General features: G+C 46.6%; 1 protein-coding gene across 4 annotated transcripts; it reads right to left on the bottom strand.

Moving 5' to 3' along the window:
* Window positions 1-52,969: 52,969 nt before the first annotated feature.
* On the bottom strand, window positions 52,970-117,927 carry TBC1D24 (TBC1 domain family member 24). 4 transcript variants are annotated; one of them, XR_006284159.1, is made up of 9 exons: window positions 117,742-117,927; window positions 93,857-94,891; window positions 89,178-89,195; window positions 71,759-71,917; window positions 64,938-65,001; window positions 62,141-62,236; window positions 61,404-61,638; window positions 57,838-59,758; window positions 52,970-57,745 (listed from the first exon to the last, which is right to left on the bottom strand). XR_006284159.1 is itself a non-coding variant. In XM_037910057.2 (8 exons), exons 1-8 carry the CDS (start codon window positions 117,915-117,917, stop codon window positions 59,604-59,606), a joined length of 1,938 nt encoding a protein of 645 aa, XP_037765985.2. In that variant the 5' UTR covers window positions 117,918-117,927; the 3' UTR covers window positions 52,970-59,603. The 4 variants fall into 4 exon arrangements, 3 of the variants coding, with proteins under 3 accessions (XP_037765985.2, XP_043379383.1, XP_037765986.2); XM_037910057.2 differs by having other exon boundaries at window positions 52,970-59,758; XM_043523448.1 differs by having other exon boundaries at window positions 52,970-59,758; window positions 93,857-94,896; window positions 117,742-117,863.
* Between the last annotated feature and the right edge of the window lie 26,252 nt (window positions 117,928-144,179).

Genomic DNA, 144,179 nt, shown 5'->3' with positions numbered 1-144,179 from the left:
AAATGAAAAGCACGGAAGATTTCTTATATTACAGATTTGGCTATGTCGTTCTGGGCTTTGACTGTGTTCATACACATGGGAAGAACCCAGCACCAGGTGTGTGCAGAATAGACAGCAGCTGGAGACAGTATGGTCTAATAGAAAGCACACTGGATTAGGACTCAGTTCTATTTGCTCTGCCACTGATCTTCTGGGTGACCTCGGGCAAGTCTCTTTCCCATCCCACCTTTTGTCTGTTTTGTCTATTTAGACTGTAATCTCTTTGGGACAAGGGCTGCTTCTCACTCTATGCTGTATCATACTTAGCACAAGGGGGCCCTGATATCAGTTTTTTGGAGGGCCCTCTAGGTGCTGTTGTAATACAATAAATAGTAAGGATCCAGAAGTGAGTTCTCTTGCAGAATGGAGACCAGGAAGGAGGATAGTGATACCATGGGCCATTTTGCTCTGGTGGTATGGACCCTCCTCTCACCAGTATCCACAGCTAGGTTGTCCTCTACCATGGCAGGTCTCAATCTGAAGACTGGTTCAACTGTTACCCACACAGGATATCATTTACCTCCATTCCTCTTCTACCAAATGGGGCACAATTGTCATGGAGGTGAGGGAAGAGACACACAAGCATGCAGTGAAGGAGAGTAATGCTAACTGCACCCTGTCATCCACACATAACATGGTGTGCAGGCTGCATTGCATATGGTAAGCACTCCTGCTCCAGGGGCCAATGTCAAAGTACTTGAAGTGCTACTCATTTATGGCTGCTTCCCAGGCTACAGTGGGTGTGGCGCGTGGCAGGAGGGCATAGGCCATGTCAGCATGGAGTTTGCACTGATGAGAGAGGTCCCCTGTCTGGCTATCTGTGAGCTGATTGACTATCAGTGCAGGCATCACATTAAGCCCAGTTTAAGATGGTGGGGCACAGGACTATAGAGGCATAGGAGAGATGGCCAGCTTGCAATGGGTGCCAATGAACCTGGTAGCCACATGAGACCATAATCATGGTGTTACTGTTAGAAAAGACTTATTTATTAATGATTTTTATTATTATGGTAGCTCCTGGAGGCTCCAGCTGAGATTTCTGGGTGAGAGACAGTGCTTGCCCTGAACAGCTTACTAGCTAAATAGGCAAAACAGACACAGGATGAGGTGGAAACAGGCAGAGAGTTGGTGTGACTTGCCTTTGATCACACAGCAGGTCAGTAGCAGAATGAATGGGTGAAGGCCCTAGACATGAAGCTCCAATTTCACACATGCCACAAATATTTCTCTGCCAATGTTAGTGTACAGGTCACAAGTTAAACCAGTTTCTCTGGGTATGAGCCACTGTTCTTTCTGAAAACTGGTCTGGATGTGAGTAAAGGAGAGATCCTGTCTCTCTGACAGCAAAGTGTTCATGTGTGTGCATGTGTGCGCGCAGGGAGAGTGAGTAACTTTTTCCTCTTTCAAAGTTCTGACCCAGTGTAATAGTGGGGAAAGGTGCTAGCCTATTTAATTCCTGAAGAAAGAGAAGGCCTGTCTGCTCAGATGAGAGAGGACCCACATAGCCCAGGACTTAAGTGATTACAGGGGCCAAAGAATGAAAAAACGGGGACAGTGCCTGTTACGGGGTCCCTGGGTGCAGCCTCGACTGTGGGACTGCTGAGCCCTCTGTCCCACCAACCTGGGCTGCCTCTCACATGGTAATGCTGATGTCAAGCTACAAACCTCTGGTGTGTACTGCACTTACAGAGACATCCACAGGCAGGGACACACCCAACTGTGTTCCATGAACTATCTCCTAGCCACTCATGAACCATCCATAGGGAGGCTCCAGCCAATTCCCCCCAGCTCCAGCACTACACCGCAGAATTGTACCCTCTTACACTGCTCCAGGCTCCCCTGGGCAGTGCAAGTTCATTAGTTTGTCACTCCTTCAGTGTAGAGTAGACACACGTCAGCCTTTGTAAACTGAGCTGAGATTTCCCAAGCACTTCAACCAAAACACACTGTTTTAGGTAAAATATAAATCAGGTTTATTAATTAGAGAAAGATAGATTTTAAGTGATAAGTGATAGGCATAAAGGTCAGAGTTAGTTACCTTAAGAAAACAACAAGTAAACACACAGTCTAAGTTCTACAAGCTAAGCAGGATTTGAATTAAGCAGTGTCTCACTCTGACAGATGGCACAAGCAGGTTACAGTTCCTCAGTGCACAGACTGGACTTCCTTTGTAGCCTAGGACCAATCTCCCCAGATCCAAGTCTTTGAACAGACGATCTTCCAGGTGTTGAGATGGCGGGGTAATGGGGAGGGAGGAGAGAGGCCAAGTGATGATGTCATTTCCCCTCTTTTATACTTTCTTCCAGCTTGCTGGAAAGATCCTCCTTGCTATGACATGGAGCTCAGGCAGCCTCCATTGGACAGACAGTTGGGACTGTGGACTCCCTTTTAATGGGCCATCAGCACATGTCTGGTTGGCCCTTTGTTGCCACTAAAAGGCTGGCTGTGGGCGTCTCCCAACCTCACAGCATATGTCAGTAACACCCACATAGCAATACCTCATAACTCCACATAGTGGGACCAGACAGCAAATGTGAAAAATCGGGACGGGGGTGGGGGCTAATAGGAGCCTATATAAGAAAAAGACCCAAAAATCGGGACTGTTCCTATAAAATGGGGACATCTGGTCACCCTAACTCCACATATGATGACAGCACATACAATCCAACAGGATATTACTGTTCAACAGATCAAGACTTTTAAAATAATACCTCACAAGGCATGCATTGTACAACACATATAATAAAATAATAATAATATCATAGTGGGAAATACAGGGGTTCCAGGGTGCTACTTTGAGGTACAGAGTGTCACAGTGCCATATTGCCAGTCCTGGAGACTGAAGGCCTCTTTCTAGCTACAGAACAGGTACGGTATGGGCAGCAGCAGTGCAAGCTTCTCCCCTAGAGGGATGATATTAAGGGGGTGAAAAGATAGCCCAGTCTCCACTCCATACTCTCCTGGGTTCCTCCATACTCTCCTTGGTAGCATGCTTGTAATAAGATTTTCTTTTCTGTGATGTGGACATGTATCCAATGGGAATGGGAGTGATGTAATTAAGTTCATTTCACAGAGGCCACTGAAAAGCACAAGTTGGCAGTGACCAAAGGCTCTTGTCTCAGAAGAGGAGGTGAGGTGAAGAGGTGACTATATGTGAATGGTGATTAACGGGAAAGGACACAGAAACCTTTGCACAATAACTTACGTAATCCCCCAAAAGCTTAATCTCTGATTCCTGTTTGCTTGTGTCTCAAGAGTATGGAGATGATTGCAGCAGCTTACTGCAGCCAGCTGTTCCAACCGTCAGGGTGAAGCAGCACACGCAGTGCTTAATTTGTGCAGGGGATGAGCCCCGACTCCCCTAGGTTTAGTAGTTCAGAGCCCCAGCACCTCTTGGCTTGCTGCATCAGTTATCAATGTAAAAAAAATTGCTTGAGCCCCAGCACCTAATTGCTTGATCCCTGACCTCTTTCGTTGCACTGAGCACATGAGACTGTTAATATTCATGCTATTAAGGGATTTTCCAAAGTCTGGAGAAATAAGGAAACAGTTAAGAAATGTTTTCATTGTCCTCAACACTATACAAAAGAGGTTAATTGTGAGTAAGCTAACATATTAATCACTGAAAGCAAAACAAAGCCTAGCACTTCATTTTGCAAAGCTCATACTATCTCCAGGGAAGTCAGGAATATTATTTATAGCTGGATCCAGTTGTATAAATTGCTTGGAGCTAGACAGAAAAAATACAATCTTTAGCTGGAATCATAGTATAGGAGGGCTCTTAAGGTATCACGTCCCCCCTTTCAGTGATTAAAGAGAACCCAGATTCACAGGGCCAAATTCTGTCCTATTTATACCCTGGCCATAGGTCTAACTCTAATCTCATTTATGTAAATCAGGAGTGACTCCACTGAAGTCAATAGATATACACTGAGGTCAGAATCAGATCCATCAACTTTAGTTACAGGGCCAGTTCCTCAGCAGCTGTAAATCAGTTTAACTCCACTGACTTACAGAGAACTGTGCTGATTTCCACCAGCTGAGGATCTGACCTTCCCAGGCTGGATTATACACTAGTTTCCTTTGTCTTCCCTCTCTCCAGGAAGATACAAACATTCCCCAACTTTGTTTGTCCCTTGGGCCAAATCCTGGATCCAGCCATGGCCTGAGGAAATGGACTGTGTCCTACAGAATTCAGCAGGGCTCTGTGGATGGAATCTTCTCCACAGGCTACTAAGAGCCCTCTAGCTCCTGGGCTTTCACCTCCATGGAGGAGAATGGCTGGTGAAGCCCACTGCTGAGGTGCAGGGAGAGCCATGGAGCACATCACGCAGGGGCTACAGACCACTGGCCTCACTCCCTGTCCCCTGGCAAAACAGAGCCACATTGATCCATGCTGGTCAGGGCCCTGCACTGCCAGGGCTGGAGGGCATGGGTAGGATTAGCCCCATTCCACTTCCAATATGGTTTACTTTACTGCCTTCACCTGTGCCAAAACCCAAATGCTGAGCAACCCAGAGGCCACACTGGCAGCTTGCCAGGAAGGACAGGCATGCATGTCATTTGCATGTAATAGAGCAGATTGAAACCATCTTCCTGTCTTAGCCTCAGCCCTGGGAGATGAAAGGTCTCATCAGCATGCAGCATTCCTGGCCTGGACACGCCGATCCAGACGGAGCATTGTATGCTGTGACCCTGTAGGGTTGGGTTTTCAAAAGCGTTCAGTGTTGGCTTAACTCCGCTCCCATTGGAGTCAGTGGTAAAACTCCCATTGACGTCAATGGAGCAGGGTTAGGTCAACACTACAGGAGCTGGGTTAGGCTGAGTGCCTTGGAAAATCCCACCTAAGAGTATGTCTACACTGCAATAAAAGACCCATGGCACAGACGCAGCTGGCTTGGGTCAGCTGACTTGGGTTCGGGCTGCCGGGCTATAAAATCTCAGTGTAGAGGTTCAGGCTCAGGCTAGAGCCTGGGCTCTTACTCTGAGACCCTCCCACCACACAGGGTGTCAGAGCCTGTGCTCCAGCCCCAGTCTGAACATCTATACTGCACATTTTCGCACCCCAGCCTGAGCCCCGTGAGCACAAGCCAGCTGTCCCAGGCTCTGAGGCTTGGTGCCGCAGATCTTTTATTGCAATGTAGATGTACCCTTGATCTCCGTTGGCTACAGCTCTACTTGAAGAAGGAATGTGGTGGTATTATGGAGCTCCATGAGCCACCCCAAAGTAAGCAAGGTTTCCTTGCCTATTCCTGCATCCACTGAAAGCAATGGGAACTTGGCCATTTATGTCAGCGGGTACATGACAGGGCCCTTTGTTTCAAAGTTGATATGTAGCAGCAGGCCAAGTCCTAATGTGTTGCTTCTTTGAAGTATCCACCACCCATGGCTGTCAGGGTTTGTAGGACCAAGGCCAGAAATTGGTTAATCCTGGGGCTGGCATTTTTCCCTGTATAAAGGAACTTTAGTGACCCGAGTACTAACACAGCCCTCTGTTATGTGTACACACTCTGTGATGTGTGCACACTGGAAATGTGTGTGTATGATATAACTAGGGTGGAATGTAAGTCTCTGGGTTAGAACTGATAGAAAAAAGAACAGGAGGACTTGTGGCACCTTAGAGACTAACAAATTTATTTGAGCATAAGCTTTTGTGGGCTACAGCCCACTTCATCAGATGCATAGAATGGAACATATAGTAAGAAGATATATATACATACAGAGAACATGAAAAGGTGGAAGTTGCCATACCAACTCTAAGAGGCTAATTAATTAAGATGAGCTATTATCAGCAGGGGAGAAAAAAACTTTTGTAGTGATAATCAAGATGGCCCATTTCAGACAGTTGACAAGAAGGTGTGAGGATACTTAACCTGGGGAAATAGATTCAATTTGTGTAATGACCCAAAAAGAAAAGGAGTACTTGTGGCATCTTAGAGACTAACAAATTTATTTGAGCATAAGCTTTTGTGAGCTACAACTCACTTGCATCCGATGAAGTGAGCTGTAGCTCATGAAAGCTTATGCTCATATAAATTTGTTAGTCTCTAAGGTGCCACAAGTACTCCTTTTCTTTTTGCGAATACAGACTAACACGGCTGCTACTCTGAAACCTGTAATGACCCAGCCACTCCCAGTCTCTATTCAAACCCAAGCTAATGGTATCTAGTTTGCAAATTAATTCCAGTTCAGCAGTTACACAATTACACTTGTTAGCGAGGGGGAAGGGACCCCGTGTAAAACTATTTTCTTCCTCTTAACAAAAAAAGACAATGGAATTCAAGATGATGGTGCAACATCAAGGGTGAGCATTTAAACAGCTGGAAGACAGAGAATCCAAAATTATAGTTCCCACAGCAACTGTAACTCAGCTAAATTGCAGCTTGAGGCATATATTTAACAGCATTTGTGCTGAATATGCACAAGGTCAGGGGGGGATGAACTACGTTTGCTCTGGGGACTATAACTTTAATTTTCTGGCTTTGTGCATTTAATTGCATTAACACAGATGTGTGTGTGTGTGTGTGTGTGTATTGCCATATTAAATGTGGAATGGAGAGCAAATGCAGCCACAAACACACCCATCTCACTAGCAACAGCACAGTGATCCTCAAATGACAGCAGTTTAACAGCTCTGTCACTGAATATGAAAAGCCATCCATCTGATAGTGATGGATTTACAGTGGTTGCTGGGGAAAAAACAGAAGCAGAAATCTGTGCTCTCCATCAGCCAGACATGCAGAAGTAGGAAGAAAAGGGTCCATGAAGGAGGCTGGATGAAATGTGATGCCGCTACTCCTGGCAGAGTAAAATAAAATTCATGTATTCCCAATTTTGTGAATGGTGTGGCCAGTGAGCAAGCCAACCCCATTTAGGGACCAGCTCGCAATATCACAACGAGAAGAAAAGTGTAGAGCCCTGCCCAGTGACCACCAGCAATTAGTGCATGTGTTCAAAAGAAATGATTGGGAAGAAGACAGGCACTTACTGCTAAGATCAGGAAGGAAAACATCCTTACTCGGCCCAAAGGGCTCTTGTTTTGATTCACAGAGGCAACTGTGTGTGTGATAGTCCAGGATTTTGTACACGATCCCTGGCACAAGCTGCTCCTCTGCAAGTGTGATTGTTAAAGGGCATTTAAAGGTTATCAGTTCCTTCACTAATGCAAGGAATCAACTGCAGGGAGAGGAGAGGACAATGGGACAGGCTGGGTACAGATGGGATTTCTGGCAGACACAGGCTCCAGGTGCACCCAGGCCCTTTGTGGAGTTTTATTTTTAAATGACCCTGCAGCAGCCAAAGAAATGTGCATATTTATCATAATTGAGAGCTCATGTCTATTGGCTCTTTCCACGAAATGGGCAGGCGTGACAAACACTTACTTTTTTCTTCTAGTAAATAGGATCATAGAGTGAGGCAGACTGTGGGCTAGTGCACTCAGCAGGGGGCTGAGAGTCAGGAGTCCTAGGGTGTATTCTGCCACTGACTTGCTGTATGTCCTTAGGCAAGTTTCTCCATCTGTAAAATGGGGTTCATTTTGCCTACCCAGCTGGGTAAAGTGGATGCATCAGCTATTAAACCAGTCTTATGAAGTAACGGTGGCACTACCATACCAGGCCATCCTTGCTTCTGCACTGCTGCTGGTGGTGGCTCTGCCTTCAGAGCCGGGCTCCCGGCCAGCAGCCACCACTCTCCAGCCACCCAGCTATGAAGGCACCGCCACTACCAGCAACAGCGCGGAAATAAGGGTAGCAGTACCACAACCCCTGCCTACAATAACCTTGCATCCTCCACCCCCCCCAATTTCTTTTTGGGTCAGGACCCCCTACAATTACAACAGCATGAATTTTCAGATTTAAATAGCTAAAATCATGATATTTATTATTTTAAAAATCCTATGATCGTGAAATTGACCAAAATAGACTGTGAATTTGGTAGGGCCCTACCTATGATCATAGCCAAAAGAGCTATGATTTTTCTTAGATAGTGGGGTATATTACCTGCCTGTCTGAGTATCTATATTTGTAGCAAACCCTTATTACACTGAAGAATTTTTGAAAGATTTTTCCCCTCCTCCATATCCCTCTGGTCTTATTGGATAGAATGATTTTAGGTCCCAGAGAGCTTTGAAGGACTGTGGAATGGTGAGTGGGGAAGAAGAGACAGTCCATGGTGGTGTTTCTATAGTCAGTGCCAGAAGACCTGCCCAGGCATGTGGGGGTGTGTCATAAAAATAAAGGGAAGGGTAACCACCTTTCTGTATACAGTGCTATAAAATCCCACCTGGCCAGAGGCAAAACCCTTTCACCTGTAAAGGGTTAAGAAGCTAAAATAACCTCGCTGCACCTGACCAACATGACCAATGAGGAGACAAGATACTTTAAAATTGGGAGGGGGGGAAACAAAGGGTTCATCTGTCTGTGTGATGCTTTTGCCGGGAACAGATCAGGAATGCCGTCTCAGAATTCTGTTAGTTAGTAAGTAATCTAGCTAGAAATGCATTAGATTTCCTTTTGTTTAATGGCTGGTAAAATAAGCTGTGCTGGATGGAATATATATTCCTGTTTTTGTGTCTTTTTTGTAACTTAAGGTTTTGCCTAGAGGGATTCTCTGTGTTTTGAATCTGATTACTCTGTAAGGTATTTACCATCCTGATTTTACAGAGGTGATTCTTTTACCTTTTCTTTAATTAAAATTCTTCTTTTAAGAACCTGATTGATTTTTCATTGTTCTTAAGATCCAAGGGTTTGGGTCTGTGTTCACCTGTACAAATTGGTGAGGATTTTTATCAAGCCTTCCCCAGGAAAGGGGGTGTAGGGTTTGGGGAGATATTTTGGAGGAAGACTTCTCCAAGTGGGCTCTTTCCCTGTTTTTTGTTTAACACGCTTGGTGGTGGCAGCATACGGTTCAAGGACAAGGCAAAGTTTGTACCTTGGGGAAGTTTTTAACCTGAGCTAGTAAAAATAAGCTTAGGGGGTCTTTCATGTGGGTCCCCACATCAGTACCCTAGAGTTCAGAGTGGGGCAGGAACCTTGACAGGGTGGCAGAGAGAAGCCCACAGCTACCCCATGGGCTTGCCCAACTATTCATCCTGTTCAATTTCCTCACATAGAGGACAAATGATACTTATGCTGATCCTTGTGCTTGGCAAGGAAGAGGCTCTGGCTTAGAAAAGCCCATTGCTGAAATTAGATGAGGTGGACTGGGAGGGAATTCTTTGATACCATTACACAGTATATATTAAATAACAGGCAAGTTTGTATCAGAGTTAGAAGAAGAGCCTGTCCCTTGGGACTCAGAGAAGGGTGCATGAGTTAACTAAAAATAGGGTTACCATACGTCCAGGTTTTCCCAGACACAGCTCTTTTTTGATCCTCTGCCCTCGGTCCGGACGGATTTTTCAAATACCAGGCAATGGCCGGAATTTTTGCAGAGCAGTCATTGCAGCTCAGAAAAAGCTTCCATTGGTCCATTTCCGCATCCGCAGCTGATTGGTCCAGTCCCCTACAGCCACAGCTGCTGGATGCTGCCCACCCAGGCCCCAGCTCCCAGCCCTGAGGTGCGGGGTCTCGCACGGAGGCACTGACTGATGGCTGTTGTTGTGTACTGGGTTTGCACCAGTCACCCTGCCACTGTGACAGGGAGCGACACTGCCCACCTCACCTTCAGGGAGTACCCCCGCTTCAGGTATCCCCTCCAGCATCCCTCATATATTCCTCCCAGTATGCACACTCCTCCAGCAGCCCCCAGGTACTCCCTGCAGCATCCCCAACTGTACCCCACTCCAGCTCCCCCCTCCAGCAGTGTCCTCTTTTTGGGAACCTAAAATATGGTAACCCTAAAAACAGAGTCAGAGGAATACATAAACTGCAGAAGCTCCATTGACATCAATGGAGTGAAGCCAGTTCACACCAGCGGAGGATCTGGCCCATATCCTGACTGTGGTGAGAGGAAGGCACAGTTGGCAATCTTGGATTCAACTCCCCACCCTTCTCAGCAAGCACATCCCGTAAATACTGTACATCCAGCAAGGTCACTTCCTCCTTCCTGTGCCCCATGCACAGCCTCTTGGAAAGCACATGACTCTAGAGTCATGGGTTGAGGTTAGAAAGGCAATTTTTCCTCTAGGGGAGCCACATATTCCTCTGAGGATGGAGACTTCAGAATCTCAGATCACTGGTGATTGTCACTCAGGGAACCACACCTTAATTAGCCTAGGGCTTATATATCTCCTCTCGATCACTCTCCCACCTAGTTTTGGCCCTTTGACTCCCACGACTCAGGGGGAGTCTGTTCCTTTCCCTGCTGTCCCACCCTTGTCTTCCCCTGCCCTCCCATCATCGCCCTGGTCCTCTGGCTCTGACCCAGCCAGCTAGCCCCCTTCTTCGGGGAGCTGGGAGCTTGTATGAGGGAGGTGCTGTAAGTGGGGAGTGCGGGCCTAGCACCCCTCTCTTCTTAGTGAGGGGGAAGGGACCCCATGTAAAACTATGAAGGGGGTTGCTGGTGCTGGGCTTTCCATTGACTCCCCTGCTGATGTTCATAGTTTGGAGTCAGCCGAGGTTGCTGCAGCCACAGTGGCAGGTAGTACCGCCTCTCTCATGGAGTCCCTCCCTGAGGGGGTCTTGGGGAGTGTCCCTGCTGCCTCTTTGCCATCTATGCCCCCTGTAGGCGCCAAAGTGGCTACTGCCCTGGCTGCTGTCGAGGGGGACCCTGTAGGAGCGAGTGGGGACTTTGCCTCTATTTTTGACCCTTACCACCGAGCGGGGCAGATGCCCCCCTGTTAGAGAGCCTCTGTCAGGGCAATTGCAATCTGTCAGCCCCACCTCCCCCTTCTCCCCTGCCTCAGGTGGTTGCCCCTGTTTTGGCCTTTGTAATGCCCTGGGACCTGACCATCTGCCCGGCAGCGATTGGTAATCTGGCTGACACCGCTGTGCCCAGTGTGGCAATGGCTGACACCAAGCGGCTGGGCTCTGAGCCCACAGGTGCCCTTCCATCTAAGATGGTGTGGCAGCCTGTGCCCCCCCTCTTCTCCCACCAGTGCTGTAATCATGGGTGGTTCATTTAGCGAGGCACCTGAGCCTAGCGCTGTGGGGGCATCCCAATTCCTTGCTGCCCTTTCAACCACCGTGCCATGTCAAGAGGCGTTGTATCCTGGTGGCTTTCCCACTCGAGTCCTCGATTTTGTCCCTGTCCCCTACCCTAACCCTGTTCCTGTCCTAGGTCTGTGAACTGCCCTTGTCCCTGACCCCGTTCCAGCCCCTGCTACTGTCCTTAACCTTTTCTCCTTCCCTTCTCCTGTTGCTGCCGTGCCGGGGTTGCCTCATTTTCCTTTTATGAGGGCCCCCAGGAGGCGTTTTTTGTTTTTTCCTCTCCTGGCCCATCGGGAGCTGCAGTTCTCCCTCCGCCACTGTCCCTAGTGCTGAGTTGGGTGGCGCGGCACCAGTGGGATGGCGCCGCAGCGGGGATCTGATCCCTGCTTGCCTGTCTCGATAGGCCACGGGGATGGTAGGGGGGCCCAATTGGGAGACACTCCGGGGTCCGTGACGCCAGTCCCCGCCATGCAGAGGAACAAGCTGCGCTGTTTCTTGGAGGACACTCATGGCTCCACGAACAGAGTGCATCTCGCTCTTCAGCTCTGGGGCGATCTCCATCTTGCTCTCCAGACTGTGAGGGCCATTTTGGAGGAGGGCAAAGGGACCAGGAAGTGGGACGCTGAGGCTTACCAACAGACCCGCTGCTTCTATGACGCCTTGATGGCTTTTGGGGTTAGCACCCCTGCCCACAAGGATCATCCCCAGCCCTCCTTATGCTGCCGTCCATCTTTGCCACTTTGAACACCCAGGGCTGTAGGGTGGGTCTCCATGCACCTACAGCCCGAGGTGCTGGGGATCACCGAGGTCGTGCCGGGTCACCTGCTGCACCTCTGGGCTTGGGTGGAAGGGCCCAGAGCGTCTATGTCTATGCCCCGATATCCGGCCCGGAGCGAGTGCGTTTCTTCCAGCAGGCGTCAGCCTTCTTTGGTTCCTTGGATCCTCGCGAGTGCCTGGTCCTGGGCGGAGATTTCAGCTGCACCCTGGAGGAGCGGGACTGCATGGGGATTGAGCTGAGCCTGGCCGCTGCAGATGTCTTCAGGGAGATTGTAGCTCATCACTCCCTGGTGGATGTCTGGCGTGACCACCACCTGGACGATGTCTCTACGTTTACTTTTGTCTGGGTGGAGAAACAATGATCGAGCCACTGCCAGTTGGATCGCATTTATTTTTCTCGCTGTCATCTTTCACAGGCCCACTCCTCCAGCATTTGGCCAGCCCCGTTCTCAGACCACCATTTGGTCTGCTGTGGGAGGAAAAGGGGCAAAAAAGTACGTCCTCTGCCTCTTGGTGGAGGACGGCGCCCCCTCACGGATCTGGTGGAGATGCGTGAGAGGGCCCGGGCCTTCCACACTGGCCTTTTCTCCCCAGATCCAACTGACACCAATGCCTGCGGAGTGCTTTGGGACGAACTCCCGACAGTCAGCACAGGCGACCGGGACCAGCTGCTCCTCGCTCTGGCCAAGTTCTTGGAAGCTCGCCATCTCATGCCCACCAATAAATCTCCGGGTATGGACGGGCTGACTGTGGAGTTCTACCACGTGTTTTGGGACGTCCTTGGCCCGGACCTTGTCACTGTCTGGGCCGAGTCTCTTGAGGGCGGGGTCCTCCCTCGGTCATGCAGGCGAGCCTCTGCGATCTGCGGAATTGGCATCCCTTCCCACTCCTCAGCATGGACTATAAGGCCATGGCGAAGGCCATCTTGCTGCAGCTGCGGTTTGTGCTGGTGGATGTGGTCCATCCTGACCAGACCTACACTGTCCTGGCCCGTACCATCTTTGATAATCTTTATCTGGTCCGGGATCTCTTGGAGTTTGGGTGTAGGGATGGTCTGTCGTTCGCCCTCCTGTCATTGGATCAGGAGAAGGCATTCAACCGGATGGACCACAGGTATCTCCTGGGCACTCTGCAGGCATTCGGCTTCGGGCCCCGGTTTGTGGGGTTTCTCCAGGTGCTGTATGCCTCCGCGGAGTGTTTGGTCAGGCTTAACTGGACCCTGACCACACCTGTCAGCTTCGGGTGAGGAGGAGGATGTCAGCTGTATACTCTGGCCATTGAGCCCTTCCTCCTTCTCCTTCGTAAGAGGTTGACAGGGTTAGTGCTGTGTGAGCTGGAGGTGCGGCTGGTCCTGGCAGCGTATGCTGACGATGTGCTCCTCGTGGTCCAGGACCCAGATGACCTGGTGCGGGTGGAGGCTTGCCAAGCTGTTTATTCAGCGGCCTCCTCCGCCCGGGTCAACTGAGTCAAGAGCTCTGGCCTGGTGGTCGGGGACAGGTGGTGGGCAAGCTCCCTCCCACCCGCACTTCAGGCCATCCGGTGGAGCGCGGGTCCGCTGCTCTATCTTGGTGTTTACCTTTCTGCCACACATCCATCTCAGCCAGAGAACTGGCACGGTTTAAAGGGCAGGGTGACTGGGCGGTTGCAGGGCTGGACAGGACTGCTTTGGTGCCTCTTCCTCCGGGGGAGAGCGCTGGTGCTTAACCAACTGGTCCTGTCCACGCTCTGGCACCGGTTCAACACCCTGTGCCCGCCCCCGGTGTCCCGGGCCAATCTCCAGAGGTTGGTTCTGGAGGTTTTTTGGCCAGGACTGTATTGGGTCTCTGCAGGGGTTCTCGATCTTCCCCTGGAGGAGGGAGGACGAGGCCTGATGTGCATGCGCACACAGGTCTATGTCTTCCGCCTCCAGGCCCTGCAGAGACTCCTTTATGGTGTAGGTGGCTCGGCGTGGAGTGTATTGGCACACGCCTTCCATCGGCCCCCTGCCCTGTGAGCCTTCCTGGCCTCCCACTCCTTGTACCCCAAGCCTCTGCGTGCTATGCAGCTGGTTAATTTCTGAACCGCACCAAGAGACCATCTATACGCGCTCATTTGCACACGCTTCATTATCCCACCCTCGTGTCCTGCCCAGATACCAAGTGACGGGACCTTTTACCAGCAGTGGAGGGTGGGGAACCCTGGTGGGCCATTTTATATTCCATCTTGGTCCCACGGCCCACCGGGGATATCAGCTGGCGGCTCCTTCGTGGAGCCATGAGTACGGGCGTGTACTTGGTGCAGTTCACTTCTGTCCCTGAAACTTGTCCCTTTTGTAGCGTGAGGGAGACCCTGGCACATGCGTACCTTCAGTGCGCCGGGCTGCAGCCCCTCTTCCAGCTCCTCCAGAACTTCTTATTGAGGTTCTAGCTGCACTTTTCCCCGCACTTATTTATTTATGCACACCCGATCCAAGGCACCACAAAGTCGCGGGTCCACCTCGTCGACCTCCTCCTAGCCATGGCCAGGGAGTGGAGGTTGGCAGAGTGGGGTCCCTGCTACTGTGGGGCTGTCTTTCATTCTTTTACCCATCTCTCTCTGTGAGTTGTCTCCAGGTGCTGTATGCTTCGTGGGGTATTTGGTCAGGCTCAACTGGACCCTGACCGAACCTGTCAGTTTCGGGTGAGGAGTGTGTCAAGGCTGCCCGCTGTCAGGCCAGCTGTACACTGTGGCTATTGAGCCCTTCCTCCATCTCCTCCAAAAGAGGCCCCTCATCCCAGGCCCTCCGGATCTCTTCATTGGGCCCCTGCCCCGTGAGCCCTCAAGACCCCCGCCCCTTTGTACCCTATGTCGGCTGCGCTATTTGCAGCCAGTTCATTTCTGAACCGTTCCATGGGACCATCTCTGCATGCTCATGCTCCACACTCTTCATTTCCCCACCCTCGTGTCCCACCTTGATACCAAGTGGCGGGATCTTTTACCAGCTACAGAGGGTGAGGGACCGCAGTGGGCCAGCCTGTATTCCACCTTGGTTCCACTGCCCACCAGATAATACACCAGAAGGTAGGGATAGGATACAGAGGGACCTAGACAAATTAGAGGATTGGGCCAAAAGAAATCTGATGAGGTTCAACAAGGACAAGTGCAGAGTTCTGCACTAGGACAGAAGAATCCCATGCACTACTACAGAATAGGGACTGAGCAGCTAGGCAGCAGTTCTGCAGAAAAGGACCTAGGGTTACAGTGGACGAGAAGCTGGATATGATTCAAAGTGTGCCCTTGTTGCCAAGAAGGCCAATGACATTTTGGACTGTATAAGTAGGAGCATTGCCAGCTGATCGAGAGGCATGATCATTCCCCTCTATTTGGCATTGATGAGGCCTCACCTAGAGTACTGTGTCCAGTTTTGGACCACACACTACAAGAAGGATGTGGAAAAATTCAAAAGCATCCAGCAGGAGGGCAACAAAAGTGATTGGGGGCTGGAGCACATGATTTATGAGGAGAGGCTGAGGGAACTGGGATTGTTTAGTCTGCAGAAAGGAAGAATGAGGGGGGATTTGATAGCTGCTTTCAACTACCTGAAAGGGGGTTCCAAAGAGGATGGATCTAGACTGTTCTCAGTGGTAGCTGATGACAGAACAAGGAGTAATGGTCTCAAGTTGCAGTGGGGGAGGTTTAGGTTGGATACTAGGAAAAACATTTGCACTAGGAGGGTGATGAAGCACTGGAATGCGTTACGTAGGGAGCTGATGGAATCTCCTTCCTTTGAGGTTTTTAAGATCAGGCTTGACAAAGCCCTGGCTGGGATGATTTAGTTGGGGATTGGTTCTGCTTTGAGCAGGGGGTTGGACTAGATGACCTCCTGAGGTCCCTTCCAACCCTTATATTCTACGATTAGTTGGCGGCTCCTCCATGGAGCCGTGAGCATGGGTGTGTACCTGGCTCTGTTCAACCCTCTTCCCGATGCCTGCCCTTTTTGCAGTGTGAGGGAGATCCTAGCGCAAGTCTGTTTGCAGTGTCCCAGGTTGCAGCCGCTCTTCTGGCTCCTTCAGAACCTCTTGTTGAGGTTCTGGCTGCACTTTTCCCCTCACCTTTTTATATATGCACACCCCATTCATGGCCCCACAAAGTTGTGGGACCACCTTGTTAACCTCCTCCTAGCCATGACCAAAATGGCCATTTATAACACCAGGGAGAGGAGGTTGGCTTGAGGGGGTGGCATGTGACTGGGGGGCCTGTTTTCATTCTTTTGTCTGTTCATGCATCCAGGCAGAATTCCTCTGGGCGGCGTCCACTGGCTCCTTGTATGCTTTTGTGGAGCAGTGGGCACTGTGCGGGGTTCTCTGCTCGGTGTCCCCTTCCAGTTCCCTAGTTTTGGCCCTTTGACCCCCACACCTGTCCTGTTTTTTCTTCTTCATTGTCCCACAATTCTAGTTGAGTTCTGGGCTCAGTAGCTCCTCCCCAGGCTGGCTTATGCCCACCCACTTCTCAGCACCCAATAGGACCACTCTCCCAGGCCTTGCTGTATTACAGTCCACACTGGTGCTTAACTTAAATAATCCTCTCACTCCCTTGTACTTATCCCTCTGATGTATTTATAGAGTGCAATCATATCTCCCATCAACTTTCTTTTGACTGGCTAAACAAGCCAAGCTCTTCGAGTCTCCTTTCATAAGGTAGATTTTCCATTCCTCAGATCATCCTCGTAGCCCTTCTCTGTTCTAATTTGAATTCATCTTTCTTAAACATGGGATACAAGAATTGCATGCAGTATTCCAGATGAGGTTGCACCAGTGCATTGTATAATAGTATTAACCCTTCCCTGTCTCTACTGGAAATACCTCTCCTGATACATCCTAGGAGCGCATTCGCCTTTTTCACAGCCGCATCACATTGACGGTGTCACGGGGCGCAGACTCACCGGTGGCGCCTTCTGCTGGTTGTCCTTGGGAATTTGTGTTCCAGCCTCCAGAGCGCCCTCTTCAGGGCAGTGTCTCGCCTTGCTGCTGGCTCCCATGTCCCTCCCAGGACCCCAGTGCCCCTTTCACTGGGTGCTGCCTCCTGTCAGTACCCCACACTTCTGGGTCTCCCCCTCCCAGGGGAACCCCCTACCCACTATCCCTACCTCACCTCAGTCATAGGCTCCTGCCAGTCACCAGCTAGCCCCCGTGCCCTGGGGCAGACTGCAGTATGAGCCACTCATTACCGGCAAGGTTGGGTTTGGACCTGCTGCCTCTGCCTACCTATGGCTGCCCCTGCAACCCACCATACCTAATAGACCTTACCAGGCCCGCAGCCTGGGACTTTCCTAGGCCAGAGCTCCCCGGCTCCCTTGGCCTTTCCCCGGCCCTGCTCCAAACTAGGTCCTGCTCAGCACCTTGCAGCCAGGCCCTTCTCCCTCTAGAGGTGGAGGGAGACTCTCCCTGGGCTTTTGGCTCACAGCCTTTATAGAGCCAGCTGGACCCTGATTGGAGCATGGCCCCCAGCTGAGGCTGCTTCCCCAATCAGCCCCGCTGCCTTCCTTCTACAACAGCCCTCTCTCAGGGCTGTTTTAAATCCCTCTGGGCCCGAGTGGGTGTCCAACCCGCTACAGATGGCTTATAGTCATCCTGTGATCAACCAATACACCCAGGTCTTTCTCCTTCTCTGTCACTTCCAACTGATAAGTCCTAGCTTTTGCACTATTACATTTCATCCCATTTCTATTACTCCAGTTTACAAGGTCATCCAGATCTTCTCGCATGACATTCTGGTCCTCCTCCATATTGGCAATATGTCCCAACTTTGTGTCATCTGCAAATTTTATTAGCACACACTCACTTTTTGTGCCAACGTCAGTAATAAAAATGTTAAATAAGACTGGTCCCAAAACCTGTCCCTGAGGAACTCCACTAGTAACCTCCCTCCAGCCTGACAGTTCAACTTTCAGTATGGCCCATTGTAGTTGTCCCTTTAACCAATTCCTTATCCACCTTTCAATTCTTATATTAATCCCCACCTTCTCCAATTTAACTAATAATTTCCCATGTAGAACTGTATCAAATGCCTTACTGAAGTCCAGGTAGATTAGAACTACTGCATTTCTTTTGTCTAAGAAATCAGTTATCTTCTTAAAGAAGGAGATCAGATTGGTCTCGCACAATCTACCTTTTGTAAAACCCTGTTGTAGTTTATTCCAATTACCATTCATCTCTATATCCTTAACTACTTTCTGTTTCGAAATTTGTTCCAAGACCTGGCATACAATTGAGGTCAAACTAACAGGCTTGTAGTTTCCTGGATCACCTTTTCCCCCTTTTCGTAAAAATAGGAACTATCTTAGCAATTCTCCAGTCATAAGGTACAACCCACCAGTTTACAGATACATTAAAAATCCTTGCTATTGGGCTTGCAATTTCATGTGCTGGTTCCTTTAATATTCTAGGATGGAGATTATCCAGGCCCCCCGATTTAGTCCCATTAAACTGTTTGAGTTTGACTTCCATTTCATATGTGGTAATTTCTACTCCCATATCCTTGTTGCCATTAGCTACCGTGCCACTACCCCTAAGATCTTCATTAGCTTCATTAAAAACTGAGGCAAAGTATTTGTTTAGGTGTTGGGCCATGCCTAATTATCTTTAATGTCCACCCCATCCTCAGTGCTTAGTGGTCCCACTTCTTCTTTCCTTGTTTTCTTCTTATTTATATGGCTGTAGAACCTTTTACTATTGGTTTTAATTCCCTTTGCAGGTCCAACTCTGCTTGGCTTTTGGCAGTTTTCACTTTATTCCTACACTTCCTGACCCCCAAGAGGTAGCTTTCCTTGCTGATCCTTCCCAACTTCCATTCCTTGTAAGCTTTCTGCTTTCTCTTAATCACCTCTCTGAGATGCTTGTTCATCCAGTTTGGTCTGCAACCCTTCCCTATGAATTTCCTCCCCTTGCTTGGGATGCAGGCTTCAAAGAGCTTCTACAACTTTGACTTGAAGTTGATTCCAAGCCTCCTCCACATTCAGATCCCAGAATGGCCCATTTCCCCATAGTCTACGCACTGAGGACCCTCCCTGATATGTTTAGAGTAGCAGCCGTGTTAGCCTGTGTCCGCAAAAAGAACAGGAGTACTTGTGGCACCTTAGAGACTAACAAATTTATTAGAGCATGAGCTTTCGTGGGCTACAGCTCACTTCATCGGGTGCATAGAATGGAACATATAGTAAGAAGATATATATATATACACATACAGAGAAGGTGGAAGTTGCCATACAAACAGTAAGAGGCTAATTAATATGTTCATAAGGGAAAGGTTTGTAAAAGCAGAGGTGGCCTCAAACGTATGTGAAAGCAGAAATGAGACCAGAGTGCAAGTGATGACTTAGCTTTGGAGTTAAGTCCCCTGGCCTCAGTGTCCTCAGACCATCACATTCCATTAGAGACGGGTTTGGTCGTGGAATGTGCTCATTGTGCTGACTTGTGGGAAGCAGTGTAAGGCTGCCTTAATGCAGGGATCTGGCCCCGATGTTAAATTGGCAGTGTCCCCTTAATCAACATGTGGCCGCTCCAGTGGGACCTTCCTGACTCTGTTCAGCACAAAAGGGATAATTAGTTGTGGGGAAACTCCCACAGCTGGACTGGAGAGGGACTCAGTAACCCTTCCAGGACAGAAGTGCTTGGGGCGCTGGATTTTTGCTCCAGTGAAGAATAGCTATGCTGTCACGACCCAGAGAGAGACACTTTTGAAGAGGCTAATCTTAGAAACAAGGGAATCCAAACTTCTCACCTACCCTCTGTTGGAAGTGGGCGGATGTGGCTTTTTAATGAATTCTAACTAACATTTAGATCTTTAAAGCACTAGATATAATCAGGGCTACGTATTGTTAGTATTTTAATGTTTTTTTAATAGATCTTGGCCTTTACTCTCCTGGCTGGCAGAGGAGAGCTCATTGCAAATCCAGAGGGTGGGGATGCCATGCTGTTTTTAAGCTCTAACTATTAGACCACACTCCCTTAACAGAACACTGGGAAGTAGTTTTAGCTTAAAATGTAGGCTTTGTATGAGGTGGATTTTACAGCCATTGGCAGGAACTGAAATATCTTCATGCTAAAAAACTCAGGGAAAGCAGATGGTATTTTTAATCATCCCCCGCAGCGTTTGCAATCCAACAATTGCAGCCGTGTGCTAGTGCATCAAATCGGGAGAACTAAAATCTTGGTTTCCTTGTAGGACATGTCCTGTTTCTGAAGAGATGTGTGCAGTCCTTGCTGTCCATTGATCATGCCAAAGAAAACTGCTGTCGTTCTGCTTCAGATTGTACCAGACTGATAGACTGTTCTGTAACACCTTTCTCCTGCCTGCTCTGTCTCAGCTCTCTAGATCAAATTGCCAGGATATCAATTTGTAAATTAAATCCAACAGAGCCAGCTCTTCCCCTCCCACCAACAGTCATGAGATGTAGATATTTATTTTCTGCCATTATGATTTTCAATCTCTCCAGCTTTTGGACCATTACTGGAGAATTTTGTTACTCTCCTATGGCTTAGCAATTTGTTCTCTCAGTCTCTTCATGGGTGTTGAAGCTCAGCTCAGATTCTTCTACTTTGTTGCTCCAGGCTATGTGAACACTGATGATAACAGTATGAATTCCTAACTCTTATGAATCATAGGACTGGAAGGGACCTTGAGAGGTCATCTAGTCCAGTCCCCTGCACTCAAGGCAGGACTAAGTATTACCTAGACCATCCCTGACAGGTGTTTGTTTAACCTGCTTTTAAAAATCTCCAATGATGGGGATTCTACAACCTCCCTGGGCAATTAATTCCAGTGCTTAACCACTCTGACAGTTAGGATGTTTCTGTGCAGTAAAGCAGTTTTCTGCGCTGTAACTCCTGAGGTGTACACACTGCCAAGCCACTTAGTGCACAGAAACGGCACAGTTGTAGCGCTTTAAAAACCCACCCTGATGAGAGGCATAGAGCTTTCTGTGCCGGGGCTACAGCGCTGCGGTGCCAGTGTAGACACCGTGGTGATTACAGCTCTGTGATTGGCCTCCAGGAGGTGTCCCACAATGCCTGTTCTCACCTCTATGGCCATCGGTTTGAACTCTACTGCCCTGCCCTCAGGTGACCAACTGTCATCCCTACACTATAAATTCCTTCAGAAATTTGAAAGTCCCCTTCCTGTTTGCTTTGTGATGCATGCAGTGGTCTTAGCACATCTTTCCAGGTGGCCATGCCCGCTCCATGCACCAGGAGATTCCTCTCTTGGAGCAATGCCGAGCTGCTGGACCTCATCGGCTTTTGGGGAGAGAGGAGGCTTTGCACTCCAGCTGTCGGAATTATGATACCTACAGACAGATTTCTAGATGCATGATAGAAAGGGGCCATGACCAGGACACATGGCAGTGCAGGGTCAAAGTGAAGGAGCTGTGGAATGCCTACCACAAGGTGTGGGAGGCAAACTGTCGCTCTGGTGCTGTGCCCACGAGCTGCCGGTTCTACAAAGAGCTGGACGCGATAGTCGGTGGTGACCCCACCTCCACTGCGAAGACCACTGTGGCTATATCAGTGGCTCACGTGCCAGTCGAGAGTGGACCAAGCCAGGAGGAGGAAATCTTAGACAAGGATGTAGAGGGGGAGGGGGACCCAGAGGCAGAGGATGACTCAGAGGCCAGAGATGCACACAGCCAGGAGCTCTTTTCTTCCCTGGAGGAGGCTAGCCAGTCAGAGCTGTCAGATGTTGGCAAAGTGCAAACAGGAGAGGAGGCCCCTGGTAAGTGGATCTGATTTTGGGAGTTGCTGAAGCGAGTTGTTGGGGGCAGGAGGGTTGCAGAAAGCAGGCTTGTCTCCCACCACATGCCTAGTCTGAGCAGTGGATCACGCTGTTGATTGACTCCCTCACTTCATGGGAATCTTCCTCAGAGATCTCCAGGAAACTCTCGTGGAGATACTGGGCAATTCACTGCTGCAGGTTCTTTGGCAGAGCTGCTTTGTTTCTTGCCCCATTAACGGTAACTTTCCCATGCCACTGTGCCGTCCCAGGGGGGTGGGGTGGGGGACACAACCATTGCTGCACACAGGTGAGCTGCATTCCTATGCCAGGGCAGAAGCTGCAGGCTTGGAGAAGACCCTCCTTTGATTCCCTGCTCATCCTCAGCAACGGGATATCTTCCATAATGATCACATCCTGTGGAAAGGGTGGGGACAGGAATGATTACCAGGCCTCCCCTACAGTGCCGGCTCTCCCCAAGAGCCACGTGCCCAGTGTGTCAGCAGGGTCCGGGAAGAGTGATTTACCCTGCCCTTGTGGCTGCTCACTATTTTGGGGGTCTTGTGGCTCATGTGTGCTTGCCTGGGGTCAGCCAGTTAGTGACAGGTGTGTGAGTACTGACTGTGTTTTAAATCACTGAAATAGCGTTGTCTGTGTTGCAAACAATACTGCTTCTGTAAAATGTTGCATTTAAACTTCACAGAGATGACCTTAGGAGCCCAGCCTCCCTCTTTGTTATTGGCGGCTGAATGGCTGCGCAGAATTAGAAAGCGGCCAAGAAGAACTAAGGAGGACTTTCTGCGTGATGTTATGATGCACTCAGCTGCCGAGAAACAGGAATTGAAGGAGTGGCGGGACAGTGAGAAGAGGGACTGAAAGGAGAATGCGGCATGCCAGAATGAATCCACGGAATGGCTCTTAAAGATTATGGAGCACCAAGCAGACACACTCCAGGCTATACTAGCTCTTCAAACCAAGCAGCTCCACGCTCGCCCTTCCTTGCAGCCGCTCTCGCAAAACTTTTTCCCATATGCCTCCCAGACACTGCCAACACACTCTGATCAACCTCCTGGGTCCAGTCTATATCTGCAGCATTCCACTCCTCCCCCTCACATTCCAGCACTGTGGACTCCCACTACCCACTGCACTCAACACTCATCTCTCTGCAGTTTGGCCCTGCTGAAGTACAGCACCTGTTGCACTGTACTCCAAAGGAGAAGGTTGGATATGATCCCTGGACATACACAAATCTTTAGCCATCCCAGGACCCCTCGTCCTCCTGGGACCTTCCCTTCCTCCATCCCCCTCCCTGCTGTTGGGGTTTTTTTAGTTTGACTCTCTCCTCCGGTTGTTGTTTTTTAATAAAATAATTGTGTTTGTTTGAAAGCGATCTTTATTCTACTAACTGAAAGCAAACAGAGCACTATAAAGCAACATACAATTATGTTAAACCCCCTTATTGCATCATGTGCACCAATCACCTCCTAGCATTACAAGCACTGCAATCCCGAGCATAGCAACAAATATTAGTGGATTTCCGTTTCAAATTGCTGCCTCAAGGCATCCCTGATCCTTATGGCCCCGTGCTGTGCCCCTCTAATAGACCTGGTCTCTGGCTGTTCAAATGCAGCCTCCAGGTACTGAGCCTCTGCGGTCCAGCCCTGAGTGAAGCTTTCACCCTTCCCTTCACAAATATTATGGATCGTATAGCACATGGCTATAAGTATAGGAATAATGTCATTGTCCAGGTCCAGCTTCCCACAGAGGCAGCACCAGAGGGCCTTTAAATGGCCAAAAGCACACTCAACGGTCATTCTGCACTTGCTCAGCCTGTTGTTGAACCGCTCCTTGCTGCTGTCAAGTTGCCCTATGTATGGCTTCATAAGCCACGGCATTAAGGGGTAGGCGGGGTCTCCCAGGATCACAATGGGCATTTCGACTTTCCCTACAGTGATCTTCTGGTCTGGGAAGAAAGTCCCTGCTTGCAGCTTCTTGAACAGGCCAGTGTTCCGAAAGATGAGTGTGTCATGCACCATTATAGACCAGCCTGAGTTAATGTCTGTGAAACGCCCACAGTGATCCACTAGCACCTGGAGAACCATTGAGAAATACCCCTTACAATTAATGTACTTGGTGGCTAGGTGCATGCCATCTATCACCCCTCCGCAGTTAGGGAAGCCCATTTGTGCAAAGCCATCCACAATGTCACACAGGTTGCCCAGAGTCACGGTCTTTCGGAGCAGGATGCGATTAATGGCCCTGCATACTTCCGTCAACACGAGTCCAACTGTAGACTTTCCTACTCCGAACTGGTTAGCGACCGATTGATAGCAGTCTGGAGTAGCCAGCTTCCACAGTGCGATCACCACACGCTTCTCCAACAGCAGAGCAACTTTCACTCTTGTGTCCTTGCACCACAGGGCTGGGGCAAGCACATCACATAGTCCCATGAATGTAGATTTCCTCATCCGAAATTTCTGTAGCCACTGCTCGTCATCCCAGAGGTGCATCACGATGTGATCCCACCACTCAGTGCTTGTTTCCTAAGCCCAGAAGCAATCTCATGTTGCAGCTACTACACGTGGCGAGATCAATGTTGCACTCCTCTTGCCTTTGTAGTTTAAGGAATAACTCCACTGCCACTTGTGATGTGTTAGTCAGAGCAAGCAGCATACTGGTCAACGGTTTGGGATCCATTCCTGCAGCCTGAAGAGGCAGGGCAGGGCACGCAGTACACAAACCGTTGAAAGATGGTGCCAAATGCGGATGGAAGCACAGGGATTTCTGGAATGCGAAGCAATGCATCACGGGTCATTGGGATAGGATGCCCCGCGACCCCCTCCTCTTTCCCACAACCCTTAGCGGCAGAAGAGAAAGAGATGCTCTGTGGGATAGCTTCCCAGAGTGCACTGCTCCGAATACCGCTGCAAGTGCCAAAAGTGTGAACACGCTATTGCGCAGGCAGCTGACAGTGTGAACACTCAACAGCAGTTTTCCTTCAGCGCTCGCTGAGCGGCGCTGTAACTGCCGGCGCTGTAACTTTGCCAGCGTAGATGTGCCCTTTGGAAGTTTTTCCTAATGTCCAACCTAAACCTCCCTTGCTGCAGTTTAAGCCCATTGCTTCTTGTCCAATCCTCAGAGGTTAACGAGAACATTTTTTCTCCCTCCTCCTTGTAACAAACTTTTATGTACTTTAAAACTGTTCTCTTGTCCCCATTCAGTCTTCTCTTCTCCAGACTAAACAAACCCAATTTTTTCAGTTTTCCCTCATAGGTCTTGATGAAGTGTTTTTCACGCATAGATCTCACAGCACTTTACAAAGCAGGTCAGTATCACTATTTCTGTTTTATAGATGGGGGGAAATGAGGAAATGAATGACCTCCCCAAGGTCAAACAGCCAATCTGCGGTAGAGCCAAGGTTCGCAATATCCTGCACCCCAGTCCACTGCCTTAGCCACTAGGCCACGCTGACTAGCTCTCCAAAACAAACAAACAAACAAACAAACAAACAAACAAAAAACCCACAACAAAAAACCCACAACAAAAAACTTAATTCTATGGCATTCTTTGTAATACATGGAGCTTATGGACCATCTGCCCTTCCTATCCTGGCAGCTCCGCACACATGCTCACACTGCTAGGTTCTCAACAACACTTCATTCAGGACTGCAGGGAGGGTTCTGGGGGTCTGTGATGGTTGGTTCATGGACCATTGCTAGAGAACCTTGGATCAACATTGTCCATTTTCTCCTTCAACAAGGTCTACATTATCGCAGCCTTTATGATCCCCCATGGTGTCTGTTGGCAAGAGCTAGGGGTCTGGTGACGACATACAGGATGGCAATGAGTGGGATTTTGAGGTTGGAAAAAACAATCACATTTTCCATGTAAATAGCCAGGTTTGCCTGCACTTCAAGTGATTCCCCAAGCACAATGCCAGAAAATAAGCTTCATACCAACATTTTAGGGCCCTATTCGTTAATCAAACGGAATGGGCTCTCAGGAGAAACTCACATCTGCTTATCTAGGCTGTCTTTTGCTAAACAGCTTTCGCAGCCACATGCCAGCTTTTACCTGGGCTATTCCCTCCTGCCCATGCAGATCTCTCATTGATGCCACTGGGAGTTCTGCACATGCAGGGAGAGCAGGAAATCAGCGTTCATAGCCGCTGTGCAGATCTGAGAGGAGGATTTTTGCGTACAATGTTTCTCAGTGAAAGGAATTTTCAGCTTTACATTGGCATGGGACCAGTCATCACATTATATGAATGACTGTGAATTAGAATGCTGGGGCTCTGAGTTTCATGGGATCATTCCAAACACACACAGCATGTTAAACATAAAATCTCAAAGAAAACTCAGCAAGTGGCTGTTCCCCAGCCAGGGCTGGGACTTTCTGTTCCCCTTTCACAGCAGAAAAAGAAATGATCATGAAAAGAAATATTGTGCAAAATTTACTTCCTGGGATGGTGTTTCATGTTCCGACCTTTCACTGTCTCTCATTTATTCTTTCACATGCTCCGGGCTCATTAGATCGCATCTCTAAGCTTCCAAAGAGAAGCATTGATGCTTTCAGCCATGACTGGGCCCAGCCTCTGAAGATCCTATCATTAAACCTGCCTAGAAAAAAATAGAACACTGCTTTGTACATCAGATCCACCCTCTGCTGCTTCTAGGTTCCTCCACACACCAGAGAAGGGCACTGTACCTGAAGGTGTGATTCCCACACAGGGCCCTCACTGCAGTGGGATCTGTGACCCTCCCTCCCCGAGAGCACCAGTGGAGAAGAGCAACTGGGATCTCTGCTGTCAGAGGCTGCCTCTCCCTTCATTTGCAGAGAGAGGAACTGGTGAAGAACGCCTTGTTTATTGCTAGGTTGCGGGTGAGGGGAAATAGAGATGAGTCAGATCCGGATTAGGTTTGGAGTCTTCTAAACTCTCGCAAACCGGCCTTGCAGCTGCTAGAGCAAGACTGCTGCCATCATGAGTGGTGGAGATCTTATGGGATTAGTTGGTCTTACAAAATCGTTGGGCCATATCTGATTTGGATCTGCAAAGAGGCCCTGTCGGTTTTAGGATACAACAAGGACCCAGTCACAGGGGTGGCGTCAGCTCTTAGTGTTGGTATTGGACACTCCCTATCTCTGCAATCCAATTCGGGGCAGAAGGGTGGAAACATTTGCAAGATTGTTTTTTTTTTCTTCAAATGATCAAGGAAAAAATATAGACAAGAACTGCCTGTGCAAGAGTTTCCTCTTCCCCACCCCCATCCTTACCCCTGCTGAGCACAACTAATCATATAACCAGTTTGGCTGTGCTGAAAGTGGCCATTAAGGCCATTCAAAGATTTTGGTTCTCAGATCTCACCACACTAGGGAATCTTACCTATTCACACAACAGACATGAAAAGGATGTTTCTGTGAACATGCTGAGATGGCTGAAGCCAAGCTAAGCATGAAACACATGTCTGCAGGTCAGGGAGGGGAATGGCTGTTTGCTTGGTAATATTTTTGTTTCCATTTTCTTAAAAGTTATTCTTCATTATTTGCATTCCAGCAGCCCCTCCTGGCCTCAGCCAAGGTAAAGGCCCCATTGCGCTAGGTGCTGCACAAACTAATAGGAGGAGACAGTAACTACCCTGAAGAGCTTACTATCTAAATAGCCAAGTGAGACAGCATAGGAGAAAGGAAAGATTATTATCCCCATTTTACAGATGGGGTCCCAAGGCATAGGGAGATCCCACCACCTGTCTACAGTCACAGAAGGAATGTGTGCCAGAACCAGGATTTGAACTCCCAACTCCCATTCCTGTGCTGTAACAAAAAGCCTGATGAATTTCATACTGGTGAAAGACGCAGCAATGGGAGACGATGCAGCAGTACAAAAACCATTGAAAGAACTGTTGAAAGAGGCAGCAATGGCAGACTATATTTTAGACTCAGCAGGGGCAGGCTTTTGTAGGCCAGAAATGACGCCAGTGCTGCCCACAACCACATGTATCCACTATCTGCTGCTAATACAGGCTGGGTGTCTTTGGGAGGGAGCCCGTCTCTGATTTAGGGAGCAAGTTACAAGAACAATACTGTCACAGCCTCAATCTGTTTTCCTGCCCTGTTATCTGCATTCTGTTCCTTCTCTTTCCTGAACCTCTGTCTTCAGTTATAGGAGTTTGATCCACTTATTGCAAGCAGGGTCTTGTGCAAATGCAATGCACCCAAAGTTTCCTACATTATTATCATAAATAAAGAGTACCGTTTCACTAAGGGTTTAGCACAGGTGTTGTATAGACGATAATATGCCAGGTCTTGCAGCCCATGATCCAGGCTTCAGCAAACGCTGGATCTGGAGTCCTTTCGAACAGTAGTTCACAATAAAGAGGAAGGATGGTCTAGTGTTTAAGGCACTAACCCAGGACCTGAGTTCAAGTTCCTGTTCGGTTACAGACTTCTTGTGCATCCTCAGGCAAGTCACTTAGCCGCTCTGTGCCTCAGTTTTCCACTTGTACAATAAGTATAATAGCCCTCCTCTGCCAGGTGTGAAGATAAATATACTAAAGATTGTGAGGTGTTCAGATACCATGGTGATTGGGCCAGATAAGACAACCTCCTGGGACTGTGTGCATCCCACAAACCTTGCAGGATGGAAGAGGGACTTTTTTCTCTTGCCTCTGATTCCCCCTGCCAGCTGAGTCTGCCAGTGCTTCCCTGCTGCTGCACCCCTCAACAGCTGTTGGGCAGTGCGGGGGAGGGCTGCTGCACGTTGCACCCTGAGAATGGAATCCTGTTCCCTCTCCTTCCTTTTCTGCATCCCCTCAATATGGGGTATCAGCCCAGATATGACCCCCAAAGGGTCCCTGATGACCCCAGGGGGTATGATCCACAGTTTGGGAAGCCCTGCCCTACAAGAAGGACAGGTACCCATCTGCTGGTTTTGGCTGGCAGGCTCCTTCCTGATCTAAGGCCCCTTTAGGTGCAGGAGAACTCCAGCCATCCCTGATGTTGGCTGGCCAGGAATGTCTCGAGTTTATAGCTCCTTTACTCAGGGAGGAGATTGATCACCTTAAGAGAGAACCAGCAGAGAATGACAAGGCTCAGAAAAGAGGGCTGAAGACAGCCATGGGTTTGCTTATGACAAAGAATTATACAGGCTAGTATTCTTCAGCCTAGGAAGAAGAGTAGGAGGGGACTTGAAGGAGGTATATAAATTTATAGGGTGTAAGTGGAAACTTATCTGTTCCTCTTTTAAACATGCACCATAATACAAGAACAAGGAAGACATTGGGGCAGTAACTGTGCTGCAGACAAAAGGAAATGTGCTTTCTGCAATGACAGAGTCAGCCTGTGAAAGTCACTGGCTTGATTTCAAAAAGACCTGGATGAAGTTATGGCCATTTGTAACAGTTGCAGCTGTGGCAGCTCATTTGAGCTGTGGCAGCTCATTCCCCGTGTCATTGTGAGACAATGACATGGGGAAATGAAATGCTTTCAAGGTACAATGCTGCTGTGCATGGCAGCCTCCATCTCAAGATCTCCAAGTGCTTCACACACATTAATACATTCAGCCTCACAATCACCCCAGAGAGGAAGGGAAGGATCCTCATCCCTGCTTCACAGATGGGAAAACAAAGGCACAGAGAGGGTGAAGGGGTTTGTCCAGAACCAGGAATATAATCCAGGTCTCCTGACTTCTAGTTCTTTACTCTCACCTCTAGGGCCTGGACCAAGCTTCCTGTCATAAACTCACCTTCCATGGATACGCAAAAAGAAAAGGAGTACTTGTGGCACCTTGGAAACGAACAAATTTATTTGAGCATAAGCTTTCGTGAGCTACAGCTCACTTCATCGGATGCTGTAGCTCACGAAAGCTTATGCTCAAATAAATTTGTTAGTCTCTAAGGTGCCACAAGTACTCCTTTTCTTTTTGCGAATACAGACTAACACGGCTGCTATTCTGAAACCTTCCATGGATAGAAACTGAAGGAACTTGCAGACTTGAGAACAGTGAGTCTGTTTCAAGTTTATCAGCCACAACGGCACAAAGACCAGAACAGGGCTGGTCTTACCATGAGGCGAACTGAGGCGGCTGCCTCAGGTGCCAGACTGGGGCAGGGGGGCGCCACTAGGACCTAGAGTGTAGAAAATTGTGTCTGCTGCTGGTGCATACGTATTCTCTCTGCTCTAGATGCACAGAGATGATGGAGTACTGTGCTGGAGGAAGGAGGGCACAAGAGACATAACAGGCAGGCAGGAGAAAAGGTGAGACGGAATAACAGAAAGCAGCAGGAGCTGCAGGGAGAGAGAGGAGGGGGAGCCTCTTATGTACCTTTCTACCACCCCCAGGAGCATGGACTGATTAACACCAGCTTCTCAGGGAGCTTCCTGTTTCCTGCTGCTTCCCTGAACCCACTTGAGGAGAACAGGCAGTCATGTGCGATATTGATGCAAGTGATTTAGGTGAGGAACTGAAAGCCATTTCAAGATACATTTCAGCAGGATCAACTCCAAAGGCTGTTCTGGAATATATGTGCACAAATAAGATGACCACCCTCTTTCCAAATGCTTTTGTTGCTCTGTGCATACTTCTAACACTTCTTGTAACAGTTGCCAGTGGAGAACGCAGCTTCTCCAAGCTGAAGTTAATAAAAATACATCTGTGCTCCACAATGACACAGGAGAGGCTGGTCGGCCTTGCAACCATCTCAATAGAGCATGAGCTGGCCCAGGCTATGGACCTTCAGGAAGCAGTTTAAATCTTTGCAACCAAGAAGGCATGGAAAGCAGCACTTTGATTATTCAAACAGATAAAAACGCCAGTGTTTACTATGCAGACAAGAAAAGTTACATTTGCTGTTCAGGCGTTTGAAAGTGTTACTTAAAATTTTTGAACAAGGCATTTTAAGATGTTCTCCTTTATTAGGGTAGGTAGCAGAGCAGTACCATGAGAGGAGTAGAACAGGAAGAAGGCAGAATTGAGATCTTTCAAAGTTTTGGCCCAAGCGAGGGAGCATGGGGGCGTCATTTGAGCTCCCCCCCCTCAGGTACCAAAATGTTGTGGGCCTGCCCTGGACCAGAAGCCACTGGAAATGTCTGCGCTAGAGCTCTCACTGGTGGAAATTTTTGTGTGAACGTCACGAGTGTATGGCCTCTGAGAGGAGCTCCCAGAGACTGTAGTGTAGGACTGATATGGGATCATTGACTGCTTAAAAAACAGTTAGTAAAGATCTGTGCTATAGACCATCTACTAGCTTGGTTTTAGGCATCTCAGGTCAATTCAACTTTGGTTTTCCCCACTTCACATAGTTTGTGAGTCTAGGGGCTTGTCTACATGGCAAGTTACTACACTGCAAGCCAGGTGTGAATCTGTAGTGCATCAGGTAGGCTGTACTCTGCACTGTACCCAGTATCTGCATGGGACGCTATTGCTGAGCAAGTTGGTGTGGGGAAGATTCACACCCTAGCTTGCAGTGTAGTAACTTGCTGTGCAGACCTAAATAGTTTGGTCCCCTTTGCTCAGAGATGCATTCCTAGAGCCTCTCCCCCTATAGCACAGCTTGCTATAAGCAGAATGAACAGAGAACAGCTTGGGGGAAAAGATGCACATGTCCCATGGTCTATATTAAGAGTGTGTTGCTTCTTCCTGAAGGACAGTTTTTTCCAATCAGCTGACCCAGTCAGGATCACATGGGGGTAGCCTGATTGTCAGCAAATATCTCATCATTATTTAACAATGCCTTGGCTCTCTATATAAATAAAGGCAATGGGGTTCTACCCATTCCCATGTGACTGACTACAGACTCCCAGTTCACAGCCTTTCCTGAAGAGATCCTGATAACTCCCTGAAGTTGCCGAGGAATTTCCTGCTTGATCAGGGACAAGTTCTCCTCCCAGTTATGCTGGTGCTGTTCTACTGGAGCTGATGGTGTAACTGGGAAAGCACGCTGGCCCACTGTAGAAAGCAGACTCTGGACATAATATTCTGTACCACAGTGTAATGAGCCCAGGTTGAAATTATGGTACTATTATTAACAGCAATAGCACCCACTCCATCCTAGTCCTTTCCAGTCACTCAGGAAGGGTGGGTCTGCTCTGGGCAGTTTACAGTCTATCTCAATCTTGTATTTGTCCCTGGCTGGCAGAGAGCTGATGCACCCAGAATCCTCTGCTAGTGCAGATGGGCTACAGAGAGACACTCATCCTGGCCTCCCCAGCAAGGAATTGGGGCAGGACCCTCTGCATTATTTAATAAATGGGGGGCAGGCGTCTCTGGGGGAGAGTATGGCAGAAGTTCAATACTCTCTCTGGCACAGAGGGGATGGGGAGGAGGGGAGAGATAATTAAAGAGAATGGGAAAAGGGGCCAGGTGTATTAGGAAAATTTACACAAGGAGACCATTTCAATCAGTAGGGCTGTTACTGTAGAAGTTCAGGATGGGGCACGGTGATGGATTTGAGCAGGGAATGGAGGAAAATGCCAGCTGGAAGAAAGGCATGTAGTAAACCAACAGAAGGGCAGGGGCTTAGCATTTGTCTCTGGGACAATGACACATAGGGGCATTATACAGGCAGTGGAGAGCAATGGAGGTTGGAATCAGGCATTGGCTCACATTTGCTTCAGCCATCCTTGTTCTACAGCTGTTTGCTGAATACATGGAGACATGTAGGAGCTGATTGTAGCTCCCATCCTAACTGTGGCCCCAAAGACACACACACATCATGACATTCACCCTGGTGCAGAGAGCCAGCACAAAGCGCTCCACCTCTGTCCCACTGAAGCCCTTATGCTGTGATTGTGCTCAGCTCTGGGGCTTCACTGAGCTGCCCCAAATCTCCCCTCACTCACTTGCAAAGAGAGGTGTCCTGTGTGATGGATGGGGAGCTCTGCAGTAACAGCTGTACACTGGAATTTGACCTGGTTATTGTGTGTATGATAATCAAGTTGGGAGAGTGTAAGGAGAGTGATCATTTTAGATAAGCTATTACCAGCAGGAGAGTGGGGTGGGGGGAGAGAAAACCTTTTGTAGTGGTAAACACCAATTTTTTCATGGTTTGTATGTATAAGAACATCTTCTGTATTTTCCACAGTATGCATCCGATGAAGTGAGCTGTAGCTCACGAAAGCTTATGCTCAAATAAATTGGTTAGTCTCTAAGGTGCCACAAGTACTCCTTTTCTTTATAGGTGTGACTGTTTGTTGTTTTAAAGCCTTTTTTTCCTCTTATGCCTTCTTTCTACTATAAGAACAATCACCACTCTATTTTAAGAAGGCTGTTTGGTCATTATATTCACTACTGGTCACAAACTCCCAAAGGGAGCAACTACAGGTGGTGAACCAGTAAGCCCCGTGGGTACGCAGGACACTGTGGCCCCCAGGCCTGGTCTTGAACAGTAGTGGCTGGGTGTGTAGTACAGCACTGCATGCCCAGCTAGCATGGGTATAAATAGCAGTGTAGCTGGTGAGGCATGGCTTAGGTGAGTAGAGCAGAGAGCCCTACATACCTGAACCCCCTACATGCCCAAGCAGTGTCTCTCATGTCCACACTAGTATGTTTAGAAGTGTAGGGTCCCACTGCCTGCCCAATGCCATAGCCCTTCCCCACAGCAATGAAATGCTCTAGCAGCAGGGACAGGCTCTGGCAGGGTAGGGTGCAAGGTGCATTTAGATTCTTTCCCTGCTGCCTTTCCCCTGCCAGCACCTTTCACTGCTGCTTGTAGTTACATACTGGAGCGACAACTGTGGATACAGCCTGCTTTCACTGTGGTGTGTAGTTACACATGCAGTGCCCGTACTCTACATGCTGCCATGAGTATAGACAAGAGCTAAGAGGGAAAACTGTGGGATTCCACCCCAGGAGAGGTAAAGGCATGAGAATTGAGTGTGCACTCAGAGAGACCAGAATGGGACAGAGACACGTCCAGCCCTATGACCATGACAGTCTACATGACATTGGGATGCTTTGGGGTTCAACCTAGACAGATAAGGGGCTGTGTCACCATCTGCCATGTAACCCTGGCTGCCTCTTTCCTATGCAGTTTTGGTTCAGAGCCTGGATATCAAGAGCCTGCTTACAGCACCCTGACCTCATCCTGGTTTCCACCAGCCAGCTTACTTCTTGCAGGGTCACAATAGACTTTCCAGGCCTGAATTTTCCCCAAACTGTCTTCCCTCGAGTGTTGAGTTCACTGATCCAAAAGAGATAACCTAACAGGCTGCTGTGTGCTATCTGGGGTTAACACACCCTTCCCTTCAACCATCGCTTGCTTACACTAAAAGTAAAACAAGTTTAGTAACAAACGGACACAAGCATAAGCGATACAAAGTGGAAGGAATAAGGACAGAAATGGTTACAAACAAACACAAGTGAAAATATGCTACTAAGACTGAAACTCAATTTAACAAACTGGATGGTTTTGTTCATAGAAGGTGGCTCACCATAGTCATTCTTCCTGCACAACTGGCTAGTCCTTAGTCAGGATCCAAAACAGAGGTCAAAGTGCTTTGTTTTCCTGTCTCCCTGGGTGAAGGATAACTCAAGGGTTCTCTCCCACTTCTTTTTATAGTCCAGTAAACCGCTGAAATGTATTTGAAAAGTAAGCACAAAGTTTCTCTCTTCTGCTGTAGTGCAGAGGCCATGCTATCTTCTCCCCATTGGTTAGCTTTGTTTACCTTACATGTAAATGTACCTTCATCGTCTCTGCCGGATGACCAAACTGATCAGACAAGCAAATTCATATTCCTTTGTCTAAGGCAGACTGGGCTTATGCATTGCTTGCCAAACAGTTTAAGAACATAATGCTAGCATATTTATAATTCTGGACACACCCTGTACAGACACAATGATTTTTGGGACCAGCATGTTACCTTTTTGTATGATACCTACATGACGCTTTCTAGAGACAGATTATGACAACAGTGTGTTAGGTGTAGTGAGTATGTCAGGCCTCACAAGAGTTGCTGTCAGAGCAGTGAACCACCAATGGGCCTGTGTGTCATAATCACATGTGGGAAGGGTTGCCTTTATAAGACAATCTTTCTGTTAAGATGTGGTCCATGCTATGAAGCAGTCTGAGAACCTCTGTCAAACTTTGGTCCTTTCTTGGTTTCCTGTTGAAGGAAGGCTGTCAATGTGGCTTGGAGAGGGGACAGTTTGCCAAAAGAGAGGTGCTTTACTGCAGATAAGCTAGGAAATTAAGATCTAGTTTTCTAGTTCTTCTGTTTCTTCCTCATGCCCCTTGCACAAATCAGTGCTTCTCATCCTTGCCCTGAATGTTATTGCTCTTTGGTGTGGTATGCATCTTTTGCTGGGCTCAGAGTGCATTTACTTTTACTGTATCAGAGGGGTAGCCGCATAAGTCTGGATCTGTAAAAGTGGCAAAGAGTCCTGTGGCACCTTATAGACTAACAGACGTATTGGAGCATAAGTGTTCGTGGGTGAATACCCACTTCGTCGGATGCATCAGATGAAGTGGGTATTCACCCACGAACGCTTATGCTCCAATACATCTGTTAGTCTATAAGGTGCCACAGGACTCTGCCACTTTTACTTTTACTGAGATTTCATGTCCCTTTGCTTTTTAAAAGCTCAGAGGCAATTGAGTGGGTCATCATTATTTCTGAATTGCATGAGCACTGACATCAAAAAGTGTTTCTGGGAGTCACCATTGCTGTCAACCTCCCACTCCCACTTCAGAAGTGCAGGTTCATCAGTTAGCAGGAAACTAATTAAACATCAAGCTCCACATACATCCTCTGCCTCTAAAACCAGTTTAAAGACAGGAGGGGAACTGGCTGGCATTGGGTGTTCCGTGTTTTTTATTCCTTCTGTTTTGTGTACAAGGAAAGCAGAGATCCAGACCCTGCCAGTAGGTTCTGGCTAGATTGACGAGGACAGGTCATGCTCCATCATTCAGGACAAAAAACTCCTTCTTGAAACTTGTGTAGTCTAATTGTTTTCTGTCCAAGATCTTGCCTCTCCTTCCTTGCAGAGTTGCTGAGAAGGAACTCACCCAAATAGCTCAACACCACAGCTCAGGAATAGTGGACATTGACTGGAGGCTGCCCTGATTAGTGACCAGTGAGAGGGCTCAGATAAAATGTCCACTCTCATTGGCTGGCAGAGCAGTGCAACTCCCCTCACAGCTGCAAGAATGCTTCTGGTTGGAGGGGGTTCTACCTCAGCACAAAGCAGCACCAAAGGACCCAGGGGGTTTAAAAGACAGCCCAAAATACAGCTACTAGCCCTGCCTGAAAAAATAACCAGACCCTTGCTTGGGAAACTTGCACACCTGATTATGACCCATCCGACCTACGGGCTCTGTTAAACACATGCTAACCCAACTTCCCCTCCCAGTCAGTTATTCCCCCGTGGCTTCCACGTCTGCAATTCCAAAACTCTGTATATAGTTAGTTTCTCTCCTAGGGAGGGGATGATGTTCTAAAGGGCTGAGTGTTGCTTGGACTAAGCTTTGCCTTGTGTCCCTAAAACTGCTTCCCCTCTCCCCAGAGTCCCTTTACAGTGTTGGGGAAACAATCATAAGCCTCCACTTCTGTTTGTACAGTATGTTAGGGGGTGGGTTTGACTGAAAGTGAGGTTACGGTCTAGATGGAGGCTAGTACATTTCCTATTCAATACTGCACACCTTGACCCCAGTGAATTTAAAATGTCATTGAGTTAAAGGGGCCATTAAATAAGGTATAAGCGAAGTTTCATTAACTAGTGAAGCATGACAAAGACACTCAACAGATAGCTACATTGGAGTAGTGTGCATCAGCTCTGTCAGCCACACACCCTTTGCTAGCTTCCCCACAGACCAAGATAAAACAACTATACAAGCAAAAAGCTGCCCTTGTGAGTGAATCCCTGGGAAGGGACTATGGTTATTGGCAAGGGTATTTTTCTTACTAACAACCAACTAGCTGCCCTATCAGTCTAGGCACAATACAACATAGCACTAGACTGTGAGTCCAAGGTCAGGTACCATCTCTTGCACCTGTGCACACAGGTAAAGGGGATGGAGGGGGAGGCATGTTGCAGAGGAGTAAAAAGGGCATCTTGGTGTTTGGGGGAGAGGGAGAATCTTCCCAACTCTATCACCCTGCCCTCTAAATCATGCCAGTTCTCCGGTGGAGAGGGATGCGTGGCAGAAAGGTAAACACTGAGATAGAGCAGCGGACCCGTGCTCCACCGGATGGCCTGAAGTGCGGGTGGGAGGGAGCTTGCCCACCACCTGTCCCCGACCACCAGGCCAGAGCTCTTGACTCAGTTCTTCTTAGCGTCGGAGGCCACCGCCCAGGAGGCAGTGGAGAAGGGCCTGGCAGTGGGGGGCACGTTCGTCCCCCTGGAACCGCTAGAGGACCTGGGCATCCGTCTGGTCCTGAGCTCTGTCCCTCCCTTTCTTCCCAATGCCACCCTGTTACCTGCCCTCTCTACCCTGGGGAAACCCATCTCCGTTGTTAGCCCTCTCCCACTGGGCTGCAAAGACCCTGCCCTCTGTCACATCCTCTCGTTCTGCTGGCAGGTGCAGCTTCAACTGCCGCCGGCGGCGCGTGATGGAGTGGCACTCGAGGGGTCATTCCTGGTCCCCTACCAGGGGGCCCATTACCGGATGCACTACTCCACGGGGGAGGCCCGGTGCTACCTCTGCCAGGCGATGGGCCACATCCGGAGGGACTGCCCCTTGGCCCGGCACGGAGGTGCATCCAGGACCCCCGAGCCCCAGCAGGGCACTGGCCGCGTCATTGCCGGCGCCCCTGGCTGCCCGAAGCCACCCCTCCTCCTTCCCAGTCCACCACTGCTCCCGCTCGGGCTCAAGGGGCACCTCCCCCACTATGCCCAGATGAGCGGGAGAGCCCCGCCCCTGCTGCTTGCAGTCTGGCGGGGCCTGTGGAGAAGGGTGCGGCAGGGATACCGCCGGGCATGGGAGAGAGCCTGCCCCAGGGGGAATCTTCCTTCCCTCGTGATGTCCCACCATTACCCCCCGAGTCCCTGAGCCATCGCCTCTGCCCCCTGACACGACCCCTGACCATGATGCCATGGAGGGCTGGGCCCTAGTACAGGGGAAGCGGGGCAAGCGGAAGGCTCAAGCTCCGCTCCTTCCATCCGATGCGGAGGCCCCCCCGAAGACCAGGAAGGGGGCACCGATGCCAAGCCTTCCGGTTTGCCCACGGGTGTGTTACATCCACCGGTGCCAGCTGGGGAAGACGTGGCAGCACCGCAACGTAGTATCTCCCCTCCACAGGAGTCCCTCCCCTCCAAGGCCCCCGAGGGAGCCCCTCTTGCCCCGGTACCATATGAAGCCCCTGTGAGCCCTGAGGCGACCGTCGCTTTGGGTGCTGGTGGGGAGAACGCTGGGGTGGTGGAAAGCGATCTCCCGTCCATATATAAGGAGATAGAGGCCCTGGGTCTGACCCCAATCGCCCAGGGAGAGGATGACCCTTTGCCAGCGGGCCTCTATCTGGGTGACCTCACTCCACCCCCCTTTCCCCATGCTCCCTCCCCCGATCGTTGCTTCCGCTCCAACCTCCGAGGAGCCCCTGGACTCCTCCATCAACCCGGCCGCAGAAGGCACCCCGCTGACGGCTGCTGAGCCTGTTCAGGTGATGGCCAGTGCCATGCAGCCGGGACCTGAGCCACCAGGGGCATCCCTTGTTGGTGTGGAGCCATCAACCTCCTTCCCGGGCGGGGGCTCTACAGAAGACAGTCCACCTCCTGATGCTGTGGCTGCCAACCCCACCATAGAGCCTGTGCCCGGCATTGCTGAGTCCCCTCTCCCCACCCCCCAAACCCTTGAGCCTGACGGGGAGGTGCCACCACCCAGTTGCTTGGCTTCTGAAGCCCAGACTTTCACCTCTGCCCCTGCCCTTGATCCCGGCCCTACCCTTGATGCTGACCCTCTCCCTATCCCCTCCGCTTCCTGCAATGTTATTGCCGCCCCGGGGCTGTCTCCTTCCCTTTTTCAGCAAATGACCCCCAGGGAGTGGCCTTTGTATTTCCCTGTCCCGACCCACTAGGTGCTGCTATCTTCCCTCTGCCGCCCCCTATTGCCCCAAGGTTCGAGACAGGCTGCGTGGCACCAGCCCATTGGGCGCCCCGTCGGGGGTCTGCACCTTGCCTGCCCATCTCGGTGGGCCACAGGGCTGTGCCAGGGGCCCTGTCACGGGATGACCAGGAGACAGTAACCCCACCCCTCCATGCGCTGCAAGAGGAGCTGTGGGAGTTTTTAGAAGACGTCCATGGCTCCCGCACAAGGTACAGCTTGCTCTGAAGCGATGGGGGGACTTTCATCAGATCCTCTGGGCCACAAGGGCCCTTATGGAGGAGGGTAAAAAGACCGGGAAGCAGGCCGCCGCAGACTACTAGCGGGTCTGCGGCTTCCGTGACTCGTTACTCACCTACGGGGTAGGTCACAGTTTGCTGCATGGCCCAATGGGGGCCGCGAGCATCCCTGCCGGCGAGGATCCCCCCCAGCCCTCCTCATGGCACCCATCATCATCATCACAGCATTGAACACCCGGGGCTGTAGGATGGGTCTCCGCAGGTCCCAGGTGCTCTCCTTTCTTCGGGCGGCGGTACTCTGGTTTTCCTGCAGGAGACCCATACGGATCCGGCAGCCGAAGACAGCTGGCAGCTAGACTGGGGGGACAGGGTCTACTTTAGCCATCTCACAGTTCGTACGGCTGGAGTGGGAACCCTGTTGGCCTATGGCCCGAGGTGCTGGGGGTCGCCAAGGCTGTGCTGGGCCGCCTGCTGCACCTCTGGGTCCGTATGGAGGGGCTCGTGGTCAACCTCGTTAACGTCTCTACCCTGACATCGGGCCCGGAGTGGCTGCGATTCTATCAGTAGGCGTTCGCCTTCCTCAGCACCTTGGATCCTCACGAGTGCCTGGTCCTGGGCGGGGACTTTAACACCACCCTCGAGGAGCTGGACCGCTCGGGGACCGAGTAGTGCCCGGCCGCTGCAGACGTCCTCCGGGAGATAGTCGAACATCACTCCCTGGTGGACGTCTGGCGCGACCACCACCAGGATGACATTTCAACGTGCAACACGCCACTCCCGGTTGGACCGCATCTATTTATCACGCTTCCACCTTTCACGAGCCCACTCCTCCAGCATCCGGCCGGCCCCATTTTCTGACCATCATTTAGCCACCGTGACGGCCTCCCTCTGCACGGAGAGGCCGGGGCCGGCCTATTGGCATTTCAACAACGGCTTGTTAGAGGATGTGGGTTTCATGATGACCTTCTGGGAGTTCTGGCTGGCCTGGCGAGGGCAGCGGCGTGCCTTTCCCTCAGCGCGGCGGTGGTGGGACCTGGGGAAGGTGCACGCCCGGCTCTTCTGCCGTAACTACACCCGGGGCGCCAGTTGACAGAGGGATGCGGCGATAGAGCAGTTGGAACAGGAGGTCTTAGAGCTGGAAAGGCGTCTGGACACCAGCCCCGAGGATCTGCCCCTCTGCAGAGTGCCGGGAAAAGCGGGAGGAGCTCCGGGCCCTCGAGGACCATCGGGCCAGGGGTGCCTTTGTTCAATCCCGCATCCGCCTCCCTTGGGAGATGGATCGCGGCTCCCACTTCTTCTATGCCCTGGAGAAAAAGAGGGGGACTAAGAAACATGTCACCCGCCTTCTGGCAGAAGACGGCACCCCCCTCACGGATCCGGTGGAGATGTGCGGGAGGGCAAAAAATCTTCTATGCAAGCCTTTTCTCCCCAGATCCAACCGATCCTAATGCTTGCAGAGTGCTCTGGGAGGAGCTCCCTATGGTCAGCACAGGCGACCGAGACCAGCGAGAGCTGCCTCTCACTCTGGCTGAGTTCTCAGAAGCCCTCCATTGCATGCCCACCAATAAATCTCCGGGCATGGATGGGCTGACCATGGAGTTCTACTGCGTGTTCTGGGATGTCTTCGGCCCAGACCTAGTCACCGTCTGGGCCGAGTCTTTGCAGAGTGGGGTCCTCCCTCTTTTGTGCAGGCAAGTCGTGCTTGCCTTATTGCCAAAGAAGGGGGACCTCCACGATTTACGAAATTGGTATCCCATCTCGCTCCTCAGCATGGACTACAAAGTCGTAGTAAAAACCATCTCGCTGCGGCTAGGGTCCGTGCTGGCGGACGTGGTCCACCCAGACCAGACCTACACCGTCCCGGGCCGCAGCATCTTTGACAACCTACATCTGGTCCAGGACCATTTGAAACTTGGGTATAGGGATGGTCTGTCGTTCGCCCTCCTGTCCTTGGATCAGGAGAAGGCGTTCGACAGCGTGGATCACGGGTATCTCCTGAGCACTCTGTGAGCATTTGGCTTCGGACCCCAGTTTGTGGATTTTCTCCGGGTGCTGTACGCCTCCGCAGAGTGTCTGGTCAGGCTCAACTGGACCGTGACGGAACCAGTCAGCTTCGGGCGAGGAGTATGGTGGGCTGCCCCCTCTTGGGCCAGCTGTATGCTCTGGCGATCAAGCCCTTTCTCTGTCTCCTCCGCAGGAGGTTGACGGGGTTGGTGTTGCGGGAGCCGGAGCTGCGGCTGGTCCTGTCGGAATACGCTGATGACGTGCTCCTCATGGTCCAGGACCTGGGGGACTTGGCGCGGGTGGAGGCTTGCCAGGCCATTTATTCGGCAGCCTCCTCCGCCCGGGTCAACTGGGTCAAGAGCTCTGGCCTGGTGGTCGGGGACAGCTGGCAGGTTAGCTCCCTCCCACCCGCGCTTCAAGCCATCCGGTGGAGCGCGGGTCCGCTGCTCTATCTCAGCGTTTACCTTTCTGCCACGCATCCCTCTCCACCGGAGAACTGGCATGATTTAGAGGGCAGGGTGATAGAGTGGCTCCGGAAATGGACAGGACTACTCTGATGCCTCTCCCTTCGAGGGAGAGCACTGGTGGTTAATCAACTAGTCCTGCTCATGCTCTGGTACCAGCTCAACACCCTAGTTCCAGCCCCGGGTTTCCTGGCCAACCTCCGGACATTGATTCTGCAGTTCTTTTGGTCAGGACTGCACTGGGTCCCTGCAGGGGTTCACCATCTACCCCTGGAGGAGGGAGGGCAGGGCCTGAAGTTTCTGCACACTCAGATCCACGTCTTCCGCCTCCAGGCCCTGCAGAGGCTCTTTTATGGTGCAGGTAGTCCGGCGTGGAGCATACTGGCGCACGCCTTCCTGTACCACTTCCGAGGGCTCCGACACGAGTGGCAGCTCCTTTATCTCCATCTGAGAGGTCTTCCGTGAGACCTCTCTGGGCTGCCGGTCTTTTACCAGGACATCCTCCGGACCTGGAAACTGCTTTCAATGACCAGGTCCGTGGCGGCCACCGAAGGGGCAGATCTCCTCGCGGAGCCCCTGCTACACTACCCCCAGCTTTGCATGCAGGTGGTGGAGTCCCCCTTGGTGCACCAGAGGTTGGTCCTGGGAGAAATCACAAGAGTCGGAGACCTCCTGGACTATGACTGGGGAGACTGGCTGGATCCCCTGATCCTTGCTCAGCGCATGGGGCACTCCAGACCTCGTACTCACTGGTGCGTACTTCAGGAGGTGAGGGCCGCTTTACCGCCTGCTGCTCGGGTTTACCTCGACCTTCCGCCCCGCCCACCCTCCACCCCAGGCCCACCAAACCTTTTAATTGGGCCCCTGCCCCGTGGACCCAACCAACCCCGCCACCCCTTCACCGTGAACCGGCTTCACAAGCTGAAGCCGGTCTGCTTCCAGACTGCGCCAAGGAAACATCTATACACTCTTGTGTGCCACACCCTTCATGCCCTCATCCTTGTGTCCCGCCCTGATACAAAATGGCAGGACCTTCTGCCACCTTTGGAGGGCGAGGAGCCCCGGTGGGCCAGCCTATATTCCACATTGGTCCCGAGGCCCACCGGAGATATCAGTTGGTGGTTCCTTCACCCCTACCCCAGACATCTGCCCCTTTTGAGGCGTAAGAGAAACCCTGGCACACATATATTTGGAGTGTGCCAGGCTGCAGCCCCTATTCCGGCTCCTCACGAATATTTTATTACGTTTTTGGTTGTACTTTTCTCCTCACCGTCTTCTTTATGCACTCCCTATCCTTGGCCCCACAAAGTCATGGGATCTCCTGGTCAACCTCCTCCTGGCCTTAGCTAAAATGGCCATCTATAAAACCAGAGTGAGGAGGTTGGCTGATGGAGTCTCCTGTGACTGTGTGGCCTATTTCCAATCCTCCGTGCGTTCACGTATCTGGGCAGAGTTCCTCTGGGTGGCATCCACTGACTCCCTTGAGGAGCAGTGGGCGCAGTCTGGGGTTCTCTGTTCAGTGTCTCCATCCGGTTCCCTTCGTTTGACCCTTTGACCACACTCCTGTCCCTGTTATTTCATTAGTTGTCCCCCGGATTTATTTGGTGTCCAGGTCCTGTGGATCCCCCTCTTAGGCGGGGGGGTGGGGGTGGGGGGAACTTTAGCAGTGGATCCCAATAGGATCACTCTCCTGTAGCCATCTGGCCTGAACCTGTAACACCTGATATTCTATGATTCTATGAAAACAATGAGCTCAGCGATCATTCCTATTGCAGAGAAGCACTGTAAGCATTACACAGTCCGTAGAGCATCAGGGGTATTGAACGAGGGCCTGGTCTACACTACACAGCGTTGTTAGTAAAAGGCAGCTTTTTCAGCAAAACAGTGGAGGTGTACACACTGCAATGCCATTTTTGGTGACAAAACTTTTCAGTTTTGGCAACAAAATAAAACCATCTCGATGACAGACATACAGCTTTTTGTGCAAAAGTTTTGTCGACAAAATGCCAGTGTAGCCACTGCGCTTGATTTTATCACTTTAATTGGCCTCTGGAAGGTGTCCCACAATGCCCATCCTGACCGTTCTGGTCAGAAATTCTAACTCTGCTGCCCTGCAGCCAGGTAAACAACCTTCCGCCTCTCCCCTTTTAAAGCCCCAGGAATTTTTGAAATTTCACTTCCTGTTTGCTCGGTGTAGAGAACTCACTTTGCATCTTCCCAGCTGACCAAGGCGGCTCCATGCAGCAGATGCTCTCCAGCTTGGACCACTGCAGAGCTCTTGGATCTGCTCAGTATTTGGGGAGAGGAAGCTGTGCAGTCCCAGCTGCACTCCAGCCAGAGGAATTTCAATACCTACAGGCAGATTTCTCAAGGCTTGTGTGAAAAGGGCTATGATCAGGACACGGTGCAGTGCAGAGCAAAGGAGCTGCGGAAGGTCTACCAGAAGGCAAGGGAGGCCAACCATCGCTCCAGTGCTGTGCTGAAAACCTGCTGTTTCTGTAAGGAATTGGATGCTATCCTCGGCAGTGACTCCACCTCCACTGCCGAAAGCTCTGTGGATACTTCAGCAGGGCTGAAGCTGGTGGAAAGTGGACGTAACTCAGAGACCGAAGTCCTTGACGAAGAGGTGGAGATAGAGGACGATGTGGAGGCCATGGCAGGGTCGCCTGGTGGTGTGTCCAGTCAAGAGCTGTTCTCCACTCCAGAGGTGTCTATCCAGTCTTGGCAGTCACACTCCGGCAAGCGAGAAGCAGGAGAGGATACCCGTGGTACATGGTTTTGCTTTGTGAAGTGCAGAGGTGGGTTGAAGGCATAGAAATGTACAAGGCTGGCTGTGTTTCTGTGTGTTGGACATTTCCCTGTGCGGGTAACCAGTACGAGATTTTACAGGAATCCTACAGAGAGATCTCTAGGAAACTTTCCTGGAGGTACTTGGCAATCCTCTACTGAAGGGTCGGGTCTCTGGCAGAGCTGCTTTGTTCCTTCCCTTATTGAAAGAAACTTTACCACACCATTCTGCAATCACTTGTGCAGGGACCAAAGCAGCACACAGTTGAGCAGCATAGGGACAGGGTTGGAAGTGAAAATGCATCTTTGCTTACTCTCAGGAGTGACATAGCTGCTACAATGACCCCCACCTGTGGAAAAGGGTGGGAAAATTTAGAATATTGTCCCACTGCCCCGCAATCCTTTCATATTGCTTTTCTCCCCATGTAGAATGCCTCCCGCCTTGGGGTAAACTCACCATGCTTGGGGTGTTCGCTGACATGTGTGCTTGTCAAAGGTCAGTGAGAAAGTGAATGGTATGTTATTAGAGGTGTTTTTTACTGTACTGTTTCAATGCTGTGTATGTACTTAATCATACTTCTGTGTATTGTTCCTTGTGGTTCTGCAGATGTGGCCTTCAGAGACACCCCCTACACACTGTGGGAGCACCTCTTCCAGATAAGAAAATGCCTGAGTCAGAGCAAGGAGGACATGTTCTGGGAGCTGCTGCAATACTCAGATGCAGAAAAGAGGGAACACATGGAATGAAGGGAAATTGAAAGGCAGGACAAAAAAGAAAATGAGGCCTTTGTTAAGGATGCTACTGAGAGGATGATTAAAGTTATGGAGGAGCAAACTCAAATGCTGAAGTCCCTCATAACATTCCAGACTGAGCAGATCTGTGCCCGCTCTCCCCTTCAGCACATTCAGAACTCTTCCCCGCCCCCCCCCAACTTGATGCATTCCTTTCTCCTTTCCGGGACTTCTCGCTTTCCTGTTCACTCCACCCCCATGGACACCTTTTCAAATGATAGCTGGACTTATGCACAGCTCTGAAAGTGAGCCCTTTCCTGGTGCCTCCGGCATATGCGTGTGTGTGGTGATGCAATAAAAGCAGTTTTTGAATGATAAATAATCTTTATTTGTTTCCTACAAATTGTGATAGCAGGTGGCAGAAAGACATACACAAGCAGTGTAATCATTTGCTTACTGGAATCCTAGATCACAAAAATCACAAGTGCTTCCTAGCAAAATTTGATTTCATTAAGCACTGCAGTCCCGAGCATAGTAATATAAAATACTGGTTTTCATTTTCAAAGTGTTGCCTCAAAACCTCCTTGATTTGAATTGCCCCCTGTTGTGCCCCTCTAATAGCTCTGGTATCTGGCTGCTCAAAATCAGCAGCCAAGTGGTCTGTCTCAGCAATCCACCCCAAGCAAAGTTTTCACCCTTACCTTCATAAATATTGTGCAATATACAACATGCAGCTATGACCACAGAAATATTAGCCTAACTGAGGTCTAACCTGCCATAAAAGCATTGCCAGCATGCCTTTAATCTGCCAAACACACATTCCAGGGTCATCCTGAACCTATTCAGCCTATTGTTGAAGTGCTCCCTACTGCTATCGAGGTTTCTTATGCAAGCCGTGGAATTCATGAGCCATGGAATTAAGGGGTATGTCAGGTCTCCCAGGATCACTATGGGCATTTCAACATCCCCGACTTTAATCTTCTGGTTTGGAAAGAAAGTCCCTGCTTTCAGCTTTCTGTACAGGCCGGTGTTCCTGAAGATGCGTGCATCATGCATGTTCCTGGACCACCCCACATTGACATCAGTGAAACGCCTGCAGTGATCCACAAGTGCCTGCAACACCATGGAGAATTACCCCTTCCTATTGATGTACTCTGTTGCAAGGTGGTCCGATGCCAAAATTGCAATGTGTGTGCCATCTACCACCCCTCCACAGTTCGGGAAGCCCATTTCTAAAAAGCCATCCACTATTTCATGCACATTTCCCAGAGTCACGGTCCTTCATAGCAGGATGTGATTATTGGTCCTGAACACTTGCATTAACGCGGCCCCAACGGTTGCTTTCCCGACTTCAAACTGATTCACAACCAACCAGTAGCAATCTGGAGTCACCAGCTTCCACACAGTGATTGCCAAGTGCTTCTCCACCAAGAGGGCAGCTCTCATTTTGGTGTCCTTGTGCCGCAGTGCTCGGGCAAACTCCACACAGTTTCAGGAAGGTGGCTTTCCTCATTTGAAAGTTCTGTAGCCACTGCTCATCATCCTATACCTGCATGATGATATGATCCCACCGCTCAGTGCTAGTTTCCCAAGCCCAAAAGTGACAGTCCACCGTGTGCAGCTGTTCTATGAATCCAAAAAGTAATCTAATGTTGTTCTTATTCATGTCAGACAGCATATCAGGCAACTGTGAATACTGTTGAGTTAGGAATGTCATAATTAACTGCACTGCCATCTGTGATGTGTTAATGACAGTTAGAACACTGGAGAGCAGTGCAGGATCCATCCTTTCACATAGAGAAGACAGGGCAAACAGAAAACAAGGACCGTTGAAAATGCAGGAAATTGAAGATGGAAAAACATGGAATGCTGGGATGGAAAGCAATGCACCATGGGACATTGAGCCCAGACCCATGATGTGCTGCAATCCACTCTGCCTTCCCGCAAGACCTAGCTGCAGAAGGTGGTAAACTGAAGTGTGGGATAGCTTCTCACAGTGCACTGCTCTCACTGTCGATGCTAGTGCCCCAAGTGTGGACACGCTCTGCCGACAGAAGGAGCATAGTATGAACATGCAATACCGATTTGCTTATAGTGCTTTTTGATCGTTGACAAAACTTTTACTGACAAAATTCTGTAGTGTAGACAAGGCCTAGGATGCAGGGATGAGATACAATGCTAATGTTGGGAATGGCATTGGAGCTTGGGTGTTAGTGGGAACTCACAGCTCCCCCACTGCCTCTCTCAGTGGGTCAGTATCCACTCCCGCCACTGTTAGTATCTATAATTGTCAGGGTAGCTGCAGCCTGGAAAGCTTTTGTGGGTTCTGTGATATGGGGAATAAGTGATTAATAGACACCCTGTTGTCTGAATCATCTCAGAGCCAGCTGACTGCCATGATTTAAATTGACAGAGGCAATCTTTCTAGCGAAGGAACGAACCACACGCTCCTTTACTATGTTCAGTGTGCTGTAGCATTGCTCCTGACAAACACTCTGAAGTTACAGTGGCTCTGCTAAGGAACACAAGGGAGCACGCATCAGCTCCAGCTCTTATCCAGCAGGAGGCAGTGTGAAGGTTGGTAAGTAGCACTGATTGTGCTACAGTCCACAATTACTCCAGGCTCCCCCCTAGGAGTAATTCTTGGGAATCGGGTAGGACAGCTGGGTCTGGGGCAATTCTGATGCTCAGTTGGCAAGAGCAAATGGGACAAATGCCCAGTTTTGGAAAAAAAAAAAGTAGGGTGACCATACGTCCCAGCCAACACGGGACGTATGGTCACCCTACTTTTTAAAGATCTCGTCAGTTGGGTCAGATATCATTATTACCTGAATTACAAGCGTGAAGATCTCTTAAAAGAAGCAGGTGATCAAAGAGTCTGACTTTAAAGCGCACTATACTCTATCTTCAGGCAAAGTGTTTGCTACATGGAGTTAACACCCTGAAATGCACACACGCAGCAGTGATGAGGAAGTATGGAGTCCCCTGTTCCACTGTCTTCGAATGGCTCATCCTACTATACATTTTTAGTGTGGGGGAGAGGCTGTTTCTCTTTAAATCACATCTGAGGATGAAGCTGGTATAAGGAAGAGCTTTTGTGGGCTCCGTGATATGGGGAATAAGTGATTAATATACTCCCTGTTGTCTGAATCACCTCAGAGTCAGCCGACTGCCATGACTCAAATTGACAGAGGCAATCTTTCAATGAAGGAACAAACCACACTACCCTTTACTATGTGTTGGGTGTGCTGTAACATTGCTCCTGCCTAACACTCTGAAGTTACGGTGTCTCTGCTGAGGAGTCACACTCATCTGGAGTACTGTATCCAGTTTTGGGCCCCACACTACAAGAAGGATGTGGAAAAATTGGGAAAAATCCAGCAGAAGGCAACAAAAATGATTAGGGGGCTAGACCATATGATTTATGAGCAGAGGCGGAGGGAACTTGGGGGGGGAAGGGATAGCTCAGTGGTTTGAGCATTGGCCTGTTAAACCCAGGGTTGTGAGCTCAATCCTTGAGGGGGCCGTTTAGGGATCTGGGGCAAAAATTGGGGATTGGTCCTGCTTTGAGCAGGGGGTTGGACTACATGACCTCCTGAGGTCCCTTCCAACCCTGATATTCTATGATTCTATGAACTGGGATTATTTAGTCTGCAGAAGAGAAGAATGAGGGGGGATTTGATAGCTGCTTTCAACTACCTGAAAGGGGGTTCCAAAGAGGATGGATCTAGACTGTTCTCAGTGGCACCAGATGATAGAACAAGGAGTAATGGTTTCAAGCTGCAGTGGGGGAGTGTGACGGTGCGAGACTCACCCCTGCGGCGCCTCCTGCTGGTCTCTCAGGGAATTAGCTCTTCCAGCCTCCAGAGCGCCCTCTCCTGGCCGGGGTCTCGCTGCTGCTGGCCCCCATGTCCCTCCCGGACCCCAGTGCCCCTTTCCCTGGGATGCTGCCCCCTGACAGTGCCCCCACAGTCTCTGGGTCTCCCCCTCCCAGGGGAACTCACAACCCCCTATTCCCACCTCGCCTCAGTCTTTGGGCAACTGCCAGTCACCATCTAGCCCCCGTTCACTGGGGCAGACTGCAGTACGTAAGCCACTCATCACCAGCAAGGGGGGTTTGGACCTGCTGCCTCTGCCTACCCGTGGACTGCGCCCTGCAACCCCAATACCCCTTTTGGCCTTCCACTAGGCCTGCAGCCTGGGGGGTTTCCAGGTTGGAGCTCCCCAGCTCCTCTGGCCTTCCCCCAGCCCTGCTCTACCTTAGGTACCCAGGTACGCTCCCCAGCAGCCAGGCCTTTCTCCCTCTAAAGGCAGAGAGAGAGAGAAACTCTGCTTCTGGCCCACTGCCCTCTTATAAGGGACAGCTGAACACTGATTGGGGCATGGCCACAGCTGAGGCTGCTTCCCCCTCATCAGCCTGGGAGCTGCTTGCCCCCAGCCACAGCCCTCTCCTGGGCTGTTTTAAGCCCCTCAGGGCAGGAGCAGGGTGACCACCCCGCTACAGGGAGGTTTAGGTTGGATATTAGGAAAAACTTTTTCACTAGGAGGGTGGTGAAGAACTGGAATGGGTTACCTAGGGAGGTGGTTGAATCTCCTTCGTCAGAGGTTTTTAAGATCAGGCTTGACAAAGCCCTGGCTGGGATGATTTAGTTGGGGATTGGTTCTGCTTTGAGCAGGTGGTTGGACTAGATGACCTCCTGAAGTCCCGTCCAACCCTAATATTCTATATTGTATAACTTCCCAACTGTGTAAATTTCAGTGACCATGACAAGATCACCCAGGCAGGTGCTGAGTAAATGGCTCCGCCTACTCCTGCCAATGGATCTCAAAACCTGACCTGAGACATGCCAGCGATTTTTGTCCTGGGGTCTCCCTTGAGCAGAGTCTGACAAGCATGTCCATTTTGCAGTATGGGTGGGCCATGCTGAGGTTAAACTCATTCCACTTGTGATCTAAACAGGATTCCAATGCAGATGTTCAGCAAGTTCAGTTCATTACCACACTGCATAGCCAGACCTCAGGTGAATATAAGTAGAGATTTACAAGCCTGCATCTCACAGTGGTGGAATGAGCCACGTTTGATGCATTTTGTATGCTGTAGCAACTAGTTCCAGGGAGAAGGGGTTAACACATGAGAGGACAAGGACAGGTCTTTGCTACAGAGGCCATTGTGCAGCAGCCGTGAGAGGCTGACCTACAGGAGAACTGCATCGTACCTGAGCAGCAGCCAGCAGGGAAGCACTGCCGCCAGCTCCTTCTGCCAAGTTGATCAAAATGACACCGGTACTGGCTGGACGAGAGCAGACCCAGCTCTGAGGGTTTGGAGTTCGATTTGTTTATGGTGTGGAGGGTCCAAGTACACATAGGAAGGAAGAACACTGTGATCCCCAGCACGCTGGGCTGCTGTCTGGCTTCATGAAGTCAGCTTCACCACCCCACCCCACTCACGTGGGAGAGCAAGTCAGGGCCAGTTGGAATTACCCTCTTGTTCTCTAGCAGGGAGGACAGGGAGGAGTGGCTGGTGCTGTTAAACTTGAGAGGATGATTCAGACAGAGAAAATGAGCAGGAAAAGCCAAGAAGAACAGAGCAGCAGTGCCATGAACTGCACCTAGCACCACTAGTGTTTACACTTACAAGGATCAGGTACAGGAATAATAAGGAAGCACCTGTGGCTAAGCCTTGTTTAGCTTGTAATAGCACTACAGTTCCACCAGTAGTAGCCAGGGTGGGAGCGCTAGCACAGATCAGGTGCTAGCCTGCGTCACAGACCTGCTCTGGCCAAGTTCAGGTGACATGGCACACCTGGTGTCTTGTCTAGGCTAGGGCTCCCACACTGTGTTAGCCATGATGGGACTTATCCAGGAAAAGGACTAGTGTACAGACAGCATTGGAGCCTTGTCTACATTAGCAGAACTAACCTGAGCAATGGGCACTGAGCAGTTTGGGCACTGAGCAATGGGCACTGAGCAATGGGCACTGAGCAGTTTGCAAACACTACATTTGCAATTAGTGTTCAGAGCTGGTTCAAATTTCTCCCACTGAGGACATCAGTTGTCAGCAACCAGTAATTCTGCACATGAAGCCAAGGTCCTAGAGTCCTGGTTGGCACCGCTGTGAGGAAGTGCAGACTAATGCACCCAGTTCAGCCCTCTGCATGGTTTGAAAACTTGCTAAGAGCCAGCTCAAAGCTGCAGGGGGAAGAAACAAGCAAAGAACTGTCAAGCAGCCACCCACCTGCTAGCTCACCTAGAAAAGATACGGAGAGGGAGTGAGCTCCAGAATGGGACTAAAACCCCGGCTGGCATGTGTACAAAGGCAAACAGCTTTTCTGCCGCCCTTTGGAGGAGTCTACCGTAACCCTTGATTTGCCAGTGGGAAGATTAGTTTTTGTTAGCTGATATTATGAAATGGTGCCAGAATCAACGTCCTACTGCTGTGTGTGACAGAGCTCGCAGCTTCCAAGGACAGTGGGTGTGGGGTGGACGAAGGTGGGCACAACTAGTGTGAAATCTGCATGTGCCATTCTAAAAGCTATCCTGTTACTGCACATCCAACCTAACACAGAGGACCTCTTGTCTCTTCAGGAGAACTCGTTCATCTCCATTATACTCAGTTACACGTTAGCGTTCCTTGGAGACATCACACTTGCCTTCTACAGCACAGGGCTTCTTCCATGAACCCCTACAGGCTCAGGCAAGTACAGATCCATCATAGGAGAGCGAACTTCCAATTTCTGACACTACCAGTCAAGCATGCAACCTCCTCCCAGCTCCCAAACAGTACAGCTTCAACTCTTACAGCTACTTGCACATAAAGCTCTGTAGCACTCACAGTTGCTCCAAAGCCCAAGATTAGACTTTCTGGGCTAGTTGACCCCAGGTCACTGATCTGTAAAAGCCCCAGCCCTAAAGGACTTTAGGTTTGGGACATTTCCTGCTACCCAGCACTAGCTTCTTGTGATACCAGAATGACACTTTACCTCCTTAGCTAACCTCAGAGAAACCCCTATTCCTACTGAGACCTCATTAGCCACTGACACATTTACAGCAGCATTACTGTTTACTAAATTGGGCTTTTTGGCTAGTAGAAGCAGTTTTTCTTTTAGCTGGTATCTGTCACAGGTAACTTGCTCATCTAATCTGAGATCAGCTGAAGAGTAGCCTCTAGTGGCTAGACCCTACCTTTACACTAAACATTCTCCACAGCATTCTTACTCATCGCTGAACAGAGATAGGCAGGAGCAGGGCGCTACAGAGACGCTTGTTTCAGTGATCCCCTACAGTCAGACAGTCCCACTCCTGCTCTTCACAATACATTTAAAGTGCAGCTTTACTCTACGAAATGACTGTGTAAAAATGGCACTCTAAGGCTCCATGCTGTCTCTAATCGCTACATAAAATGCACTGTTAGCACTGGTTTTTCTAACTGCCAGCTCCAGAGACTCACCCTTAGTTCAGAGTTTCAAGTGAGCTCTTTCTGTCTCATGCATCATCACCAGTGACTGAGGTTCTGCAAGCCAAATTATGTCATAAGTGACACCGGTGCAACAACACTGTCCAGTGATTCCAGTTGCACCTGTGCAAACAGACTGAAGACTAACAAAGCTCTAGCTGGCACTGATTGAGAACAATCCTAAGACAATGGGGCTGCCCAGGTGTTAACGAGGGCACAATGTGTTGTGCAGAACATCACTTAGTGGTGATGACACGAGATATTCAGAGGGCAGCTGGACTCAAACCTCATCCAGGAAATGTAACTGAACTGGCAACTGGTGCTGAACACTGTTTAACCGCAAGTGCAGCCAAGGATAAACCACCTGGAAAGAGGGAGAGGAAGGATGGTCTTGTGATTAACATGCCTGACTGGGACTTGGGAGATCTGGGCTCAATTCTCTGCTCTGCCACAGACTCCCTATGTGACTTGGCCAAGTCACTTAATCTCTGTCCTTCAGTTTCCCATCTGTAAAATGGAGACACCAACTCTTCCTTGTAGCTTTTGAAGGTGGTTATGTCTCATGATGCAGAGCAAGTGCCTACTACAAAATCTGGCTTTAGAACGAGAAATCTGTACCAGACAGCTTTGCTGAAAGGGTAAAGCCAACAGCTTGTATGTTTAAATTTTATTTTAATGCTTCAACCCAAATTCTGTGCAGTCACATAAACACTCAACACTGACATGAATGGAGGGCATAGTTACATGACCTGGAAAGTCACAATTAGACAGCACTGCAATCACCTGGAGAAAAATGTCACTCAGGATATATTTTGCATTCATATCACCTACAGACTGGTACAAAATTCATCTCAAAACAAGAGTTGGCTCAGAAGACAGAGCTGTTATCACACAGTGATGAGACTGTATCTGAGCCCTCTATGCATTTTGTGCCTGGGCGGGATTCCAGATGTGGATTGCAGCAGCTAACTTTTCCCTCTGCCCCAGCTTCAGGTGAGGTCTTGGTCCCTGCCCATTTGTGATATCAGAGCGTAGCTCTGAGGACACAAAGGCAGTGTAAACTCCGATTCCCCAGGATTTAAAACTAAAACCAGAAAGAGGTGAATCAGTAGGTACTGTTTTCAAACATACCAATGCTGGGATTAGCAGCTGATTTGATATGCAAGAAAATTATTTTTGGGGGGCTAAAAGATACTTCTGCTGATATAAGTTTAACCCTTTCAGTAACATTCAGTCTATATTCTCCACAGAAGAGAATGTAACCCTCAAGGAGGCTCCTCGTCTGTCACCTCTCTGGTGAGGGACAGAAGATGGAAGGTGACTATCACAAAAAGTGCATGATTATCAGAGAGCAATTAGCTTTCCAGAGACACAGCCACCCTGAGTAGCGTAACTGTTGGTTTCTGTGCTGTAAGTAGGTCAGAGGCTATTTTCAGATGCTTAGGGGAGGTGGGTGGTGGTTCTAGTCTTCTCTGGCCTTCCCCATCCCCAGAAAGCGTCTGTCTAATAGAAAGTTACAACTCAGAAATGGGTTCCCAGGAAGCCAGAGATGCTCTTAAAGAGCAGCGGCTGCATCTCAACAGCCAGAACCGTAGCTCCATACTAACAGCATAAATCGAAGGGCACTGATAACACACAATACCACCAAAGGGACATGTCTTCAAAGGCTGTTCAGGGTTACAGTAAAGTAACTCATCATAGTACACACTTCCCAGCTGGAGCCCTGATCTCTGAGAAGCCACCCACTCTAGCAGTCTTCTCAAAAACTGGTCTATGTACCCAAACCCAAGAGTTCTGCATGTAACATACACAACACCGCTCACTGATTTACATGAACCTGGATGGATTTCTCTTTAACATCAATTTTTAATCACAGACAGAAGATGCATCTTTGCCACTGGAGAGGAAGGGACAGGTCCTCAGCTCATAGCACCACAGCTCTGAGCTGCCTTAGGCTCACAAAGAAATATTATACATAAACATTTACATATAAAAGGAGCATTAGTTTTTATGGAATAACTACAAAAGGAGAATACGAAAGACAGCTTTGTATAATACAATTCCTCTTGCATGTTTGTTGTGGCTTCTTGGTCAGGTTGGGTTATCCCGGTGCCGGACCTGCGTACACTAAATTGGTCTTCTGGGATTTTATTTCTCAAGTACTCACCCTAATGAGATCTTTTAGCACCACATCCTGGTAAAAAAAAACTGCTTCTGCAATACATTCCTCCTAAGAGTCCTATGAACACAGATGGCAGTCAGTAGAGGGGTCACTAGTTTCGCCACCCACCTGGGCAAGGGGAGAAGTTACTTCTAGCACAGCTTCACTGACTCGTCACCCATTGCTTCCAGAAGCGGGGTTCAGGCAGTGGAACCCTTTTGCACACGGATCATCCTGTAACATCAATTCCCCTTCCCTGCCACTTCCCCTCCCCCAATTACCCTGGTGAGGTAGTGTTTGTTCCAAGTCATAAGAGTATCCTCCCCTTTTCTCAAATTGCAAGGCTTATGCCTAGACATGGACTGCCTCATGAGAAGCTACTCACCAGACTCCCATTACCCAATGTGGTGAGCTCCTTTAAGAAGGAAGTGAAGACTCTGCTATGGTCACCTGCAGAAACAGGATAACAGGCCATCTGCATAGGTTGTGTGAAGTGTGATCCCCAGCCCAGGCAGACATTTGCGCTTGCTCAGCTCCAGTGCACGTGCTAAAAATAGCAGTGTGAACACTGTGGGAGAGGTGATGGCTCGGGGTAGCCACTCAAATCCAAGCCTGCCCGAGCCCGCAGGTCTGAACGTGGGGTAGATAGCCTGACCTGCAGCATGTGCCACAGCATCCACACTATTATTATCAGTGCACTAGATTGAGCTGAGCTACCCCACGTTTGTCTACTTGTGCTGGAAATCACCTCCCAGCTGCAGCGTAGAAATACCCTCGGGACTTCTTTGTGGGCCCTCCATGGTGGAAGGATTAGGGGCATCTGCTACTTGTACACAACGCAATCCTAGCAAAGGTCAAAACTGAGCTTTTCATTGCTGCTAAGAGGCAGTAGCCCAAATGCTAGTGACTTTCAGTAGGATTTGGGTGCCTATCTCCCCGAGGATTCTTTGAAAAACCAGCCTAGTATTCTAAAGCTGAGTTTGCTGTTGTCTTCTATTCAAGCAGTTTTCTGGGGTTACATTTCCACCCTAGCAGTCTGGGGGGAGGATTCTGTAGATGCTATTTGAGGAGTGGGGCAGGAGTGGGAGAGGTTGGGGAAGGCAAGAAAACCAGAATGTCTCTGGATGTGTTTTGCAGACAGACTTAAGAATTGCTTGAATGTGAAAGTCTCCCACTCTTGCCAACCCAGTGCTCAAGGGACAGGTGATATCTTAATTACATGAAAATTACTGCTAAGAACAAACTGTACACAAGCTGGAAGAATGAGGCAGAGGGGAGAACATATTTGAGAACCACCCCCCCCCCAAGGCACTCAGTGCATTTTCTGAATGAATCCTTTGCCCAAGGAAGTTGATAAGATGCCATTAAGCACCAAAAGTGATATGACATTTGCTTTTCAATATCCTACAGATAGATGGACACCTGCCAGTGCTTACAGAAAGCAAGGTACAATCATGCAAGGTTCTTTTCAGCCAACAGCCATTGGTGCAGGTGGATGATATAATCTGTTACCAGCTCAATTAACAGACATATGGATAGGAATTACCACTAGTTTCTTTCAGTCTGGAAAGAACTTGCTTTGAGATACAGGCATGAGAGCTCTGTATGGAAAGTTAAAGGCACTGTAGAGATTTTACAGTGCCAGTTACTGGGAGATGATCCACCCACACCAAAGCAGTTAATGAAGTAACTGTCTACAGATCATGGACCTCCATGTTCTCCATGGCCTGTGCTCAGCAACATTGCCATGGGTGCATCAGCAGACTTAACTATCACTCTCAGCAATATGCAAATAGGGACAGCCAGGCCACAGTGGAACCAGAGCTGCCACACCTAATCCTCTCAGCTTGCTTAGTCTCCCTTTGCAGCCTAATTACTTTGGTAAAAATGTCAACATTCCATCCTGGCATAGGAAACCTTCCAAACCATCGAGGGCAGAGGTGGGCAAACTACGGCCCGCGGGCCACATCTGGCCTACTGGACCGTCCTGCCTGGCCCTTGAGCTCCTGGCCCGGGTGGCTAGCCCCCGGCCCCTCTCCCACAGCTTCAGCTCATCATGCAGCCAGCGCTCTGGGTGGCGGGGCTGCAAGCTCCTGCCGGGCAGTGCAGCTGCGAGAGCCGCCAGTGTAGTGTACTAAATTGCTCCCCGTAGGAATGTGCTACTTAGGGCTGCCAGTCCTGGTGCTCTGAGCGGCATTGTAAGGGGACGGGGAGTCCCCGGGGCAGTCAGGGGACAGGGACTGGTTGGATAGGCGTGGGAGTCCCGGGGGGCGTGTCAGGGGACAGGGAGTGGGGGTGGGATAGACGGTGGGGTCCCAGGGGGGTGGTTAGGGGCCGGGGGTCCCGGGAGGGGGTGGTCAGGGGACAAGGAGCAGGGGAGGTTGGATGGGTCAGGGGTTTTGAGGGGGGGCAGTTAGGGGACGGGAAGTGGGAGGGGGCACAGTCCAGGCTCTTTGGGGAGGCACAGCCTTTCACACCCGGCCCTCCACACAGTTTTGGAACCCTGATGTGGACCTCAGGCCAAAAATGTTGCCCACCCCTGATCTAGGGCCAGAACCCTGCCTGGAATGGGGAATTAGCTCCTCAGACCAGTTATGTTATAAGCCATCTGGGATGGAAACTCCTGCTGACTGATCTTAAGGGGGCACTGAAATGAACTATTTTTTACTAGCTGAGCCAGTTGCTAATACTGACATTTAAGAACCCGAATGGTGCAACTATGGGGGTGAACATGCGCCCCAAGGCTAGTGCACACTATCACTTGGAAGATAAAAGGGTCTTAGTTCAGTCAATTCAAATCTGGAAACTGATCTTTTAAGCAGGGGCAAACTTCATTCACCTCCCATGTGCTTCTGCCATGTGCTGAACACAATATTGCAAAGTCCACAGCATGTCAGATGGTATGGGCTGTCAGTCAATGGCATCTATACTCACAGGCACAGGGAGGCCTTTTCAAGGTGAGCAGCAAAACAAGCTGGAACCAAAGCTGCTTAAGATTCTAACAGAATATTTGTTCAGATTTAACACTGACAAATGTATACTTTTCAGCCAGAATATAAGAGTCTGCTCCTGCAGCCATTACTCAGCAAGGTCAGGGCCCAGGATTCTGGGTTAGCCACATGACAGCTGCCCTCTCCAAACACATTCGACGCACTGCAAGGATGCACAGGGCAAGGACAATGCTTCCTTGTTCCATCATGAGTGCTTGTGGTGTTACTAGCTCTTGCAGGAGTAAGTGATGTTGCTCTGCACCAACAAGAGAAAGATTCTGATTACAAACAGACTGTTTGATGTTCATCTATCATTTTAAAAGGGTGCATCCACAATCCGTTACTGACCTGCGTTCTTATGGAAGGGCTTCCAACAATGGCATCACAAGAAGCTGTTCATCTTCCAGGCTAACCTTTGCCAGTGGGTTCTTGAGAGGCAGTGCCCTGCCAAAGTCACACAACTGTCTGCCAGTCCCTTTAGATGTGGCCCGGGCAAGTAAGATTTAGCCAGCCTCATCTGTGCCAGTGGATTCTGAGGAGATCTTGCCCAGCCTAGTTAAGAGTTGGGCCACTGATTTTTCACTGCATATTTTGATCTCCCTTTATAAAAGAAATGCACCTTAAAAAAAGGTAATATTCAAGATTCTCTATTTTAATGCAATTGCTGTCACTATATACCTGGTGAGGAAACAGTGCTCTCTCTTCTCTCCATCTGGCTGCAGAACTCCCCCTCACTAGTGATCACTCTGCTGAAGTACTCAGAGGAATCTCTCTAACACGTGCTCACACTGATCCTCCGTTGAGATGCATAGACTAAGCCAGGAAAGGACAAGTCTCAAAGCTGGACTGCTAACTTCGTGTGCCAAGCAATGGGAAATCATTTCCAGTCACGAAGCGTGTCTGCGGAGAAATGCTGCCAGAACTGTCAGGCAAGAAGAAAGGACTGTTTCACCTGTCCAACTTATACCATGAGGCATTACTGGCAAAGCATGGCTGCATTTTACACTGAGAGAGCACTAGTCTCTCCAGTCAATAGGCAGATTCAAGTGCTATAGAAACAGCAACCCCTAGAGCCTGTCTGGGGAACTAGTACATTCCCAGACACAAGACTGAATTGATAGATGAGATCATTTTCTATCTCTGTAGGTACTCTCCCCTCCGCCCACTCTCATCTGCTTCTCTTTGGAGAGGGCATTGTGTTTCTGCATCCAATTGCTAATTTTCTGCCTGGCCTGTTATCACTACTGGTGCAAAATCTCATGTCAGCTGCCAGGAACCAAGAAGAAGGGGAAGAGTTTGTGCCCTGCATATAGCCTGCTGGCTTTTAGCTGCCTGAGCCGTGAGTCATAATATTACAACTGGAAGTCATGATTCTGATATGTAATAGGAATGTAAACAGAAAGTCAGCCTTTGAGGAAGTGCTTTCCCAGACTGGATGCTTCCTACAGAGGGGCAGACTTTGTAAGCAGATTAAGAACACTAGCTTTCAGATGTGGGGAAAGACAACTATTAGTCTTTGTTCCTTTCAGAAGCTTTGCTGACTTGCTCAGGAAAGGGTGCTGAAAATGGATACATGGATCTGCCTGATGGGTGGACCCATATGCAAAGTCTACTTATAGAAAGCCATTGATTTCATAAACCAATATTCTGTGTCAAATATTTTATAAACCAATATTCTTCCCCTGCAAGTGGCAAACTGATGTCATTGGCACAAGCCAGGCACTGTACAAGCCACACACAGATCTGCCAATATACCTGCATCCTGATGAGCAACACGCTGCTGTTCCAGTCCTGGCCTCAGAGACTGATTGCATATGGATACACATCCACTCAGGACTAGAATGAGATACCCACATTTCCACTTGTTACTGAAATCAGGATTTGAACCCAGTTTGCCAGAGGTAAAAGGAATTAACCAGATGCACCACCTAGCCCTTTACATGTTACATATAAGGAGCAACAGTAAACAACTAAGCCCTGCATTTAGCATGTTCCTTAATAGCTAAGCTAGGAGCCTAGTGGAATTTTTGTGCTAGCTTGGCTTTCGCATTAGTATTTGTCTTGAGAATTTTGAGATGTCTGACAGGCTCATTGTTTTGATGATGGTTATAGCCTCAGGCATTCATGGTGTCCTTGAAGCCCCACACCTCCATGGCAGAGATCTGGAAGCTTTCAGAGCACAGTGGCTGATTATTGAAAGTATTGCAGTGGCTGGTTCTCCCATGGTTCAGGTCTGCATCAAGGTAGAGGGCCTGGCCATCACCACCTCCTACAGAGAAAGGAAGAACAAAAACGTTACATTGCTTTTGCGTTTCTCAGGATGTGAAACTTACAGCTACACAGAGAAGGGGTCTGATGGCCTTTACCTCCAGGGACAGCTGGAATATAGGAAGACCCACCACGATGTTCAGCTGCTGTCTTTTAGAACGAAGGACACTTGTTTCTATGCATGGATTCTAATGAAGCTAGCAGAACTGCAAGTGACCATTTTGGCAAATTCATGGAAGACAACCCAGGCAGAAAGAAAAGGAGTACTTGTGGCACCTACTCCTGTTCTTTTTGCAGATACAGACTAGCACGGCTGCTACTCTGAACCCAGGCAGACTGGCTCCACACCTGCTTGACTTCATTGACTTTTTTATTTTCATGTTTTTAAAAAAGAAGGCTCCAGTAAGTTACTAACTGGTTATCTGAACTTGAATTAAACAGAACAAGTGACAAATCAAGATAGAATCCCTCGGACAACTTAATGAGCAATATCAAACTGGGGAGCGGGACAAAGCAGGGTACTAAAAGGGACTGGTACAATCTTCTAGATCATTGTAAAAGATATCCCAAAGTTTACTGCATGTTGATCAGATCTGTGAGAGACCAGACTGCCAGAATGTTGCACAGATCTTAGAGGGACAAGAAATTCAGCTAAATTAATTTAGATCGATGAAAAACATACTTGTTGGGATGGAGATGACAAAGACTCCCAGTCAAAGCAAAATGAAGGGTGTTGTCTGAAGAGCAGTTACACAAGAAAGGCAGTTAGATAAGGCATAACATACTTGAGGGGTCACTCCAGTGGAAATCCTGTTCTGTGTCAGAGACTGGACTAGACAGTAATTCCCACACACAAATCTGAAGCACTAAGACGGATGTAACTAGTATCGCCTCCCTTAATAACAGAGCTTTGTGATGAGCCACGATACACCATCACTGGTCTCCAGTTGTCATGTGCTCTCTAGCTTTCAACTCAGCTCGTGTTGTATTGTGAGCTGGTTGAGTTTGGAGCAGCCCACCCCACAGTGGACTATAATGCACATTACTAAATAAGAATCAGTAGGAACTAGATATTACAGCTGAAGTCTTGATCTGGTAACCATCAGACTAGATGCTCTCAAAACAGGTCTCTTTCAACCCTGTTTTCAGACTTTAGTAGATGCACTTTAAAACTGTGGCTGTCAGAAAAACTGTTCTGGGGAAAACTTCTCAGTACATAACTGTTGCCTGCATTTCCAATCATAACTGACTACTTTATTAGCCAATAGGCTTTTGCCACAGTTAGCAGCACTGTAGACCCACTCCAGTTGCAGCAGAGCAAGCTGCTGTATTCTAGTTCACCTCGTGCTTCAACACCAGTTCATTGCCAGCTAAGTCCATATTCCAGAATTATTCGCAATCACGTGTGCAGCAGACCATAGGTGGAGCTGTGCCTGCAGCATCTAGTCCTTACAATGTTTTCTCTTTAGAAGTGCGATATCCAAGTTTTGATACAAAATTTGGCAGAGCAGGATGTTTTCACAGTCACTTTTCTCACTCTAGCTACAGTAGGAATGACATAAATGCTAAAAACAGCTTAATTGATTTTTTGCTGTGATAGGCAGGAAGACTGGCAGGATAATTGCATGGATCCTGCACAGACTTACCTATGATGATGCACTCATTGCTGCCAGCCATGAACATGGAAGCGGTTTTGGAAGGCAAGTTGAAGTGACGAGCAGCTAGGAAGGGGGAAAGACGATCCGAGGAGTCCGAGGGGATGCTGCTGGAGGACAGGACAGTGGAAACCTGCGTGGACTTAGCCCCTGGCTCAGAAGCAGTCACAGCCAGTTCGGGGTGCTTGATTATCACCCACTCATAGCGTTCCACTTCTGGCTGCAACTAGGTGAGAGGAGAAGAGAAGACAGCCAGGAATCAGTTGGTGAGCATCCATTCCACTGAGGGTTCTGAATATGAAGCAGCCCTGGAGCTGCTCAGACACTGCCAGTACCACTGGTGAGTGATTCAGACTAACCCTTTGGCATAATGGACAGGAATGGTGCCAGAAAGACCTCTGCCTTGTAGAGGATTGAGAATAAGGCTTGGTAATACGTGGTGGTTTCTGAATTACCTTACTACATATGGCATGCATCCACGCCCAGGTCTTGTGAGAATCATTCTGTACTCAGGAGAAAGGCCCTCCCCATAAAATTGAATAGGAAATCTCCTACCACATCCTTTCATAAGGGATTCCATAGACTTTAAGGCCAGAAGGGCATGGGCTGGATCACAAGCTTGTCAGCCCATATATTCCACTCTAAATGGAAAAGGGGTGTTACTGATTAGCTATTAAAATCCAGTCATCTCCATTCAATATTGAGGCAGAACTGCGATTACTACTTACCCTGAATACAAAGCACTCTCCTGTCCCAAAGAAACTCAGTTTATTCCCTCCTCGCCTGCGCTCGCTCCAGTCAGTTGACAAATAAGCGCCACAGACCTAGAGCAAAGGGCATGGTCAGGAGGCTTTTCACCAGTTACTACTAATAAGAAACAGGGTATTTTAAATTCACTGATACAAAAGGTTTTGGAGCCCACAACTCAAGGTCTAATGTAGTTTAATGTTGAAAGTCTCAAGATCAGTGGATTAAGAGGGCACAAGTAATTTAGACCTAAAGCTAGATCTAGATTCTGATCAGCTAGGGAATGGCCTGCAGATTCTAAATTTTAAAAATTATTTTACATCCACCACTTCTGAGAGGAAGGATGGTCCAGTGGATAGGGTGCTAGCCTTGAACTCTGGAGAACAAGGGTCAACTCCCTGCTCTGCCACAGACTTCCTGTGTGACCTTGGGTGAGTCACTTAGCCTTTCTGTGCCCCAGTTCCCAATCTGTACAATGGAGATAATAGCCCCGCCTAGCCCCACAGGGATGTTGTGAGGTGCTCAGACACTATGGCAATGGCGGGTGGGCATGTAAGTACCACAGGAAGAAGCATCACAGACAGACCTAGGAACAAGAAAATGAAATTGTGGTAGCCAAATAGCCACTTCCTTGTTTTGGTACCAAAAGCATCAACACTCATATCAGACCACATGAGACTGTTGACTGTGCAGCAGCTGCGAACAGGCAATAATCCCAGAGAACTACAAGCATGTCTGCTGCCTTCAACAATCTCGTCCACACTAGCAAGATTTCCCACTGCCAACAATGGGCATCAGGGACAGGTGCAGATGAATTGGTGCTGAGCCCAGTTTAACCTCTAAGATAGCCCAGGACATATACCACTCTAGACTCTGTCAGAAAGCTTGGTTTCACACATTCAGCACAATTTGTGCTAGGTTAGGCATGCAGTTAAATCTCCTACAGTACCTAGTGGTGCTGGAACCCTTTTAATAGTGGGGGTACTGAAACCAGCCCCCTTACCCCTGTCCACACACCCCTAGCTGGGGCTGGGAGCAGTACCATGTTTCTGGGAGGGGGAGACCCAGACAGGGGTAAGGGGGTAAAGACTGGGGGCAGGCACGGGCCTGCAGCCGGGACACCGCATGCGGGGCCAGCAGCAGAGCTCCAGCTGCGGGGCCAGCGGTCAGGACCATGGGAGCAGAGCCTGGGAGCTGGGGGGGTGAGGGGCTCCAGGCACGCAGTCAGCACCCCATGAGCAGAGGCCCAGATGCAGAGCCCTGGGAGCACGGCCAGTGGCCAGGACCCGAGCCCCAGCCGCAGGGCTAGGGAGCGGAGTCCAAGGCACGGGGCCCCAGGTGTGGGGCCCTGGTGCGGAGCCCCAGGCGCAGAGCCCCAGGCACAGGGCCAGCACCTGGGACCCTGCAGCACCCCCCACGTGCCTAGTTCCCGTGCCTATGTCAGCACCAGCAGAACTTCTCCCACTGCTGACACCCATTAGCAATGAGTAGCTTTGCTAGCATAGAAAAGGCTAGGAGATAACAAAAAGGTGGCCCGATACTGGAATTTGCTCCACTAGAAGCAAGAAAAAAAAACAACACAATATCTGAAGGGAAGAGCAGAAATTAGTAAATTATTTTTTCAAGCTTCTAAGATGCAATTATAAACATGGAAAGTAAAAAACAGAAAACAGACAGTGTCCTTTTAGACTATTAACATTTCTCCCCTTTCTTCCTCTTCTTCCTTATTTTCTAAGGGATCATACAACAGATCACTATTTGCTCTCTTCATGAAGAGGCCAGCAGCAGCCGCACAGCTAGAGTTAATAGCACTCTACAGGCCAAGAGGCAAATAAAGTTTATGATGGCAGATGCACTCTTTCCCCCTCCTCTGGATATCATGGGCACATCAGCCACTTACCTAGCCACTGTGGCCTGAGGATTAGAAACAATGGGCCAAATTCTGCTTTAATTTACTTGATAAAAACCCAATGAAACTGACCCCTGCAGGCTGCAATGGCACTATATGTGAGCAACGAAGCACAATGAGGCCTCCACTGCTGCAGGAGTTTGGCGTAGCCACCCAGCAAGGACATAACCAGAGAGAGAAACGCACAGGCTGCATGCAGCAGGAGCTGAATATTGCAATGGAATTTTAAAAGCCACACAGTATTCAGCAGCAGGCCCTCACTCTCTGTCACCAGAGGACCTCTATTCCTGTGCAGCGGCTCATCTCAGAGTTCTAAGAAATTTCACTGCTATTGTGCATTTGGTTTTATCACAACCACAAGATCAGCACTCTAATTTTTTTTTTGGTGTAATAGGAAATCCAGTACTGCTTTCCCTTTTGAGCACTGCTACTGTACCAGGTTATCCTTGACCAAAAGGAAAACGCCTTCTCTGGATCACAAATGTCCAGTTCAGCACAATCCCACAGGCTCTCACTTCAGTCCTCATCCTAGCAGGGCATGTACATAATAAAATGGATGTCAGGGGTCTCTGTGGAAGTTACTGCAATCTGGTACCATTGCCACCATTACATATGGACTACAACAAAGGGGATGCCAGACCTGGACCCCGCTTAAAGTATTTAATCTGGTATAAAGTTTACTGGAGGTCCCTCATGGCTAGTGAGCACCACACCGAGTACCTAAGTCAAAAGCATGTGGCCATAAGAAATGAATTTCTACACCATCTCCTTTTTCATTGTTTCATAAATTGTGTAGGACAGGATGGATTTTAGGCAATCAGGTGGTATGTGGCATCACCATTTCCTCAGTTACCTTTTACCCTACTTACCTCTTTGGCTGTTGTCTTGATCACAAGGAGAGTTGGTTCATGTCCTTCGCTGTGAGAATAGAACCTGGTATGTGAAGAGATGGCTCTTTAAGCAAACATCGCACTGCTTACATTAACTGTTGTATGTGACCTGCAGTGCCCGCACTACCTCTCCAGCCTAAGATTTGTTTGCTGGCATGAGGTACAATGATTGCTCGGGGCTGATTGCACCACTGCCAGGGTCTCCAACAATACGAGGCAGAGGATAGTAGCAACCTGAAAAAGCCTACGGGCCTGATTCTCCATTGCCTTGCTCCTTGCAGAGACACCTGAGCAGAGAGGGGGAAGACACTACCGAATCAGAAGAGCATCATTTTATAACCACTTTGCACAGGGGTAAATGGCTGTGCAAGGTACCAGACAGCAGAGAATCAGGTCGTGTGTGTTGGTGTCATGGTGCATGAAGACTTTGCTGCCTCCACAGGCAAATGCTGAGGCTCATTCCTCTCACTGATGTCTGTCACTCTCACAGGCACTCTGTGCTGGGGCAGAAGATGAAGGAACCCACTTATTTGTTTCTCTTGGTAATTCATTCTTGGTAGCTTCATCTCCCATCCCATTTATTTGTCATTTCTGTGAACAATACAGGATCAGATCAAGGATAATGCCTTTCATCTGATGACAAGTTATTGCTATAACAAATTCACTTGTCTTGGGAACAGAACAAGACTGACATATTTTGACTGTTAATTTTTAGGCTGTACCATTTTAACACATTTCAGGGATAAAAGCAACTTCACAGAAGACAGCTGGGGAAAGTGGTTTTTGCTAGGCTATGTCTCATCCTGCATATTTTTAAGTGTCTCTTTCCTTTTGCAGCAACCTCTGCTTATTGTTATCACGTGAAATGAGAAGCTTTCAGAGAGCCAGTGTGCATTGGTCTGAAGGGACTTTCGGGCTCATCTATCAAGGGATGCATTCCGATGAAGTGAGCTGTAGCCCACGAAAGCTTATGCTCAAATAAATTTGTTAGTCTCTAAGGTGCCACAAGTACTCCTTTTCTTTTTGCGAATACAGACTAACATGGCTGCTGCTCTGAAACCTGTAAAAGCTTTTTGAATGACTGGTCATCATCAAACCAGCCAGCCACAGCAGTTAAAATTTCACACTAACAGGCTTAGCATGATTTAAATATTTTCATTAGGGACATGGATAATGAGTGGAGAGTGGGGCTTATACAATTCGCAGATGATACCAAGCTGAGAGGGGTGGGAAACTCACAGATTAACTCATGATGCCCATGGAGCCTGTGCCCAGGGCCCACAGACAATTTGGGGGCACTGCAGGAGCATCGTAACCTGTGTAGAATCTGTAACAGAACTATGGCCCTGCCCCTTGCTCCTCCTGTTCCCCCTTGAGGTGGCGTCCCCTGGCCAGTCTAGAAGCCGAAGCTGGGCCTGGTAAGAGCTGCCCAGGGAGCCTGGACTGTGGTGGGGAGCCCCGGACCCTCCGCCTGCCCTGGGTGGGGTGTCGGGGTGCTCGAGAGCAACCCCTGGCCCTTGTCCCTGCCCCCCCAGGGCCCCAATAAATGTTAATCCACCTCTGGGTGGGAAGCATGTTGGAGGATAGCATTGGAATTCAAAACAACCTTGAGAAATTGGATATTTGGTCTGAAATCATAGACCTGGAAGGGACCTCGAGAGATCATCTAGTCCAGTCCCCTGCACTCAAGGCAGGACTAAGTATTATCAACAAGATGAAATTCAATAAAGAGAAGTACAAAGTACTACACTTAGGAAGGAAAAAAAAAAAAGCAAATGTACAACTACAAAATGGGGAATGATTGGCTAGGAGATAGTATTGCTGAAAAGGATCTGGGGGTTATAGTGGATCACAACTGAATACAAGTCAACAATGTGATACAGCTGGGAAAACAGCCAATATTATTCTGGGTTGTATTAACATGAGTGTTGTATGTAAGATATGGGAGGTAATTGTCCCACTCTACTTGGCAGGGATGAGGCCTCAGCTGGAGTGCTGTCTCCAGTTCTGGGTACTACACTTTTGGAAAGATGGGGACAAATTGGAGAGAGTCGACAGGAGAGGAACAAAACTAATAAAAGGTTTAGAAAACCTGACCCATGAGGAAAGGTTAAAAACCTGGGCATGTTTAGTCTTAAGAAGAGAAGACTGAGGGGGACTGATAAGAGTCTTCACATATGTTAAGGGCTATTCTAAAGAGGGCAGCGATCAATTGTTCTCCATTTCCACTGAAGCTAGAACAGGAAGTAAATTGGCTTAATCTGAAGCAAGGGAGATTTAAATTAAATATTAGGAAAAATATCTAACTACAAGGATAGTTAAGCTCTGGAACAGGCCTCCAAGGCAGTGTGTGGAATCCCCATCATTGGAGGTTTTTAAAAACAGGTTGGACAAACACCTGTCAGCGTTGGTCTATCAAGGGAGACTATGCTAGGCTGGGGAAGACACTTAAGGAAATCGAGGCTCAGGTGATCTTTAGTGGGATTCTGCCTGTTCCTAGAGAAGGGCAACAAAGGTGTGACAAGATTATGACTATCAACAGATGGTTTAGGCAGTGGTGCTATAAGGAGGGCTTTGGGATGTATGACGACTGGGAGGTGTTCATGGACAGAGAACAGTTCTCTCGGGATGGACTTCATCTGAATAGGGAAGGAAATAGACTTCTAGGATGGAGGCTGGCACAACTGATTAAGAGAGCTTTAAACTAGGAATTTGGGGGAGATGTCCAGGTAATCTCCACGCCGGATTTTAGCATTGAGAGGCAAGAAAACAAAGTAAGAAAGGATACAGCCGTGGGTAGGAGAATGGACATAAGGAGGAAGGGCAGTGTGGATACCAGTCTAATAGGTTATACTGGCTGTAAAATGACCGTGCCTAAATCGGGTACAGAATGTGAGCGAGGCCAAACAGCAAAAATTAAGATGTTTGTACACCAATGCGAGGAGCCTAGGTAACAAAATGGAGGAACTAGAGCTACTGGTGCAGGAAGTGAAACCAGATATTATAGGGGTAACAGAAACATGGCAGAATAGTAGTCATGATTGGACTACAGGTATTGAAGGGTATGTGCTGTTTAGGAAAGACAAAGGTAAAAGTGGTGGAGTAGCATTGTATATCAATGATGAGGTAAAATGTAAAGAAATAAGAAGTGATGGAATGGATAAGACAGAGTCCGTCTGGGCAAAAATCACATTGGGGAAGAAAACTACTAGAGCTTCCCCTGTGATAGTGCTTGGGGTGTGCTATAGACCACCGGGATCTAATATGGATATGGATAAAGCCCTCTTTAATATTTTTAATGAAGTAAATACTAACGGAAACTGCGTGATCATGGGAGACTTTAACTTCCCAGATATAGTCTGGAGGACGAGTGCTAGTAATAATAATAGGGCTCAGATTTTCCTGGATGTGATAGCTGATAGATTCTTTCATCAAGTAGTTGCTGAACTGATTAGAGAGGATGCCATTTTAGATTTGGTTTTGGTGAGTAGTGAGGATCTCATAGAAGAAACGGTTGTAGGGGACAATCTTGGTTCAAGTGATCATGAGCTAATTCAGTTCAAACTGAACGGAAGAATAAACAAAACTAAATCGGCGACTAGGGTTTTTGATTTCAAAAGGGCTGACTTTCAAAAATTAAGGAGATTAGTTAGGGAAGTGGATTGGACTGAAGAATTTATGGATCTAAAGGCAGAGGAGGCCTGGGATTACTTTAAATCAAAGATGCAGAAGCTATCGGAAGCCCGCATCCCAAGAAAGGGGAAAAAATTCATAGGCAGGACTTGTAGACCAAGCTGGATGAGCAAGCATCTCAGAGAGGTGATTAAGAAAAAGCAGAAAGCATACAGGGAGTGGAAGATGGGAGGGATCAGCAAGGAAAGCTACCTTATTGAGGTCAGAACATGTAAGGATAAAGTGAGACAGGCTAAAAGTCAAGTAGAGTTGGACCTTGCAAAGGGAATTAAAACCAATAGTAAAAGGTTCGATAGCCATATAAAGAAGAAGAAAACAAAGAAAGAAGAAGTGGGACGCTAAACACTGAGGATGGAGTGGAGGTTAAGGATAATCTAGGCATGGCCCAATATCTAAACAAATACTTTGCCTCAGTCTTTAATAAGGCTAAAGAGGATCTTAGGGATAATGGTAGCATGACAAATGGGAATGAGGATATGGAGGTAGATATTACCATATCTAAAGTAGAAGCGAAACTCAAACAGCTTAATGGGACTAAACTGGGGGGCCCAGATAATCTTCATTCAAGAATATTAAACGAATTGGCACATGAAGTTGCAAGCTCATTAGCAAGAATTTTTAATGAATCTGTAAACTCAGGGGTTGTACCGTAGGATTGGAGAATTGCTAACATAGTTCCTATTTTTAAGAAACGAAAAAAAAGCGATCCGGGTAACTACAGGCCTGTTAGTTTGACATCTGTAGTATGTAAGGTCTTGGAAAAAATTTTGAAGGAGAAAGTAGTTAAGGACATTGAGGTCAATGGTAAATGGGACAAAATACAACATGGTTTTATAAAAGGTAGATCGTGCCAAACCAACCTGATCTCCTTCTTTGAGAAAGTAACAGATTTTTTAGACAAAGGAAATGCAGTGGATCTAATTTACCTAGATTTCAGTAAGGCGTTTGATACCGTGCCACATGGGGAATTATTAGTTAAATTGGAAAAGATAGGGATCAATATGAAAATTGAAAGGTGGATAAGGAATTGGTTAACAGGGAGACTACAGCGGGTCATACTGAAAGGTGAACTGTCAGGCTCGAGGGAGGTTACCAGTGGAGTTCCTCAGGGATCAGTTTTGGGACCAATCTTATTTAATCTTTTTATTACTGACCTCGGCACAAAAAGTGGGAGTGTGCTAATAAAGTCTGCGGATGATACAAAGCTGGGAGGTATTGCCAATTTAGAGAGAGACCGGGATATCATACAGGAAGATTTGGATGACCTTGTAAACTGGAGTAATAATAATAGGATGAAATTTAATAGTGAGAAGTGTCAGGTTATGCATTTAGGGATTAATAACAAGAATTTTAGTTATAAGCTAGGGATGCATCAATTAGAAGTAACAGAGGAAGAGAAGGACCTTGGAGTATTGGTTGATCATAGGATGACTATGAGCTGCCAAGGTGATCTGGCCGTGAAAAAAGCTAATGCGGTCTTGGGATGCATCAGGAGAGGTATTTCCAGTAGGGATAAGGAGGTTTTAGTACCGTTATACAAGGCACTGGTGAGACCTCACCTGCAATACTGTGTGCAGTTCTGGTCTCCCATGTTTAAGAAGGATGAATTCAAACTGGAACAGGTACAGAGAAGGGCTACTAGGATGATCCGAGGAATGGAAAACTTGTCTTATGAAAGGAGACTCAAGGAGCTTGGCTTGTTTAGCCTAACCAAAAGAAGGTTGAGGGGAGGTATGATTGCTCTCTATAAATATATCAGAGGAATAAATACCGGAGTGGAAGAGGAATTATTTAAACTCAGTACCAATGTGGACACAAGAACAAATGGATATAAACTGGTCATTGGGAAGTTTAGACTTGAAATTAGACGAAGGTTTCTAACCACCAGAGGAGTGAAGTTTTGGAATAGCCTTCCAAGGGAAGCAGTGGGGGCAAAAGATCTATCTGGCTTTAAGATTAAACTTGATAAGTTTATGGAGGGAACGGTATGATGGGATAGCGTAATTTTGGCAATTAATTGATCTTCAACTATTAGCGGTAAATATGCCCAATGGCCTGTGATGGGATGTTAGATGGGGTGGGGATCCAAGTTACTACAGAGAATTCTTTCCTGGATATCTGGCTGGTGAATCTTGCCCATATGCTCAGGGTTTAGGTGATCGCCATATTTGGGGTTGGGAAGGAATTTTCCTCCAGGGCAGATTGGAAGAGGCCCTGGAGATTTTTTGCCTTCCTCTTAGCATGGGGCACGGGTCACTTGCTGGAGGATTCTCTTCTCCTTGAAGTCTTTAAACCATGATTTGAGGACTTCAATAGCTCGGACATAGGTGAGAGGTTTATCGCAGGAGTGGGTGGGTGAGATTCTGTGGCCTGCATTGTGCAGGAGGTCAGACTAGATGATCATAATGGTCCCTTCTGACCTTAATATCTATGAATCTAGGTTTACTTGGTCCTGCCTCTGTGCAGGGGGCTGGACTCTATGAGATCTCGAGGTCCCTTCCAGACCGACATTTCTATGATTCTAGGAATTAACTACAATTCCTATGGTTAGCACTCAAACAGGGGTAATTCAGGACTAGCACTCACACTGAGGGCTTGTCTTTACTACGAGGGTAAGCCGATCTAAGTTATGCTACTCCAGCTACGAGAATAACGTAGCTGGAGTCGACGTAGCTTAGATTTGACTTAACATAGTGTCTTCATGGCACTGAGGTGACACGAGATGCTCTCCAGTCAACTTCCCTTACTCTTCTCAGACAGCTGGAGTACCGGGGTCGACCGAAGAGTGGTCTTAGTGGGTCTTCACTAGACCTGCTAAATTGATCCCTGCTGCATCGATTGCAGCAGCATTGATCTCCCTGGTAGGGGAGTCCAGCCCTAATTGGAGGCAGGACCATAGCCTCTAATTTTGAAAGCTATCCTTGTGGTAACTGTAACTGAGATGGGGGAGGAGAGATTCAGACTTCCCTGGCACTTGCAATCGGTCACTCCCATAATAGTCTTTGGATGCACATTTTGGTGAGCCATGCTTTGGATGAGGATTTCTGTACCAGTTAGCATTGGTTGGCTGTTCTTTTCTACTTGTACAATAGGAAAGACTAGGTTACCTGTTTAGGCTGCAGCCATGCTCCAAGGTGGTGAAAAGCAGTAGGGGCTGGCAAAGTGCAAAGCGCTCTGGGATCCAGGACCAGATATCTCTCATCTCTTTCACGCTGACGATTTCGGACTTGAAGTTCTCAGCATGCACTGCCAAGTGCACGTTCTGTCTGTGAAACATGGGAGACACCGTTGAGAGAAGATAATCTGACAACAACACACAAAGGGGACAGCTGAACATGAGAACATGCCTAGGTGGAAATGCCTTGGTGAGTACCCTGCTCTCTGAAGCTTCAGGCCACGAGGTGAGGACAGCATGGTTTGATGGAGGAAAGAAACACTGTTGCCGTTTGGTGGAATCCATAATGATTAGTGGCTTTACTGGAGAGAACTTTGCAGCTCTTACTCAGCCATGCTATCAATGGCTGGTGCAGAGGAGCTAAATGTTTGAATGAACAGGGGACTATCAGGACCTTAAAAAAAAACAAATTCAGTTAGATTTGCCACTCAAGGATAGCCCCACTAGTACCAGCATAAGAGAGATGCACCCCACAGGGGAGAAAATACAGTAGGTCCACACAAATATTCTGGCACTTCCTGGTCTCTCGAGTCCTGTTTGTATTTGTGGAATTTGAGAATTCCTGCAAATATCCCAGTCACACAAGAGTTGCATATATATCAGAGTTGCCATCCCCCACAATTTTATCACGAGTCTCATGATATTTGGTGTTTTTGGAAAGCCCTGGCTTCTGGAGTCATTGGATTATTGAGAATCTCCGCTTTTCTTAAAAGAGAGTTTTGCATCCTCATGGTTGCAGAGATAAGCTTGAAAACATGATCCGAGTGCACCCTATACGCTCAGAAACCAAAAGACAAAGTAAAAGATCCCAAATGTATTATTTTTTAAAATCTCATGATTTTAAAATCCAATCTCTTGAGTTGTGGGGGGCTGACTCATGATTTGTGAACCCTTGGGATTGGCAATACAAGGATCAATACATTTACCCACCCTTTATTACTCTGGGTTAAAGGAGGAATCAATCCACTCAAACCCATGATAACAGAAGATTTAAAAAGTGTTATTGCATCTGCATCTGATGGTGAAGCCAGTTATCAGTACAAGTGCCACAGCCAAGTACATCTGGTGGAAGAGACACAAGGGCTCAAACAAGGTGCTAAAGGATCAGATAACAATCAGCTGAACCAAGCTCTGGAGAATCAATTCTGCATTCCATGAGGGTGTACTGAGTGTGGGAAAGGGTCCCAAGTGTTTGATAGGTTTTACAGTATTTTTATTTCAGCCATTGTTGGTTTAGTTCTTTTCTTTCCCCCACAACTTCACAGAATGCACAGAGGATCTCATAAATAATGCACTGAGTATGTTAGTGTAGCTAGGAGCTCCCTATAGCGTGAGAAATGCTATATCACTTTATGAAGATTTCTACTTGGGAATCCTGAGTAGTCACTCATGCACTTGCAGCACTCCTTAGTAACTGCTTGCTAAAGAGAGAGATTGGGAGCTGCCCAAAGTTACCAATCCTGTGTCATTTACTATAGCAAGTAGGGCATCTCTAAGCTGCCCCGCTGTCAGCATTCCTAATGGGGAGGCTGAACGCGTGTTGGTTTAGGCACAAGTCGTTTTATGAAGCTCACTAACCTTCCGACAGAAATGTTGAATGAGGCTCATCACTTGCACGGCAGCCCTGAATTCTCATCTAACCATCAGTGTACTTAGGGCATGGCTACACTTGCAGATGTAGAGCGTTGTGAGTCAAACCAGCCCTCGGAGACTGCTGCAGGGAAAGCGCTGCAGTGTGTTCACACTGTCAGCTGCAAGTGCACTGGTGTGGCCACATTTGCAGCGGCATTGGGAGCGGTGCATTATTGGCAGCTATCCCACAGAGCACCTCTTCCCATTCTGGTGCTGTGGCTTGTGGGAAGTGGGGAGGGGGTGCAGGGCATTCTGGGTCCTGTCCCAATGCCCCATGATGCATCACTTCGCATCCCAGCAATCCCTGTGCTTCCATCCACATTTGGCACCATCTTTCAACTTTTTTTGTACTGCGTGCTCTGTCTTCCCTTTCAGTCTATGGGAATGGATCCTGAAGTGCTGAGGAATATGCTGATGGGTCTCGCCAGCATGTCCCAAATGGCAGTTGAGTTACTCCTTAAGCTACAAGCTGACAATGAGGAGTCCGATGATGTTGACCTGTATAACGCACATGACACGAGATTGCTTGGGACATTCACGGACATGCTCACCGCAGTAGAACGCTGCTTTTGGGCTTGGAAAACAAGCATTGAGTGGTGGGATCACATAGTCATGCAAGTCTGGGATGACAAGCAATGCCTGCAGAACTTTCAGATGAGAAAAGCCACTTTCATGGGACTGTGTGCTGAGCACACCCCCACACCCTGCGGCACAAGGACACGAGATTGAGAGCTGCCCTGCCAGGGGAGAAGAGGGTGGCTATTGCAATCTGGAAACTGGCAACTCCAGACAGCTACCAATCAGTTGCTAACCAGTTTGGAGTGGGAAAGTCAACCACTGGAATTGTGTTGATGCAAGTTTGCAGGGCCATTAATTGCATCCTGCTCAGAAGAACCGTGACTCTGGGTAACGCGCATGACATTGTGGCTGGTTTTGCACAAATGGGTTTCCCTAACTACAGAGGGGCGATAGATGGGACGCATATTCCGGCACCCGCCCACCTAGCCTCCGAGTACGTTAATTGGAAGGGGTATTTCTCTATGGTTCTCCAGGCACTTGTGGATCACAGTGGGTGTTTCACTGACATTAATGCAGACTGGTTTGGAAAGGTGCATGTCACATGCATTTTTTGGAACACAGGCCTGTTCAGCAAGCTGCAAGTCGGGACTTTCTTCCCAGACCAGAAGATCACTGTAGGGGAAGTCGAAATGCCCACTATGATCCTTGGAGACCCCACCTACCCTTTAATGCCATGGCTCATGAAACCCTACACAGGGAGCCTTGACAGCAGCAAGGAGTGGTTCAACAACAGGCTGGGTTGGTGCAGAATGACTGTGGAGTGTGCTTTTGGACATTTAAAGGGCCACTGGCACTGTCTGTATGGGAAGCTGGATCTGGCCGATGACAACATCCCCACGGTTACATCCGCTTGCTGTACCCTCCATAACATTTGTGAAGGGAAGGGTGAAAGATTCACTCAGGCATGGACCTTGGAGGTTTAACACTTGGAGGCTGAATTTGAACAGCCAGGGAGCAGGGCTATTAGAGGGGCTCAGCGCAGGGCTGCAAGGATTAGGAATGCCTTGAGGGAACAATTTGAGGCTGAAAGCTACCAGTAATGTTTGGTGCCCTGCATGGGAGTGAAGTCCAGTGGTTCCAATGTTAGTAGGAATCTGTGTTTGCTACACTGACTTGCAGTGCCTGTTTCTTTCCTGGGCTAAGGTATCTTTTACTTAATGCAATAATAAAGAATGTTTTCAAAGTCAAAAAATACATTTATTGAAAAGAAAATTCATTTATTGAAAAGATACACAATTGCTTAGGAAACAGAAAGGGCAAAGTGGTGGGGTGGGGAATGGTACAATCACAGATTTGCATATGTTCTGTTATCATACTCAGCCTTCCTGTCTGGAGTGCTGTGCAACGAGTGCTGCACTTCAGGATGGCTATACTGCATGGTGAATGGGGGTTGAGTGCAGTGGGTAAGGGTCGTAGTTTGCAGGATTGGGTGGTAAAGCTATAGGTGTTGGAGGCAGCTGGTGGCGATAACAACCCGGATGTTGGGGAAAGTGGGTTGGAGGTGACATGGGGGCATAAGGGAAAGAGTTTTGGGACAAGGGCTGTGGGGCGGGGCGGGCACAGAAGTGCTCCCCCTGCATTGCTACGAGCGCCTGTATCGAGTCCGCTTGGAGCTCCATAATGCTTAGCAGCTGCTCCATGCTTTGGTGCCGGCGATCCACATTTTGCTGGCAGACCCTCCTTTCACTCTCCCGCCACTCCTGCGCTTTTTGATTTTCATTAAGGGACTGCTGCATTACTTCATGCAGCATGTCCTCTTTGCTTCTACGTGGCTGCTTCCTAATTCTTTGGAATCTTTTGGCCACTGATAACAAGGATGGCTGAGATCTCAAGGTTACATCTGTAAAGCCAAAATGCAACACTTAACAGAGGCAGCATTATTCACACCAGACAGAGCAATGATTCGACCGTACTTAAAGTAGACAAGCACAGTCTACACGATAGCAGAAATTGTCCGCCCCAAAGCGAGCGCACATAACCCACAGGAGCCCCAAAATGGTGAGTAAGCACAGGGGCAAGGGGGACTGATTGTTTCACGGCCGTACTGTCCTCTGGGGTTCTGTGCCTTGGGGAGAGCCAACAGCTGCAGGGGGCCCCTATATGGAACACTGTTCCCACATTTTCCACAGGATGAGTTTGTCCTGGGAGATATCTTGCTGCTGAGGGTGACCTGGGAAGCAAGGGAGGGTCTTCTACTACAATGTGGCTTCCGCTCTGGCCCATATACAGCTTGCCTGTGAGTAGCAATGTTCCTCCCCGCTCCATGGCACAGTGGCGTGGACATGTTAGCCTTACTGGGACAAGGAGCACAGTAGCTCTGCCAAGGAACCTGCGCAAGCGGATTGCCCAGCTTCTGCATGAGACCTTTGAAGACATCACTGAGGCCGATTACCATGATGTGAGGGAGCACATCAACCCCCTATTCCACTGCTAGGCATGCATGCAGCCCTAACTCTCCTTGTCCCAAGAGCCCGCAATGAACTTCCTCCCCAAAATAAAAGCCGCTTACCAGGCATCTCCTCTGGCATTTGTTTTTCCCCAAGCACCGGACGCTACGACTGGCTACCTTCCTCCTGGCTGCATGCATCTAGGGATGTCGGGCTGTCCCCCTCCTCCTCAGCACCCTCGCTCCCGCTTTCCTTCTCCTCCTGCCTCGTTGAACTGGGCTCTGAAGTGTCCAGGGTGGTCGTCGGAGTGGAGGTGGGGTCTCCCTCAAGTATTGCGTCCAGCCCTTCATAGAAATAGCAGGTCGCGGGCACAGCACCGGAGTGGCAGTTTGCCTCGTGGGCTTTGTGGTAGGCATTCTGCAGCTCCTTCACTTTAACCCTGCACTGCAGTGCATCCCGGTCATGGCCCCTTTCCATCATATCCCTTGATATTTGCCCAAAGGTATCGTAATTCCTACAGCTGGAGCGCAGATGGGACTGGACAGCTTCCTCCCCCCAAACACTGATGAGGTCCAGCACATCGCCATTGCTCCATACTGGGGATCGCCTGGTGTGTGTGGAGGCACGGTCACCTGGAAAGATTCGCTGAGAGCACTCCACGCCTTGCTGAGCAAACAGGAAGGGTATTTTCAAAATTCCCAGAGAATTTAAAGGGCAGGTCTGACGGTTGGTCACCTGAAGGCAGGGCAGTAGAGTTCAAAGTCATGACCAGAGTGGCTAGAACAGGCATTGTGGGACACTTCTGGAGGCTGTTCAGAGCGCATTAATAGACCAGGGTGTCCACACTGGCGCTGCGGCACTCCAGCCAGGGCACATCAAGCGTTCTGCTTCTCATCGAGGTGGATTACAAGGAGCGCTCCAGCCACGTAGTCCGGGCGCCCTGTGTGCCTTGCCAGTGTGGAAGTGTCATGAGTTAGAGCGCCCGGGGCTGTATTAATGTACTATAACTCGCCAGTGTAGCCATACCCTTAGATGGACCCCATTAGGGTGGATTTGATTTAAATCATTAGTCAGGAAGTCTTGATTTAATCATGGATTTCTACATAAAAGTGCATTCTTGGTGGTGGTTATAACCTTCATATATATTCTTCACAACTCAGAGATAGATGTAGGTTTCAATTTTAGAAGGTACACACTATATATCTTTTAAGTGATTTATTTTGAAAAAAATTTTCAGACTAGTTTTACAGCTATATCAGAAAATGAATGAATGATTGGTTATTTCATTTATCAAAGATAATTGAAGCAGATATTTATGAAGTCATTGGGAGGTGAATTATCTCCAATTCAACAGGTTAATCATTAATATTTGGAGGATTTTCTTGCCATGCTGTATTAGGAGGAGAACATCACCAGACAGACATTTAAATTGTTTTATTTAACTAAAACAACGTTATGTATTCTGGATTTTTTTTCCCCAACAGCAAACATATATTTTAACAAAACAAGCATATGAATTTCCGAATTTAGTTAAACATTCACGTTTTTAAAAATATGGGTTGTTTTTGTTAAAATTATTTTTAACTAAAATAGTTAAATGAAATATTTTTTAAAAAAATCAACAAAAATTAAATTGACTAGGTCAGCCAGGTCAACATGAGAAACTTAAAATATTGGCTTCTTCAGCTAACTCAGTCGTCTTCACCTTCATTTTCCTGTTTGTTCATAATCTGGAAAAGAAAAACAAGCTTTCCTGCTTTTTCAGGTCCCAAACGATTTCTCGATTTGGAATGAATTAGTCCAAAGGAAGAAAATATTCTTTCTACACCAGCTGAAGAAGCTACTGCTGTTAAAAGTGAGATTATCACTTCAAGAGTCTCTGAATCCAAGTGCCTTAGTGACTTCCACCAGCTCACTGGTGTGACTTTCTTTAAAACATCATCAGCAAACATACATTTGTTGAATGGTTCACCCTTAGCTCTGAAGTTTATTATAGTTGGCATTATGGAGGGATGACTGCCGGATGCTGGATGATTGCCAGCAAGTTAAAAAAGTATGAATTGGATGAATGGACTATAAGGTGGATAGAAAACTGGCTAGATTGTCAGGCTCAACGGGTAGTGATCAACAGCTCGATGTCAAGCAGAGTGCCCCAAGGGTCAGTCCTGGGGCCGGTTTTGTTCAACATCTTCATTAATGATCTGGATGATGGGATTAATTGCACCCTCAGCAAGTTCACAGATGACACTAAACTGGGGGAGAGGTAGACACTATGGAGGGTCCAGAGTGACCTAGACAAATTGGAGGATTGGGCCAAAAGAAATCTGATGAGGTTCAACAAGGACAAGGGCAGAGTCCTGCACTTAGGAAGAAAGAATCCCATGCACCGCTACAGGCTGGGGACCGACTGGCTAAGCAGCAGTTCAACAGAAAAGAACCTGGGGATTACAGTGGACAGGAAGCTGGATATGAATCCGCAGTGTGCCCTTGTTGCCAAGGCCAATGGCATATTGGTTTGTATTAGTGGGAGCATTGCTAGCAAATCGAGGGAAGTGATTATTCCCCTCTGTTCGGCACTGGTGAGGCCACACCTGGAGTATTGCATCCAGTTTTGGTCCCCCCACTACAGAAGGGATGTGGACAAATTGGAGAGAGTCCAGCGGAGGTCAATGAAAATGACTGGGGCTGGGGCACATGATTTACGAGGAGAGGCTGAGGGAGCTGGGGTTATTTAGTCTGCAGAAGAAAAGAATGGGGGGGATTTGATAGCAGCCTTCAATTACGTGAAGGGGCGTTCCAAAGAGGATGGAGCTAGGCTGTTCTCAGTGGTGGCAGATCACAGAACAAGAAGCAATGATCTCAAGTTGCAGTGGGAGAGGTCTAGGTTGGCTATTAGGAAACACTATTTCACTAGGAGGGTGGTGAAGCTCTGGAATGGGTTACCTAGGGAACTGCTGGAATCTCCATCCTTTTAAGGCCCGGCTTGACAAAGCCTTGGCTGGGATGATTTAGTTGGTGCTGGTCCTGCTTTGAGCAGGATATTGGACTAGATAACCTCCTGAGGTCTCTTCCAACCCCAATATTCTAGGATTCTATGTCTATGTCATAGCCAACTCCTCTTCTTCAGCAGTTAAGGTTTGACCCTGGTACTGAGTATTGAGAATATTTGCGAGAAAATGAGCTGGAGATAGTGCTTTTCCCATTCGTTTTTTTAATGCTTGTAATTTAACTCTCTGTCATTGCATATTTCTCTTTTTAAGATCTCACTCAGTTCCTTCCAAATTTCAACTGCGTCAGCAATAAAACAGCTGTTTCCCTGCATTTTGTTCAAGGCTACAGAAATAGACTTCATGATACTCAGCATGTGTTCAACATTTCTCTTAAGCCCAATGTTGAGAACTTTGGCTGTGACAGTGCCATCTATTTTTTTTTCACGATTTTGTTCACAAACTGTCACCAGATTAGGCCAGTTCTTGATCTAGTGCTCAAAACAGTCCACTACAGAGTTCCATCGCACATCCTGTGGGAGAGTTAGCTTGGTTCCTCCCACTTTTTTCAGAGCAGCTGCTGCAAAGTGGTTGTTACGGAAGTATTTTGCCATTTCAACAACATTAGCCTTTATTTCTGGAACACTGAAGTCTTTGGCTAGGAGGTGAATCAAATGAGCACTGCAACCGTATGTTATTAGCTTGGGACTCTCGTCTAAATAATTTCTTCTCATCTTGGATACATTTGCAGCATTGTCTGTGACCAAGCTGCGTACTAGACATTTGAATTTTTTTTCCACAGTTTGTTATAGCTCTACTGCTACTTCTTGGAAGTATTCTGCTGTGTGTGCATTTCCTGATGCATTTCCTGATTGTTTCTGTAAGGAAAACATTCCCTTCTTCTGTTGTCACACAAGCACATACAACAGGATCATTGTGGGCATTGCTCCACCCATCAAGACTCAGGTTAACAATTTTACCCTGTAGACCTTTTGCACACTGCTGAATTTCTCTTTCATACACTTTATCCAGCAATTTGCCTGCGAAATCTGCTCTTTTGGGTGGACTGTATCCTGGTCTTAATGACTGAACCATGTTAATGAAGCGTGGGTTCTCAATCATACGGAAAGCAGCATAAAAAAACCAGGCAATATTTTCATCAATTACCTCTTTTTGTAATCTGTTGGTTCTTATCACAAACTTATCTATGGTTGTTTCTGGATGATGGAGATTTTCTTTTTTTCTTTTGCTACAGGTGATATACTATGGCTATGTGACGTACATGATGTGACTGAAACACTATCATTGGCAGATAACTCTGAAACTACAGAAAATGATGGTGATCTTAAAGGTGGAGAGTCTTCAGAATCCTGTATGTTGAGGATAGATTCTCCTAAACAAAATAAGTCAATGCAGTTATTTAATTACCATACTGCTCATTTAGTATTACTCATTGCATTCACTGACACTCAGTACTACTTTAAAGGTGAAATTGTAAAAGGAAGATCTGCCTATTTCAGCTATTTATTTTTTTTTATCACAACTGCATCTGAAATGTTAGTACCATAGAGTAACAACTATATTTTTTGGTCAAACATGAGAATTCAAGAATTGTTCAAAAGGAAGACAGGCAGTCCTTAAGGAAGAAGTATGAAATAAAAAAGTTTACCAACCTGAAGATCCTGCATGTTCAGACATGTTCCTTTCATCATCTTCAACACACCTTTCTTCTGAGAACGAACATGTCTCATGATGATGTTTCTTTTGGGCAATCAGGCTTTGCATTTCTTTGTTGCACTGTTTGCATTTTGCACGCATGCCTTACCCACAAGTAGAGGGGTATTTAGTTATTTAATTAAAATATTCCCAAACTGGGTCTCTTTTACAGCCTGCTGCCGTTATAGGTTTTCTCTTCTAGTGAGAGAATGGTATGGTAGATCTCATATCAATGAAGGCTACACTCAGAAAGACCTCAAGGCTTCTGGAATATGCTGCTCAAACAGTTTCACTTTTGTTTCTACTGCCTGTCCCTCCCTTCTCACATTTATCTCCAGACTTCTTCTCCTTGTCCAGATCTATTCCGCCCCCAACAATCTTCTATTCATTGAACTTTTTGAAACTTTGCACTTTTAGACAGAGGTAAGGGATTGACTCTGTGTACACAAATTTGCAGAGGGACAGTAGGGTTGAGGTCTGTTATTGCTCACCTCTCTATATTATTTATTTTAAAACATTTTTGCTGTTAACAAGCATGTTATCTCTGGAGACACAAATCCACAGTTTGAGAACTACAAAACTAAGCATCTCTGATGGTATTTTCTAGACTGAGCACTGAGTCCCATTGGGTAGATAGAAAGATTAACCTAAATAATCTATACAGAAGCCCCTGGAACCCCATAAGATTGGGTCCCTAATCCATGAACTCTTGGAAGTTCATTTACAAAACTTTTCTTAAACATTACATGAATATATTGTCTCATACTATAGAATTAGAATTTATAATCCCTATTCTATGATGAGATAGTTTTAATTAAGATACATTATAGCTCAAATAGATCTTTAGAGAAAATGCTTTTTGAGGAAAAAAACCTATCTAAAAAATCTGATTTAAATAAAAAATCCAATTTTTTTTATTTTTAAAAAATATAATTGATTTTTATCCACCCTGGACCCCATCACCACAGTACTTGCGTGGCTCACAATTATTAATGGATTTTCTCCTTCCAATACCCCTGTAAGGTAGGCAAAAAACCCACTTCTTCAGAAGTGCACCTGAAGAAGTGGGTTTTTTACCCATGAAAACCTACGCCCAAATAAATCTGTTAGTCTTTAAGGTGCCACCGGACGCCTTGTTGTTTTTGTGGATACAGACTAACACAGCTACCCCTCTGATACCTATAAGGTAGGGAAGTATTATGTCCATTCTATAGATAGGAGACAGAGGCACAAGAAAGACTGACCTGTCAAAGGTCAAAAAGGAAATCTGTGTTTGCACCAGGAACTGAATCTAGATCTCTGAAACATCTGTCCACTTACACAGCCTTCTGACTTTACCTACCCTGCAATTAAAAAATGATGGCATCATGGAAGAGAATTGGATAAGTCCTCCATATCCTTCCACAGGTAGCAGAAATTCCTGCTTGCAATACATAAGCATTAGACAGCTTTCGCCACACTCAGGGAAAACTCAAAAATCATTGAAGACTATTGATTGGTTTGTGACAGTACTCCAGGGGAAAAATCGTGGTAAATAGGCTAAGAGTTAGTATGAAGTCCCACACTAAACACTGCTATTCTCACAATTATAGTTATCCATCTAGACCTAGGATTCCCTACCTACCACCAAAGGATTGTGAATGTTAAGAGGGTGCATTGGCGTCTTCTCTATTCCCTTTCCTGGTTATCCTCTACTGTTCTGGGAGAAGCGACCCATCTCCCCAGACTCCAGTCTGATCCTGTGTCCCGCTAGCATTCTTGTTTAACCCTCAATCTTAGCAGCCACTTTGCTTTCCTATAGCTTTTCTCTTAAAGCTTGCAGTGTTTGTATGTACTCCATATTCACCCATCCACCTTATCTCTTGCAAAAGTCCCCAAATGGCCATCATCAGATTTGAAAAAGATTATGCAAAGCATGGAATCTTTGACTCTTGACAATCACCCTTCATCATTTTCCATTTATTGACAGGACACAAATACTAGACTGCAGCATTACTGAAGGATTTGGACAAAAGGAGGTGGATCAGAAACTTTAGACAACAACTACTAACCAGCACTGATGGAATGGAAGGCCAGAAGAGTTAAATTTGTATTTTAGTATAGCAAAAGTGATACTTTAAAATGCCTGCATGAGTGGGGCAGGTACCTTTAAAAGTAAAGGTAAATTAAAATGAACAGTTCAGATAGGCTGGGTAGGAGTGGGGGACTCTGGCACGTGTGTTGCTGAAAATAGAATCTATGAGTTAGTACACCACACTGTGATGGGTTCTCTCCAGGGTGCCACCTGGAACTGGGGTACCACTGAGCCCTCTGACATACCCAGTTGCAGTTACATGTAGGCTCTCTAACTACCAGCTTCCCAACCTGGGACCCCAGAGCAGTACTGTCCTGCCCTGGTCAAATCTGGCCAGTATATGGGTTTAATACCTGGTCCACCTCCCCCTCAATGTGAAGAGAACAATGCACACTTGTGGTAACCAAGCTGAGATTTTCCCCAAACGCTCCAGTCAAAGCTGACTGGTTTAGAACAAAACAAAAACAAGTTTATTAATTACAAAAGATAGATTTTAAGTGATGATAATTAGGGCTCCGTATCTGTCATGCAGCTCGTGGAAGTCATGGGTTACGAGACTTTGAGACCTCCATGACTTCTGCAGGGGCCTGGGTGGCTGATCCCAAAGTTGGCTAGAGCAGCTGCCCAGGGCATGGCCCTAGGCAGCCATCCCCAGCTGGCCTGAGCAGCCATGGGGCGAGACCCCAGGCAGATGTCCCTGGCCGGCTGGAGTAGCCGCCCGGGGCGTGGCCCCAGGCAGACGCCCCCTGGCTGACCGGAGCAGCTGCAGGGCACAGTCCTGGGCAGCAGTCCCCGGCCGGTCTCTCCCCAGCAGCCCCCCCCGCCCCCAAACACCCTTCCTCAGCAGCAGCCCCCCCCGCCCCATGGCCCTCCAGCGCTGCCCCACCCACAAGATTTAATCACAGGTAATTTTAGTGTAAGTCATTGACAGGTCACAGGCCGTGAATTTTTGTTTATTGCCCGTGACCTGTCCACGACTTTTACTAAAAATACCCGTGACTAAATCATAGCCTTCATTATAAGGGATATCAAATGGATCAAAGCAGATTAGTAGGATTCCCATCCTGTCTTAAAGAGACAGTTTCCATAAATATATCAGGAACAGCATTTTGCAAAAGTGGGACCTGGATTGGCGTACCTTCTGTCACCCATCTATCTCTATTCCCAAGTGATTAGTTGTGACTGCTCCCCTCCGGGAGATCAGTTACACAGCTCCCTCTTAAAGCCTGACCCACAGATTGCGTGCCTGGGAGCACAGAAGCTGGAACAGCTATTCTATTCTGAACAAATCCCACCACGTAATTAGTGAGGAGACATTCCTGTACGCCTATCAATTCTCTCTGAGCTTCCTTCTCTGGGCCCCCTCTAAGACACACATCTCTGTGCTATCTAGAGTGGGATCTATCCCCTGTCCAACTGTGATGAGCTCACAGCAAACAGCTTGAACAGTTCTTTCACTGGCAGGCGCTGCACACACACCTCTCTCTGAGTTGAGTTTGCCCCCAGCTACACAGTCCATGGAACCATCACCCACCTCAGTGGTCTCTAGGATTCTATCACCCTTCTCTGGGCTTTCCTCTAGGACACATCTTCCTATGCACCATAGAGTGAGGTTTGTCTCTCGCTTAGCTGCAACCTGCTGGCAGCCAGCAATCTGGACAGTTTTCTCACTTACAGGCAACACATTTCCCTCCCCACCTGGAGGAGATGCTGCCTTTAGCTACCAGGCAGCAGGAGCTGGTCTCAACTACACCCATCCCTGGAAGCATAGAGTTTTCCACTGCTGCAGAGGACTTAAAGAGACACTCTTTCATTCCTCCAGCAGTTCCTTTCCCTCTGGGGTTCCAGCATAAAATTTCTCCTTGACAGCTACATGGAAGAAATCATTCCCCAGCAACATAAGCAATCGGGTTATCATTTACCACAGCCACAGACAATACAGCTTCCAAATCCTCAGTTTCTATATGCACTTTAGCCAAAGCCACAAGGATTTTGTAATCTCCCACTAATAAAACCTCTGCCATCCGCCTTGACCGTAAGTCACTTTCCTTCACAATACTTCTAACCACAGAAATTTCTGCCCCTGTGTCTTCCCACCCCAAGTGTTCTCTGCCATTAATCCTGACAGCCTTTATGTGCTTCATGCCTGGCTGGGCAGTGGCTACTTTTACAAACCTTGTATGATAAGTGGTAATTGCTTGAAGTGCCTCTGTCCTCAGGGTAGCAGCATTTTCATGAGCTGCTTGCTGCCTGTTCCCAGGGCATTTTTTTCCTCAAGTGCTCGTAGAATTACAGTGATAGCACCTTTTGGGCTCCTCTGTTTTTACAGGCGATTTGGGACAAGAACTAGAGGAATAGATTTGGGGAGGTGAGCGCCCAGCCTCCCATCCACCCTCCTTCCCAGGGGTAAAACGGGAACCCTGCTTCTCACAAGGTTTAAACCCCTCTGTCTGTAGTTTTTTTTGCAATAGATGCTTGAATTTGCTCAAATTGATCAGCTAGAGTAGCCATCTCCTCCACAATTTTTACCTTTTTGTTCCATAAACAGTGTTTCACATCATCTCTCCCTATACTCAGGAAATGTTCCTGAGCAACAAGATCACATATTCCTCCAAAGCTTATAACACCTTTTCCCTTTACCCACTTATCCATCAGATCTTTCATCTAGTTTACATATGTCACATTAAAATTTTGAAGCCTTAAGAGGGTTGTTGGGATGAGTACTCTATGTTTCAGTGTAATCTGAAACTGTTTTAAAACCATTTCCTTGAATTTACCATAATCTGAAGCCTCTAGAAATGCTGGCATCTTATTTAATATATCCAGAGCTCTCCCAGACAACTTTGCAACCAAAGTCGGTATCTTTTCGTCCTCAGGAATCTCATGAAGTACCCACAGCCTCTTGAAGGTGATGAAATATTCAACAATGTCCCCTGTCTTGCGGTATGCAGGACACAACTGTTCCCATTTGTGGATTTTTGAGAGGTGGGTCTCGCTGGAGAAGCAGAACCAGAACCCCCGCACACCAGGAAGTCCAGTTGATGCATTCCTTCTCCTCCATGGCTAATTTCTGGCTTCAATTTCTTTGTCAGTCTCTATCTTTTTCAGTTCTAAGGCTCTCTAGTGTGCAGCTTCTTGCCTGGCATTTTCTGCTTCTATGGCTCTTCGGTATGCAGCTTCTTGCACATCAATTTCCATCTGTTTTAAATTCCATAAGTCTTTTGTGTTCTTTTCCCCTCTCTTCTGCCTGCAATCTACACAGCTCCAGCTTCTTACTAATTTCACTTTCACTCATTTTCCTACTTTCCTGACCCTACTTCCCTTTCCCGAAAAAAGCAAACAGAAAATAAACTGGTAACCTCTTTAACCGATCTCTGGTCACCACATTTAAAATCACCACCAGTGTATGAAGGGCAAATCTCACTCAGGACAACAAGCTATGCATTTAATTCTGTACAACTACACCACTGTGACAGGCTCGCCCCGGGGTGCCACCTGGAATTGGGGTACCACTGAGCCCTCTGACCCACCAGCTTGGGCTCCCTCTTAATACTGTGCTGCTGTGACAAGCTGCTAAGCTCTCCAGCCTGCACTTTCACCAGCATTCATACAGGCAGGGAAACACCCAGGTGAAGTTACGCGTAGTCTCTCTAACCATCAGCTTCCCAGCCTAGGGCCCCAGAGCAGCACTGTCCTGCCCTGGTCAAATCTGGCCAGTATATGGGTTTAATACCCGGTCCGCCTCTCCCTCAATGTGAAGAGAACAAGCACTCTAGTCAAAACGCACTGGTGTAGATTAAAACAAAACAAGTGTCCTTACTACAAAAAATAGACTTGAAGTGATTATAAGGAATAGCAAACAGATCAAAGCAGATTACCTAGCAAATAAACAAAAAATGCAAACTAAACTTAATATACTAAATAGATTGGATATGAATTAGCAGATTCTCATCCTGAGAAATGATACAAGCAGGCTGGAGATTCTTAAAGGACAAGCTGCACTTGCTTTACAGTTTGGAATCCCCAGGTGTTTTATACACAGGCTAGAAATCCCGTGAGCCTGGGTCTAGCACTTCCCCCAGTTCAGTCTTTGTTTCTCAAGTGTTTCCAGGAGTCCTCTTGTTGTGGGGAGTGAAGAACCCCTGAGGATGTCGCTCCCTGCCTTATATAGCTTTTGCATATGGTGGGAACCATTTGTTCCAAAGCTTGGTTCCTGGACCAGTCTGTGGAAAAATACTGACATCCCAAAATGGAGTCCAGCATCATGTGGCCTGGTCACATGTCCTTCTAGAGTCATAGCAGCCATCACTCACAGGCTGTCTGTAGTGTTCTCAGGAAGGCTCACCAGCGGGGAGATAAGCTTCTCCTAAGGCCTACTGTTCTCCCTAATGGCTCATTGCCCTGAATAGTCCCTTCCCAACCAGCTATCTAGACTGAAAGCATCTTGTCTAGTGGGCATTACCCAGGTGTAACTACATCCGAAATACAGATACATAGTCAATATTCATAAATTCAGACACAAAAATGATACATACATAAAAATAGGATAATCATACTCAGCAAATCATAACTTTTCCAATGACATCTCACATGACCTGTCTTGCATAAAATGCATAATAATTATGTCAATCATATCATAATATCAGTATGAAGAATATGGGATGCAGTGTCACACACACACACACACACACCACTCAAAGAAGTATGCGTTCTGAGTTAGTACTGCACCATTAGAAGAAGTCTCTCATTGTTATCTAGGAAGAACCAGTAGTTTATTGAGGAAAACCTACTGAAGATGAATTAGCCATGCAATTGTAATAGCCATTAGTTGGAGCTCACACTGCAAAGCTGTAGCCATTTACCAATTAAAGATTTCTATCTTTCATTAGTGTTCTTTTTATCCTTCACATTAGTTTGTTTACTGGAATCTGCATTGCAATTTTCTATTTAATGTGTTTAAAATACATCCCATGCATGGAAAGAAGGACTCTTACTTCTTAATTACCATACCAAAAGTGTAGCATACTCTAATATTTACAAATTTGTTTGCTTATTTACTGTTTTGGTGGGAATGTGGGTTCTCATACAGATTCATCACTAAAACTGAAGTGCTTCAAGGCCACCAAAGCTCAGCAAGATCAAGCTAGCTTTCATTTCATGTATCAGCAACAGCCAGTGCAGACACTTTGAATCGTTATGTTCATTAATTGCTTGAAATATATACAAAGTGTAAGTAGCCACTGAATCACCTTTTCTATTTCTCAAGATCTTGAATTGGGTTTGAAACCTCCCAGGACCTGTGCAAGTTTTTAAATCCATGACTTTTTCAAAATCTTCCAGAACTTGGACGTGGATGAAAGTGCACTAAGTGACTCAGCACCTAGTGTAGGCATGGACAAGTCATGTTTTAAAATGTTTACCCTCCTAGGATTAACCATGACCACATAGCATGTTTTTAAACATAAATGTCTATGACCTTTCTAAGAGGAAAACCAGGTTTATTATGTAAATTATGACAGATTAGTTTAGTTTTATTACTTGTATTGCAGTAGTCCCGGTCAGGGCTAGGCACTGTACAAACATGTTCAGTTAACATGTTTTCTAACATGGTGCATTTTTTCCAGTGTAGACAAGGTCTAAGGAGTCCAATCACCAACACTAGAATTTCCATCCCAAGAAGATGACCCACATTTATGAATGAAATCTAGGCCTCCTGTGTGGCTATGCAGTGCAGAACAATAATGCTAGATCAGTGGGATCGTCTCATGAACTCTCATTTGAACACCTTTATAGATTACTTTGAACTAGTTTCGCAAGAGCATATTCAGGAACTATTTACCTTGCTGTTTGTTGCTGCAATCAGTACTGCTGCTACTGCCCCAGCATGGCAGGGATGACACACAGCCTTTAAAAACGCAGCGAAGCAAAGACAGAAGAAATGAGCAAAGCACAAACATTCAAAGTTTTTTAACCTACCTTTTAGGAGATGAAACACTGCAAACAGGAGGAGTGCAGCGGATATGGAATTGACAGAAGGAGAACGCACAAGGAGAAAGACATAAAAAAAAGACAGGAAAAGAGATCAGTGATTTCCTACATCCCCAGCAAAATGCATGGAAGGCGCCTAAGGAGAAACACAGAATAAGGTTTGAATCAAACAATGCCCAAAAAAGAAAAGAGGAGGACAGGTTAACAATATTCCTCACTTAGCATCAGTTCTCCTGTTCTCCCGTCAACCTTCAGTCCGTTTCCTTCCTGCTGTGTGGTCAAATCTATCAGGACGTCAGGGGAACAATTCATATCTGCTGCGTGGCTCACTCACTATCAAACAAGTTTGGATAAGGGAAATTGAGTTCTCTCAAAGACTGGAGAGAAAGCTTCCGTTGCACCTACTTTTGCCTACCTAATGTCCTGCGTCAAACCTACTCTACGGTCTCCCTTTGAGAGATCATCAGAGATTATGGTATGTTCCAGCAAATGGCACAGAAAGGGTGATAACTTTTCATTAGCCAGTGACTCTGCTTGTTGCTTTCACCTGGTGATGACAGTACTGAACCTTGCTTGGAAGAAATCTAAGACTGCACCTTTGTTGCTCTGGGCTGGCCATTGATAAGTCATTTCTTAGTGTGTTAGGGAGTGAAGAAGCCAGGAGCTGCTACTCGGCTCTCTCTCTCTCTCTCTGAACATACACATTGACTGTCTTAACTCTTTTGCCCTTCCCCAACAGGGAGGAAACCAGTGATATACCAGACTGTCACATACTCAGTGCTTCCAATGCGGTGCATCAAAAACAGTGGTCTGGAGGCCCTGGTAACTACTAAAGCTTCCCTGTTCAAAGTTTCTAACCAACACTCCAGTAGACAGAAGCCTTGAAAGGTATGCGTGGATTGCCTGACAAGGGAAGGTGCTGACTCTTTAGAGGTCTGACCAACATGAAGAAGCCACACATCAAGGTCTGCAGGAGAAATACAGAAAGGATGTTAATAGGATGTAGAATACGGAGAACAAGCAACTGGAGAGGAACATCTACCTTATGAAGAGATGAACAGCTGCATATAAGAGCACCATCAAGGCTTGTGTTATTTCATAGGCCAACATATGACATAAGAACATAACAACGGCCAAACTGGGTGAGACCAAAGGTCCATCTAGCCCAATATCCTGTCTTCCGACAGTGGCCAATGCCAAGTGCCGCAGAGGGAATGAATGGAACAGGCAATCATCAAGTGACCCATCCCCTGTCGCCCATTCCCAGTTTCTGGCTAACAGAGGATAGGGACACCATCCCTGGCTAATAGCCATTGATGGACCTATCCTCCATGAACTTATCTAGATCTTTTTTGAACTCTGTATTAGTCTTGGCCTTCACAACATCTTCTGGCAAAGAGTTCCACAGGTTGACTGTGCGTGGTGTGAAAAAATACTTCCTTATGTTTGTTTTAAACCTGCTGCCTATTAACTTTGCTGGGTGACCCCTAATTCTTGTGTTATGAGAAGGAGTACATAGCACTTCCTTATTTACTCTCTCTATACCAGTCATGATTTTATAGACCTCAGTCATATCCTCCCACCCTCAGTTGTCTCTTTTCCAAACTGAAAAATCCCAGTCTTATTAATCTCTCCTCATACGGAAGTCGCTCCATACCTGTAATCATTTTTGTTGCCCTTTTCTGAACCCTTTCCAATTCCAAAATATCTTTTTTGAGATGGGGTGACCACATCTGCATGCAGTATTCAAGATGTGGGCATACCATGGATTTATAGAGAGGCAATATGATATTTTTCGTCTTATTATCTATCCCTTTCTTAAGGATTCCCAACATTCTGTTTGGTTTTTTGACTGATGCTGCACATTGAGTGGATGTTTTCAGAGAACTATCCACAATGACTCAAAGATTTCTTTCTTGAGTGGTAACAGCTAATTTAGACCCCATTGTTTTATATGTATAGTTGGGATTATGTTTTCCAATGTGCATTACTTTGCATTTCATCTGCCATTTGCTGCCCAGTCACCCAGTTTTGAGAGATCTTTTCGTAGCTCTTCGCAGTCTGCCTGCGATGTAACTATCTTGAGTAGTTTTGTATTATCTGCAAATTTTGACAGCTGTTTACCCCTTTTTCCAGATCATTTATGAATATGTGTAATAGGAGAGGTCCCAGTACAGACCTCTGGCAGACACCACTATTTACCTCTCTCCATTCTGAAAACTGACCATTTATACCTACCTTTTGTTTCCTATCTTTTAACCAGTTACCAATCCATGAGAGGACCTTCCCTCTTATCCCACGACAGCTTACTTTGCTTAAGAGCCTTTGGTGAGGGACCTTATCAAAGACTTTCTGAAAATCTAAGTACATTATATCTACTGGATCCCCCATGTCCGCAAGCTTGTTGTCCCCGCAAAGAATTCTAGAAGATTAGTGAGGCATGCCTTTACAAAAAACATGTTGACTTTTCCCCAACAAATTATGTTCATCTATATGTCTGACAATATTGTTCTTTCCTATAGTTTCAACCAGTTTGCCCAGTACTGAAGTCAGGCTTACTAGCCTGTAATTGCTGGGATTCATCTTTGGAGCCCTTTTTAAAAATTGGCATCACATTAGCTGGACAGCAGGATTCCAGGCATTTGGTACAGAAGCTGATTTAAATGATAGGTTACAGACTACAGTTAGTAGTTCTGCAATTTCACATTTGAGTTCCTTTAGAACTCTTGGGTGAATACCATCTGGTCCTGGTGACTTATTACTGTTTAATTTATCGATTTGTTCCAAAACCTCCTCTCATGACACCTCAATCTGGGACACAGTTCCTCAGATTTGTCACCTAAAAAGAATGGCTCAGATTTGGGAATCTCCCTCACATCCTCTGCCGTGAAGACTGATGCAGAGAATTCGTTTAGTTTCTCCGCAATGGCCTTATCGTCCTTGAGTTCTCCTTTAGCATACTGATCGTCCAGTGGTTCCACTGGTTGTTTAGCAGGCTTCCTGATTCTGATGTACTTAATTTTTTTGCTATTACTTTGAGTCTTTGGTGAGGTGTTCTTCAAATTCTTGTTTGTCCTTCCTAATTATATTTTTACACTTCATCTGACAGAATTTATGCTCCTTTCTATTTTCCAATAATATGTTTCAGTAATCACAAATACAGGTCCTTCAAGGGTACTGATTCAAACTCACTGTTCTACATAAGCGGTTGTGAGAAGATACATTAGTTATGTGTACCTCCTGATCCCACAATTTAGAAGAAGAACGTGGAAGAGCATCTCTCTGGATTACACCATTCCAGATACTATGCTCACAGGTTTCCATGGAGAGTTTTCCTCGTGAAGGATAGAAGGGCTAGTTAAGCTATTGCTGAACTCTCCAAACCTTAGATTTGGAAAAAACAGCATTTAGTAGAGATTTCCTCCAAACTGTTGGCCTTGGGAGGAAAATGTTACTGTGACTGTAGAATTTCAGGATCTGTTTAAAGTTTATCTAAATATGCTTTTATTTCATACACCACTTACCCAAGTCTTATCTTGTGGGTTTAATATAAATATATAAAACATTGAGATAGCTGCCTAGAAAAGTGAGGCATGAAGCTGTACTCCCAGGAATTCTTTATTGCACCTGTTGTATATGCACGAGGCGCTTTCTCAGATAAGTAAGCTGGTACTGTTCTGTATTTCTTCACCATTCTGAAGCAGCGTATCATATAGTCTAGCCTGGTTAGATAGATATCTGATCAGTTTGCAAGTTTCCTGGTTGCCTCTTTCCCGTATCTGATGAGAAAGCATGTTCTATAGGTTCATCTTTTGTCCCAGCCTATAGCCATTCTGTCTGTGACTGGTTTATTTCAAATTACTCATTTGTAATCAGATGTGCACCTGTCTATCACTAAACAGATTAAGACTCTACCTGTGAACCTTACAAAGTGTCCTTGGATTTGTATAAGAGGCTTTTTGACTGTAAAGCTCCTTTTCAAATATCACTTGTAAACAAAGGTCCATTACAGTTTAATTACTCTCAACTCTACTGAAAGAAAAACTAAATATGGCTCAGCTGCAAAATTAAGCAGAACGTTCCCACTTTCAGATACTGTTTGCTTCTGTTATAATACATTGGTGTTCAATGCTGCAATTTCAAACATCCATTGAAATCACAATTTACATAAAAATCACAATAAAAAACCTAATTATCACATTTGTTTAGGTGCTGTCCCTCCCAATATAGCTTTGTTCTCGGACTGCTTTTTTTGGTTCACTGTGTTTTAACTTAAAAAAGCCAGAAAAACTTGCACGTCTTAATATTTGTAGTGAACATCTGACTATGTCAATAGTTAGAAGTTTGCTCCTGTAATAGCAAACTGTCAAAATTGCTTCATTTCAGTAATGGCATAACAGATAGATTATATGTCTTATTATTATTATTTCAGCAACATTCAGACAATTTAGTACACAGACGGAAGCCAGGTTTACATGACTACATTTGGGGCTGCAGCTATGTCCCCAGGAGAATGACTCCTCTGGGATAAAGATAACATGATGTGCTAGCAGAGCATTCAGCCTCCTAACCGACCTTGCAGAGCTGGCTGTCCCCTTCACTAGAGAGAAAGAGCCTGTTGGTCTTGTTGGGCAGGGCTAAGTAAATAGAGCATCCGGGGGCCTTACCTCTTCTGTTTGACTGTGATGCCTTTCTGCTGTAGGGCCTTCTCATTGGCCATATGCAGAAGCTGGATCTCCTTCCGGGAAAAAAGCCGTATGGCAAAGGCTTTCTCCAGCAGCTTCTCAGGAGATACTGACTTGGCAATGTCCCTAACAAAAGCTCGAATGTCTTGCTGCACATTGTCCGACTCCATGGGCTGCCCTGCTCTCACTTTGTGGAAGACTTTGAGAAGAGCTAGTGCAATCCGATAGAGCACCTTGTAACCCTCCACCAGGAACACATCGAAGACCCGAGCAACATACACCAAGGGCAGCTCTCCAAAGAGCCACCGCTGCCAGTCAGAGTACACCTCCAGCACGTCCTCAGACACTGCCACCATCAGCTTGTGTGCTGCCTGGCAGTACTTGTTAACCAGGTCACCAAAGGTCATACAGGAGGACTCGAATGCCAGGAATGTCTGATCAATGAGCCGCTTGGATGGATCATTGCAAGCAAGGATGCGACAAACCATCTCAAAGCACTCTGCCTCATCCCTGCTGTAGTGGAGGAGCAGAGCCACCACAGAAGGCAGCGCTGGGCAGAATGATATGTCAGGGAACTGATTTGCGATGCAACAGATTATCTTCCTGACTGCCGCAATGCCCTCAGCATTCAAACAGTAATTGGGAACCAGACTATTATCCACAAACTCTGGCAATGGGAGGGTGCCAGTGTTACGCTTGCCAACGATCTTCACAACAATATCCCGGTACACATTTGCATCTGGTGTCACTGTGCGGCATGGGATGTTGCCAATTAGCTTCAAGTATACTTTAGCTCGCAAAGAGTGGTTCTTGGCCCAAAAGCCCTGTCGGGCAAGCTGTTTGAACTCCTGGAAATCTGTGCAGATTAGCTCCTTTGAGTCCTGGGTCTGGATGGTGGAATCCATCTTGTCCCAATCCACAAAGCAACTATATTCATCCATGGCTGCGGAGAATGTTTTTGCAGAAAAACAGAAGAGTAAAGACCTTATCCGGCCATTAGGGGACTTGTACTTTTTCCTGGAAGAGAAAGAAAAGAATGTTTAGTGGTTTCTCATAACAGATCATTTCCCATCCTCTTCAGGACAAAGAAATTCAGGTTGCTCTGTGTTGCTGTGAAGGTGCTTCCCATTGCAAGCAAGTTCCCAGATGCAGATTTTTGTTTACAATATTTTATTCCATTTTCACACCACAGCATGTTGTTAATCCACATTTAACTAGTACATTCAAATTCAGCCCAAGTGTAGATTCTAAACACATTCCAATGTGCAGTTTCCCTAGTACAGCTGTTCTGGCTAGAGACTTCTCTGCACATTTGCACAAGCTCAAGTTATGGTTGCATTAACTGTGTAATGAAGAAGATGCTATCATCCTAATGATTCAAAGGCAGCCATTGTGATGTGTTGTCTAGTACCAGCCTCTCCCCCTTGATCTTAGTGCAAGGTGAAGATTACCTGGACTGCAAGCACCTAGTGTAACGCACTGGCCTGTGGGGTCGTGAGCTTTCATACATAGATTTGTATGATCAAGTCACCCTCTAGTGGATGTCCCACAAAGATACCACCTATTATCAGCACCAGAAGATCTCCTTTAAAAACACAGATCTTTGCCACATGAGCCAGAGCTGAGAGATCATGGGTCTGGGCCCCAACTCCTCAGGGAGGGCACACATGCATGTGTTATCTAGTAATTACAATTGTGGCCTAAGGCAACTGGATTTGTTACATTTTCCAGGGACAGTCATTGTACCTCTCCATAGTAAAGCATAATGTACAGCTATGATGCTGCACAGCAATGTTAATAAATAAGAGTAAAGATTATCAGTGTTCCAGAAAACAAAAAACTCCCCGCTCCATAAATCAGAGTGTTTTAGGAAATTAACATTTACAGGCAAGTTCACTCTCAACAATAAGTTGCATTAAAAATATTTTGAAATGCCTTAGATATCTTGCCCATGAAAGCTATTCTTTCCCCCATTAAAGGGAAGCAAAAACTTTTCCCTACTCAAGGCAAACATGTTTACAAATATTCAACCAGTGCTAGCTAGAACAACAATAACTCTGATCCAAATAGCTCTAGATCCTACTTGAATATTCATCTGGATATCTTGGAACCATGTCAACTTTTAAAAGAAAGGAGTTACTTTTGAAAGTAAAGCATGATAAAACAAGTAAAAGCCTCTCTAAAAGATTCTTAGTAAAGGTTTAGTTTAAAAATATATTTTCTCATTTTGAAATCTGCTTCTGCTTTTTGTATTAAAAATATCGATTTTGGGAGGAAAAAAAGACACTGCTTAAGAGTGTGGATTATGCCACCCTCTGTTCTCAGTCCCATCCTTCTGTTCTGATTCTGAGACCAATTTTCAGTGTGTGGTCAAATTGGGTGGGGCCATGTTCCCACCCCTATTCAAACAGGCAGAATTTCTTTCAACATTTGGGAAGGATGAATAATAGAGGTTTGAGTTCTCCTATGAATTTCTAATTTGGGGTTTCCACCAGCTTATTCCTGAGGGATGACTATAGGATACTGGTCCATTGCAGTGTGAAGTTCATCAGTTACTAGGAGTTCCAGAACAAAGTAATAATACTTTGTACTTCTCTATCACCTTCCAACCAAGGACCCCAGAAAGATTTATGAACATTAATTATCAGGGTGGATTTGATTTAAATCACTAGTCAGGAAGACTCCATTTTAATGTTTTCTACATAAAAGTGTATTCTTGTTGGTTGTTATAACCTTCATACATATTCTTCACAACTCAGAGATAGATAGATGTAGGTTTCATTTTTAGAAGGTACACACTATACATTTTTAAACAGTGATTTATTTTGAAAACTTTTCAGATTAGTTTTACAGCTATATCAGAAAATGAATGATTGTTTGGTTATTTCATTTACCAAAGGTAACTGAAGCAGATATTTATGAAGTCATTGGGAGGTGAACTATCTCCAGTTCAACAGGTTAATCATTAATATTTGGAGGATTTTCTTGCCATGCTGTATTAGGAGGAGAACATCACGAGACAGATATTTAAAATGTTTTAGTAAACTAAAACAACAACATTAAGTATTCTGGATTTTTTTTCTTCAACAGCAAACAAGCATATGTCCCTTGCATCTCACATTTATCTACAGATTTCTTCTCCTTGTCCAGATCTATTCTGCCCCCAACAATCTTCTATTCATTGAACTTTCTAAAAGTGCAAAGTTTCAAAGAGAGGTAAGGGACTGACTCTGTGTACACAAATTTGCAGAGGGACAAGAGGGTTGAGGTCGGTTATTTCTCACTTCTATATATTATTTATTTATTTTAAAACATTTTTGCTGTTAACAAGCATGTTATCTCTGGAGAAACATATCCATAGTTTGAGAACTGCAAAACTAAGCATCTCTGATGGTACACCTTTACCCCGATATAACACGGGTTCGCATACAACGCGGTAAAGCTCCGACACGCTGCTCTGAGCAGTGCGTTAAGGGTGCCGGGCCGGGGTGGGGCCGAGGGGTTGGATAAGGGGCAGAGGGTCTCGGTGGCGGTCAGGGGCTCCCCGTCCCCAAGGTCTGGGAGGCAGCAGCTGTGGGGGGGCATTTTTGGGGGCTCCACAGTCCTAGAGTGGCCCGGGGGATTAGCAGGGGCTGGGAGCAGCCCACTCCGCTTCCCTTGCCCCGGCCCCAGCCGTGTCGCTCGGGGGAGGGGGCTTGGGGGAAGGGATCCACCCCCACTCACCAGCAGTGGCGGAAGCGGAGCAGCCCGGCCCCAGCCCGCTCCACTCTGCCAGCTCCCAGACACGGCCTCCACTTCCCGCCGCAGGTGAGTATGGGGGGCATCCTTTCCCCAACCTCCCCAGCGGCGGGAAATGGAGCGCTGCGGCTGGGAGGTGGCGGAGTGGAGCGGGCTGGGGCCATGTTGCTCTGCTTCTTGCCGCTGCCGGTGAGTGCCTGTCAGGGGACGGGGGTGTGGATAGGGGTCGGAGCAGTCAGGGGACGGGGGGTTGGGTAGGGGGTGGGGTCCTGGGGGTGAGTAGGGATGGGGGTCTCTGGAGGGGGTGGTCAGGGAACAAGGAACGGGGGGGCAAAACAAGTTTGATATAACGCGGTCTCACCTATAACACTGTGAGATTTTTTTTTGTCTCCCAAGGACCGCGTTATATCGGGGTAGAGGTAGCTCTTCTAGACTGAGCCCCGAGTCCCATTAGGTAGATAGAAAGATTAACCTAAATAATCTATACAGAAGCCCCTGGAACCCCATAAGATTGGGTCCCTAATCCATGAACCCTTGGAACTCACAAAACTTTTCTTAAACATTACATGAATACATTGTCTCATACTATAGAATTAGAATTTATAATCCCTATTCCATGATGAGATATCTTTGAACTATAATGTATCTTAATTAAAACTATCTTAGATCAATTTTTTCCCCAAAAAAGTATTTTATCAAAAAAATCTGATTTAAATTAAAAAAATCTGATTCCCTGTTCCCAGCCAGTGGGAGCTGCAGGGGGTGATGCCTACAGGCGAGGGCAGCACACGGAGCCCTCTGCCCTCCCCCAGGGGCCACAGGGACATGGTGCCGGCCACTTCCCGGAGCGGCGTAGGGCCTGCGGCGCCACTGGGGTGGCAATCCCAGGGGCCGGATCCAAAGTCTTGACGGGCCAGATCTGGCCTGCGGGCCGTAGTTTGCCCACCCCGATCTAGAGTCATAGACCTTTACCTGCTCCACCAGTTCTTCTCCCATCCTACAAATCCAGTGTGGTGACAATCCTAGCTTGGGAAACTCTGGGGCAGAGCCCTGATGGCAAAAGAGCCCCAATCAGATCATTGCTAAGGAGGCTTTTCCAGGAAGGATAACACATATCTGAAAAAACCATCAGTCTGTAGGTGATTAACATGAGCAAAGGGGCACTGTCAAGGCTGTCCAAAGCATAACCAGCTCATTGAAACAAAATTCTTCAATGCAGTGGTGCCCAGCCAAGTACCTGTGCTGGAACCGGTACCTGAAGCCTTTGTAAGTGACATTCTAGGTTTTTCCCCTGCATCTTAATGAGTCATGGTGCATTGCCACTGCATGTCCTACATTCAATAGGGCATATTTTATTCTGCCATGGAACTTGGGCTGTTCCAAATTCCAGTCTCATGAGGTCACGAGCAGGGTATGGATTAGGCCAGAGCTATGGCAGAACAGCTTTCATATAACCACACAGGAGGCACCTCCGTGTCAGAAACTCCGACTCTCAACAACTGCAGCTTTTCTGTACTACCCATCTCCTCCTACTGGTTCCATGTGAAAGGAAGGGGATGGGATCCAGCAGTTGCGGGCAATTCAAAGTAGACTTGGTGGAGAAGAGGGGTGGTGGGGGGCAGGGGGTTGATGTTCCACCAAGATATAGTGGGGACTGGCTTTAGAGTCCCAGACACACCTCCTGGCAGCCACAAATCTTCCCTCCTGCCACAGCAACCCTGGAGAACCTGACATTCCAACCTAGGAAACTAGCTGGAACTATAGTATAAGACAATGTCCTGAACACCAAAGAACTGGAATGTTTGATACCAGTGAGGACAGGAAAATACGAAGGGTCACAATTTTTTTCTCCTGTCCATACCATAATGAGATTCAACCCAGAAAAGAGTGACACAGCCCAATGTGCAGACAGAAATACAAGCCACCTGAGTACTGAATGGAAGAGGCGTACCTGGAAAGCAGTAATGCCAAGAGACACCTATGGATGGTAGCAGACAGCAAACTAGCATTATGGCAAGTGACACCAAAAAAAGCTGTGATTCTGGGCAGAAACATGACATGGAGCCACTAATACTGATTCATAAAGATTTGACAAGATTGCACCTAGAATACTGTATTAAGTTCTGGGTATCTCAGCAGCAGAAAGAGATGGGGTTTAGAAAATAATAAAACTGATAAAGGGGGTAAAGGGAGAAAAGATGAGAAAAGATTAAAAAACTATTCACAGTTTGTTTAAGGGGAGACAATTGTCTCAATTGTGTTTAGAGACTGTGTATGTCAAGAAGGGATAGAATTATTTAGCATGCATCAAGGGCATATAAGTAGGAGAACAGAATTAAATTAAGAAAAGGATATTTTTTTGCTGACTCTCAGAAGAGGTTCCTGAGCGAGATCTATTACACAATAAAATAGTCAAAGGGAAGTGATGGAAGCTCTGTCAACTACTCTGTCAGGATTATCTGCCCTTGCAATGGCATGGACTAGAGGCTTTTCTAAGGTTAGCTTCTACTATTAAACCGTATAAATAAGACCGAATGAAGAAATCTTATATCCTAAAACCATGCACTGGATAGCCTCCAAATTGCCATGTTTTCCGACAATTGACTAGGGGAGAACTGGACAGATCTTTGTAATTAATTAGTTCGGCCACATTTCCTATTCCATGAACAGAATTATCTTTATCTGCTTCCTCTTGTGTGCTTGTCATTTGGGCTACTTTCCTTCCACTATCTTTCTTAAAAACTACATTGAAAGAGACTGTTCTCTCTATACCAGCAGAAGAGGTTACTGCAGACAAAAAGAAGATTTTTCCACTGAAACTGTGCATCAAAAATTAAAAGGGTTGGGCCAGCAACTGAAGAGGCTCAGCCTTCTATGCTCTTTTGGCAGTAAGACGTCAACTGAAATACACAAGGATATTGATGAAAGATTAGCAGATACCCATGGCATAGTACCACTATCCTTTTCAGCAGAAGTTATTAAAAGAGAAGAGGAGATTTTAACCCAGGTATGCTGGCCAATTCTAATGTGGGTGATCATATTCTGCCTTCTTAGACCTCCCCTCAGATGTTCAACTATAGAAGTTATTCTTCTCTTTTCCTTTAAAAGGTGTTGTGTAATATTATTATAGCTTAATGGTTGTCACATTCTACCCTGCAAATGGCTGCATTTCAATACGATTCCTGTAGCTTACAGTCTCTGTAAAACACTTTGGATCTTGGCCCCAATTCAGCAAATTGCCATTTATATGAATATAACATTAACCTATTTCATCAAATTGTAATATATGAAGAATCCGAATAAAATGTACAGTAATTAATCAAACACTCTCACCACTTGAATAGGACTCAAGAATTCTTTGACTGCTACCTGTGATAATTATTTTTTTCCCCTCCTAAAGAAAAGTGGCAAAATATTGATTTGAGTAATCTTGAGTTAAATCAATCTATCACTTTAAGGAGAATCTGCCAGGTTAAAAATATTTGTTGGTAATAAATAAAAGGTAAGAACATTTGTTAATATTTTAGATTATAAAATCTACAAATTTTAAGCACTAATTTTTTGCATCATCATCAATCCAGATACTGAACATTGTCTAGTCAGGTGTAATTTTTGCTTATAGCTTATTTCAAGTCAGTTTTACTTTCTGACACTTTGGAACTGGCAACAATTGAAATATCTGAGTTACATCACTGTAGGAGAACTTTTAAAAATCAAGAAAACACACCTGCGTTCAGTGAATTTTTTAAAAATCATTTTAAAAATTTATCTCCAGTGTTTTTATTGTTTAAAAACTAAATCATCCTATGTTGACCTGATACTGCCTCTTTTAATAAGCCTGACATGCTAAGAGTCACTTGGATAACTTTGTTCCTTATGTTTAAAGATCTTGTCAATTCCCTATTAACTGGTTGGTGTTAAAGTAGGGAAGTTTGCCAAAGCTGACACTTCACCTACATTTTGCATACTTGTGACATAACAATGAACCATGGTTCTGAAATCAACATTATTCATCTAAAGTAGCAGAAGTTTCACTGGCTTAACTTGGGAGGGATAGCTCAGTGGTTTGAGCATTGGCCTACTTAACCCAGGGTTGTAAGTTCAATCCTTGAGGGGGCCATTTAGGGATCGGGGCAAAAAGTGGGGATTGGTCCTGCTTTGAGCAGGGGGTTGGACTAGATGACCTCCTGAGGTCCCTTCCAACCCTGATATTCTATGATTCTATGACAATTACCTCCTTTCCCCAAACATCTTCAAGGATCTACAACCTATCCTGAAGGACGATCCCTCACTCTCACAGACCTTGGGAGACAGGCCAATCCTCACTTACAGACAGCCCCCGAACCTGAAGCAAATACTCACCAGCAACTACTCACCACACAACAAAACACTAATCCAGGAACCTATCCCTGCAACAAACCCCGTTGCCAACTCTGTTCGCGTATCTATTCAAGGGACACCATCATAGGACCTAACCACATCAGCCACACCGTCAGGGGTTTGTTCACCTGTACATCTACCAATGTGATATATGCCATCATAGAATATCAGGGTTGGAAGGGACCTCAGGAGCTCATCTAGTCCAATCCCCTGCTCAAAGCAGGACCTAATCCCCAACTAAATCATCCCAGCCAGGGCTTTGTCAAGCCTGACCTCAAAAACCTCTAAGGAAGGAGATATGCCAGCAATGCCCCTCTGCCATGTACATTGGCCAAACCGGACAATCTCTACGCAAAAGAATAAATGGACACAAATCAGATGTCAAGAATTATAACATTCAAAAACCAGTAGGAGAACATTTCAATCTCCATCGACACTCAATAACAGACTTAAAAGTGGCAATTCTTCAACAAAAAACCTTCAAAAACAGACTCCAACAAGAAACTGCAGAACTGGAATTAATTTGCAAACTGGACACTATCAAATTAGGCCTGAATAAAGACTGGGAATGGATGGGTCACAACAAAAACTAATTTCCCCCTACTGTTACTCACACTTTCTTGTCAACTGTTTGAAATGGGCCACCCTATTTACTTTGGCCCGATTGCCACTACAAAAGTGATTTTTCCTCCCTTGGTATTCTACTATTGAGAATAGCCCACTTCCACTTTAACTGAATTGTCTCGTTAGCACTAACCCCCATTTAGTAAGGCAACTCCCATCTTTTCTTCATGTACTGTGTATATATACCTGCCTACTGTTTTTTTCTACTCCATGCATCTGATAAAGTGGGGTTTAGACCATGAAATAAATTTGTCAGTCTCTAAGGCGCCACAAGTACTCCTTGTTGATCTTGCATATAGCTACCCTGATTTGTACTCCAGAGGTATTTCTAGACAACTGTCATCAAACTAAATTGCAGCATATATTTTTATAACATGTTATACAACATATTAACAGAAAACAGATTGTCTATTTTCCCCTCCACATAAAGACCACTAGCTAACCTCCTGATGCTGCAATGCAGAGCCATTCCCACACTCTCGCTGGTTTCACATTTAGTTGTTTCCTTATCACTTGCTGCAGCATTACTAACCTCTGTCTCCTTTGTATCCCTGGTACACTCATATTTGAGTAGAGTTTACATGTACAGATTATCACATCTACTGCTTCAAAAGTGATTGGCTATTAATTCTCCCCACCCACACTTAAAAACAAAACAAAAAACCTCCCCACAACTTTGAGTAGACATAACTTCATATTCTCCAAGAGCACTGAGCCATAACTGAGATGTTGATGTTGTATACACCAAGGGGTCTGTGACTTAAAAGGGAATACAGTAATTTCCTATTGGTACAAAAATACTGTAGAAGAAATGAAGGTCAGCTAATACACACTTGTGCTCTTACTCCCTGTGTTCAATCTCTCCTCCAGCTTCTTCTCTACCCCCATGTGGCAGGGCGCTGCTAGGAAATACCCTAATCAGCTCCTGCTACCCCAGCCTCCAATCAGGGGGAATGGATTGGGGCTGGGTAAATAGTCAGTGCTTGCCTGGGAACTGCCTGCATCTGCCAGCCTCATTAGCAGGAGCTAAAAGGCTGGGAGGAAGCGGAAGGGAGGTGGAGACCAGGAGGGAAAGGGCAGGCTCAGAGGGAGGAAAGAGCCTACTAGTCTGTTGCTGGTCAGGCCTGTGAGAGGCCAAGCCATGTAAATGGCCTGTAAATAGTGGGAAACTGGCGGTGGGAACGGACACAAAATAGAGAGTACGGGTGTTGCACCAGCTTGGAGCGTCCTTGAGTCTTTAAGGAGTGGGGCCAAGGAGCTGAATCCAACGGGGCGAGGCGTGCACCCCATTATACTCCTACATTTGTAGCAGCTGACTTAATAAATACTCTACTATATTAATTTGGAAACAAGACAGGGACAATAGAAATCAACATACCCTAATAGAAGAGGATTTTCTTTAGCGAACAAGAGATACCTACAACTTTAGCTAGCTTCCCTAAGTATGCAGATATTTGCACCACAGGGAAAACTGAACATACCATGCTAACACTGGAATCAATTTCTATGCACTAGGATGCAGTTAGTCCAGCTAATCTAAGAGATTTATTAGAAATGCTTTCTTTCAAGAGCAGTGCACCGAGTTCAATGGATTGCCTTAATGAGGTTAAATGCAATTCGATCTCCCTACGAATTGCCCCAGGCTTTGTGTACAGCAGCACCAGCTCTCTCATGGCTTAACTTGGGCCTTTGAGCCAGCTTCATGAGCGTAGATCTGAGTAATACCCTAGTACTAATTTATCCAGAGCCACGGAGAACTGGGTGATTGCTTTCTGCTCTAGCTTCCCTTATACTTTGGGGACAAAGTTCTATAAGATCTGGAGGTCCACCATGAACTAAAATTGCTACACTCCATGTCTCACTTTTACAGTAGGATGAGCTGGTTCATGAGTCTTAACCAGGTCCCTTGGGACAGCATGCATGGCTGCACATAGAATCATAGACTATCAAGGCTGGAAGGGACCTCAGGAGATCATCTAGTCCAACCCCCTGCTCAAACCAGGGCCAATCCCCAATTTCTGCCCCAGATCCCTAAATGGCCCCCTCAAGGATTGAACTCACAACCTTGGGTTTAGCAGGCCAATGCTCAAACCAGTGAGCTATCCCTCCCCTCATGAAGGATAGTGACAGAAAACAGGCATTAGGACCCTATGCTTCAATTATTAAGGCTGCATTAATGGTATCTTAATGTGATCCAATCTATAATGCATTTAATTACCATCAAATGCACACGAACAGCAGGAGTTAAGTCTCCAGTAGTCCAGAGAGATAACTGGTTCTAGAGATTTCTTAAAGGAAACTAGATTTCTTTCTTAGAAAGTGTAGGGTCATTTCCAGAATCTCTCAAATTGATGAAGCACAGATGAGCTAAATATACTGTCAAACTGTATATAGAACATGTTCCAAACACAAAGGATTCCAAATGTTCTTGATTCTTAAAACCAGAATCTGCACATAATTTCTGATGCAAGCAATTACATTTACAAGAAATGTAAAGTAATGCACAATGGCAGGGAAAATTAAAGCTATTCATATACCTTATGGGGTTCTAAATTAACTATATCAACTCAAGAAATGGACTTGGGACTCACTGCAGATAGCTGAATAGCGACCTCCACTCAATGTGCAGTGGAAATCAAAAAAGCAAACAATGTTAGGTTGCATAAAGAATGGGACAGTAAACAATACTGAGAATATTATAATGCCATTATGTAAATCAGTGGTGCGGTCTCATCCGAATACTGTGTGCAGTACTGGTCACCCCATCTCAAACAGGATATTGTAGAACTAGAGGGAGTCCACAGAAAGGCAATAAGAATGACCAAGAGCCTGGAAAAACTCCTTTTCAGTCTTTCTTCACAAGGATTGGGATTGTTGTTACTTTGGAAAGAAGACAAAGAAGGGACATGAGAGAAGTATGTCAAATAATGAATTGTGTAGAAAAGGTGGATTAGGACCTTACTGTTCTGTTTGCTCTGTGTCTTAACACAAGAACAAGGGACAGTAAATGAAATTGAAAAAGGAAAAATTTTTTCCACTGAATGCATCCGATGAAGTGAGCTGTAGCTCACAAAAGCTTATGCTCAAATAAATTTGTTAGTCTCTAAGGTGCCACAAGTCCTCCTTTTCTTTTTTTGAAAAAGGAGTGAAATTCAAAACTAATGACAGTGTGTAATTAAATGGTGGAACTCTGCCACATGAAATGGTTGAGGCCAAGAATTTTAAAAGATTCAAAAAGGGACCAGGTGTTTATACAAGTAACAAGAATAATCAGAGTTATAATTAATAATGATAAAAATTTTGTGGAAGGGCTTCAGAGCTTAAGTCAACCTACAACTATTAGAGAGAGAGAGAGAGAGAGAGAGAGAGAGAGAGAATGTGTGTGTGTGTGTAGGAGGCGGGTGGGAATTACCCCATATGTGCCTACTGCAGGATTCCCACACATTTCTCTGAAGAATCTGGTGCTAGCCACTCCTAGAGATGGGACACTGAGATAGATGGACCATGAGTCTAATCCAGTCTGGCAGATATGTTCCTACCCAGAGTTTTATTTTTGCATCTGAAAAACACCCCTACATTCACAGGCACAATAACTCAGTGAAAGTGCTCTGGACTGCTACACAGATGACTGCTACTGCAGTCCCAGATTTGCCCTCATTTCCTGGGAATGACAGCACAACAAAGGTAGCCTCAAATAAATGTTCTCTGTTGCTAATTACTGGAAAGGTTGCCAAACAAGTAGCACCACGGAGGAGCTTCTTGGTCAAGATAGTGACCATAATACAAGGACTTGAGGTTGAAGAGAAGAGGGATTTCAAGTGTCAAAAATATTTTCAAAATTGTTCTAAGTAGGTTACACTAAAAAAATAGTATGAATTTGATTGACACTTTGTTATAATTTAATACAGTGAACACAAAACAGTAGACAATTGTTTTATTCTTTTAGGTTACAGCGGCTGTGAGCTATGGAGCTATAACACACTGGCAGCAGTTGGAGCATCTCTTTCTAATGAGTAGGCCACACTGGATGACAGCCTACTATTGCTATCTGCCAATAGAGTTACGCCTTTAGCTCAGGTGGGGTCTGTACTGTGATATTAAGGGTTCCGGTTTCCAACTCTACTGAAAACCTGCATGTGTATAGGATTGTTCGAGCAGCTCAGTTATTTTGCACCCTGGGTCGCAGGTTTAGTCTTTGTCTAACAGCTTTTCAAGCATTGTTCTTCATTACAAAGGATCACAAAGCACTTTCTAAACAATACACAGAGATCACTCACCAAACACTGAGATGCAGCCACCGCTCAGGTAGAATGAGGCAGCCATTTTGTACCAACAACCTTTTTTTTTTTTTTTTTTTTTTTTTTTTAAAAGGAAGGAAAGAGGAAAAAATAACTTCTGAGGTCAGAGAAAAGAGGAGTCAAGCTGTAATTTTGCCAGAAAACAAGAGTTAATGGTTCTATTCTTGCCGGGAGTCCCATTACTAATGAGATAGATGGACGCTGCTATAATATCAGCATCTACTAATCGCTGAGGATGGTTAGCACAGTTAATGAACTTCACAGCTGTAGCTAAACCATTCCAAATGTGCACGTTTGATGCCAAAGTTGAACCACTGAACTCGTGGAAGTTGCTGGGCAGTCACTTAGAGGCAACTTTGCTGAGGTGGCATTTCCAATTTTTGTCTGCAGATGTAGAGAATACTTTCTTCTATGTGACTAGTTCCAATTTCAGAAAGCCATTAGGAGTAGGAAAGCTAAACTTCCTGCTCCAAGAAATGAATACAAAAGCAGCAGATGAAAATATTCCATTCATAGAATCACTATCTACCAAACAGAAAAGGAGTACTTGTGGCACCTTAGAGACTAACCAATTTACTTGAGCATAAGCTTTCGTGAGCTTCAGCTCACTTCATCGGATGCATAAAAGTGGAAAATGCAGTGAGGATGTTTTTATACACACAGACCATGAAAAAATGGGTGTTTATCACTTCAAAAGGTTTTCTCTCCCCCCACCCCACTCTCCTGCTGGTAATACTATTATTACTATTAATATTATTATTAATACTATTACCAGCAGGAGAGTGGGGACCAGCAGGAGAGTGGGGTGGGGGGAGAGAAAACCTTTTGAAGTGATAAACACCCATTTTTTCATGGTCTGTGTGTATAAAAACATCCTCACTGCATTTTCCACTTTTATGCATCCGATGAAGTGAGCTGAAGCTCACGAAAGCTTATGCTCAAGTAAATTGGTTAGTCTCTAAGGTGCCACAAGTACTCCTTTTCATTTTGCGAATACAGACTAACACGGCTGCTACTCTGAAACCTATCTACCAAACCAAGAGGATTCAGTGAATTATAATAATCTTTTCAGTTCTCCCATTAAGTGAAAGCACTGAGATTTAGAGAATACCAGCATTCCCTTCAGTCAATGCTTTAAAACTTCTTTAGTAATATTTAATACTATTTAAGCATAGAATCAAAGGTAGAAAATACTCAGACAGGTATGTCTTCATCAGCTAAGCAATACCTATTCAGGCTTTAATGTTTCCTTACCACAGAGTCAGTGTCTTCAATTTTTAAAATAATTTTAGTTCTTTCCCAAACACCTCTAGTTTGTCTGCATCTTTCTGACATTCAAATGCCCAGAAAGGAATATTGTATTCTAGATGCAGTAGAGCTTAACTGTCTGCTCAAAGCTATATGATGCAATGGCATATTCATCCTGAAATAAAAATGAACCATTTTACAGCTGTATCGTATAGCAAGCTCATCTTCAATTTCCTCTCCACTATCATCCTTAGGTCTCCTTTTCCATTACTAATTTTAAAAACATTTCCTATTAAAATGTCTGCACTTTGGTTTAGTCTCCCATAAGATATATTGCTTGCATTTGTCTCTCTCTTTCTATTTTCTGTTCTCACTGATGTTCATGCCACCATGTTTTACTATTATCTGCAAATTTTGATTATGACCAGCATAGAGACAACAGCAGCTTCATTATGACCAGCACAGAGACAACAAAAAGAAAAGGAATACTTGTGGCACCTTAGAGACTAACCAATTTATTTGAGCATAAGCTTTCCTGAGCTACAGCTCACTTCATCGGACGCATTCAGTGGAAAATACAGTGAGGAGATTTATATACAAACAGAACATGAAAAAATGGGTGTTATCATACACACTGTAAGGAGAAAGAAAAGGAGTACTTGTGGCACCTTAGAGACTAACCAATTTATTTGAGCATGAGCTTTCGTGAGCTACAGCTCACTTCATCGGATGCATACTGTGGAAACTGCAGAAGACATTATATACACAGAGACCATGAAACAATACCTCCTCCCACCCCACTCTCCTGCTGGTAATAGCTTATCTAAAGTGATCATCAAGTTGGGCCATTTCCAGCACAAATCCAGGTTTTCTCACCCTCCGCCCCCCCCCCCCCAACTCACTCTCTTGCTGGTAATAGCCCATCCAAAGTACCAGCAAGAGAGTGAGTTTGTGTGTGGGGGGGGGGGGGGGGGCGGGCGGAGGGTGAGAAAACCTGGATTTGTGCTGGAAATGGCCCAACTTGGTGATCACTTTAGATAAGCTATTACCAGCAGGAGAGTGGGGTGGGAGGAGGTATTGTTTCATGGTCTCTGTGTATATAATGTCTTCTGCAGTTTCCACAGTATGCATCCGATGAAGTGAGCTGTAGCTCACGAAAGCTCATGCTCAAATAAATTGGTTAGACTCTAAGGTGCCACAAGTACTCCTTTCCTTTTTGCGAATACAGACTAACACGGCTGTTACTCTGAAACTGTAAGGAGAGTGATCACTTAAGATGAGCTATTACCAGCAGGAGAGCGGGGGTGGGGAGAAAACCTTTTGTAGTGATAATCAAGGTGGGCCATTTCCAGCAGTTAACAAGAACGTCTGAGGAACAGTGGGGGGACAACAGTAGCTGATAGCAGCAGTCGAAGCTTGTAGAGAATTTTTACAAAGTGGGGAAGATTAATAGATAATGGGCATACACTACTAAAACCCAGGAGAGAGCATAACACTAAACAATTAAGGTAAATCAGAGGCATCTGAAAAGAAATGATAAAGTGACTCAGTTCTGAGTGCCTGTAGACAATGTCTTAGAGACACCACTGTGTGCATTAGCATTGTGCCCACATTAATAATAGTGTTGTATCAGTGCATACCTATCAGCTCTGTTCTTCCTACTAATTAATATATAGATGGAAGTGCAGTAATAGTACCAGTACACATAAGCCCTTTAGTGATAAATCTGTAGAAAAGGCAGCACTGGTACAACCACTCACATACAGCTGACCTCTACGCAGTCCAAATCCCAAGGCATACAGCCCCACAATAAACATACTCAGTATGACACCAATATGATAAGTGAGTTCCACAAGTAACTGGAATCCCCTGCCTCTACACTCCACATCGACACCAACAGCTCCTGGAATCCATTGTGCAGGTTCGCAAAGGAGAAAATTAGAGCTGCTTTAAGGGATTTGGCCCGGCCCACTCCTTTCAAGATGGTCTCACCCACTTTTTCTACAAGCTTTGCGCTAAGCCACAATAGACAGCCCTTTGATCTTCCAGTATCATAAGGTAGGATCTTTTTGATGCAATTTATACTTCAAGAGTATTAGTTAAATGTGCACCAGACTGGGATATCAGGCCCAAGAGCTCTGGGCTTCTGAGCTGCCCCAGTCACTCACTATTCAGACACAGTGCAAGCCAAAAAAAAAAAAAAAAGTTTATTAAGCAAACAAACCTTTCATTTTCCTGCCTTGCCCCGTTACAAACACTGAAGAATACATGCCTGCATGATAAACTAAAAGGCAAACTCAGTGCTGTGTAAAGTGGCAAGTTAAGACTCTTACACACAAATTCCTTGAGAACTATTTATACCCCCTCACTAACGGCAAAGGTGTCTAACTTGGTACAATTTACAAGCCAGAGAGACGGAAGAGGGTGTAAACTAGTGTGTCTCTTGCTGCGCTCCTCTTGCAGCCCCTTCAAAATATGAGCTACATCAGCTTAAACTAGCTTCCAGCCAGTGGGCCAAATTCAGAGAGTTACAAGCTGATCAAGTGGATGCAAGCCACAAATTAGGCCTTGTCTACATTAAAAATTACACAGATTTAACTAAAAGTGTGTTTTTAAATAGATTTAATTAAACCAGTACAAAACATGCCTGTGTGGATGCTTAAATCAATTAAAACAGTTAATAAACTAGATCAGTGTAAGCCAGGTTTAAAAATCGATTTAAGAGTGAATCAACTGAGCCAAATCGATTTTAAAACAATGTGTGTATAGATAAGGCATTAATCTGACAGTCTAAAAAGGTAGATGGTATTTAAATTGGTGCAACATCCAGTCCCATCCACCTGTAAAAATATTCAAATTATGTCAACTTAGACTACCTAATTGTTCTCTTTATTTGGCCCTAAATTTCTACAAGATTTCTTGGTGAAAAGCAAAGATGATTTACACTATAGGAGCGCACACACTTAAAAAATTAAAGTTGTCATTATATAAACACTTTATAAACCCAAGTCTATTTCCTCCTCTCTCACCCTCTGTGATGTTATCGACATGAACTGTGACCGTACAGATCATTGTTGCAACCAAGATCCTGTAGTGGCACCAAATCTTGTACAAAGGAGGTCAAGTAAGGTGTCTATGAAAAGGTTTTGATTTTCTGGTTATGATTATGCTATTTGGATGAATGTATCATCTTTGTATTTAAAGTTATAAGCATTGGCTCTATACTGTCTGTATTTCAAACTTGTGCTATGCTTCTGGGTGACACCCCAGACAATTTGGCATCAGCACTGCCTAGCCTGCTTGATGGCCCATTAAGGACCATCAGCTATACAACAGACCCATTGAGAGAAGGCAGATACACCTTATGACTCAGCAAGGCATGCAGGGACATGCCTATGGAGGGAACTCTAAGGCTTTCAAGCCATGTGCCGGGCAGCTTGCCTTTGAAAGGTAGGAAGCACAGGCCACAGGGGAAGAGACTATAAAAGGCAGCTGCATCTTCTCCATTTTGTCTTCAATACTGTTTCTTACCTCTGGAGGAACTTTGCTACAAACTGAAGCTCTGAACAATGGACTGAATGACCCATCCAAGCTGTGGATGTACTCCAGAGATTTTACTTAAGCCAGTAGTTTATTCCATCACTGCTAGAAGCCTGAACCAAGAACTTTGCCATTACTGTATGTAATTAATTCCATTTAACCAATTTTGGCCAACCCATCTATATTTCTTTCTTTTTATGAATAAACCTTTAGATTTTAGATTCGAAAGGATTGGCAACAGCGTGATCTGTGGGTAAGATCTGACTTGTATATTGACCTGGGTCTGGGGCTTGGTCCTTTGGGATCGGGAGAACCTTTTTTCTTTTACTGGGGTATTGGTTTTCATAACCATTCATCCCCATAAAGAGTGGTGCTGGTGGTGATACAAGGGAACTGGAGTATCTGAGGGAATTGCTTGTACAACTTCTGATTAGCCAGCGGAGTAAAACCAAAGTCCTCTCTGTTTGGCTGGGTTTGGTATGCCTTAATAGTAAAGGACCTCCAGCCTTGGGCTGTGACTGCCCTTCTCCAAGCAATTAGTCCTGAATTGATACTCTCAGTAGTGTCCGCCAAAGGCCACTTTGTTACACCCTCCCACCTCCGCAAAGTAACAAAACCTAACATGAGATTCTTTGCTAGGTTGCTCAGAAGGGCATCCTTATCGAGGACATCTATACCATAGAATTAGTGGATAATCCCTTTCCTGAAAAAGCTAATTCCCAATAGCAAGTGTCACCAAAAAAATAAAGGATGATCTCTTCACTTTGGAGGACAGCCAGGCACTGGCAAAGAGCCAATATGGCAAATAGAGTTCCTCCTTTCATTGTAATTTCAAGTAGCTTGCCAACAATTGTACACAAACACCTTTCAGGTAATAAACTGCTACACTTCAGTGTTTTCTTCTCTAGTCTTTCCAAAGTTCTGCCCCACTGGTGAAGCTGGAGAATAGGAACATTCAACAACAGTGTGAGCAAAAAGGTTGCAAAATGTTCAACACAGAAATCCTTCACCACAAATGGCACCTTTTTTGTCAGCCCCCTCAGAAAGGGGTACGTCTCAATACAAAAAAGTGCACTTTTTACATCAAGATAGCTACCTTGATGTACAAGCCTAGTGGAGGCAAGGAACTATAGTTTTTGCCCTTGCCTGCTTATGTCAAGATTAACTCCATGCAGGTTGGGGTTGACCTCAACTATTTACCGAGAAGTAAACTGTCTGTGCCTTGTCTCCAGTGTGATCTTATATTCAGATAGCTATCGTGATTGAAAACACAGTGTTTGCAGCACAAATTATTAGACTATGGGTTGAACCAAAATTGGACTGAATTACCTTCTTACCCCTAAAATTTGTCCCTGCACATGAGGGTTGAGGCACATTGGCTGAGTAGCATGGAGAAGTCTGCACTGATGTTGCCTCTAGTTTGAGGTACCAAGTGAGTGGATGGGGGACCTGGTTCAAAGACTGTGTAACTGGCACTGTTAAACACTAAATGTACAGTTTTAAAAGGTGTCATTTATTCCAAATACCTGCACCTCCTGGCTTCAATCACCTATAAAGAATAACTGCTATCCAGAATAATTGCACTTGAAGTATATGAAAGCATGAATGAGCAAATATGAAATTCCCATAAATACAGTATTGTAGTTAATTACTTGCTGTTCCTATCGCTTATATTGAAATAAGTAGCTCATCTTGTTATTCATATGAGCATGTTCATCATACGTATCAAGGTGCAATACATACACGGTGCAATTTGTGGTATCTAAATAATGCAGCTTTAGCGGATGTCCTCTTATTATGGACCGTCCCTGGACTCTTCTCTCCTATTTTGGCCTTAATATTAACATAGCAACTTTGTAGAATCCATAACATTACATATAAAGCTTACAGGCAATGTGAGGACCTCTATCTTCCTTACTTGGGATTGCATAGAGAAGCATTTTTTTCCATAGGTGACAGATACTCTAGAAAACTGGCTCTGACGTTTGTAATATTTCTCTTTTTAGATTTTGTACTACCAGTTCCTGGAACCAGAAGAAACGTGTACTAGACTCTGCTACGTGGCTTCAGATCAGCAAATCTGTTGTAGCTTGATGTACCACTCCTGGCATCCTGTGCAGTGTATAGGAAAGCTAGCACTAACAACAACCCTGCTGTACTCATATTCAGCTATGTCCAATCTAAAGTCTGATGGGTTGAGAAATAAAGTAACCCTTCTTCAGAAACACCACAAAGACCTGCTTTAGTGGGAACTGATGAGGCAAGACACTATCAGAGAAGATATTTACAGCCTGTGAGTCGGAGAACACTTCAATCTCTTTGGTCACTCGATTACAGACCTAAAAGTTGCAATTCTTCAACTTCAAAAACAGACTCCAATGAGAGACTGCTGAATTGGAAGGTTTCAGAGTAACAGCCGTGTTAGTCTGTATTCGCAAAAAGAAAAGGAGTACTTGTGGCACCTTAGAGACTAACCAATTTATTTGAGCATACGCTTTCGTGAGCTACAGCTCACTTCATCGGATGCATACCGTGAAAAATACAGAAGATGTTTTTATACACACAGACCATGAATTGGAATTAAGTTGCAAACTGGATACAATTAACTTCGGCTTGAATAAAGACTGGGAGTGGATGGGTCATTATACAAAGTAAAACTATTTCCCCATGTTTATTCCCCCTCCCCGTTCCTCAGACGTTCTTGTCAACTGCTGGAAATGGCCCACCTTGATTATCACTGCAAAAGGTTCCCCCCCACCCTCCCCCATTCTCCTGCTGGTAATAGCTCACCTTAAGTGATCACTCTCGTTACAGTGTGTATGGTAACACCCATTGTTTCATGTTCTCTGTGTATATAAATCTCCCCACTGTATTTTCCACTGAATGCATCCGATGAAGTGAGCTATAGCTCACAAAAGCTTATGCTCAAATAAATTGGTTAGTCTCTAAAGTGCCACAAGTACTCCTTTTCTTTTTGATTTAAATCAGTGGTTCTCAAAGCGGTGCGGGGCCAAGGGACGTGCTGGCCGCCCTTCCCGCAGCCCCCATTGGCCTGGAGCGGCGAACCATGGCCAGTGGGAGCCGCGATCGGCCGAACCTGCGGACGCGGCAGGTAAACAAACCGGTCCGGCCCGCCAGGGGCTTTCCCTGAACAAGCGGCGGACTGGCTTTGAGAACCACTGAGTTAAATCATTCTTCAGTTTGTATGTTTTCTAGGAAACCCAGTAACAGGATGATCCACCACACTATTGTTTTAGTCTATGAAATCTCTTCTTCCTAGGACAGTGGTTTTGAATGGTGATGTGCATCTTCCAGCATGTTTCTAGAGCTCAGCTATTTTTCTAACTACCCTGGGAAAACTCAGCAATTATGCCTATTGGTTTAAACAGCAGAGAGCCAGGAGAACAACAGACATGGAATTGCAAAGTCCAAGAGCATGAAACCTGCAGACAGCCCTCATGTGTCTGAGCAAGTAATTCAAAACATTAGTTGTCTCCATGGCTGGACATCACCAGCACATGCTTTGATCAATACATGTGATCCAAGCATGTCAATCATTAATATAACACAATCAGCCACATCCATTTTTATATTAATGTGGTCATATGATCAGTTCAGGCAAGTCCAAAAAAATTGCATGACTGTAGACTAGCAATTCCTTATTCAAACAGTAAATGTACCACCACCAAGAAGGTGGCAAACTGTTGGGCAAATGGATCAGGATATTATAAAGGAACTTACCAGTAAAGTAAGATCTCAGTGACTGAAAACCCTGCTAGGCCTGACTTTGGAAATTTAGGATTTCACCTGCCTAAAGGAATGAAAGGATCCCTGCCTTGCAGTCATTAAGTCTCAGCCTGCATATGGAGGGCTGCGTATGGAGGCTGCAGACAGGGCTGCATATGGAGAATAAACTGCTCTTCATCTTCCTTCAGGGCACTAATTTCTGCAAGTTATTTACTTTAAATGTTCGGTATTTGGGGAACTTTAACATTTCCTAAAGCTTGTTGTTTTTTTTTTTTTAGTTTGTTAGTTTTCTGCCCTGGGTTATGAACCAGTGTGACACTCTGTACCTCAAATAGCACCCTGCAACCCCATGTTCACCACAGTGATATGATTAGGATATGCTTTGTGCAGGTACCATTTGAGAGGTCATGATCTGTTGAACATTACTATCCTATTGAATTATATGTGTGACCATTGTATTTGAAGTTATCAAGTTTTGCTATGTGTGTGTTATTGAAATATGCTGTGCATCTGGGAGATGCCCACAGCTGGCCTTTTGGTGGCAAAAAAGGAGCAACTAACATCCCCTTACACACAACTAGATATTGTGCAAAATGTTTATCAGTGAAACAGTCCTGAAATATCACTGCCAGTACTTAATTGGTAACTCATCATTTGAATCAGCCTCTATTAAATATAAACTCACATGGTGTTTTGAGGACACTCTGTTATAACCGAGGAGCTAGGAATCAAACCCATAAACTTCAAACCTACCATCTGAAGTTAGAGGCTTTCAGGTTAATTATTGGAGCCTGGGATAATTTTTAGTTCCACTTTGTGTGCACAGTTGCAGAATCAATATGGAGTTTTTACTGGATTTAAAACAAATATGTTAAAAAATTAACAAGCACACATCAATGTTGTTTACACAAGCAGTTCCCATAATCTACAGGATAATGGAAATTTTAATCCAACAGCAAACAGTCCGCTGCATTAAACCCCAGTCACATGAATAAAAAACAAACAGAGATAGGTATTTCAAATTTAAATCCATGCTTGTCACTTGTGTTTCCAAAACAACCACTCAGTAACCACTAACAATTCAGCTTGCTTATAGTGTCAACATCCATGCCAACTGATAGAGGCAGCAGCCAGCACTGCCTGAGCCTATGTCTTCCAGACACCACAGAGGCTCCCCAACCTTCCCTATCTTTCCCCAGCTACTCAAAGGTTCCCCACCCCTTGCCTAACTAAAACCTCCAGCCCCCTGTCCTACTATCTGAGACTAAAGGCCTTTCTTCAGTCCCCTTCCACTCTCCCCAATAGCTGAGTGCATCCCACTTTTCAGCATACCATTCCCACATCTTCCTGTGCCCCCTGTATACATGGCACTAGCCACACTGCCATCCCAAGCAGCACCTCTAAACCCACTGAACCCCACTGCTACACTCCAACCCCTGTGCACTTAGATGCACCCCCCCAGTCTGCTCACACACCCCAAGCTGTACCCCAACTCCCATAATGCATTTCACTACTCCCACAAGGTGCACCCCTGCCCCATACAGGACCCCCAACCCCATAACACTCATGTCACATCCCTCCTACTCCTTAATACTACACCCCATCCCATCAACCCCAAGATGTACCCCACTGCTCCCCCATGCGCCAACTCCACCCCATCACAACCCCCTATGCTACACCACAGAAGCGATGCTGCACCCCACTACTCCCCCACCCCATCACAGCCCTCCATGGTACCCTATAGCCCCCAATGCTGCACCCCACCCACATCACAGCCCACCATGGTACCCCATAGCCCCAAATGCTGGCCCCACTGCTCTCCCACCCCACCACAGCCCTCCATGGTACCCCATAGTCCCAAATGCTGCACCCCACCCACATCACAGCCCACCATGGTACCCCATAGCCCCAAATGCTGGCCCCATTGCTCTCCCACTCCACCACAGCCCTCCATGGTACCCCACAGCCCCCAATGCTGCACCCCACCCACATCACAGCCCACCATGGTACCCCATAGCCCCAAATGCTGGCCCCATTGCTCTCCCACCCCACCACAGCCCTCCATGGTACCCCATAGCCCCCAATACTGCACCCCACCCACATCACAGCCCACCATGGTACCCCATAGCCCCAAATGCTGGCCCCATTGCTCTCCCACTCCACCACAGCCCTCCATGGTACCCCATAGCCCCCAATGCTGCACCCCCGCAGCCTGGGCCCGGAGTAGCTGGCCGCCCCCCGGGCCTGCTCCTTAACCCTTCCTGGAGGCTGAGCCCCGCCACGCTCCCTTACCCGGCCCGGCCCGGCCCGGCCCAACCCTGCGCCGCCTCCGCCGCCCTCTCGGGTATCAGCCGCTCCCCACGGCCTAACAGGCCGGCGCAGGCGCACACGCGAGCTCCCACTGAGAGCCAAGGCGCAGGAGCCAGACACGATCGTCTTCCACCCTCGAGACGATGGAATAGGCGCATGCGCAAGGGGATGAACTGCTTTGCCTCCGCCTTGGGCGGGCCGCCACTAGGAATATTTTGCCTATGCGCAGTAGCGGCAGGAGGAAGCAGCCAGTGTGAGCCTATGGCTATACACAAACAGGGGCCCCATGACCGCACCCACGCTGACCCCAATGCTCACCTAAAGCTCTGAGTCCCTGGGTCGGGCTGGTCCTGCCCTCCCAGCTCCAAGGGTCCTGGGGAGTGAGAAATGTCTCCCGTGGAGCTGGATAAAACGTGCTCCACTGCGGAGCGAGAGGTTGGCCTCAGGGCCAGGGAGCAGCAGGGCAGCACAGACCCAGTATTCTTGTCAGCAAGTTAAAGAAGTATGGGCTGGATGAATGCACTATAGGGTGGGTAGAAAGTTGGCTAGATTGTCGGGCTCAACGGGTAGTGATCAATGGCTCCACGTCTAGTTGGCAGCCGGTGTCAAGTGGAGTGCCCCAGGGGTCGGTCCTGGGGCCGGTTTTGTTCAATATCTTCATAAATGAGCTGGAGGATGGTGTGGATTGCACTCTCAGCAAATTTGCGGATGATACTAAACTGGGAGGAGTGGTAGATACGCTGGAGGGCAGGGATAGGATACAGAGAGACCTAGACAAATTGGAGGATTGGGCCAAAAGAAACCTGATGAGGTTCAATAAGGATAAGTGCAGGGTCCTGCACTTAGGACGGAAGAACCCAATGCACAGCTACAGACTAGGGACCGAATGGCTAGGCAGCAGTTCCGCGGAAAAGGACCTAGGGGTTACAGTGGACGAGAAGCTGGATATGAGTCAGCAGTGTGCCCTTGTTGCCAAGAAGGCCAATGGCATTTTGGGATGTATAAGTAGGGGCATAGTGAGCAGATCAAGGGACGTGATCGTTCCCCTCTATTCGACATTGGTGAGGCCTCATCTGGAGTACTGTGTCCAGTTTTGGGCCCCACACTACAAGAAGGACGTGGATAAATTGGAGAGAGTCCAGCGAAGGGCAACAAAAATGATTAGGGGTCTGGAACACATGACTTCTGAGGAGAGGCTGAGGGAACTGGGATTGTTTAGTCTGCAGAAGAGAAGAATGAGGGGGGATTTGATAGCTGCTTTCAACTACCTGAGAGGTGGTTCCAGAGAGGATGGTTCTAGACTATTCTCAGTGGTAGAAGAGGACAGGACAAGGAGTAATGGTCTCAAGTTGCAGTGGGGGAGGTTTAGGTTGGATATTAGGAAAAACTTTTTCACTAGGAGGGTGGTGAAACACTGGAATGCGTTACCTAGGGAGGTGGTAGAATCTCCTTCCTTGGAAGTTTTTAAGGTCAGGCTTGACAAAGCCCTGGCTGGGATGATTTGATTGGGGATTGGTCCTGCTTTGAGCAGGGGGTTGGACTAGATGACCTCCTGAGGTCCCTTCCAACCCTGATATTCTATGATTCTATGATTCAGTGTGTTGTGGGGGTGCTCGGCTTCCTCTGAGGCATTAGGTTTTGCATGCTGCAAGAGGCGGAGTTCTGGGATTGATGGGCCACTTGTCTCCGCTGCTAGCACGTTCCATGCCCCGAACCTTTAAGACACAGAAGTGGCTGCATCTTGGAGTGGGGCTGTAAGGAGCTCACTGGGTACTGTGCAAAGTGGCCAGGGCAGCAGGCTGGAAATCAGAAACTCCTGGTTCTGTTCAGGGCTGTAAATACTAATGGAAACTGTGATCATGGGAGACTTTAACTTCCCAGATATAGACTGGAGGATGCGTGCTAATAATAATAATAGGGCTCAGATTTTCCTAGATGTGATAGCTGATGGATTCCTTCATCAAGTAGTTGCTGAACCAACTAGAGGGGATGCCATTTTAGATTTGGTTTTGGTGAGTAGTGAGGATCTCATAGAAGACGTGGTTGTAGGGGACAATCTTGGTTCAAGAGATCATGAGCTAATTCCGTTCAAACAGAAGGATTAACAAAAATAACTCTGCAACTAGGGTTTTTGATTTCAAACGGGCTGACTTTCAAAAATTAAGGAAATTAGTTAGGGAAGTGGATTGGACTGAAGAATTTATGGATCTAAAGGCAGAGGAGGCCTGGGATTACTTTAAATCAAAGCTGCAGAAGCTATCGGAAGCCCGCATCCCAAGAAAGGGGAAAAAATTCATAGGCAGGAGTTGTAGACCAAGCTGGATGAGCAAGCATCTCAGAGAGGTGATTAAGAAAAAGCAGAAAGCATACAAGGAGTGGAAGATGGGAGAGACAAGCAAAGATAGCTACCTCGTTGAGGTCAGAACATGTAGGGATAAAGTGAGACAGGCTAAAAGTCAAGTAGAGTTGAACCTTGCAAAGGGAATTAAAACCAATAGTAAAAGGTTCTATAGCCATATAAATAAGAAGAAAACAAAGAAGAACTGGGACCGCTAAACACTGAGGATGGAGTGGAGGTTAAGGATAATCTAGGCATGGCCCAATATCTAAACAAATACTTTGCCTCAGTCTTTAATAAGGCTAAAGAGGATTTTAGGGATAATGGTAGCATGACAAATGGGAATGAGGATATGGAGGTAGATATTACCATATCTAAGGTAGAAGCGAAACTCAAACAGCTTAATGGGACTAAACTGGGGGGCTAAGATAATCTTCATCCAAGAATATTGAAGTGGCACATGAAATTGCAAGCCATTAGCAAGAATTTTTAATGAATCTGTAAACCCAGGGGTTGTACCGTATGATTGGAGAATTGCTAACATAGTTCCTATTTTTAAGAAAGGGAAAAAAGTGATCTGGGTAACTACAGGCCTGTTAGTTTGACATCTGTAGTATGCAAGGTCTTGGGAAAAATTTTGAAGGAGAAAGTAGTTAAGGACATTTAGGTCAATGGTAAATGGGACAAAATACAACATGGTTTTACAAAAGGCAGATCGTGCCAAACCAACCTGATCTCCTTCTTTGAGAAAGTAACAGATTTTTTAGACAAAGGACACGCAGTGGATCTAATTTACCTAGATTTCAGTAAGGCGTTTGATACCATGCCACATGGGGAATTATTAGTTAAATTGGAAAAGATGGGGATCGATATGAAAATTGAAAGGTGGATAAGGAATTGGTTAACAGGGAGACTACAGTGGGTCCTACTGAAAGGTAAACTGTCAGGCTGGAGGGAGGTTACCAGTGGAGTTCCTCAGGCATCAGTTTTGGGACCAATCTTATTTAATCTTTTTATTACTGACCTCGGCACAAAAAGTGGGAGTGTGCTAATAAAGTGTGCGGATGATACAAAGCTGGGAGGTATTGCCAATTTAGAGAAGTACCGGGAAATCATACAGGAAGATTTGGATGACCTTGTAAACTGGAGTAATAATAATAGGATGAAATTTAATAGTGAGAAGTGTAAGGTTATGCATTTAGGGATTAATAACAAGAATTTTAGTTATAAGATGGGGACGCATCAATTAGAAGTAACGGAGGAGGAGAAGGACCTTGGAGTATTGGTTGATCATAGGATGACTATGAGCCGCCAATGTGATGTGGCCGTGAAAAAAGCTAATGCGGTCTTGGGATGCATCAGGCGAGGTATTTCCAGTCGAGATAAGGAGGTGTTAGTGCCGTTATACAAGGCACTGGTGAGACCTCACCTGGAATACTGTGTGCAGTTCTGGTCTCCCATGTTTAAGAAGGATGAGTTCAAACTGGAACAAGTACAGAGGAGGGCTACTAGGATGATCCGAGGAATGGAAAACCTGTCTTATGAAAGGAGACTCAAGGAGCTTGGCTTGTTTAGCCTAACCAAAAGAAGGTTGAGGGGAGGTATGATTGCTATCTATAAATATATCAGAGGGATAAATACTGGAGAGGGAGAGGAATTATTTAAGCTCAGTACCAATGTGGCCACAAGAACAAATGGATATAAACTGGTCATTGGGAAGTTTAGACTTGAAATTAGACAAAGGTTTCTAACCATCAGAGGAGTGAAGTTTTGGAATAGCCTTCCAAGGGAAGCAGGGGGGGCAAAAGACCTATCTGGCTTTAAGATTAAACTTGATAAATTTATGGAGGAGATGGTATGATGGGATAACATGATTTTGGTAATTAATTGATCTTTCACTATTCATGGTAAATAGGCCCAATGGCCTGTGATGGGATGTTAGATGGGGTGGGATCTGAAAATTCTTTCCTGGATATCTGGCTGGTGAATCTTGCCCATATGCTCAGGGTTTAGCTGATCGCCATATTTGGGGTCGGGAAGGAATTTTCCTCCAGGGCAGATTGGAAGAGGCCCTGGAGGTTTTTCGCCTTCCTCTATAGCATGGGGCACGGGTCACTTGCTGGAGGATTCTCTGCTTCTTGAAGTCTTTAAACCATGATTTGAGGACTTCAGTAGCTCAGACATAGGTGAGAGGTTTTTCGCAGGAGTGGGTGGGTGAGATTCTGTGGCCTGCGTTGTGCAGGAGGTCAGACTAGATGATCATAATGGTCCCTTCTGACCTTAGTATCTATGATTTGCTGTGTGAGTTTTGGTAAATCATCTGATGGCTCTGTGCCCCAGTTTCCCCATCTGTAAAATTGAGATCATGCTATTTACCAAGGTCCAGTGGTTAGGGCACGTGCCTACCTCTTGTTCTGCCACAGACTTTTTACATGACCGTGGGTAAGTCAATTAGCCTTTTTGGGTCTCATTTCCTGATCGTATAATGGGCATAATTGCAGTGCCTTATTTCGCAGGGGTGTCGTGAGCATAAATATGTTAGGGGGCTTATTCCTTCACCTGCTTACTTCCCTGGTCCTTCTCGCATGAACAGAGAGCAACAATACCCAAAGTCCAAAGGTGCAAAAAATTCGATGTTTATTGGGATGAACTTCCAGCAAGCATGATTCCAGTTTCCTTCCTTAGTGTCCCCCTTCCCAGCTCTGACACCACAGAGCCTTACACCTGTGTCCCTGTTCCCATTCCTGCCCTTAGCCAAACAGGATTTCAGTTTCCCCACTCCCATTCCCAGTTCCCATCTCCCCCTTTAGCAAAACATGATTGCAATTTCCTTACCCCATTCCCTGTTCCCATCTCCCCCACAAACACCCACCCCCTCCCACCCATGCCCCATCACTTCCTCATTGACTACAGATTATATAGTAAAACTTGAGTTCTGCTTAGCTATACCTTAACCAATCATTTTCCTGAAATTTAACTAACCAATCCTAACATTGTAACATGATTATGTAACCAATTATATCCCACCACCTTAATTAGTTTACACCCAGCAAAATTAATTATACAGCAGACAGGAACAATCACAGAACCAGACAGAGATTATACAGACAAACAATAACAAAGTGGGAACTATAATGACAAAACAATACAGAAGTGAGGATTTCACATCCCAGTATTGATAAGTGAGTTCTTGCCAGACAGGATGCTGTTTCCTTTTACATTTTCTAGGCACTTCCCTTTCTCTGGAGGTGATAGGCATTATCAGGACAGGATTGTATTCCTAAGAGCCCAATAGCACCTTCTTTCAATGTGACTAGTTTGGAATGTGAGGATGTGACCGGTCGCTTCCTAGCTTATGGCTGCCTCTGCTGCTTAGCCAAAGGCCTTAGCCTAAGCACAGGGCCTCAGACTGTCACAGTAAGAAAAGGCCCTTACACCGGCAGACAGTGATTTTGATTCTCTTTTGTATACCTCTAGAACTAGCCAAGTGATAAGAATACACCTAAATTCTTAGAGTATAGGCCTTTACAGACAGGCCTGAATATCTATATCGTAACAAAATACATTAAAGGTTGTGAAGTGCTTTGAGAGCTGATGAAAAGAGCTATATGAGAGCTAGGCATTATGATTAAGGCTACGTTTTAGTCGTGGGTATTTTTAGTAAAAGTCATGGACAGGTCATGGGCAGTAAACAAAAATTCACTTGTACTATATACCCCTAATTAAAACTTGGGCCGGGGGGCTGCGGGTGCTCTGGGGGAGTGATCCGGGGGTGCAGCGGGTGCTGGGGGGGTGGAGGCGGGCGGCGGCGTGCAGCCTGGGACCCTTGCTAGTGCTGGGTGGGGTGGGCAGTGGCATGTGACCCAGGATCCCCGCTGGTGATGAGACAGGGGACCGGGTGGCAGCGTGCGGCCCAGGATCTTCTCTGGTGCTGGGGGAGGGGGAAGGTTGTCAGGGCTGACAGGCTCCCTACCTGGCTCCGCATGTTCCTGCAGCTCCTAGGGGGAGGGAAGGCCAGGGGGGCTCCACGTGCTACCCCCCGCCAGAAGCTTTAACGCCGCAGCTCCCATTGGCCGGGAACTGCAGCCAATGGGAGCTGCAGGGGTTGCGCGCAGAGCCCCCGGCCCTTCCGCCTAGGAGCTGCAGGGACATGCCGGCCACTTCGGGGGAGCCCCCCTGAGGTAAGCACCACTCTGCACCCCAACCCCTTGCTCCAGCCCTGAGCCCCCTCCCACAACCAAATTGCCCCAGCAGTGCCCGCTGTGGCTGGCCCAGGGGCTGCCTTTGATCTGCTCGGGCAGCCCCAGAGCCAGCCGCACTGGCCACTGCAGAGGTCACGGAAAGTCAAGGAATCCGTGACCTCCGTGACAGACATGCAGCCTTAATTATGATGTCCTCAGATGAAAAGTACTATATAAGTACAGAATATAATTATCACTGTAGATCTGGATAAGCTTGCTACTCAGTAACAAAGTCAATGTCTTTTAGCAAAGCTTGAAGTGGCCAGGACTGAAACCAAGGAAGAAAGGAAGAACTTCTGTAATGTTTGTTTTGTTTTATTTTATTTGGCAACAAAGCTCTCTGTTCAAAACTGGATAAGTAACCAGCACACTAAAGATTAGTAACCACAAATGAATCAGAGTAGCAGCCGTGTTAATCTGTATCCGCAAAAAGAAAAGGAGTACTTGTGGCACCTTAGAGACTAACAAATTTATTTGAGCATAAGCTTTCGTGAGCTACAGCTCACTTCAAATAAATTTGTTAGTCTCTAAGGTGCCACAAGTACTCCTTTTCTTTTCACAAATGAATCAGTGACTAATAAAGCACTATTATTAATCTTTTATACAGCACCCTATATCTGTACAATTTTGTGATGTGTTGGTAAGTCCCTGTGTAATGAGGTGGTGTGGTGCCCCACCACCCTGCCGAGGGAAGAACCTCCCCAGACGCCAAAGTGGGCAGAGCCAGTGGGTCCTGCACCCACCCCCCAGAGGTCAAGGCGCAGGACAGGAAGTAGAAAAGCCCAACCCCAGAACTCAATTGGGCGACAGTAGCCAGAGAGGCCAGATACCCGGGGCCTGGCTCTAGCTTGGGAGACCCCGGCACGCTGCAGCCGACCCAAGGACCGACCGAACCGACCAATGCCTGACACTGACCAACGCCCAGAGGAGCTGCTGAGCCTACCCCTCGCCAGCTACCCAGAGGAGCCCATGGTGCTAGAACCCTCCAAGGAGACCACCCTGACCCAGGTACCCTACGAGGGGGAGTCTGGAGGTAGCCCGGGGGCAGCCGACTCCAGTCTGGCTGAAGCACTGCCAGAGCCAATGTCAGTGTGTTGCGGCCAGGATCCCCAGTGACACAGCAGCGGGTCTTTGGCTGCTGCTAGGGCCCCGGACTGGGACACAGTGGAGTGGGTGGGCCTGTGTCCCCCCCTGCCACCCACCTCGCGGGTGGCAGTCTCCCCATCCCCGTGGCTGCTAAAGCTAGGAGCCTGGGCTTATATTGAACTGTTTGGCTCAGTCTCTGCCTGAGGGTCTGAGCCCCTGACTGTTTGTCTGCTGCCCTGCTCTGACCCAGGGCCTGGGCTTATATTGAACTGCTTGCGGTACACAGTCTGAAGGTCTGGGCCATAGACTGGGTATTCCCCAACCCAGCAGAGAGTGTAGTGAGGCGGTGTGGTGCCCCACCACCCCGCCGAGGGATGAGCCCCAGCTGAGTTCCCTTACACCCTGCCTAACAGAGCCCTGCCCTAAAAGGTTTGCAATCTAACTGCACAGATAAGAAACACAGTGGAAGAGAACATCAGAAAAAAATACACAGAGCAGGGGGTTGCTGTTGCAGTTGAATGATACATGGAATGGGTGGGGTTTTAGGAGTTCCTAGTATTTGTGATATCCACCCAAATGCAACTGGACAGTAAAGTGAAACAAGATAGAAGTTACAGGATCCTCAACACCCAGAAATGAATGGATTTAGCCGTGCATGGAGGTTCACAAACACTGCCACAATAGTCCATCTCAGCTATCCTGTCTCTGACAGTTGGAAGAGGATGTCATAATCCCACTCCATTTCTTTTTGGAAAGAGTGCCAGAGATCCCCTCTGTGACTGAAATTAAAAAATAAACTTGTTAATGCGTGGATGCTTTTGGGGTTGCTTGAGACTCACTGAGTACTGCTGTGGGAAGCTGCAAATGTCTGTCATTTAAGCGTGTGATAGGGCCATTTTCAGAAGCTATAGTGAAAAATCATTCATTGATCAAAGCATTTTGCTGATCTTTTTCCAATGCTGGTGGTAAAAAAATATAATTTACTATAATTATATATTCATTTCTTGAGTGTCAGACAGAGCACTTACACACATGGAAAGAGATGCATTCCCTGCCCCAGAGTGAGGAAAAATCAGGGAGGGAGTAGCAAGGAAAGAGGATTAAGAAAAGTGTAGCAGGAAAGGGAGAGGAAACAGGGAGATACAAAGTCGAAGATGGAGGTCGGAGTGAAGTTATGTACAGTGCTTGACAGTGAGAGGCCATGTTTCAGTCTCCTAGGTCAGGATTCTGCCTGCTGAAGCATTCTATATATATCCTCAACTTTCTATCTCTACTTATCAGGTGTTGGGTCTGCGAAAGATATGCTTGATTAGGCATCCAATAATGGATGATGCTTTTGCGGTACCAGCTTCAAGCTCTTTCTCAATCTCACAACAGAGCTGATGTTGGTGAAATCACTGACAATCTCAACTGGGTAGTTCCCTGCTAAGTTGCTAGAGTCTTCAGCATGTTTTAAATCACCAACTAAAAGAATTTTGGTGAGGAAGGGCAGTGCTATTATCTCCATTGTACACAGGGGGAACTGAGGCACAGGGACACTAAGTGTTGAACCTGCTGTGGCTCTTTTCTCAGGGGTCCGACAGCATTGGGAGTGGCAAGGAAAGAGGGAATAGACTTTGAGATAGGGCATGAACCATGGTGCAATTTCTAGTGGAGTCAGAGCCCTAATTAACATTTTGCCAGGGAGTTGTCATTTTCTCATTATGCTTTTTTTGCCACTTAGGAATGGAGGTGATCTGGCTCTTTAAAGGTGCATGCAACTGGTAGCCTGACAGTTCACCTGCTTGCTTGGAAACCCTCAGGACATGGAGCTCCCATTGACTTCAGTGGGAGTTCTGTATACAAACAGCTTGTAGAATGTTGCACTGGAAGTACTACACAAATGTTCTCTCTCTGCCTGAGAGGAAGGATGGTTCAGTAGTCAGTGGCTAGCCTGGGTCCTGGGTTCAACTCCCTGCTCTGCCACAGAATTCCTGTGTGACCTTGGACAAGTCACTTAGCTTCTTTGTTCACCATCCATAAAGTGTTGATAATAGCACTGCCCTTCCTCACAGGGATGTTTTGTGGATAAATACATTGAAGACTGTGAGGTGCCTGGATACTGTGGCAATGGGGGGCCAGAGAAGAACCTTAGATATCTCCCTGAAGTCTTGACATGGAGGTACCTGAATACCTCTCAGGAACAGGAATAACACCACTATCTCTCTTGAGTCCTTCCCTACTGGATGATGGTTTCATTGTTGCAGTGGATCATAGCTGATGTGGTCATGGAGAGAAGGATAGAGACACAGTCCTTCAGGGAGCTAAGGCCAATCTCAAGCAACTCTCTGCAAATCAGGACTTGGATTGTTACCAGTGCAGACATTGGAGCAGTGGGGTGAGATGGTAGGTCCGAACAGTATTCTAGGGCTAGCAGAGGTTGGCAAATGCTGTTGCAGGGAAATAGCTGACAGGTTGCTGAGTGAAGGCAGCATAGAAGAGGTGGGTTTTGACTGTGCTTTTAAAAGATGAGGGAACTAGATGCTCCAGGACCCATGGGACTTTTCACCACTAGCTCACCAGGTAGAGCTCTGGTCTAGGTCAGAACATAGTTTGGCAGTAATGGCTAAAAGCAGATAACATCTGACAGTGGTTCGGTGACCAATGGAAAATCAGGTTGGGGACCTAAGACTAGATCCTAGTGGGTAAGTGTCTGAATCACAAAAAATTGCCACCATAATTGGGTCCCTTGTTAGCAGCTTTGTGGAAGCCAAGGGATGAGTGGACCATGGAGACTCAACTGTCTTCTAAGGTCAGGAGTAATGTATGTTGGCCCCAGGGGACAATGGGGGATGTTTGCCGTGCCACTGCCTTTTCTATGGATAAATGAAGGATTTAAGTCTGGCAGCTCTCATGAGCACTAGAAAGGTCACATGGCACATGTAAAAATTTGGTCCAGATGGTAGCTGCAATGAAATCAGTCCTTGGCAGAGGTGAATAGGGAGTTGTTGTGAGTGGGGAGAGTGAGTGGAAATGGCAGAGTAGATGGAGTGAGTTGGGATATAGAGAGAGTTGGCAACAGAGTGGTAAATGGGTTTTGAAGCTGAGCATGGGATGTTTAGAATGGATACAGGAGTGGGTGATGCACCAGCAGAGATCTTCCAGGCTGGGCGGTCTGGACATATCTGTGTATGAGGGGAGACAGCATGCTGCAGTGCTCTGTACAGATTGGAGTGTGCCCCAGTTTGTGACTGAACGCCTGGGGGAGCAGCAGTTTGTACAAAGCTAAAGACAATTAGCCAGTCTCTGTAGCGTTACAGAAAGCATTGCCTATATGGACTGCAGGCTCTGAAACAAGCAATGCTGCATGCACAGAACTCTCCTTTAACTGGAAGGCAGAAAAATCTGGGGAAGTGTGACCCCCTGTGGGTAAAAACGGGAACTACCATGTGGATAAGTGGACACATTATTTTTCATAGTGTGCGCCACATCTTAATAGAGAACTTGTCTTGTGGGCTGCCTTCACTCTACTCTGTCATAGCACAGCACCTATCTTCTCCTCGGTTATTGGATAACATCCATGTGTCAATTTCAGCAAGAACTTCCATGCAAAAATTAGGAAAGCAGGTGTGTATTTTTCACTTCTTTTAATACAGTTTTTAGTAGCTAGACACAAGGAGGGACCATTGCCATGTGGCCAGCCAACCAGCTAGCTCTTCGTGGATAACCAGCAAGTGCTCCATGGACCACAGTTTGGGAGCTGCTATTCTAGGTCAGTCGGCCATATTTCCTTATACTGAGGCTAGGATTGCATTGCTTGTGTTTCCCATCCCCATTCACTTTATTTACTTCTTGCTATCTTCTTCCTCCCTAGGTATGATGCTATCTGCCTTTCCTCCTGGGGATTCGGTGCTAGTTAGGTATGCACTCTAAGACCCTTTGTGCCACCTGCTCCTCCTGGCATACACATGGGTACTCACTATTAGTGTCATTGTTTAGTGACCTCTAGCTTGGATGACCACAGTGAGCCTGTGATGCTACTTGGGGCCATTCCCTCTCCTCAGGGCTACACCAACCCAATCTTTGCCTTGCAGGTTGACAACAGATGCACACCAGCCCCTGAGTCCCTTCAAAGTGTCCCCATGTTGTATCCAGCCCCTGATCACTGGATAACCACAAAAATCCCAGTGAGATGGGTTCCCCCTGGGGTGCCACCTGGAACTGGGGTATCACTGAGCCCTCTGACCCACCAGCCTGGGCTCCCTCTCACACTGTGCTGCTGTGAGAAGCTGCAGACCCGCTCCCGGTCCTACACTTCCACCAGCATTCACACAGGTAGGGACACACCCAGCTGCCGTTACACACAGGTTTTGACCAGCCACTGCATGAACCAACAATAAAGAGGCTACAGCCAAAATAACCGCCAGCTTCCCAGCTTAGGACCCCAGAGCAATACTGTCCTGCCCTAGTCCAAACCCCAACCAGTATGAATTTATTATCCAGTTCGCCTCCCCCTCAATGTGGAGAAGAAATGCAACAGCCCCTACTCCTTGAGCTAAGATTGCCATGCACTTCACTCCAAACTTACTGGTTTAGGTTAAAACATAAAATAAATTTATAAATTACAAAAAGATAGATTTTAAGTGTTTATAAGTGATAGCAAACAGATCAAAACAGATTATCTAGTAAATAAAGAAAAATGCAAACTAAGCCTAAAATACTAGAAAGATAGACTATGAATTAGCAAATTCTCCTTGTGGCTGATGATACAAGCAGGCTTGCAGATTCTTAAGGAATAAGCTGCATTTGCTTTGCAGCTTAGAATCTGCACCCCCATTCCAAGTCTTTTTCTTTTGGAGCTTCTCTTAGGTGTTCCATTGTGGGGGAGTGAAGAATAACCAGTGATTTCGCTCCCTGCCTTATATAGCTCGAGCATATGGTGGGAAACCTTTGTTCCAACCTCAGTTCCCAGACCAGCTTGTGGAAAAACACCAGGACCCCAAAGTGGAGTCCTGTGACCTGGTCACATGCCCTTGCAAAGTCATAGCAGCCATTACTTACAGGCTGGCTGAAACCTCCACAGGAAGGTTAAGCTATTCCACAGCACATTGTCTTTGTTGATAAGCCATTAGCACCATCTGGCTTCTTCACTGTTGTACCTGAAAGGCTGGCTGTGGGTGTTTTCCAGAATAAGCCCATTTGAAATACAGATCCACAGTCAATATTTATAACTTCAGGTACAAAAATGATACATGTATACAAATAGGATAATCATATTCAGCAAATCATAACTTTTTCAATGACATATCACATGACCTGTCTTGTACAAAATGCATCATAATGTCACTATGAAGAATATGGGGTGCAGTGTCATACCTCCCCCCCCCCCTTAGATTACTTCCAGAGAGTTAATAATTGACTAATGGGGAGGCATGAGTTAGGTTTTGGCTATATAACTCCCAAGCGCTACCAAACATTGTAGTGTCAGCCACAGGTGTTCCTGCAAAGTTCTGTGTTTCTCTTTCCAGGTTGCCTGAAAACATTCTTTTGTGTACCATTGTTAACATAATGCAGATATCAATATCTTTTAGAGTGTAGATGTCTTGGCATTTAGCCACCAATGGCATGAGGCGATGTGCCGTAGTTTCCCCTTCCACTAGGTTTGTTAGGGTTTCCCTGCTGTGCCAAGCTCTAGGCCTGTTTACAGGTATTAGCTGAGAAGCAGTATCCTTATAGGACTTCCTTGATACCACTCCTAGCAAGTTCATAACCTTTTCCCAAAAATCATGCAGGTTCCATCTTTTCAAAGTATTTACCACCACTACAAAATTCTTTGTCATAACTGACAAACTGCATATTCTAAAACTTAACAGTACCAGCAAATTCATGACAGGGAGGTGTTTCCAAGTATTTTTATCATACCATGCCTTTGGTTTAGACAGTTTGGTTTGTTTAATACTTATTGTGTTTTTCAACTCCTCCCTGAACCATAGCTTGTGTTCACATACTGGTCTTTCTTCCTCTTTAGTGTTTTCTCCAGTATCCCCTTCAGTAAAGGTTATTAGTTTATGTATGTCTTTGGGGTTTTGGTGAGGTAAGGGTGTGAGGGGACCTTGCATGTTGGCTTGTCCTCCATGGAGCTACATTTGATCTCCAGGGCTATGCCCATTGAGAAAATTCACCCCCGCCCAGGGTTTCATTGTAATTTTCACTCCTAGCACTAGGACTTTCCCCACCCCCTTTTCCTAGAGAGCTGTGATCTTTCAGCAGGTTTTCCTTAGCTGCTTGCTGTATCTTACCGGCCCGGGAAATTGCTTCCTCCTCCCCTTTCTCAGGTGGGTCATTAGCATTTTCACTGACACACAAGTCTTTAGTAGGATTTCCATACTGTCTTAAAGAGATAGAGTTAGTTTCCACAAGTACATCAGGAACAGCATTTTGCAAAAGTGAGACCTGGATTGGGGTATCCTCTATCACACCTCTCTATTCCCAAGAGGTCAGTTGTGTGACTGCTCCTCTCCTGGAGGTTAGTTACACAGTTTCCTCTTGAAACCTGAGCCACAGGGTGTGTGTGTGAGATGTTACACCCCATATTCTTCATAAAAATATGGTTCTGATATGCATGTGGCATAACTAAGATATATTTTATGCAAGATGGCTCATGTAAGGTATCATTGGAAAGGTTACGATTTACTGAATGTGATTATCCAATTTGTATGAATGTTTCATTTCTATATCTAAAGTAAGGAATATTGACTATATAACCATTACAACTGGGTTGTGTTTTTGGGAGACACCCACCAGAAAACAGTCCATCAGCCTTAATGGGCCATTAGGAAGAAACAACAAGACTGAAGATACTAATCTCTCTCCTTCCAGAGAGTTGTCCTGGGACATAGCTGTGACACTACCATGTCAGATGGTCCTGTCACCTGGTACTAAACACTATCTTCAACTTCTAGTAATTTTCTGCTAACAAGGGGGGGGAGGTAAAGTTTGGGAAACAAAAGGCTTTCCACATTATGTAAATTCTATTTAATGCTGGGAAGGCAGGCTTTCCTGGCTCTCCATTTTGCCTGCCTGCCCAAGAAGAGGGATGGCTAAAAACACCAGAAAGGAAGGGAAGGCAAGGGAGTGGGGAGTCCAGACTGAGATGGGGTCCTGTCTGTAAAGAGAAGAGATAACTGGAACTATAGAAACTGCATCCTGCCTAATTCAACATCTAGGGTGAGAAATTAATTTTGTGACCTGTTTCTTTAGTGAATCAAGCTTAGTTTGCATGTTTTGTTTTATTTGCTTAGTAATCTGCTTTGTTATGTTTGCTATCCTTATCACTTAAAATCTGCTTTTTATAGTTAATAAAATTGTTTTGTTTTATTAAACCCAGTTTGTGCAATTTCTGACTTGGGGGTGGGGGGGCAAGAAGCTGTGCATATCTCTTTTCACATTGAGGGAGAGAGCGAATTTTTATGAGCTTGCGCTGTACGGATCTTTCTACACAGTGCGAGACAATAGACCTTAGGGTCTGCACTCCAAGGAAGGTGGGCACCTGAGTGCTGGGGCAAGTCCCTTAAGGTGAGTCTTCCCAGAGCTGATCTGAGTGTCTCTGTCTTTCTGCAGCTGGGTACGGCCCTGCCTGTGTGCGTGTGGGTGTGCTAGAGGAGGCTTAAGAGCCTGGCTCAGCAAGACCAGGTAAAGGGGGCCCAGGCTGGTGGAACAGGTGGGCTCAGTGGTATCCTAGTACATCAGGTGGCACCTTAAAGAAGGGCAACCTGTCACAAGGTGCCTAGCTGCACAGAAGCTGACCCAGCGGTTCTGTCCTAGGCAACCCCCACCCATGTAACCAGTGAGGAGACATTCCTGTACTCCCACTAATTCTCAGCTTCCTCTTCTGGGCCCCCCTCAAAGAGACACACCTCTGAGCTCTCTGGAGTAGAGTCTATCCCCTGTCCAGCTGTGATGAGCTAACAGTCTGAACAGTTTTTTCACTGGCAGACACTACACTCTCCTCCCTCTCTGAGTTGGGTTTGCTTCCAGCTACAGAGTAAATAGAACCTTCACCCACCTCAGTAGTCTCTACTATTCCATCATTCTCCTCTGACTTCCCTCTAGGACATCTCCCTATGCACCCTAGAGTGAGGTCTGTCCTTGGCTTAGCTGCAACCTTCTGGCAGTCAGCAACCTGAACAGTTTTCTCACTGGCAGGTCTTACATTCTCCTCCCTTCCTGGGGAAATGCTGCCTTTAGCTACCGGGTGGGACCTGGTCTCAACCACATCCACACCTGGAAGCATACAGTTTCCTACTGCTGCAGAGGAATTAAAGAGACAATCTCCCATTCCTTAAACAGTGTCTGAGACTTTACCATTTTCCTCTGGGGTTTCAGCATGAGATTCCTTCTTGACAGCCTGAGCTACATGGGGGAAAAAATAAATCTATCAGGTAATTATCCATTACTGCTGAAAATAATACAGTTTCCAAATTCTCAGTTTCTACATACACTTTAGCCAAAGGCACAAGGATTTTCTATCCTCCTACTAATAAGAGCTCTGCCACCTGTCCTGGCAGTATGTCACTTTCCTGTACAATGCTTCTCCTAACCACAGAAATTTCTGCCCCTGTGTCTTCCCACCCCAGATGTTCTCTGCCATTAATCCTGACAGCCTTTATGTGCTTCATGCCTGGCTGGGCAGAGGCTAGTTTTACAAACCTTGTATGATAAGTTTTAATTGCCTAAAATGCCTCTGTGCTCAGGGTAGCAGCATTTCCATGAGTTATTTGCTGCCAGCCTGTTCACTCCCAGCACAGGGCATTTATTCCTCAGTTGCTCTGTGGAATTACAGTGATAGCATCTTCTGGGCTCCTCTGTTTTTACAGGAGATTTGGGATGAGGACTAGAAGAATGGTTTTGGGGAGATGAACGCCCAGCCTCCCATCCACCCTCCTTCCCAGGGGTAAAACGGGAACCCTGCTTCCCACCAGATTTAAACCCCTCTGTCTGTGGTTTGTTTGCAATAGATGCTTGAGTTTGCTCAAATGGATCAGCTAGAGTAGCCATCTCCTCCACAATTTTTACTTTTTTGTCCCATAAACAGTGTTTCACATCATCCTTCCCTATACTCAGGAAATGTTCTTGAGCAACAAGGTCACACATTCCTTCAAAGCTTGTAACATCTTTTCCCTTTACTCACTTTTCCATCAAATCTTTCATCTGGTTTACATATGCCACTGCCACATTACTCATCCCAGCACCACCCTTAAGACTTCTAAATTTTACTCTATATGTTTCAGGTGTAATCTGAAACTGTTTTAAAACCATTTCCTTGAACTTTCCATAATTTGAAGCATCTCCAATTGGCATCTTATTGAATATATCCAGAGCTCTCCCAGACATCTTTGCAACCAAAATGGGCATCTTCCGCTCCTCAGGAATTTTATGAAATACACACAGCCTTTCAAAGGTGATTAAAACATTCAGCAATATCCCCTGTCTCGCTGTATGCAGGACACAACCGTTCCCATTTGTGGATTTTTGGAGAGGTAGGACTCACTGGTGCATGGGGTTCTGTTTCTGCTTCTCTAAGAAGTCCAGTTGGTATTTCCTCTCTCTTTCTTTCTCCTGCATTTCTTTGGCTTGCAGTTCCATGGCTCTTTGGTGTGCAGCCTCTTGTCTTGCATTCTCTATCTCAATTTCTAGCTGTTTTAATTCCATAAGTCTCGTGTTCTTTTCCCCTCTCTTCTGCCTGTAAATTTCACTTTCACTCATTTTGCTGCTTTTCTGTCCCTACTTTGCTTTCCTGAAATAAGCAAACAGAAATTAACAACCTGGTAACCTCTTTGACTGATCTCAAGCCACCACACTTAAAATCTCACTTAAAATCACCACCAGTGTATGAAGTGCAAATCTCACTCAGAACAACAAGCTGTGCATTTAATCTGGTTAGAGTATGCCACTGTGACAGGTTCCCCCCGAGGGTGCCACCTGGAACTGGGGTATCACTGAACCCTCTGACTCACCAGCCTGAGCTCCCTCTCACACTGTGCTGCTGTGAGAAGCTGCGGATCCGCTCCGGGTCCTACACTTCCACCAGCATTCACACAGGTAGGGACACACCCAGCTGCAGTTACATGCATGCTTTCTGACTAGCCACTGCATGAACCAACAATAAAGAGGCTACAGCCAAAATAACCACCAGCTTCCCAGCCTAGGAACCCAGAGCTGTAACGTCCTGCCCTGGTCTAAACCCCGACCAGTATGAATTTATTATCCAGTTCGCCTTCCCCTCAATGTGGAGAGGAAATGCAACAGTCCCTACCCCTTGAGCTAAGATTGCCATGCACTTCACTCCCAATGTACTGGTTTAGATTAAAACATAAAATAAGTTTATTACAAAAAGATAAATTTTAAGTGATAGCAAACAGATCAAAGCAGATTACCTAGTAAGTAAACAAAATACAAACTAAGCCTAAGATACTAGAAAGATATGAATGAGAAAATTCTCATCTGGGCTGATGATAGAAGCGGGCTTGCAGATTCTTAAGGGATAAGCTGCATTTGCTTTCCAGCTTGTGATCCGCACTCCCGTTCCAAGTCCTTTTCTTTTGGAGCTTCTCTTAGGTGTTCTGTTTTGGGGGAATGAAGAACCAATGATGTCACTCCCTGCCTTATATAGCTCTAGCATATGGCGGGAACCCTTTGTTCCAACCTTAGTTCCCAGACCAGCTTGTGGAAACCCCCCCGCACCCCGAAATGGATTCCAGAGTTATGTGGCCTGGTCACATGCCCTTGCAAAGTCATAGCAGCCATTACTTGGGCCTTATCTACAGTATAAAGTTTTGTTGACAAAGGTGATGTCGACACTCAAAGATTGGCATAATGAAAATTGGAACGTCATGTTCACATTCGCTCTCTCTGTTGGCAGAGTGTGTCCACAGTTGGGGTACTACCGTTGACAGTGTGCGCAATGCACTGTGGGTACCTATCCAACAGTTCAGCTCTACACCTTCTGTTGCTAGGTGTTGTGGGAAGGCGGAATGGATCGCAGCACATCTTGGGACTGGGCTCAATTTCCCAATGATGCATTGCTTTCTGTCCCAGCACTCCATGGGCTTTCAACTTTCTTTCACAGCATTTTTCAACGTCCCTTTTTTGCTGTGCATCCCAGCATCTTTATGAGAAGGGATGGATCCCACACTGCTCTCCTATGCTCTGTTAACTGTCATGACATCGCAGATGGCAGTACAGTTAATTGTGAAGTTCCCTAACTGAAGAAGACTCCCAGTCGCCTGACATGCTGTGTGATATGGATAGGAGCAACTTTAGGTTGCTTTTGGCATTCGCAGAACAGCTGCATAGGGTAGACCGTTGCTTTGGGCTTGGGAAATGAATGGTGGGATTGTATCATCATGCAGGTGTGGGATGATGAGCAGTGGCTACAGAATTTTCGGATGTGGAAAGCCACCTTCCTGGAATTGTGTGTGGAGCTCGTCCCAGCACTGTCGTGCAAGGACACCAGAATGAGAGCTGCCCTATCAGTAGAGAAGCATGTTGCAATCGCTGTGTGGAAGCTGGTGACTCCAGACTGCTGGTCGTGAATCAATTTGGAGTTGGGAAGTCAACAGTTGGGGCCGCATTAATGCAAGTGTGTAGGGCAGTTAATTGCATCCGGCTATGAAGGACCGTGACTTTGGGAAATGTGCATGAAATAGTGAACGGCTTTGCAGAAATGGGTTTCCCTAACTGTGGAGGGGCGACAGATGGCACACACGTTCCAATTTTGGCAGCAGATCACCTTGCGACGGAGTACATCAATAGGAAGCGGTATTTCTCCATGGTGATTCAGGTGCTTGTGGAACACTGTAGGCGTTTCACTGACATCAACGTGGGGTGGTCCGCGAAGGTGCATGACGCATGTATCTTCAGGAACTCTGTCCTGTATAGAAAGCTACAAATGGGGACTTTCTTTCCAAACCAGAAGATTAAAGTAGGGACGTTGAAATGACCATAGTGATCCTGGGAGACCTGGCGTACCTCTTACAGCTATGGCTCATGATACCTTACATGGGAAACCTGGACAGCAGTAAGGAGTGGTTCAACAGGCTGAATAGGTGCTGGATGACAGTTGAATGTGCCTTGGCAGATTAAAGGTGCACTGGCGATGCCTTTATGGCAGGTTAGACCTTAATGAGAATAATATTCCCATGGTCATAACCACGTGTTGTACATTGCATAATCTATGTGAAGCTAAGAGTGAAAGGTTTACTCAGGGGTGGAGAGTTGAGGCAGACCACTTGGCTGCTGATTTTGAGCAGCCAGATACCAGCTATCAGAGGACCCCAGAGGAGGGCAATTCAAATCAGGGAGGCTTTGAGGCAAAAGTTTGAAAATGAGAACCAGTAATGAATATGTCTGTGATTGATGCTGCAATGTTACATTACATATAATTTTCCTATGAAGTGATGGTGACATTTGGGGCCTTACCTTCAGCAAGCAAATGAATAAACTGCCTGTGTATGTATTGGTAGTGCCTGCTATCTCAATTTATAGAAAACAAATAAAGATGAGTTACCATTCAAAAACTTTGCTTTTATTGCACAAGAAACAACACACATGCACATGCTTGGTGAGAAAGGAGGAACCAGGGAAGAGCAGACTTTCAGAGCTGTCTATAGGTCCAGCTATTGTGAAAGTTGTCCGAAGGGGTGGAGTGAAGGGGAAACCACGAAGTCCTGGAAAGTGGAAAGGACTGTGCATGCAAAGTTGTGGGCGGGGCGGGGGGGCATGGAAAAGAGTTCTGAATGTGCTGCAGGGGAGGGTGGACATGGATCTGCTCAGTATGCAGCATTATTAAGGACTTCAGCATCTGCGTTTGCTCCTCGATTACTTTAATCATCCACTCAGTAGCCTCCTTAACAAACTTCTGATTCTCTCTTCTGCCCTGCCTTTCAGCTTCCCAGCACTCCTTACGTTCCCTTTTCTCTGCGTTGGAGCAATGCAGTACCTCCCGGAACATGTCTTCTTTGCTGCATCTTGGACGCTTTCTTATCTGATGGAGTCGCTCGGCCTCTGTGTGGAGCATTCCTGAAGGCCACATCTGCCAAAGCACAAGGGACAATGCACAGAAGCAGGATTGTTTAATTCATGCACGATGTTGAAACATTTCAGTTAAATACACCTTTTGCAACATAGCAATCACTTTCTCACTGACCCTTGGCAAGCACACATCTCTGTGAACACTCAAAGCATGGTGAGTGTTGGTGTGAGAAGGGCACTCCACATGGGGAAAAGAGTATGCACTCTGCAAGGGTCGTGGTGCAGCCAACTAGGAAAAAAATTCTAAAATTCTCCCACATTTTTCCCCATCTGGGGGTCATTGTAGCAGATATCTCACTGGTAAGAGTAAGCAGGGAAACAAGGGTACTCCATGCTTGTGGGTTCTGCCCTGTGTGCTCCTTTGGTCCCTGCACAAGCGATTGCCGAATGGCACGGGAAAGTTTCCTGCAATGGGGAAAGGAATAAAGCTGCTCTGCCATTGAACTTTTGGCAGAGGATTACCTAGTACCTCCAGGAAACTTTCGTGGAGATCTCTCTGGAGGATTCCTGTGAGATCTCGGCATGCATCAACATCCTGTTCCGCCATACCAATTAGCTACACAGGGAAATGTCCAGCTCACAGAAACACAGCCAACCTTCCACATTTCTATACGCTGAACCCACATCCGCACTACACAAACCACAGCCACTTACCAGGAGTCTCCTCTCCTGCTTCTTGCTCGCTGGAGAGCAACTGCTGAGACTGGCTAGACACCTCTGGAGTGGAGAACAGTTCCTGGCTGCCTGCCCCACCGGGCGACCCCGCTGGGAGCGCCACATCATTGTCTAACTTCACCTCTTCATCAATGACTTTGTTCTTTGGGTTAGGTCCTCTTTCTGCCACCTCCAGGCCTGCTGAAGTATCCACGGGGCTCTTGGCGGTGGAAGTGGGGTCACCACTGAGGACAGCGTCCAGCTCCTTATAGAACCGGCAGGTCTTAGGTGCAGCACCGGAGCATTGGTTTGCCTCCCTCACCTTATGGTACACCTGCCTCAGCTCCTTTATCTTCACTCTGCACTACAGCATGTCCTGATCATAGCCCTTTTCACACAAGCCTCAAGAAATGTGCCCATAGGTATCCCAATTCTTATGACTCAAGCACAGCTGGGACTGCACAGCCTCCTCTCCCCACATACTGAACAGATCCAACAGCTCTGTAGTGGTGGAAATGGGAGAGCGTTTGCTGCGATAACACACAATGGTCACCTGGGAAGATGCGATGAGACCTCTCCATGCCAAGCCAGCAGGAAATGGAATTTCAAAAATTCCTGGGGCTTCTAAGGGGGAGGGGTGGATAGTTGTTTACCTGGCTGCAGGGCAGCAGAACTCAAACCGCTGACCAGAGCGGTCACAATGGGCATTGTGGGACACCTCCTGGAGGCCGATGAAATGAAGTGTGGTGTCTACATTGGCACTTTGTCAGCAAAAATTTAGAGGAAAATGACTTATGTTTCTCATTGGGGTGATTGTATTTTGTCACCAAAACAGGGCATTTTTGCTGACAAAAGTTGCATCGCAGTGTGTATGCATTCACTATTTTGTCAACAAAACTTTGTAGTGTAGAGAAGGCCTTACAGGCTGGCTGAAATGTCCACAGGAAGGTTACGCTATTCCACAGCCCATTGTCTTTGTTGATGAGCCATTAGCACCATCTGGCTTCTTCACTCTTGTACTGTTGTACCTGAAAGGCTGGCTGTGGGTGTTTTCCAGGGTCAGCCCATTTGAAATACAGATCCATAGTTAATATTTATAACTTCAGGTACAAAAATGATACATGCATACAAATAGGATAATCATATTCAGCAAATCATAACTTTTTCAATGACATGTCATATGACCCATCTTGTACAAAATGCGTTATAGTTATGCCATAATCATAATAATATCACTATGAAGAATATGGGGTTCAGTGTCACATCCAGAATCTGTTTCCCAAGGTGCAGTGTGTATGCATTCACTATTTTGTCAACAAAACTTTGTAGTGTAGAGAAGGCCTTACAGGCTGGCTGAAATGTCCACAGGAAGGTTACGCTATTCCACAGCCCATTGTCTTTGTTGATGAGCCATTAGCACCATCTGGCTTCTTCACTCTTGTACTGTTGTACCTGAAAGGCTGGCTGTGGGTGTTTTCCAGGGTCAGCCCATTTGAAATACAGATCCATAGTTAATATTTATAACTTCAGGTACAAAAATGATACATGCATACAAATAGGATAATCATATTCAGCAAATCATAACTTTTTCAATGACATGTCATATGACCCATCTTGTACAAAATGCGTTATAGTTATGCCATAATCATAATAATATCACTATGAAGAATATGGGGTTCAGTGTCACATCCAGAATCTGTTTCCCAAGGTGCAGTGTACCACCGTTTACCAGTTTCACCTTAAACCACTGCTCTTGTATCACACACAGCACCTGAGTTCAATTATAAAACAAAATGAAAAGTTTTTAAGAAAGAACAGAGATTCAAATAAAAGCCAGTGAGAGAGACGGAAAGAAACGATTACATACTAAAAAAAATCATAACATGCAGTCTAGAAACTAATGTAACTAACGAGGTAACCTCCAGGTCTGGTCTACACTATTAACTTATGTTGACATGTGTTGACCTAGCTGCGGAAGTGTCTTCTCTTAAACTTGGCTCCTGCCAATGTACGTGCCTCTCTCCACCAATTTAGTAATACCACCTCCTCGACCGGCATAGAGTCACAGTTGATTAGGTCAATGCAGTGTCAGTGTAGACATTGACTGTTAGTGGCTTTCAGGAGCTGTCCCACAATGCCCCACACTGACAATACAATCTGTACAAGTGCTCTTGGTGAGGACGTGCATCACCGACACAAGGAACAAGTCTGCACACACACACAAGCAATTTAATAACTGCGGTGATTGTATGCCAACATAAGTTATGTTGACATAATTTTGTAGTGTAGACATGGCCTCAGTCTAAAGAAGTTTTCCTCACCCAATGTCCTTCCAGCGTATTTCAGCCAGGTTAGGCTTTGATCTTCCTCTCATGAAGCATGCAACACTGCAGCTTGCCTCCTCCTGAATGATACAGCCTAGTCTCTCTGCCTACAGTTATAGCCCAAAGCTTCATTGTTTTTAGTGATAAATGGGGCTTCCCCACCCCACTGATTCACTTCTTCCTGTACATTTCCTCTCTTCAGAGATTTCATAATCCTTCATTAGCATTTGGCTCAGACTGTAAATGGGTGCCCATTGTGAACCCAGCCAATAGTCAATGTACATGTCAACAGATAGGTGGATAAACATAGCATGGAAAATCCTGCTTTTCACCTTTCCAGGTGATCAACTTCCAAGTTGCATACCTTATTAACGTGATTTTCAGCATAGATGCTTATCTCCTTATACAGTTTCTGTCCATACATTTCATAATTATTAGGGTGATACAGCCTTTCATTAGAGACTTTACATGTCACCCTTTGGTGAACTGTTATGTATACATCAGACCCTGGGCAACCCTGTAACCCCTATGTACCACCTCTGTGCCCTTTGCAAGTTGGCATTAAGAGGTTCCTGGGTCACAGCACTTTACAATGAGCCTAATCTTACAGACCATTGAGAAGTTGCAGCTGGCATGGAATGTCGCTGTCCATCAGTTTGGTGATGCTCGCATATTACACCAACTATCCACTTTGCTTCCGGATGCAATTCCAGGTGTTGATATTGATTTGGAGAGGCCCATGTGATTGGGTCCTGTCAGCTCGAGAGTCCACTATTCCATGAGGTTCAGTCTGATCAGCTGAGGTCTTTTGGGGCACTCTTGTCAACAGCCCTTAGATTAGAATATCAGGGATGTGGAAGGAAAGTGTTCTTGGGTGAGGGTGGGCGGCTCACACTTTGGAATTTGCCTCCCACGGTGGAATGGAAGTTTTCTGACCTTCACGGTCTCCTGTAAATTCTGTTTGTTTTTTCAAGGTTTTGCCTGACTGGGTGATTTTGAGGTAGTTAGGGTTATTCCAAGGGGCAGGAGTACCGTACATGCATCCAGAAACCATATGATGGTCACATTCTATACATCAGAATAAATAAATACCACTTGATTAATGCTGTGGATGCTCTTTAAAAGCACCCTAGTCTCCACTAAAACCCTGTATGCCTTGCCATCAACCCAAACCTTTCAGATCTGTGAACATGACAACACTTGCTTTCCCCCAGAATGACCAGGTGTTTATTCAAGGATAAGCTGATTTTGCCAGACAAAGCCAACCTCTTTGGAAATATCAGTGCGTGTTTTTCCTGTGTTAAAAGCTCAGTTTCACTAGCAAGCCTGTATGGCATCACAGTAACGACCAGCAGGGTGTAGTGCAAGTCAGGCTGGAGGTGCATTCACGATGGACCAGAAACAGACCAGCCAGGAGTCACCTAGATTACAACTGAGATGCAAGAGCAAGCTAGTGCAATGCCAGTCTGCACCCTGTGGTCTCAGTCTCTTGCTTTCTTAAGAGTTAAAAAGTTCTGAATTTATCAAAGAACTAGAACAATCCAGGGTAAAGTTCCTAGATGGGTCCCGGATGGACAGTACTCACGGCTATCCAAATACAATGATCAGGCCACACTGATTGGCCGGACCTAGCATTGGAGTTCCACAGCATCAACCTCCATGGCACGAAGCTGCTCTCTGAACTGGCTGTGTTCTCATCTAGCACAAACCAATTACTGTTTCCAAAAGGTGTGAAACAGCAACCGGTCAAATGTAGGCTCCATGGGGGCCCTGACCTGGGCTCCAGTTCCCTCCCAGCCTCTCACATCTGTGCTTGGGAGTGAATTGCCACTCTGTACCAGAGCCACCCCCTCCTCCACACACTCTGTTTTCATTAACGTGCTTTCTTGGGCTAAGGATAGTTCTCGTTTCCAGCTGAACAAACAGTTTCCATGGCATGTAAAACCCAGCTCAGTGCTAATAGGCATCCCTCCCCCGCCCCATTGCCACCTTTGTGCAGTTGGCGGGACAAAAAAGTGGCCTTATTACCTGGCTTATTATCGGCACGGGACTGTAATTTATGGAGTATGCTTGGTAAAGTGCCATGTCGAAAACATTTACAGCCCACTTACAGTCCCGCAGGGTGGTGGGGAGGGAGAAGGGCTTAGGAGAGGAAAGCAGTTGTTCCACCCTTAGAAAATGCTGCAGACCCTGAGAGCTTCGTCTCCTCTCCCACAGCAAAGTTCTGAAACCCCATTGGAATGGCAATCTCAGCAGCCTCCCATCGCACCTTTGTACGGCCTAGAGGCAGCAGTAGGTAGGGGTGGGCTGCATTGAAGAGTTGGTTGAGGATGGTGGCTCCCTCGGTGTATACATTTGTGGGTTCCCAAAAGTCTCTTACAATGTGGTCTGCATGGTGGGAAAAGATTGCTCCCTGGGCACCTCCCCTCTTACTGGTGATTGCACGGGCCACCTCCCTTTCCATTTGCATTGGCATCACATATGCTGACAATTCCAGAAATTGCCTGCATGGCAACGGGGTACTAGGTCTTTGTAACTAACTGTCTTCATTGTGTTAAATGTTAATCACTTTGAGCCTGATTCCTTATTGCCTTACACCTTATGCAGTCATTACACAAGTGCAAAGGGAGGGAAAAACACAGTTAATTGGATTTGATAGCACTTAGCACCTAGTTTATACTGGTGTCACTGACAGCACAAACAGCA

Source organism: Chelonia mydas, chromosome 10, assembly GCF_015237465.2.
Source record: "Chelonia mydas isolate rCheMyd1 chromosome 10, rCheMyd1.pri.v2, whole genome shotgun sequence".
Classification (NCBI taxonomy): domain Eukaryota; kingdom Metazoa; phylum Chordata; order Testudines; family Cheloniidae; genus Chelonia; species Chelonia mydas.
The sequence above is the reverse complement of the archived record's forward strand: the minus strand, read 5'-3'. Positions and strand labels throughout refer to the sequence as shown.

Coding starts and splice junctions, on each gene's coding strand:
- TBC1D24 (XM_037910057.2), bottom strand. CDS start 117,917: ATGCGCCTATTCCATCGTCTCGAGGGTGGAAGACGATCGTGTCTGGCT. Junction 94,892..117,741: donor GCCGGGCCGGGCCGGGCCGG/GTAAGGGAGCGT, acceptor TTTCTCTTCCAG/GAAAAAGTACAAGTCCCCTA. Junction 59,759..61,403: donor CAATGAGTGCATCATCATAG/GTAAGTCTGTGC, acceptor CTTTCTCTGTAG/GAGGTGGTGATGGCCAGGCC.